The 113334-nt window shown below is 41.9% G+C and overlaps 2 protein-coding genes across 4 annotated transcripts; one reads left to right on the top strand and one right to left on the bottom strand.

Moving 5' to 3' along the window:
- The first annotated feature begins 9671 nt into the window (after window positions 1–9671).
- On the top strand, window positions 9672–15525 carry EMC4 (ER membrane protein complex subunit 4). Of its 2 annotated transcripts, XM_056133249.1 has the most exons (5): window positions 9672–9884; window positions 10368–10482; window positions 13763–13916; window positions 14440–14600; window positions 15295–15525. In XM_056133249.1, exons 1-5 carry the CDS (start codon window positions 9799–9801, stop codon window positions 15328–15330), a joined length of 552 nt encoding a protein of 183 aa, XP_055989224.1. In that variant the 5' UTR covers window positions 9672–9798; the 3' UTR covers window positions 15331–15525. The 2 variants fall into 2 exon arrangements, with proteins under 2 accessions (XP_055989224.1, XP_055989225.1); XM_056133250.1 differs by lacking the exon at window positions 9672–9884 and having other exon boundaries at window positions 10365–10490.
- SLC12A6 (solute carrier family 12 member 6) lies at window positions 15514–110249 on the bottom strand. 2 transcript variants are annotated; one of them, XM_056133247.1, is made up of 25 exons: window positions 109923–110249; window positions 64387–64431; window positions 50877–50971; window positions 49335–49466; window positions 47803–47949; window positions 46348–46402; window positions 45119–45249; window positions 44208–44449; window positions 40619–40833; window positions 38998–39156; window positions 38733–38831; window positions 38401–38458; window positions 36094–36268; window positions 35514–35632; window positions 33026–33124; window positions 31367–31486; window positions 30425–30529; window positions 29888–30056; window positions 26891–27086; window positions 25938–26107; window positions 24190–24321; window positions 22239–22346; window positions 21857–22041; window positions 20993–21126; window positions 15514–18690 (listed from the first exon to the last, which is right to left on the bottom strand). In XM_056133247.1, the coding sequence occupies exons 1-25, from the start codon at window positions 110191–110193 to the stop codon at window positions 18599–18601; spliced, it is 3453 nt and encodes a 1150-aa protein (XP_055989222.1). In that variant the 5' UTR covers window positions 110194–110249; the 3' UTR covers window positions 15514–18598. The 2 variants fall into 2 exon arrangements, with proteins under 2 accessions (XP_055989222.1, XP_055989223.1); XM_056133248.1 differs by lacking the exon at window positions 64387–64431 and having other exon boundaries at window positions 109923–110248.
- Between the last annotated feature and the right edge of the window lie 3085 nt (window positions 110250–113334).

Raw genomic sequence — 113334 nt, 5'->3', positions numbered from 1 at the left:
GCAGGCCCAGTTACATCTCTTTTGTGAGACTTGTTGTTACTGTGTTTGGCATATCAAATACATCACGGGTAGCTTGCCAGGCTTTGCCGTGCAAGCGAGATACTCTCGGTAGTTTGCCGAGCTTTCCGAGAGGGGTGGGAAATCGAACCCGGCTAGGCCGGACCGGCTGCACGCAAGGCAAATACATGCCCTACAGCTGTGCTATCACTCTGGCAATATTAAATTACATTTAAATAAATAAATAAAATAGTGCCTGAGAAGAACTACTCTGTCACGTGGATGCAGGGTGGTTATGGACTGGGGGACTGATGGTAAGAATCTTAGGTATTGGGCGAGAGAGATAGTGTTACACCCACACCACTCCCTTCCCCCAAAAGAGAATCTGGAAGTGTAACGTAGTTCAGGCTGAGGTTCAGGGATTCATAGTACTTATTGTGGATTTATCAATTCTGACAGGAGCCGAGCTTGGCAAAAGACAATGCTTGAGAACGCCTTAAAGACAGTCACGACGCCTCCATTCCACATGCAGCTGCATCCGCTGTTCAGCCTCCAGCTTTGGGAAAATTCCAGGCAGTCAGTTCTTTCAGCTCCTCCCTTCCCCACCTTCCTGTGCTGACTGTGGAAGGAAGTGCTGGGAGTAGGGAACCTTTCTGATAAGGAGGGGCAGTGAAAATGAGGAACTAGTACCAAATTCAGTATTACATATTTATCATTGTTACAAATGCAACACCCATGCTCTCCCTCATGGTAAAAACAGCTCCTACTGCTTTGGTTTGAGTGGATATGTGGGCAGTGGAGGTGAGCGTACTGGACTGAGGTGTTGAGTGTCAGGGGAGCCTCCTGTTGAGATATTTTAAGATCTGAGAGATAAGTCAAAGGACTGAGTATGCTTTGCATGCAGGCGACTTGGGTTTGGTCCATATGGTCCCCTGAGCATCACTGGGAATGATCCCTGAGTACTGAGTCTTGACTAGCCCCATCTCCCCAGCACATATGGATGTACTACACATACACACACACACACACACACACACACACACACACTTTATTTCTCTTTGTACCTCTAAAATATAAATATATTATTATCACCAATTTATATCACAATTTCTAAAAAGCAAAAAAAAAAAGCATTTTTGTTCTTGTTTTTGGGACACACCCAAAGATTCTCAGGGATTACTCCTGGCTCTGCACGAATGAATTACTCCTGGCAGTTTCTGGGGGATCATATGGGAAGTTGAGTATCGATACCAGTGAGCTGCAAGCAAGGTAAGTGTCCCACTCCCTGTACTATTGCTTTGGCTTCTAAAAAAGCTTTTTTTTGCCTAGCCAGAAAGATAGTACAGAAGGTAAGGTGCATGGATAACCCAGGTTCAATCCTCAAAACTATGTGATGAGCCCTATATGGCTCTCGGTTGAGAAATGCTGTTCTAAAGACTAATCTGAAAAGAGTCTGAGAACAAGCCTGGATCCTGGGGGATGGAGTGTGATTACCACTGCAGGCTGGGGTCATAGGAATGTGGAAATTTGGATGGGGGATGGTGCCTCAAGATTTTGGCCAGAACTGGTTGAAACAGAGCCTGAACATCTGGCAGTTATTTCTAGGAGACATTTTCTTAAACATGAAAATAAAGATTTAGCCATAGTTCTTCTCTCTCTGCCACTAAAAAAAAATTAAAATGACTTTCAAGAAACAGCTTGTTATGAAACAGTATATTAAATAGGTCTAAATATAAATCCAGGGATGGGAAGTGGGCTGAGAAGATCAAATAGACAAGAGCGAAGGGGTGTGGGTGCTTTGGTGGTGGGCATGGTGTGGTGACCTTGTATCCCTAAACATATAAAAATTTAGCTCTTGGAAACCAATGTTACTTTAAAGAAAATAAACAAGGGGTGGAGGATGGTACAGGGGTTAAAAAGCATGTGGCAGGGCTGGAGTGATAGCACAGTGGGTACGGTCTTTGCCTTGCAAGCGGCCAACCCAGGTTCGATTCCCAGTATCCCATTTGGTCCCCCTGAGTACCCCCTGAGTACCCTGAGTGTAGTAGAGCTAGGAGTAACCCCAAGCATCGCCACGTGTGACTCAAAAAGAAAAAAAAAAAAGCATGTGGTGATGCATTGCCTGAACATTGCATGGTGTGTTCCTGGAGACCCAAGCACCACTGTGGGTGGCCCAGGCAGTCTCCTGCATTTCAGATCCTCAAAATGAACCTCTGCCTGGTGGCTGAGAAATCAGTGGGGCCCCAGACCTCCTAAGCATTACCTGGAAGGCACAGAAACCAAAACCAAGAATCAAGACTGAAGAAACAGTAAGGGCTTAAGGCGCTTGCCTTGCTTTGTTTGCCATCCCTGGTTTAAGTCCTGGGCACCAACTGCCACCAGGGGTTAGTCCTGGGCACAGGGTCAAAAAGAGTCCCTCAGGTGGCTCCTTAGCGTAGTAGGTAGCGCTTCAATCTCATAATCTGAAAGAATAGTCCTTGAGCACTGCTGGGTGAGTATAATCCCAGTAAAAACAAAACAATAAAATATGAGGGACAGAGGAGATAGATGGCTCACACCTGCACTGCACAGTTTCCTGAGCACCACTGGACATAGTCCTACACTGAGTATCACAGGAAGATTCTCCGACCCCCAAGCACTGCTGAGGGCTGGAGCGATAGCACAGCGGGTAGGGCGTTCACCTTACAAGCGGCCAACATGGCCGACCCGAGTTCGACTCCTCCGCCCCTCTCAGAGAGCCCAGCAAGCTACCGAAGAGTATTTGATATGCCAGACACAGTAACAACAAAGTCTCCAAATGGAGACGTTACTGGGCCCGCTCGAGCAAATCGACGATCAACGGGAGGGCCTTTACTTTACTTTTTAAACTAAAAAAAAATCTGGTTCTAAATAAAAAGGTCTATGGAAATTGGTTTTGGGTTTTTGGGGGGTTGGTGGGGTTGGTGGAGGGTGCACACAACAGTACTCAGTGCTTTCTCCTGGCTTTTTGCACACGGATCTCTGGGAAGTGTGGGGGAAGCAAATGCAGTGCAAGGATCAAGTCAGGGATGGAAGCATGCAAGACAACCACCTTAACCCCTGGATTACCTCTCTGTCCCTTTTTTCAAATGGTAGGATTTGTTGAGTATCTTCTTTTAGTAAAGATATTTGTATTTTTCCATTCTATGTGAGGTGGCAGGAAGGGGTCACACCAGGCAGTGCTCAGGAGTTACTTTTGGTGGTGCTCAGGGAGCCATTAGCAGTGCTGGGGATTGAACTGGAGTTGGCTGTTTGCAAAGAAAATGCCTTAAATTTTGCACTAATCCCACATGCCTGTATTTTTCATTCTATATAATAAATATTTTTCTTTTGAAGTTAATTTTGTTTTGTTCTGAGGTCATTCCTTATGGTGTTTAGAGGCCACTCCTAGCCCAGTGCTCATAGTTACTTCAACAGAGCAATGGTGCAAAGCATGTGAACTATCTTCCTCCCATCTTTCATTTTGTTTTGTTTGGAGACCAGAACCACACCTGGTGCTGCTCAGAGGTTACTCCCTCTCCTGTGCTCTGGGTCTATCTCAGCAGTGCAGAGGGGACCATGTGTAAGTGGAGACCAAACCTGGATGCCCTACCTGCAAAATATACACTCAGCTATTGAGCTATCACTCCAGCATAAACCAAAGTAGCACTGCATTGTAGCACTGTCCTCCCATTGTTCATTGATTTGAGCAAGCGGGCACCAGTAACGTTCCATCGTGAGACTTGTTGTTACTGTTTTTGGCATATCGAATACGTCACGGGGAGCTTACCAGGCTTTGCCGTGCGGGCGAGATACTCTCGGTAGCTTGCTGGGCTCTCTGAGAGGGGCGGAAGAATTGAACCTAGGTCGGTGCTATAAACCAAAGTAATTTTTAAAAAATAATGTTATTATGATCTGGGAATATAGTTCAAAGTGTGGATTGTCTGGCTGACATATAAGGTGGGAACACGCTGCTCAGTAAACTGACATTTCAAGAAGAGCCTACTCAGCTTTGCCAGGAGCCGGTCACTCTCCAACAGCACCGTCCCCTTGTGGCTGGCTCTTCAGTCTTCATTTTTTGAACCCTCCAAACTGTACACGAGGCATCCAGGGGCCACTCCCAGTGATACTTGGCTCAACTATGGAGGCCTGAAGCTTCATTGCTTGGCCCAATGATATGTTGCTGCATAAGGCCAACAGGGTGACACTCAAGTGTTTGGGGGACCCTGTGGTATAGCAATTAAGCCTGGGGCTACCACATGCAAGGCGTATGTTCCAGCCCTTCCAATTATCTCCTAAGCCCCTAAAACACGTCTTTCTCTTTGAACCAATTGAGGCTTTTAGAAATTAGTACAATTGGGCTAGAAAAATAGCACAAGGTGCCTGTCTTCTGAGGCTGACCCAGGTTTAATCTCTAGCACCGCATGCCCCCCTCCCCCCCCCCCCCCCCCCCCCCCCCCGTTAACCAGCGGTAGTGACCACAGAGCTGGGCATAACCCCCAAGCACCTCTGGGTGTGATCATTCCATTACCACCAATGTTTAAAAATGAAAACTAGTGCAAAAAAAGTATGCCACAAAATACCATCCATTCAGATACTTGATAAAAGACAAGCTCTATATATCTTGATAGCTCCAAGACAGCTGAAACAAATCACCAGAATAAGTCCAGAATAACCAAGCTAGAAGAAACATGTTAGGCCATCAGTAATATATCATTATGACTCATGCTCTGGATGTCATTTTTATCCTTTAATGCAATCTGTGGGAATGGCTTTCTTCCCAGTTTCCGAAGCAAGTGCAGGAGGGAAGTGCTATACTGGGAACTTGTTAAAGTGTGAATTGCACAACAGCTCTGCTGAAATGAAGCAAGAGAAGGAGAGGGAGGGGGAGAGGGAGAGAGACAGACAGAGACAGACACAGAGAGACAGACAGAGACAGACAGAGACAGAGAGGGAGAGAGAGAGAGAATTGCACTTCTGATGAGCATTTCATTACACTGGAAAACCATGAACTAGAGAAGTTTATTTAATTACTTTTTTTGCTTTTGGGGGTTACACCCGGCGATGCTCAGGGGTTACTCCCGGCTCTGCACTCAGGAATTACTTCTGGCAGTGCTCGAGGGATGGGATGCTGGGAATTGAACTGGGATTGGCCGTGTGCAAGGCAGATGCCTTAACTGGCTGTACCATTGCTCCAGCCCCAAACTAGAGAATTTTAAACATTGTAATCTTCACTGAAATGTTGCTGAAACCAATAAAAACTAGTAAGGTAGGATCTTATTTTCACTATTGGGACAAAGGGAAAAATATTATTGTTGAGACACTATTACCAACACAAAACAGACAATATCATGAATAAAATGATATAAGCTGATTCTTTTCAGAAGGCAGTAATGATAGCAGAATTAAATGACATAAGCAGGGATTTACAATGGTAACCCATTTTATTGAAGTTGTCAAGACTTAGGAGCTTTGAGAGCAAACTTGAGGAACTGGTTGGACGAGAGTGGAAAGCTGAATAAAACTATTATGAAGACATTGTTAAGTGGCAGAGACCAAAAACTTAAGACATATCTATAAAAGCTTTTTTCCCTCTTAGAGGGATTCATTCTTGAAAGTCTGGTTACTTGAACAGAAATGACCTTGTTCAAGTTTCAATGTAAACATATTCTGAGAAGAGAGTATCCTTAAGTATTTGAAGCACTCATCTTATTAGAAACCTAAAAAAAGAAGTGGAAGGTGAGATGTAAAAAAAAAAAAAGGCCCATAAACCAAAACCCAACCCCCCCAAAGAAACAACCAAAATCACAACACCCCAACTATCCCTGAAACCCCCAGAACCCACATAAAAACTGTTTAGCACCTATGATATAGTTTGTGCATTTGCCTTGCATGTGTCAGGTCTTGGATTCCATTCCCAGCACCACAGATCAAACCAAGTAAGCAAACAAAAAAACCCTCAATACTGTCTTTTTTTTTTTTCCTTTTTTGGGTCACACCCGGCAATGCACAGGGGTCACTCCTGGCTCATGCACTCAGGAATTACTCCTGGCGGTGCTTGGGGGACCACATGGGATGCTGGGAATCGAACCCGGTTGGCCGCATGCAAGGCAAACGCTCTACCCGCAGTGCTATGTTGCTCCAGCCTCCTCAATACTGTCTTGATAGCATAAGACATCACCAGATTGGGGGCCTGAGCAATAGTACAGCAGGTAGAACCTACCTGGGCTCGACCCCCAGCATCCCATATGGTCCCCCCAGCACTGCCAGGAGTAATTCCTGAGTGGAGCGCTCAGAGTAACCCCTGAGCATCACCAAGTACGATCCAAAAAAAAAGACACCACCAGGAATGACCTCTGAGCACAGAGCTAGGAGTAGCCCCTGTGCACCACCGGGCATGGCCCAAACTGCTCCCCCCCCCACTGCCCACCACGGAAAAAAAACCCAAAAAGCACAACTCAGAAATCCCAAAAGTTCTTTGTGTTTATGGTTTGAGTTGTTTCTATATGTGAAGAATAATATGCAAAAAAGTTGTTTTAAAAAAATGCATTTTAAAATGTAGTGTGAGACTAATACCCAAGGATAGTGGATAGTAGAAACAAGAGTCAGGAGGATTGGTCCACAGTTGGAAGCCTGCCTCATGGGTTGGGATAAAGGACCACTATGACAATGATGGTTGGAAGTGATGGCCCCTCAGTATCTGTATTGCAAATTATAATGCCCATAATGCCCAAAAGAGGAGAGAGAAAAGAGAGGGTGAGAGAGAGAGAGAGAGAGAGAGAGAGAGAGAGAGAAACAGAGAGAGAGAGACAGAGACAGAGAGACAGAGACAGAGACAGAGAGAGAGAAAGTGCCAGCCATGGAGGCAATCTTGGTGGTAGGGGAGGGATACTGGGGACATTGGTGGTGGGAAATGCACACTGATAGAGGGATGTGTGTTGGAACATTGTATTTCTGAAACCCTATCATGAAGAGCTTTGTAACTGTTTATCTCATGGTGATTCAATTAAAAAAAGTCTTAAAAATTCATTTAGGGCCAGAGAGAGCACAGCGGCTAAAGCACTAGCCTTGCAAACCCTGATAACACATACGGCTCCCTGAGCACTGTTGGGTGTGGCCTCCAAATATATTTCAGGGACTAGGAGAGAAAAGAGTGGCGAGGGTGCCCTGACCTAGACTTAATTCTAGTAGTACCACATGGTCTCCTCAGCACTGCCAGGTAGTCCTGAGACCCTGAACACTGACCAGGTGGCCCAGTGGCCCCCACACTGGAGGGCCAGGTGAACATCACATCCCTGGGCCCTGCCATTGAACCACCTGCCTGCTGGGCAAGAATGACAGCAGGACCCACCCCCAGACTTCTGAGCATCGTTTGGATGCACACCCAATTAAAAAAAAAATACTGTAACACTGTCCTCCCGTTCATCAATTTGCTCGAGTGGGCCCAATAATGTCTCCATTGTGAGATTTGTTACTGTTTTTGGCATATCGAATATGTAATACGTCACTGGTAGCTTGCCAGGCTTTGTGGTGCAGGCAAGATACTCTCGGTAGTTTGCTGGCTCTCCGAGAGGGGCAGAGGAATCGAACCCGGGTTGGCCAAATCGGCCACGTGCAAAGCAAATGCCCTGCCCGCTGTGCTGTTGCTCAAAAAAAAAAAAAATTTAGAATTAAAAGGAGTCCAAAGAGATCATCCAAATTAAGTCTCCCCCTTCTTCTTTGTTTTGGGGCCACCCCTGGAAGTGCTCAAGACTTTCTCCTGACTCAGTGTCCAGGTAATGACAGTGGGGCCCAAGGGTGGTTCATGTACTTATGGTTTGAGGAAAAACTTTTTCCCTATCCGCCTCCGCCACCTGAGCACTGTTGGGTGCTCCAAATATATTTGGACCCAGGGTTACTGGGTTTTTGTCTCACCTCACAGAAAAGAATTTCAGGAGTAGACAAGCAGTGAAGTGAAACAGATTTTATTTGGAGGCTTTTGAAGGGAAGAAGGGAGAGAAAGTGGGAGAGAGTGGAGAGTAATGTGCTCCAGAGAACTCGGGCTTCTCCAAGGGCTGAGAGAGCCCCTACACACATCCCAGCATTAGACATAAAAGCATGAAAGTACACATCTCAAGAGGGGAGATGCGGGCGACACATTTGCTCCGCCATATGGGCACAAGCAGCATATGGGCTTGAGCAGCACATGTGCACCCTTCCTTTGTTCAAGGTGACAGGGTTTCTCCAACCTGCTCTGACGTGGGGCTTCTACGGTCAAAGCTAAGGACGTTACCAGGGGGTTGGGAGAGGTGATGGTCTTCTTTGAAATTCTTTTCCTGGCCTTTTGTTTCTATAGGAGCTTCTTAGGGTCTGTTGCTGTAGATAGGTGAGGTTCTTATCAGGCCTTAGTTCCTGTTGTTTTTTTTCCAGTTTTCTGCAAGGTCAGCTTTTGACATTGCCTTTGGAGGGGGCCTTCCTATTCTACCTACATCACAGGGATCACTATTGGTGGGGCTCAGGAACCATATGTAGTGCCAGGAATCCAAGCCAGGTAAGCTGTGTACAAGGTAAATGGCTTACCTTTACTATCTCTCTGGCCTCCTTATTCCATTATGTTCTATGGAGAATTCATTTAACTGAACATAGTTGGGGCACACACAGACACACACACACCACACCCCATTCATGCCCCCACTTAAGTTCTTCAGAGATTTTAATCAAGCATTCCATTAGTTAAAAGGGACGAGAGAGATGGTCTTAAGGTAGGTTGCTTGCCTTGCAGGAGGCCCACCCTGGTTCAATGCCCAGCACCCCATATGGTCCACCAAGCCGCCAGGGATTCCTGAGGGATCCCTAAGCACAGAGCCAGGAGTAAGCCCTGAGCATTACCGGGTGTGGATCAAATATCAATAAATCAGTAAGTAAATTACAGATTTTTCATAATGAGCTTAAAACACAAAGGATCAAAAGGATTTAACTTGTCCAAGTGTTACAATTCTTAGACTTTTTCTTTTTTGCTATGTCAGGATTCAACCAAGAACATTACCTATGTAAGGCAAATGCGCTACATTCCCAATCCATAATAAGGTCTTTTTTTTTGGCTCTGCACTCAGTAAAGGAATCACTACCAGGAGTGTCCGAGGGGCTCCATGTGGGGTCAAACCCGGGTCGTCCGCGTGCAAGGCAAACGCTCTATCCGCTTGCATTACCGCTCCGGCCGCAAGGACAGCCTTAATAACGATTCAAAAGGTCATTTAAATTAGGTAGCCGCGGAGCCTTCCAGGCATACTGCCTGCCTGCAAGGCAGCGATAGAGCTTTGTCGCAGGCTCAGTGTGGGAATTAAGTGAGATAAAAATAGAACACAAGTGGACCTTCAATACCCGGAAGTTACTAACTAGCCCATTCAAGGTCACTGTGAAGTGAGAGTGGATAGGAAGATGTGAATCTTGCATGCCCGGGAGCGCGCAGGCGTTCAAGAAGCGTTTCTTGGCTGCTGTCCCCATCAGAGGACTCTTCTGTCCACCAGAGGTCAGGAGATGCACAACAGACCTGCGGAGAAAGGAAGAAGCAGACCGCAGTCACGCTAGCTTTCGAATTTTGTCCGCTTTTCTCCCCAACGCCTGCCTCCCACGCGGAACGCAGTCCCGATTGCTCCGCAATCTGCGCCCGCCCCACCCTCGGCGCGGCCGTGACGTCATACTCGCGCGCCGGAAGTTGGCGTCGCCGGGTTGTCCCTGTCTCGCCGTCCCCCGGGTGGGCTGGAGAAACCCCTGCGTACGGTGAACCGGAGAGGCGCTTCCCGGGTTTCCGAGCCTAGTGTCGCCATGACGACCCAGGGGAGCCTCGTGGCCAATCGAGGCCGGCGCTTCAAGTGGGCCATTGAACTGAGCGGGCCCGGGGGAGGCAGCAGGTGAGGCGCCCGGGCGATGCTCTCCTGAATTGCTCCCGAGGAATAAACAGGTTTGGGGCTCGCAGGCCCAGCTCTTTGGGGAGGGTGACAAAAAAGGCGATTCCTGGGGAGCTCGGGGCTGCACCGCCGTGGAGGCTCACGGCCTCAGAGGATGTAGGCGAGGGTCTGGGAGAGGGCTCACGAGAGACCCCTTAACTGGCTCGTTGCCTCTGAGACAGAATTAGAAGAGCGAGGAGGGGCTGGAGCTGTAGCACAGTGGTTAGGGAGTTTGCATTGCACGCGGCAGACCCGGGTTCGATTCCCAGCATCCCATATGGTCCCCCGAGCACCGCCAGGAGTAATTCCTGAGTGCAGAGCCAGGAGTAACCCCTGAGCATCGCTGGGTGTGACCCCCCCCCCCAAAAAAAAAAGAAGAGCGGGAATATGGGATCCGACGTGTGGGAGGAGGTTGCACAGCCTTAGTTTCTTGCTTTGGTTCTCCAGGGGACGAAGTGACCGGAGCGGTGGACAGGGAGACTCGCTCTATCCGGTCGGTTACTTGGACAAGCAAGTGCCTGACACCAGCGTGCAAGAAACGGACCGGATCCTGGTGGAGAAGGTACAGAGGTATAAGATGTCACCGTAGTCCTCGGTCCCTTCCTGATCCACCCACCCGCTCTTTTCTTCCAGGCAGCACAGATCTTTCTGTCTCCAGTCCTCGTCCCGCACATGGAAGCACTTGACCGCCTAAAATCAGTATTGCCTCCGTTTTCCTAGCAGTTCCAGAAGTGCTGAAAAACTGTAAAAGATCTTTGGAACTGTACTATGCACGTTTAAGTTTAGGATATTGGCCTCCATCCATTAGATGTTAAAAAGGCTCTTCCCCTAATGCCTCCTACAAATTCTTACACAGATGTCTCCCAGGAACAGCATCCCTGCACTGCCGGGTGTTGCTTCCCAAAACAGAACTAAAACACATGGAGTCCAGCATGTTGCCTTTATGTGCAGGAGCTCTGGGTTTGAGCGCTAGCACTGGATCTCCCCCAGTACTACACCAGGAGTAGCCCCTGAGTACTGATGGTGTTTTCCCACAAAATAAAACCATAAAAATACATTAAAATGGTCAGATTTTTAAGGTAAATGACCACAGTATTTTGATTTGGGGGATGGGGGCACACCTGGTGATGCTCAGGAATCACTCCTGGCAGTGCTTAGGGACCATCCCAGGAATTAATCCCCAGTCTGCTGTGTGCAAGGCAAATGTCAAATGTCAAATCAACTGTACTATCTCTCTACCTCCACTATTGTTGTTTTGGGGCCACCGCCGCTGCTCAGGGGTTACTCCTGACTCTGTGCTCAGGAATCACTCCTGGCAGTGCTTGGGGGATCATATAGACTGCTGGGGATCAAACCCGGGTTGGCCACATGAAAGGCAAGCACCTTCTCTATACTATAGCTCCATCCCGTTTTGCTATTTAAATTCAGAGAAATGTTCTCTGTAAGTTACCTAGTAGGGGTAAAAAAAATGCCAATATATGTTTTTTTTATATGGCTAAAACCATAGTACATCAGGTAGACACTTGCCTTGCATGTGGCTTACCTGGGTTTGATCCCTGGCACCTCATATAGTCAGTCCCCTGAGCTCCTTTAGGATTGATTCCTGAACACAGAGCCAGGAGTCAGACCTGAGCATGGCTGGGTGTGACCCTGAAACCAAAACACAATGAAATTCCTAATCAGGCTTTGATTTTTATTTTGTGGTGCTGGGGATTGAATCCACGATGTCACACATGCAAAGTATGTGCTTTATCACAGAGCCATACTCCCAGCCATCCGTGTCAGTTTTGGTATTTGTGAGACACCATATAGCTAACTGTAGAACATTTATCTTTTATTCTCTTTATGTAAGGTTTGCTCTAATTTTTTCTTAAATGTTTAGTATTTGCCAAGGGAAGCTATTTGGTTTCTCAATCAGTTATTAGACTATATTTCCATATATGCCATTCAGATAAGTTGCATTTTTCTGAGAATTAATTTTCTGAAATTCATGATATGTGTAAAACTGCCTCTTGCCCCTTTTTACTTTCCTGATGTTGAGCGTCCACTTTCTATCCCCCCCATCCCCCAAAATCAGGTTCACCAGTATTAATTTTTTAAATAAAATTTGAGTGCCATAGCGATAGAACAGCAGGCAGGGCATTTGCCTTGCATACAACTCACCTGGGTTCTATTCCTGAGATCGCATATCGTCCCTAGAGCACTGCTAAGAGTAATTCCTGAGTGCAAAGCCAGGAGTAACCCCTGAACATTGTGGGGTGTGGCCTCCCAAAATAAAATAGAACTTCCAGCTTTGGTTTACAGGCAACTTTATAATATTTTGCTTTGGCGGCAACACCCAGCCTGAATTTGCCATATGCATATGCAAGTATCACACCCACAATAATCTCTCTTGAACCCTTATTTTATTTCTGCTGCTTCATTTTGTTGGCACGCAGGGCTTCTCCCAGAAGTGTTTGAGTGTTGGAGCCCCTCCCCATGATCTAGGTCTGGCAGTGCTGCACTGCTGTTGGAGCCACCAAAGGCTATACACTTGACAGTGCTATGGGGCTGGAGAAAACTTTTTTTTTGCTTTTTTTGGGTTAGACCAGGCGATGCACAGGGGTTACTCCTGCTTTGCGCTCAGGGATTACTTCTTCTGGTGGTGCTCGGGACCATAGGGGATGCTGGGAATTGAACCTGGGTCGACTGCATGCAAGGCAAACACCCTGTCTGCTGTACTATCACTCCAGCCCCAGGACAGAACTTTTAATTGGGGTGGGTGAGCTTTTCTTTTTTTTTTTTTTTTTTTGGCTCTTCCTGGTTTTTCACTTAGGGACCAGTCCTGGCAGTGCTTGGGGTACCATATGCAGTGCTAGGGGTAAAACCTAGGTCTGTTGTATGCAGGTCTAGAGCCTTATTAATTCTCATACCATCTGTTTGGCTTTTAATTTGTTCTTTAAAAAAACTTGAAATACATTCTTTTTCCCACGCGTGGCCCTCTTCCAGCCTTGTTTTCTTCCTGTGACTTCTCTGTCTTGCTGGTTGGCTCCGTGGTCTCATGTGTGTCCTCCCATATTTGAAATTTTCCACCTGTGGTTTCATTAGATTGTTCTAGGGGCCCACAGGGAAACCATTTGGCCTCTGGCTGAGAAAAGCTGGTTTGAGTAATTTGAACTCACATGAAGTGAATATTATAGTTACCTTTTTTGTTGTTAATCATTTCTAGTTTACTTGCATTGTAATCAGACTGTGCTTAAGAGAGTTCCTGACACTTTCTCCTCAACCTAACACGATGTCAGTTTTTGTAAATGCTCTACGTGTTTGAAAAGAATGTACTCTGTAAACTGTTGGGTGTAATCTTCTGTTGTGTTTTTAATGGGATTCAATTGTTCTGTATCTTGGTTTGTGTACCTTTTCTGTTTTTTAAATTATAGTGTTATTTAGGAAATAGGATAGATCTGAACCCCATGCTGTATCCTTGTGGAATACAGGCAACTCTGGGATGGAGTGCTCTTTTGTTCCAGTATTGATTTCAGGTTTTCTAGCCTCCAGGTGGATTCATCTTTCTTCACTTATAGATAGGATGATAAGTACAGAGATATGACAAATTAGAAAAGGTCTTTCTTAGTCAAAATCAAGGTGGATGGGGTTGGGAATGAATTTGGAAAAACTATAGGGAAAAACAGTCACAGAAAATGAGGTTTTCTTCTTCAGTGGGGGGAGCTTCTGCTGTCAGTACGGACAAAGATAGAATCTGAGAATTCAACTTAGAGGCATAGAATTCAGATTTGTATTTATTTTACTTTAAATATCAGTGAAACGATAAATGAAGCACTAAAGATAATGATTATTTGTTTTAGCGCTGCTGGGACATCGCCTTGGGTCCCCTCAAACAGATTCCCATGAACCTCTTCATCATGTACATGGCAGGCAATACTATCTCCATCTTCCCTACCATGATGGTGTGTATGATGGCTTGGCGACCCATTCAGGCACTTATGGCCATTTCAGCCAGTAAGTACTGTTGAACCAATGACTATTTTCTGTAAGTTTTAAGACTAAAAGGCAAATTCTTAGCTTTTAGAAATCTTTGGCACAATTCTTGGTTAGTTGCCAGGGGAGGATGTGTAGGGTGGTGATGGCATAGAGGGGAAAATGGTGCTTCCCATACTTTTTGTTTTCCTTCCCTTAATGGTTCTATTTGCTATCTTATCGAATGGTCAATATTACTTATCTTAATGTATGACCCAACTCATTTTGGTAAAGTAAAGTAAAGGCCCTCCCGTTGATCATCGATTTGCTCCAGCGGGCCCAGTAACGTCTCCATTGGAGACTTTGTTGTTACTGTGTCTGGCATATCGAATACATCACAGGGAGCTTGCCAGGCTCGTGCATGCTAGGTACTCTCGGTAGCTTGCCAGGCTCTCCGAGAGGGGCAGAGGAATCGAACTCGGGTCGGCCATGTTGGCCGCTTGTAAGGCGAACGCCCTTTTTTTTGGTTGTTGTTGTTTTTGTTTTAACACACTTTCTATTACAGCTTTCAAGATGCTAGAGAGTTCAAGCCAGAAGTTTCTTCAGGGTTTGGTGTATCTCATTGGGAATCTCATGGGTCTGGCATTGGCTGTTTATAAGTGCCAGTCGATGGGACTGCTGCCTACACATGCATCAGATTGGTTAGCCTTCATTGAGCCTCCTGAGGTAAGGCAAAAGTAAAGTTAAATTTATGCCAGTTGTGATTTAAATATATGACTCATTTGATGGTGGGAAATTATAGATGGTATCAGAGCTCATTTCTTTGGGGCGCCACACCCAGGTGGTACTTAGGGGCTACTCCCAACTTGGGCAAATGCTGGGGACTGAACCATTGCTCCAGCCCTAGAGCTCATTTATTTTTTTGTTTTGAGGCCACACCCAGTGGTGCTCAGGGATTACTTCTGGTGGGTGCAGGGGATCATATGGGGTTCCAGGGATCAAACCTGGGTTGACTGCATACAAGCAAGCTCCCTAAACCCTATCCTAAAATCACTCTGGCCGCCAAATTATAGAGCTCATTTCTTTTTTGGGGGGGGGGGTCACACCCAGCATTGCTCAGGGGTTCCTCCTGGCTCTGCACTGAGGAATTACTCCTGGCAGTGCATGAGGGACGATATGGGATGCTGGGAATTGAACCTGAGTCTGCCGTGTGCAAGGCAAATGCCCTACCCCCTACCTGCTGTACTATTGCTCCAGCCCCCTAGAGCTCATTTCTTTTTTTTCCCTAGAGCTCTTTTCTTACTAAGATAAATTAGGAGTTTGGAAGATGTTATCTTTTTCAAGGATAAAGAAAAATAGCTTGTGATTACTGATTCAGGAAGCTGTTTCAACACTTATTCATTACTTTTTCTTATTTCAGAGGATGGAGTTCAGTGGAGGAGGGCTTCTTTTGTAAGACAGAAGTACTGATTCCTGTAGATTTGGATCTCAGAACCTTCTTTATGTCCAGTCTCTCTTCCTCAGCATACTTTACACTTACACTTATGCTGAAAAGAATCAGAAGTCATTTTTCTTCCTCCTGGAGACAAACCCCAGCAAGACAATGTACATATCATACAAACAAAACTGTATAACCACCTTTGACTGAAAATAATGTAGAAAACTTTATTTATGTTTCCAGTACAGAGCAAAACAAATAAACCATAACTATGTAAACAAAAGAATGCTGCTTACTCAAGAAAACACAGCAACATCTTTCAATAAATTAAGTGGTCAATGCTTAAAAAAAGTTGCTCCTTTCCCTTAAATCTATTTTCCTTAATATTTCGCTTTCATTTAATATAAGCTGGAACATAAAAAAAATTCTGGAGACACTTGTGGAAGATGCGAGAAACCAATGGATTCATATTATACATGATGAAAAATAAACTAGACCCCAAAAAAGCACATTAAAATACTTACAGAGTAATTGCTACTTTAATATCCACAATAATGGATTTTAAACACAGTTGGGTGGGAATGAGGATTGGCGGGATGAATGGGGCCACAGGGCTCTGAGGCAATGGAAGATAGAGCTGTGATCTTCCCCTGCCAAGAGAAACTTTGCACCCATCAAGCAGATGCCACAATTCAAATATCAGCTTTTAATAGCTATCAAAGGCAGAGGGCCAGCAGTCAGAGAATATATATTATCATTACCTGCCCCAGTCAAGTCATAGCTAAGACTTAAAAGCTGGATCTTATTCAAAAGGCAGGAGGAAGTCTCTTTCTCTTCCTTCTTGAAACACAAAGTCCCTTCCCCTAAGGTGCATTCTCATCAAGTTTTCAGTATTGCTTTATTTGCAGTGATTAAAAGAGACATTTTATAGACAAACAAGAACACATAAATATGAAATGCTCTAGACAAAAGATGGGTTAAACTCTGGCCTAATAACCATTTTCCCATGTAACAGTGATTTTTGTCTTTTAGGGGCTTTAGTAGTGACTGAGAATAGCTATTAATTCCCTTATCTCTTAGATTCTTATAGATCTCAAAACAACAAAATCTCCCACCTCTAAAAATCTTACTTTCTGCTACTGTATCTATACAGCTATAGATCCGTCTATAGCTATATAATCTAACTATAACTGTATAGATGTAACTTTGGCTGGAGTGTAAAAATGTGACTGTGGAAGAGTTCCTGGGTATGCTAACCTTTAGAGATGGGTTTTCAGTATCTTGGGTCTTAGGAATCTGTTCCATTATTGCTAAGCGCAACTAAGCAATGGAGTGTTGTCAAGGAAGCTGTACAGTGCTTCTACTTTTCGCAGAAAGGAGTGAGAAAAAAACTTAGATCTGCTTTGCTTACCCTGAATGGGTCTGAAAGTTGAAAGAGTACAGGGAACAAACCAAAATTATCTGTATCTTGCCCCCCTTTTTAAAACTGAGAAATAATTCAGTTTCTTAAGCCATATTGGAGGGTTTTCTCTATCCCTCAGAATGAAATGAACTCTGCTGGCACCTAGGTCAACTTGCTCCATACATCCTATTGGGTAATTAAAAAAGAAACTATCATTACTAAAGATTCAAAAATAGGCATAAATTCAGACACAATAGTTTCTCTAAATACCTATCTTATAAAAAAAAACCAACGATTTCACATATTTGAAATTACAACTCAGCTACACAGTAGTTTTCCGTTTCTTTAACTCCAGGTGTTAAATGATCAATAAAAACCAAAGCTTGCACCAAGTTATTTCCTTGGCACACTTAGTGTTTCTGAAAATAAAATAGCAATACACTCGTGGATTATCTTTTAACTGAGAACTGAGTGTAATTAGAATGAATAATAAAGTTGAGAAAGGAAAATGCTCATACTCTGGTATTTAGCTGAGGGCCTCCAGGCTTCATTATGGCTTTGGAAATGAGAACAGATTTTTCCCCCTTATGGCTCCAGCAGTCAAACTTACGGCTTCATACATACAAAGCCTGTGTTCTCTTGCTGAGCTATTTTCCTGGCCCTTACAAATTTCTTTGTGAAAGAAGATTATTGATGACATCAATGCCAACTGTATGCCACTTTAGTGAAGTAGGTAAGCAGAGTAGCAGCAGCTCAGTAGTTTTGGCACTGTGGAAAGAGTATGGCTTTAGAATGTCCAATTAGATTGCTGGATTCCCCCCTTTAAAAGATGGTGCAAGTTTGAGGATGAGGCTCAGCACACGCTTTGTAGATGTGAGACCCTGGCAATATCCCCAGCCAAGAAAAGAGTCCAAAGCTTTTAGGGAAGAATTTTTAGCCAGTCTTCATAATATATCCTATGATTTTTCAGGGTGGAGTAGCTAAGAACTATTGGTCATTGTGCATCAGCATCTGCCATTTCTTAGATAACTATGTTTTACTCATGTCATAGAACCACAGATTATTTGAGTAAATCTTAATAGTCTGGCCATCTGAAAAGAACCTGAAATAATTTTTACTATAGCTTTTAAAAAATAATTTCCATTATAAAACTTTGACATAATACAGAATGGGCTTTGATAAACAGCTGAAATACATACCAACAGTTACTTATGTACTTAAACCTGGTATTTGGGGAAATTTTCTCTTGGAGGAAGTAGAGGTTGCAGGCATGTTTCAGTTTGTGTACATTTAGTACCCTAATGTAAAATTAGAGTCCCAGAGAGCAGGGGCTCTCCTGGGAAGATTAGCTAAGAAGGTTTACATGTTGGCATGCCACGAGTTATCTCCACAAGGATGCTGGGTGCCCAGGTAACTTGGCCATGAATTCTTTAGTATGATAAGGCTGTGTCTCAGGCTGTTAGTCCCACTGGGTCACTGAACCATGACTTGGAAGACTTATCTTTAATATTGGATTATACTTGCTTTTTGTGTTCAGTTTAATTTCTAGCATCCCTTCACCAATTCATTTTACTGGTTTAGCTTGTTATTCTAGCTTGCCTTCAACTGGTACAGACATGGCTTTTAGACTTGACCACCCTTCTGGTGTTGAGGGAATACTTGCTTCTTCTGTAAGGAGAGCAGATCACATGGAAGCAAAGAACAGAGCTGTTCGTACATATTTTGCACAAATACTTGAAGCTCAGCTCATCAAGAGTTTGAGTTCAGTGATGTGTACAAGATGCAGGCCTCAAGTTGATGGAGTGGTAGTAAAGAGCTGCAGTTCCACGGAGAATAGATGCCTTTCAGAAAAATTGAAGCCAAGCAGAGTCATTCAGGAGTGGATTATGAATAAATGGTTATCACTTCACTGCCACCACCTCGGACAAGGAGGACTCTCTCTAATCCCTCGGTGAGCACTTCGAGGAACTCCATGTCTTCAAATTTTGTCAAGGAGACAAATAGGCAGAAGAGGAGCATACTTAGCAACTGGGCATCATGACAATCTGAGTTGTTCTGATTGCCGGGTTATTATAAATCAACCTGCTTATTTTAATTATTACCTATTCAGAATTGGAAAAGTCTGAACTTTGGATTCAATCCACCCTCTTAAGTAACACAGGGATCTATCTAGGCCCTGTTTATCTCCATTTGTCAGATATTATTTTTTTACTTTATTTACAATGGGGGGGCTGGAGCGATAGCACATTGGTAGGGCGTTTGCCTACACGCAGCCAACATGGCCAACCCGAGTTTGATTCCTCTGCCCCTCTCGGAGAGCCTGGCAAGCTACCTGTGATGTATTCAATATGCCAAACACAGTAACAACAAAGTCTCCAATGGAGACGTTACTGGACCCGCTCGAGCAAATCGATGAACAATAGGAGGACTGTGACTGATTTACAATGGGAAAACCCACAATAATATTGCTGCTCTGTGTGTGTGTGTGTGTGTGTGTGTGTGTGTGTGTGTGTGTGTGTGTTGCCTACTTTGGCCTTGGTAGCTTGATGGCCTTGGTTGTATGAGCCCTGGGTTCAATCCTTGCTATCATCTACCTCAATCCCCACCAAATGTCTAATGTTCCAGCCTTGTAAATATGAAACTGTAAGTTAGATTGTTAGATTCCATGTGCTACCTGTATGTGCCAAGTGTTATCCTAACAGCTTTACAGTTTCTGTGCCTGGCAATTGTGCTTTTTGTGATTCCTGGGGCTGCAAGCAATTTCTGGCTGATCCACAGCTGTATACATGAGGACCACAACTAAAAAGATGGATGAGCAGCACAGCTAGGAGTCTTAACTCCTGGCAAGCGTATGAACACCAATCACCATTAACAGTGAAGTACAGAAAAATAACACTTATAGCGAGCTCAAGTAATTTGTTTTGTGGCAGTGCTCAAGGAGCCATGCAGTTCCAGGGATAGAACTTGGGGCTCCTACATACAAAGGTGGGCTCCAGCACTCTGAGTCATTTTGCTGGCCCATTATTTGTTTCTTCTTAAGGTCCTGGGGACTGACTCATTGTGTCACACATGGAAGAAAGTGCCTCTACTGCTGAACTACATACCAGAACCTAAGTTCTGGAAAAAGAACCTAAGTTCTTTTTCTCGGGGAGGGCAGAGGGGATAGAGGTGGGATGTGAGTTATGCCACACCTAGCAGTGCACAGGGCTTATTCTGTACTTAGGGATCACCCCTGGTGGTGCTTCGGATCAATTCAGGACCAGTTACAAGTAAAGCATATGCTTTAATCCTGTACTATCGCTTAGGCATATAGCCCAAGTAATTCCTGTGAAACTTTCAATGCAGGTTATTCTGACACTTCTTTTCACTTTTTCTTCTTATTGCTACAGGTGAGAGTGGGCCAATTTATACTACTGCAATGCTAAAGTTCCATTAAAAAACAATTATGGAATTGGGAATGAAGAATTCTTATCTCTCTTATTTCTCCTCAAAGAAGGCTATACTGGGCTCTTCCTGGACTTCATCAAGAATAGACTCTGCAAAGTAAAAATAACAATTTCTTCATTTAGAGAATACCCAATTCTCCAAAAGGAGACTAATATCTAGCCAGAGAAATAGCTGAATGGATGAGTACATGCTTTTCATCCAGGAGGCCTGGGTCCCCTAAGTACTGTCAAAGAGTCACCCCTGAATACAGCTGGGAGTAGCCCCATGTAATGCCAGAAGTAGTTTAAAAAAACAACCTCCCCTACCCCTCAAAAGGAGACTGATCTCAGTAGTTTGTAAGATCCTTTGGTGTGTGTGTGTGTTTTTTGTTTGGGTGGGGGTGGAGTCAGGCAACACCATCTGTGCTTGGGGGTTACTCCCTACTCTGTGCTCCGAGGTTGCTTCCTACAGTGCTCTGAGGACCTTGTGCTGGAGACTAAACCTAGGCCTCCTGAGTTCTTCACATGTGATCAGCCTATTTTTCTCTCACCAGGCTATTTGTAAAAATTTATACCTAACACTGAGTCTTCCTTAAAAGAAGGAAATGAGGCCATTAACATTACCTACTGGTCTTAAGAAATAGGTAAAGGAGACCAGAGAGATAATACAGTGGGTAAGGCGCTTGTCTTGCGTGCAGCTGGTATGGTTCGCCACAGGAATGACTCCTGAGTATAGAGCCAGGAGTAATCCCTGAATATCACCAGGTGTGACCCAAAACTCAAAACCAACCAAACAAAAAGAAATAGACTAGGAACAGTCTCCTTATGATAGCTCCGCACTTGAAAAGGATACAGTTTTCATCACCCTCAGGATTTCGGGGTGGCCCTGGCATGTTCAGTAAAACCAGCTTTGCTTCATGGGACTTGTTAACTATAACTTCATTGAGCTTCACTGCTGTATGCATCCGCCTTACATTGGACTGGTCCCTAAATGAAGAAGAAAAAGGAAGTTGATACAAACAATTGCACATAGTCAACCTTTAATAATTTGATAGATTTTTTAATAGATATTTTTGAGATTTTTTGACTAATGTAATAAAATGATTTCTTTAAGATATTAATATTTTGGGTTTTCTCATTCTACATTTTCTTGGTTTGTTTTGTTTGGGGGGGGGCACACCCAGCTTTGCTTAGGGCTTACTCCTGGCTTTGTACTCAGGAATTACTCCTGGCAGGCAAAGGAAAATTTGGGGTACCGCAGACTGAATTAAATTCAGCTGCATGCAAGGCAAGTGCCCTGCTCAATGTATTCTCTCTGGCCCACATTTTATTTATTTATTTTTCTTTTTTGGGTCACACCCAGAGATGCACAGGGGTTACTCCTGGTTCATGCACTCAGGAATTACTCCTGGTCGTGCTCAGGAAACCATATGGGATGTTGGGAATCGAACCCAGGTCGGGCTGCATGCAAGGCAAACGCCCTACCCGCTATGCTATCACTCCAGCCCCTGGCCCACATTTTCTTGTTTTATACCAGGAACACATTATGGAGAAAAAGAAGCTTGTGTACAGTATTAACTGGTAACTGATAGGGAATGTAAGTAATCGAGACATGACTGGATTTGGTGTGAAATGAGGAGCAATCCTCTCTATTCAGGCAAAGTGACATCTATCACACTGTGTTATGTGATAAGCTTGTGAGAGTTGAAAAACTTACGGACGCATGTTTAGAAGGTCCTGAAATCCTTCCATTGACTTGGCCTTTTGCCCCCGGGATGCCATGTACTTGTCTTTTGTCCAAGTCATGTGCACCTTCTCCTGATAGGTCTCTGTCTCTTCATCCTCATCGGAGCCAATGCTTGTCAATCGGAGCATTGAGTTTCGGTCTTTCACCAACTGTGCCTGAAAAATGCTCAGTCATTACTACATCCAATTTTATCTCATGCTTTAATCTGCAATTATTATTGAAAAAAAATGGAGTTTACTGAAATAACTGATCGGGTGAGCTTTTTTCATCCTCTGAGAGCAATACAATATCACCCTTTTCAATAACTTCCCAGGGCCAGAACCAGGACCAGATCAATACAGCAAGGGCTCACCTCTCTGTCTCGCTCTGTTTTGGAGAGTCGCATGTGCCGGAGCATCTGGGACCTCTGCTCCATCATCAGGGTGCGCTCATAAGTATAAGCTGATATATCACTGTCATGCTGCCACAGACATCATGAGTAGTGGGCAATAAGCAAAAAGAAGAAGAACCATAAATTTTCATTTCCACTTAGTCAATTAAACCAGAGGAAAATGCCATATCAACATACATTTCACTCCCTTTTTTATCAAGCAACATAAATACCTGTGGATTGTAGATAAAAGCAGGAAACCCTGAGAATCTGTTCTGTAATCTAACAATTATAAATGTGTTTCTTTTAAACACAAAACACAAATTCTATAGGCTGAGGCTCAATAATAAAAGCATATAACTTGTATAAGGAATGAGGGTCCTGGGCTGAGATCTACAAGCCTGCTCAGATAGGGGCTGAGCATCCTCCACCCAGATCCTCCATATTCCAGTAGGCAGGGGTCACACCCACCAACTGGCCCACTGGCACCGTGTAATCCCATCAATGGCCAAGATCCAGAGAGTATAAAACCCAGCTCCCGGAAGAGAACAGCGCAGTCTCTCCTGCCCCCGTGCCTGGCTGTCCTCGCTGGGGCCCCTTCGAGGGGAGCATGTTGAGTTTCCCTCCCTGCCCGACCAGGGCTCCGGCAGCCAAAGACCTCCAGAACCAGCCACCACCATGCTGAGACCACTCTCTACATGCATGAAGGTACCGGCAGAGGAACAAAGGCATGCGGGTCCCAGGGCTGAGATCTCCAAGCCTGCTTGGATCGGGGCTGAGCATCCTCCACCCAGATCCTCCATATTCCAGTAGGCAGGGGTCACTCCCACCAACTGGCCCCCTGGCGCCGTGTAATCCCATCAATGACCAAGACCCTGATACTATAAAACCCAGATCCGGGAAGCACGTGGCCTTGTGGCCCCGCGATATCTTATTATCTCATCCTTACTTTGGACAAGCTGGCAGGCTACCAAATGTAACCTGCCCACGTGGCAGAATCTGACAAACTCCCCGTGGCGTACCCAATATGCCAAATACCAGTAACATTGATGGGTCTCATTCTCTTAACCCTGAGAGAGCCTTGAATCTCAGGTCTAGGACGAAGGAGACGTTACTGGGGCCTGCTCGAGGCAACTGACGAACAACAGGATGGTCGTGATCGTGATCATAAACTTGTATAACTGACACCTAGGTTTTATCTCCACTACTGTAAAAAGCCACCAACACACACACACAAAACCACACACATAAACCCACAGAGCAAAAACAAAACCTTGACACTATCTTTACAAAATATATTACCACAGGCCAGAGAGATGGCACAGAGCTTGTTAAGGCTCTTACCTTGCACATGCCAGCCACATCTCCATTTCTAGCACCATATATGGGCCCCCTGAACACTGCCAGGAATAAGCTCTAAGAACCGCCAGGTATAACCCCCAAAACAAAAGCTTCCAGGTGGTAAGAAGTTATGTGTAATTTTGTATGAATGTATGAATTAAAACTAATAACCTATTAGGACAGACAGGCATAAACAGAGGCTATATAACATAAACAGAGGCTATATAACAAAACAAGCAAAAAAACTCCCCAAAATCCAAATATACATCACACATACATTCTGTTTATCTAGATCAATATATTAGAGCCAGAGAGATAGTACAGCTTCTTGGCTTGCCTTGTAGCTGCTAGCCCAAACTGAGTCCCTGAGCACAATGCAAGGAGTAAGATCTAAGCACTGCTGAGTATGGCCCCAAAACAAAAATTAAAAAATACATAAAAATTAAAAAAAGTAGAACAGTATATTATGGTTTTGTTGGAGTGAAGAAATTAATCCACATTTGCAGCTGAACAATTTCCTCAAAAAGAAAAAGGTTCTAGGATGATAGGGTAGAGGATGGGGAGGGGTGGTCACTTTATTCTGCTTTCTCACCATCTCCACCACTTCCACTTCTGCCTCAATGCGCAGGTGATATAAGAAGGTAGCCAGGTCCTTCTTCATCTGAATGCTATTGTCTTCTAGTTGGGCAACTGTGAAGATTCGTATGCTGCATTTTCGCCATACCTGAAATCATACCAAACACGCACAATTGTATGCAAGAATGCAAAAGAGAGTAACAGCCTAACATACCTAGCGTTTTTGCTCAGGACAGCCTTGCTATTAGAAAAAGGGTACCTTTTCCCAGTTTCCTGCTTGTGATATTAAGGTAAAATCACTTAATGTTGTATTATGTACATTCTTGGAAATTTCAACTTTAAAAGAAATAGCAGAAGCACATCATGGGACCAGAGAGCAAGCCTAGCAGGCTAAGTGCATGCTTTGCACACAGAAACCTGAGTTCCATTCCTCATACCACCAAGACCCACTGTGGGGCAGAGAGCTAGGGCAGCACCTAAGTACTGCTGGGAATGACCCTCAAACCACAAAACTTAAAAAACAAAAGCAGGTCCTTGAATAGTATTTTAATTTCAGTTGGAAATTTCTATTTCCTCATCAATATTCTCTAAATGATGCTGAAAAAAATGACAATCTTTAAAGTTAAGCTTCTGCTTTACTAGCCATATTTTTTAAAAAGTTTTAAGGTCTTAATATGAGAAAAAATGGCGGTAAGGAAAAAATGGCAATGATACCTAAGGTGGATTCTCTTAGTATATTAATGATACACATTCTGTTATAAATAACATTTACCAGAAGATGAGTACATATATATATAAGATAGACACACAAATACATATTGTTAGTTTCCCTTACGATAGTATTTAAGAGATGTTGGTCTTTTTTTTAAAGAAGAATAAAAATAAGGGGTTGGAGAAGTATGGCATTTGCCTTACATACGGCTGACCCATTCCCTAGCACCACATATGGTCCCCTGAGCCATGCCAGGAATGACCCCTGAGCACAGAGTCAGAAGTAAGCCCTGAGCATACCTCGGTGTGGCCTCCCACTTGACCAAAGAAAGACGTATAAAAGGAAAAAAAGATGTTCACTAATTCTCATAAGATTAAAACTTGGATCAAGGGAGAGCCCAGAGGGCTACAGAGATGGTGAGGTGGAAAGGCACTTGCTTTGTATGCAGCCTACCTGAGTTCAATCCCTGGCATCTCATATGGTCCCCAGAAAACCACCAGGAGTGATTACTTTTTTAGCTTTCTGGGTCACACGTGGCAATGCACAGGGGTCACTTCTAGCTCTGCACTCAGGAATTACCCCTGGCGGTGCTCAGGGGACCATATGGGATGCTGGGAATCGAACCTGGGTCGGCTGCCTGCAAAGCAAATGCCCTACCCGCTTTGCTATCGTTCCAGCCCCCAGGAGTGACTTCTGAGTGCAGAGCTAGGTACTCCTGAGCATTGTCAGGTGTGACCATACCACTATCTCCCCCATCAAAAAAGAAAAAAGAGTGAGTCTAGAATAATACCTAACATTTTTTATTTGGGAAGTCCTCCTGACAGTGCTTAGGAGTTACACATGATTCTGAACTCAGGGATCAAATCTGGTGGGGCTCAGGGGATCATACAGGTGCCAGGGACCAAACCTGAGTCAGCTACATGCAAGGCAAGTATTCTACCCACTATCCTATCCCTCTGGCTCCTTCCGAATTGAAACATTCAAAGAGGAAGAATTAGTCTAGTGAACCAGGATTGAAGAGAAGAATTCTTTTTAAAAGTTGCCTGAAATACCTTGTGCTGTTTGAGTAGGAATGGTAATAGCATGAGCATCCCCCCATCATGCACAATCCACCACACATCAATGTTGCCCTCAGAAAACTGTTCCACATTGCTGGGAAAGAAGGAGATATTTTTAGCCACCAGCAGGGCCAGATGGGCAGCAGTTGTCACTCGAACTGTACCTATGAGGAAGAAAAAACTCAGAATAAGCAGAGAAGAATCTTTCAGATTACCTGCTTGCAGCCATTTCAGAAAGTAACAGGATAATAATAATTCACATTTCTTTGAGCTAGGTGTCCTATTAACAAAGGATATACCTTAAGTAACAAAAATCAGAATTGCTAATAGAATTAACCTGAGAACTGTGAATTTGGGAGATTTTGGAGCTGAAGGATAATCCTTGCAATTCCTATGAGAAGGTCAATATGGGCAACCACAAATGAAAGTATTTCATTTCAGAGATAATTCCTGTCATAAGACTTTACAGATATAATTCATGAATGTAATGTCCAGTTGGAGGTGGTTAGCAGAATCAAATAAGACAATTAGGTGCTGAAAGGAGATAAGGTAACAAGCATGATACCCTATCAGCAACAGTATTGTAAATCACAGTGCTTAAAAGGGTTGGAGGGGTGGGGGAAGGAAAAAAGAAAAAGGAAAAATGGGCCTGCGAAAGAGGTAGGAAAAAAGACTGGAAGGAAACTGAGGACACTGGTGAAGAGAAGTGAACACTGGTGCTGGAACATTGTACACATCTAAAAACAATCATGAATAACTGTAACTGTAATTCATGGTGATTCAATAAATCTTTAATTATAAAGAGAATTAGTTATTTATCTGAATAAGTAGTTAATTATCTAAGACAATGTTTCAGCAATGACAACCTCCTAAGAATCTAGAAGCAGGAGTTACTGACAGCGATTTAGCTATATCCCCTATCTGGACATTCATGATAGGTTTTTTACCAATAAAAGTCTTCCAAGCTCGAGCATCTTCACTCTGGCGCCAGCCATTAGGCCATCCCATAACCACTGTGTTGTGCTTCATGCCTCCAAGGCCACATGACTGGATGAGGTGGGATATCCCCTCTTTCAGTTTGGCAGCCACCACCAGCTGGCAGAATCCTTTCACTTTCTCTGCTTCCATTAGGTGCTTTATTGTCTGAAAGAGAGAGAACCTCAGCACTGAGCGCTTCATCCTGGACCGTCAAACTTATTTGTTTATGTGTATGGTTCCCTGAGAACTGTCAGGAGCAGCTCATGACTACAGACCTGGAAGAAACTCTGGAGCACCACTAGGTGTGACCCAACCTCCCCCAACACAAAAAATTACTCAAAAGATTAAAATTATTCCAATGAAATTTCATATTTTTTTGTTTTGTGCTCAAATGACAACAATTTACATAGCTGTCTGTCTGTATGTACTCTCTCTACCCTTTCCTCTTTTCCTATGCTTTTTTCCTTTGAGGCATAAAGGGGAATAGTTGATCAGGGAGATAGCTCAAAGGGCTAGAGTTGATTCTTTGCATGCGGAAGTCCAAGGTTTGGTCCGCAGCACTGAAAGACTCTAAGCACCAACATATGTGGTCCAAAAACAAACTGGGAGTAGGAATCTGACAAAGTGAATATTCAATATTATTGGGGGGGGGGGAGGGAGGGAAGTGCTTAGACCACATCCAGTAGTACTCAGAAACTACTCCTTGCTCTGTGCTCAGGAATCAGTCTTGGTGCTCAAGGGGATTAGATGTGGTGCTGGGAACTGACTGGGGTTGGCTGTGTGCAAGACAGGAGCCTTAACTCCTTTACTACTTATGTATCTGCTCCCAATATTCTTTCTTAACTGGCCTGAGGAGTTTCCTGAGCAAACATGATTTTCTTTTCCTCAGTTCCAATTATGCCCTGACTAATATTAATAAGAAATTTAATCAGATGACTCAATTTCACTTTAGAATTATTTCAGGTATGTTTTCCTTTTTGTTTTTCATTTCCTTATGCACTCTGATGGGCTGGAGCGATAGCACAGCAGTAGGCTGTTTGCCTTGTGCACAACCAGCCTGGCAGAGCCAGGTTTGATTCCTCCGCCCCGTGACGTATTCGATATGCCAAACACAGTAACAACAGGTCTCAAAATGGAGATGTTACTGGGCCGCTCGAGCAAATCGATGAACAACGGGAGGACAGTGCAGTGCTTTATGCACTTTGATAATTCAGTGGTAATTACTGACAATACTTTGCTTTACTTATTCAAACGAAGTAGAAGAGATTCTATTTATTCTAACCTTTTATTAGGAAGGGAAATGGAATATAAAGGTATGGAAATGGATATAATTTCCCCAAAGGCAGAGCTCAAATTAATGGCATAAAAAAGATTAAAAAAAAACTGGCTCTTGTTTTCCAATCCTGTGATTTTTTTTTTTCCTGGATGGTGGGGTGATCTTTGGCCCACACCCAGTGATGCTCAGGAGTTATTCCTGGGTCTGCACTCCTGGACCATAGGGGATGCCGAGGATCAAACTGGGCTGGCTGAATGCAAGGCAATTGTCTAGCCATCTACTATCTATCTGGTCCTTGCTGTTGATTGTCAAGTTGCTGTTCTTGCTGGGCTGTTAGGAGGATTCACACTTACTACAATGCTGTGGATCACAGCAGCAGAGCCAGAACTCATAATGGGTGGTTCTGGGGATTTAACTCAGGACTTTACAAAGCAAGACAGACTCTACTGCTAAATCACATTGTTGGTTCTCAATTCTGTGTTGTTAACTTTTATTATCATTCTAATGTTTCTTCACATTTCTAGTTTTTATAGTTTTTAATTTTTATTTCATTTTTGGGGTTTTGGGTCACCCCCAACACACTCAGGGCTTACTCCTAGTTTACTCCCCACGTTCACTTTCTCTAGTCCTAGTTTTTAGGATTTTAAGGCATTTCAAAATGAAAACCAGTAAAATTTTGAAACAAAACTAAAATTTTCCCCAAACAAGGGCCAGCGCAATAGTATAGCAGGTAAGGCACTTGCTGCACACAGCTGACCCAGACCCAGATTCAATCCCCTACCACTGTATATGGTTCCCCTAGTCCCACCAAGAATGATTCCAAGGAAGAGCCAGGAGTTAAGAATAGAGGCAGAAGAGCCGGGAGAAAGAGCACATCCAGGTACGCTCCCAACCCCACCACCACCAAAATAAACAATCAAAATTTCTCCAAAATGAGGTTAGTTCTTTAAGTTACAATAAGTGAAAAATAGTATTCTTCAGAGGAATTTTAATATTCAGTATGTTTAACCAGAGATGGCAAAGAAGGACAGAAAGAAAGAAGTACAGTGGATCAGGTGCTTGGCTTGCATGTGGCAAATACTGATTTGATCCCTGGCACCCCCAATGGCCCTCAAACACCACTAGGAGTGATCTCTAACTACAAAGTCAGGAGTAAACCCTAAGCACCAGTGGGTGTGGCTCAGAAACTAAAACCAAAACCAACCAAGAAAAAAAATAAGTAGAAATGGCAAAGAAGTTGTGGTCATGAAACCACACATATTTGTGAAGAGGAAGAAAAGTTGCTTACTGAACCTGGTTGTTACAAGACTAAAAGGAGTCACCTCCATAGGTCCAAGGGCAGACTTATTTGTATCATTTCTCTTGGGGCAAAGTCAATGTTTGAAGTTTATCTGGAGATAGTTTTTAGTCTAACTAAATCTTACAGTTTAGTAATATTTTAAATGGGGAAGAAAGAACAGATAACTATCTTCTGGCTTATATAATTTTGGAGACTTCAAAATTGAATACTAAGAGGGAAACCTAGATTATTCCGGAAAGGGATTCATTTAGAAAACTAAGGTGTGACTCAGTAAAGGGATTAAATTACAATGCTACAGTGTGACTCAGGAAAGGAATTAATTTAGAGACCTAAGGTCTAACTTGCTTACCAAACATCAGAGCTAAATTCCATTCAGTCAGTAAGCCTTACCTGTTCAGCAGCTAAAGCTTCACCATAGTTCTCCAGGAAGTTCCCCACGATGACAGAGCCCACAATAGTGAGGCCTTTTCCTGCTTTGAGCTGTGAAGCAAAGGTGAGGAGGCGGGGATGCTTGACGTGTAAGTCTTCATCGAGTTTCAGTAATACAAGCAACTGAGGCCTGCAGAGGTTGAGAGGGGAGAAAAATGTTTGGGGTTTGGGGAACAGAATGAGGACTCTACCCTTAACTCTGAAGACTTGAATAATGTTATTTGAATGATGTTATTAGAAGAAAGAATATAGTTTTATTCTGAATCCTTCCAGTATTATCTGAAGTTGGTCAAACTTCAAAGGGAAAATGACATAAATGGTAGAAATCTATCACACAAAGAAAAAAGAATACAAAAACTGAGGACCTGGGATATTCAAAACAGACTGAATACATGGACTCCTTGAGCCACATCATTTCCCTCTCCTGTAACTGGTTAAGCAAAAATATTTCTGTTAACAGTATGCCCAAACACTGCTATGCTCCATTGGTTTCTTTACCTCCAGTTTTTAGTATGTGGTGGTCCTTCCTCCAGTCTAAGTAGAGCAAACCGGGCTGCACTGAGGGATAGCCCACGGATACCATCACCCCATTCTTTTTCAGCTCTAGGGGAAAGGAGAAAATAATAGATATGATATAAATTACAGTAAGTAAAATGTCCAAAACAAGTGCCCTTCTTCTGATCTAAGAGTAATGTATGCACAGGACAGAAAAAAAAGGCATTGACACACACTATCTAATGCTCTTGATACTAATATAATGAACCTACTTGTAAGTAGGACAATGGTATCAATATATGGTACAAAACTCACTTGTCCTACATAGCTATGCAAACCAATAATGGAAAACAGTTCTTTTGATTAATAAACTAAACCAGAACCAAAGTTTAGATTATTTGAAATTGAAAGGGAGAAAGTAAAACTCAGTTTTTAAAGTTAGTGTTAATTCTCTTTTTTTCTTTTTTTAAGTTGTTACAAAGTTATTCAGGACCTCAATAGTGAGGCCTTTTCCTGCTCATATATATCTTTATTCTCATAGGTAATCCCTTAAGAGACCAACAAGAATAGTTTTATTTATACTGTGCTACTCAATAGAGTCCCCTTGTTATAAAAAAATGTTATATAGTTAAAATAATTAGGAGTAAAATATTTTGTTGTGGATCAGTGTCTTCTCAAAGTGGATGATGTTGTAAAGAGAGCAATAGATTTGGCGTCAACTGGAGAAGCTTGTTCTATTTGTATATTTTAAAGTATAGATTTCCAGGGAGACCATTGAGTAATAATTTTTTTTTTTGAAAAGGGAGCAGCAGGCCAAATGTTTGGGAATGTCTGTTATAAAGATTTTAGAATCCTTAAGGCACTTTTCATTGGACTGGGTAATAAGTAAATGAAATAGAGTTTTGATACATTTGGTACTGATTAAGGTCAAATTCAGATACTCACCCTTGGTATTCAATGTATTTGTAGATCATACCAGCTATTACCATTGCTACAATGGCATAATACCAGGATGAAATGAACATCAAAGCCAGACAAATACTCATTCCCATGAAAGAGAGGGCCCTAGAAAATTAAAAACAAAACCACACACACACAGTGGTATTTTTTTTTTCTTAGTTGTAGAGGTGGTGACACCTACAGACATATAGATGCACACAATTTTTTTAAGTAACTAAAATAAATCTACATAAGACGTATATCTTCATAAAAAAGTTATTATCATTTTTTAATTTCTGGGCCACACCTGGCAATACTCAGGAGCTATTCTGGGCAGTGCTCAGAGGACCATATACAGTGCTGTGGATTCAAACCAAGTTTGCAGCAGTCACAAATGTGCCTTATTTCTTGTCTTTTATCCTTCTAGCCCAACATGCTTCTTTATACTGCGGTGAAGGATTATTATTATTTAATTCCAGACTATTATATACAGAACTTTTTACGAAGTTCACTAATGAAGATTAGAAAAATGATATCCCAAGATATTTTGGCAATGTTTAGTACTTACTCTCAATATTAAGATGGCTTATTAACTGGCAATAGTCAGTGAAGCTGCACTGAGTGCCAAACTATCCTTACTAGGGTGGGAGAGATATCTCTGATTGCTAGAAGTCTGGGTTTAACTCCTGGCATTGCATGGTCTCTAAGCAACACTGGGAGTGACCTTAGCGCAGAGCTAGGAGCAGCCCACAAGCACTCTGGAAACAATCCCTGACCACTGAATTGGGAGTAGCCCAAAAAAACAAAAGAGGTTTAGTGATAGGTCAGCTGATCTAAATTTTTGTCAGGTAAAACATCATCTCACCTATTAATATGTGAAGGGGACATAAAGTAGGCACTGGGGAACACAGAACACAGAGATCTACTAAAGAACTCTAATATATAAGAGAAAAAAATGGGAAAGAGATGGAATGGTTGCTAAAAAAACTGATGGCTCGTTTAGGATTAAATAAGACTTGACTGTAGCAGCACTTTTCGTAATCTCAAACAATCTTATGAGACAGGTGTAATATTATTAGTTCCATTGTATGAAAGAATATGAAACTTACATGTTAAGTGCTTTGTTGAAGATTACAAAGCAATAAAATGGAAGAAGTGACATTTGAACTTAGGTCATCTGGTTCCATGACTGATAGTTCTAATTACTAAGTAAAACTGTCATAAGGAAGAGAGTTTGAAAATAAAAACTGATAAAAGATATGAGTAAAGACAGAAGTGTACTTCATCCTCTTCTGTGCTCAGCTAAGAGGGAATCAGGAAAACATATGCTAAAGGAAGGTTTTTATACCCTAAACAATGTCACAAGCTGGCTGTGTTTATTCATAATTTTGATCCATATAGCAAGTTAATATTAAAATTATTATAAAGTGATATATGAGAAAACACTGGTAGGAGGATAGAAGTTAAAGTGACCACTTAAAGTAGTAACAGACAACATGGAATGGCTTACCCATCCCCCCCAATTTTTTTTCTTTGAAAACTACAACTCTCCAATTTTTGTTGTTTTAGTGATGAATCCTCAATGTAAAAGTGTGTGTGCGTGTGTGTGTGTGTGTGTGTGTGTGTGTGTTGGGGGGGGTGGGGGTAGAAAAAAAGCACACTTACCAGTGGTAGTAGCGGAACCGGGGTCTCCAGTTTGGTGTTCGAAGTAATGTTTGCAAGGCACATGCCAAATTCACAAAGAGGTAACACATGAGAAAAAACCTGACAATAAAAATAGAGCAGTGTTGGGGCCAGATTCATAATACAATGAGGAGGGCATCTGCCTTGTAGGTAGGTCCTCTGAGTACCATTAGAACTGATCACTGAGAGTCAGGAGTAAAACCTGAGCATTGCCAGGCATGGCCCCCAAATAAAACAATAATAAGAGCAAAAATCAAGCAATAATTATTATTTTCACATTATTTTTTTCAAGGACTATTTAAAATCTTGGTAGACTTTTGCTGAATTTAAATGTTTGTTTTGGGGCCACACTTGGTGCAAAGGACTTGCTCATGGTTCTGTGCTCAGTGTATCATATGGGGTCCCACAGGTTGAGCCTGCATTAGCTGTGTGCAAAGTAAGAACCTTACTGGCTGTACTATTTCTCTGGCCCTGTATTTAAGTCTTTGTTCTAGTGCATTAGCCTTCAACTAAGTCAGAGGAGGATAAAAACTTAAACTCTTCCACACAAGCCTTTATTTTAATTTTTATTAGTGAAACACCATGAGGTACAGTTGTAGACTTACAAATTTTTGTGCTTGGGTTTCAGTTATACAATGATCAAGTACCCATCCCTCCACCAGTGCCCATTTTATACCACCATGGGTCCCAGTATCCCTCCCACCCCCCACATCCCACCCTGCCTCTGTGGCAGGGCATTCCCCTTTCTCTCTCTCTCTCTCTCTCTCTCTCTCTCTCTCTCTCTCTCTCTCTCTCTCTCTCTCTCTCTCCTTTTGGGAGTTGTGGTTTGCAAAAGAGGCATTGAGTGGCAGTCATGTTTGGTTTAGTCTACTTTTAGCATGCTTCTCCCATCCTGGGAGGATCCTCCCAACACTCTTTATTTGGTGCTCTCTTCTCTATCTGAGCTCCCTTTTTCCCTAGCATGTGTGGCGGACCTCCAAGCTATGGAGCAAAATTCCTGGTACTAATCTCAGCCACTCTTAGGTGTTAGTTGCCTATTTTGTTACTTTATGTTCCCCAGATGAATGCAATCTTTCTATGTCTGTCCCTCTCTTTCTGACTCATTTCGCTTAACATGATACTTTCCATGTAGTACGACTTGTATGTAAATTTTATGACTTCATTGCAGCACTCTTTACAATAGCCAGAATCTGGAAAAAACCTGAGAACCCGAGAACACACAAGCCATTTCAACCAAGGATATCTTTTGCAGAAATGGATAGTCAAGCTTGGCACAGTTGTAGTTTGGAAATTCCTAGTGTATTCTTTGTACTACTTCTTTTTTTCTTTTTGGGTCACACCTGGCGATGCACAGGGGTTACTCCTGGCTCATGCACTCAGGAATTACTCCTGGTGGTACTCGGGGGACCATATGGGATGCTGGGAATCAAACCCGGGTCGGCGGCGTGCAAGGCAAATGCCCTACCCACTGTGCTATCACTCCAGCCCCTCTTTGTACTTATTCTTATTCCAAATTCACTTAATCAAATTCTGTGGATTCTTTATGTTTAGAAATTTCTAGGCTCTCCCTTCCCTCCCCCAACAACTCCCAAGTCCATCTTTATTACTGTCACTTTAGTTCAGTCTCTTTATATTCAATTAAATGAACTTTTGTATGGTACTCCCAGCTCAATTTCAGTCTCTGCCTAATCTATCTTTTATAACAAATTGATCATTCTAAAACATACGTATGATTATTTTGTCTCCATGCATTGCCCTCTACTTCCAGGTAAGAGTCCCAGGTCCACTGTTATCAGGCTCAACCTTCTCTACTGCTTTGCTATATTACAACATGCACTCTTTAACATAGCAAAAATAGTTTTTCTCTACATCTGCTGTATTATTTCATCCCTCAACTTCTTTACACACATTCTCTGCCTGGAGTATCTTTCACCCTTTCATTGCTTAGTAAATAGCCAGCTATCCTTCAACATATAAGTATCACTTCCTCCAGAAAACCATTTTTGGGGTTTCAGTCCATTTAGATAGCCTGCTTTATAGCTGTTACACCCCCGTCTTCATCATTATCATAGTACCCATAAAACTACACAGGGATCACTGGTTCATCTACTATCCTTATGGTTGTGTCTTATACATCTTTGCACACCCAGCATATTATGCAGTACCTGAAGAATATTAAGACATTAGTAACCATAACTGAATAAAAAAAGTGAGCAACAGTAGTATAAGCTACAACTGATAATAAACAAGAGATTAAAAGAATTAACATTTGAAGTTATATAGGAAAAAATCACGACAATTTATAAAAGTTAACCTTACATGAAATTTCTCAGTAATATTCATTATTCAGATGAAGTTATACTTTTATTTTAGCTTTTTTGACATCCCTCCTGTTATATGTCTGATAGAAATCAACATGTATTACACATCATTTAGGCAAGAATAAGCAAGGAGGAAAACTAGTTCTTACATGGAAAGAATTGGGGCCACAAGATCCAGGGAGGCGATAAGGATTCCCAGCTCTGCAATGGCAGCAGTTAAGAGTAAAGCCCAGGTAGGCTCACCATTAGCTTTGCTGTGACCAAAAACCTGTACACAGAAAGCACAAAACATTAAGAGTGTTTGAGTAAATGCTCCCTGATTCCTCATCCTACAGCTTCAGATTTTCAAAAGATTATAGTGTTACAACTGAGCTACCTTTATCTTGCTCACACAATAATTCATACAGGGATTAAAAAGTGCAGACTGGGGAGATAGCTCAAAGGCCTAATGTGCAGGCTCGACATGTTGGAGACCAAAGATTGGCTCTCCAGAACTGCATCTTCCCCTTGAGTGACCATGCTGGGAGTGACCCCCCCAAGAGACAAATGCCAAGAGTAACTCCTAAGTACCACTGAGTCTGCCCCCATCAAAAGAGAAACCCCTCAAAAACTGCCTTGCATTTAATACTATATGTCTTTGTATCGTATGATTTACTAATTCCTGAGCTTCTAAAGACCATATTCTCCTGAGAAAAAAGGGAGAAAGGCATATAGGACACTGTCACTCACCCTCAGAAAGGGTATGATGTTATCCTTGGCTATTGCCTGTAGCAGTCTTGGTGCACCAGTGAGACTCTGAAGTCCAGCTCCACATGTGGAGAAGAAGGAGCCAATGACAATCACCCATGGGGATGGCCAAGATAAAGTACCTACTACCAGATTGCCTTTCACAGCATCCCCAAACCTAGGAGAGAAATAGAAGTACAGAAATTTAACCTAGAAAAAACTTGAGACTGAAAGACTAGGAATAAAGTCACCTATTTTTTTTCACTATTTATGACTTTTAGAAATAAAAATTAAGATATCAGTGTGTACTAAGAAATGTAAAGGCAGGTGGACTTGATCAAAAGGCACCATTAACCTACAAATAACCTGTAGAATCAGAAAGATCAGAAAATAAACTAAACCTGAACCTCCAAACTCCAGTGTGCTTAGCCCTCTGACTTATTTCTCTGGCCTAGGATTGATTATATTACGTGTTAACCCCACTAGATTTATAAGAAGGTAAGAATCCCAAGACACACGTATTTCACACCTTGTGTACAAAATTTTAAGCACTGATAATTTGATGAACACAGATTCTCATTAAATAATCTGTTGTTCAACAATTTGTCACTAAGTATTCCACACAGAGTAATGTACATTTCAATAAATTTTCACAAAGCAAATAAATATAATGTGTGTGGGTGTGTACAGTGAACACAGGAGGACAGTATACACACATATATACATATATATACATATATATATATTCTCCCGTTGTTCATCTATTTGCTTGAGCGGGCACCAGTAACATCTCCATTGTGACACTTGTTACTATTTTTGGCATATCGAATACAACACTGGGAGCTTGCCAGGCTTTGCCATGAGGGCGGGATACTCTCGGTAGCTTGCCGGGACCTCTGAGAGGGATGGAGGAATCGAACCCAGGTTGGCCGCATGCAAGGCAAACACCCTACCCGCTGTGCTATCACTCCAGTTCATTCATATATATATACACATATATATGTATCTATACACACATACACACACACACACACACACATATGACCATCATCAGGATCTACAAGGCTTTTATACCTCCAATTACTAGTCCTTTCATTTTTCCCACTCTGCTTTTGCTATGGGCTGTGGCGACTATTATGAGATGCAGGAAATGAACTCAGGTTGGCCTCATGCAAGGCAAATGCCCTAACCACTGTACTATTGCACCAGCCTGAATCTAGTTCCTTGAAATATTAAATTTGTCTACATAGGACTTCTCTATACATTAGCAACTATTAGAAACATAAGACCAAAGGTAGGGAAGGCAAGTGAAACAAAAACAGAGCAAAAACTTTAAAATGTCTCTAGCATTTCACCTATGAGGCGTAAGTATATAATTCTGTCTGGCATTCTAAGCAAAAATTTGGCAGCACTACACTGCCAGATCCAAGTACTGAAATCATCAGGCCCACACAGAGAGAACAGATAGCATCTAGAGTGGTTTTAAGGTCCACTGAACCCTGTCTCCCAAACAGAGCACTGAGTGAATGAAACCAAACACAAAATTTACATGCTGTTTTTAAATTTAACATTTTAAAACATAGCGCGACAGCACAGTGGGTAGGGCGTTTGCCTTGCACGCAGCCAACATGGCCGACCCGAGTTCAATTCCTCCGCCCCTCTTGGAGAGCCCAGCAAGCTACCGAGAGTATCTCGCCCGCACGGCAGAGCCTGGCAAGCTACCTGTGACGTATTCAATATACCAAACACAGTAACAACAAGCCTCACAAAGGAGACGTTACTAGGCCCGCTCGAGCAAATCGATGAACAATGGGTGGACCGTGACCATGACCATCATACTTCCTAATAATGGAAGAGTGGGAAATAAATAAATAATACTAGGATTTGATTCCCAACATCCCATATGGTCCCCTGGGCACCACCAGGAGGAATTCCTGAGTGCAGAACCAGGAGAAAGACCTGAGCACTGCTGGGCATGGTCCTAAAACAAAACAAAAAACTTTATTCATTGCATCTCACATATTTATAACTATATACATCCTTTTCTATTCACCATCCTTTTTGGAAATTGTATACATTTATTTTCTAATTGTCAGTCCTCATAAATACCTCAGGTTGGGTTTGAGTTAATAACTGTATTGGGTTTTTGTGGGCTAACCAGATATAATGGAAGACAGATAGGTCTAGGGATGTGGCTCTGTGGTAGAACACATGCCTTGCAAGTATGAGGTCCTGGGTTCAATCCTCTTAGCTAGGAGAAAAAAAAAAGACAGATAAACAATTGTTATATTAATGAAATCTACTACTCACTTGTCTCTGAGTACAACACCTTCAATACAGGCACCAAAAAGAACAACATTGCTTAAATCTACCATATTGAGAGTCAAGGAAACTGACGTTCACTCTCCAAGACAGAGAGTAGACACTCAGGACATTTCTCCTATCAGCAAAATAAACTGCTAAATTCACTAATCCTATAAATTCTTTCTTGATCTAATGAGATTAGGTAGACAGATTACCTAGTGAGTAGTGAGTTAATAGAAATCAGACATATTTATTGCCAAAATTAAAATATTGATCACCCAAGGTCTACAAGATACTTCTATGACTAAGATCAGAGAGTGGATTCACAAAAAGGATACAGACAAAAGAAGTGGTCAGGATGGCAAGAATAGTGCCAATGGGAATAGATTTTTGGGCGTCTTTCAGATCTCCAGATCTGTTTGATCCAGCCATGATACCTTTAGAGAAGGGCAAAAGAACAAGTTTTTTAGTTCCTAAACATGTTGATATTTATACTTAAGCCAAAGGCTATAGGCAGATCTAGAAACTGAGAGTAAAATTCTGTCTCCTAAGAAATCAGTTCTGTATCTGATAACTTCTAAAATAAACAGTTCATCTGCTTACCTGTGACAGAGGGAAAGAAGATCCCCACCAGAAGAGTGAAGGAGGTGGTGATGTCAACAAGGACATACTCATGGTTTAAACTGCCTAAGACATCAGAAGATTTGGCTGAAGGCTTTTCAATAATCTCTCCCTTTAATAGATAATTACTCCAAAGATTCTCTGCAAAGGGGAAAAAGGGAAGATAAGCACAGTAGCAGAATAGAAAGAAGGGAATTAGTTTTTCACCCCAAATACATTCTAAGTCAAATTTCACTTAACAGTTTTACAAAAGTGTGTGCTTCCAATGAAATACTATGTGGCCACCAGGAAAATGAAATCTTAAAATTTGCTTATAAGTGGAAAGATATGGGAACATCATGCTGAATGAAATGAGTTAGTAGGAGAGGGAAAGACATAAAAGACTATTACTCAAGGACAGCAGAAATGAGGGCCAGGAGGACTGGCCCACCGTTGGAAGTTTTCCACAAGTGGCAACGAAAGGGGATTTAGGATAGAAAAGGGACACATGTGAAAATGATAGTTGGAAATGATCTCTCTGGACAAGGATTTAGTGTTGAAAATAGGTAAAGGAATATAGATGATAACTTTCAGTACTTGTACTGCAAACCACAATGCCCAAAAGGGTGGAGGGAGGTGGAGGAAGGGGAAAGGGGAGAGGGAAAGGTAAAGGGAAGTGGGAGGGAGAGAGAGCCTGCTGCAGAGGCAGAATGAGGGTTGGGGAGGTTGAAGGGAGAAACTTTGGGGACATTGGTGTTGTGAAATGTACACTGGTGAAGGGACACTGACTGGTGTTGGAATACTATATGCCCAAAACCTAATCACGGAGAACTTTGTAACTATGTATCTCATGGTGATTTAATTAAAAAAATTATAAAAAGTGTATGCTTCTACATGAGCACATAAATTTGTCTTACATACATATACACACATACATATTATGCAATAAAGCACACATAAAAAGTAAAGTAAAGGCCCTCCCGTTGATCATCGATTTACTCGAGCAGGCCCAGTAACGTCTCCATTGGAGACTTTGTTGTTACTGTGTCTGGCATATCGAATACTCGATAAAGCACACATAAAAGGGTAAAATATATTTATGATCTGGCTAAAATATAATTTTATATTTTATTTGTACAAATTTTGTATAAAAATGCAAAAGAAAAAGCTTTATAAGAGTTTAGCTGAGTTGGGAAAGCACTTACGTGGACATAATGACATTAAGAGATCTATTTTGGGAAAAACAATGATAGTTGGAAATGATCTCCAACTATGAAATTTATGAAAATACAGTGGATATTTTACTGTTATTATTATTTTGGTTTGGGGCCATACCCGGCGATGCTCAGGGGTGACTCCTGGCTCTGCACTCAGGAATTACTCCTGGAGATGCCCAGGTAACCACATGGGATGCCTTAAATTAAATCAGGGCTGCCCTCATGTAAGGCAAGTGTTCCTGGGTCTGGCCCTAGTACAGGAGGTAAGGGAGAAAAATAACATGCTCATCCCTAAGAAGGGAAGTGGTATTATGGCATGAAGTCTCTATGAAGAATACAGAGTCAAATATAGCAAAGTCAGTTTTTCTCAAAGGAAAACAAACTTACCCTGAAAAACCCCAATTTACCTGTAATGACACCACTAGCCAATCCAGGAATGCCCTGGATTGAAGTGACATTATTGTGTACAAAGTATTCATCACAGGTGACATTGAAAAACTGAGTTGAGTTACAGAAGAAGCCCCATAACTTTGATGGTACTGTCATGTTGTTGATTTCCTTGGTTTTCGAGCAAATGTCAATGTGTCTTGACGAGAGGGTTCGATTACCCAGCATGCAGACCCTAGGTGGAAAAAAACATCGAGAAAGATGAAGGGAAAATTTTTTTTCAAAAAATATACTCTAGAAACAGGTTAGTAAATAGAAAACACATTAAAAGAAAAAAAATCTAATTTCTAAAAGCATCTACTGTCATAAGTAGGAAACCAGTGTTTGTTGATTTTTAAGCTTTATAGAGATTACAGACAAAAATTATATTAGTATGCCTATTCTGTAGATTATTTTGGATAAAATTTAGGGAAAGGGTCGTCCAGACACGAGCAGGAGTTGTCCCTCCATCTGCCTCATATGAATCCTGGTGACCGCAAATCTCTAGAACCCAGGTATGCAGGACCAGTTACTGAAAACTCTAGTCCTCAAGGAATAGGTGACAAGTTGCTCCTTCCCATCTCCTTACAACTTCAGAGTCCTGGCTGTCACACCCATGAACTGCCACTAGGTGCCATTTAAGCACATTAATGGCCATGATACAGAGACTCACAAATGAATCTCAGAACTGATCAGCTTGCTGCAGAGATATCTTCGGACCCCAATTATTTAAAATTTTAGAATTTCAGGAGTATGCAGCTGCTGACATCGCCTGCTATTCATAACAAGCAATACAAAATAAATCATGTAGCATCTGCCTGTGGGGCAGGCTTGAGTGGTAAATTTGAAATAATGGTGGTGGAAAGGTGTAAAGGGGTGGGACTGGTGTTGAAATACTGAATGTAATCAATTATTGTGAACAATTTTTTGAAATATAAAATTAAAAAAAAAAAAGGGTCTGCCCAAGGTAGAAGAGTGGTATACAGGAGGTGGTAGTGATAGAATTTAAACAGAGGAATTATCTGAAGATGCTCTATTGATATATTCCAAAACTTCTGGATTATTAACCAGTTGTTTGGGCTAAAAGAATTCTAAAATCCTTTTATACTACTTATCTAAAATTTTCTTTTCTTTTTATACCTAGGTGAGCCTTATAACAACCTCTTTCAAAATGTTATGCTACTGAAACAGAGTGATAGTACAGAGGGTAGGGGCACACATCCAAGTGGAGTTCAATCCCTGGCACCCCATATGGTTTCCTGAGCCCCATCAGGAGTAGGAATAGGCAGGAATAAGTCCTGAGCCCCTCCTGATGTGGTCCCAGAATAAAACCAAAACATGTTGAAGATCAAACCCTCAGGACTATATCACAGCAGGTAGGGCACTTGCCATTCACACAGTCAATCATTGTTCAATCATGGCATCCCATCTGGTCACTCAAGTTCACCAGGAGTGATTGTGGAGTGCAGAGCCGGGACTAAGCCCTGAGCACTGCCATATGTAGACTCCCCCAAACAAATTATTTTTAAAAAATAATGAACTAGGGTCAGAGTGATAGTACAGTGGGTAGGGCATTTGCCTTGCATGTTGTGGCTGACCGGGGTTTAATCCCCGGCATTCCAGATGGTCTCCTGAGCACTGCCAGGAGTAATTCCTGAGTGCAAAGCCAAGAGTAACCCCTGGCCAACTCTGAGTGTGACCAAAAGAGCAAAATAAAAAAAAACAACTAAACTAAAAATAAAGGTCAAATTTTCAGGCTACTTGTTTTGAGAAAGACAGTCTAACTAGACCTAAAGAGGGCATCAGTCTGACACAAGAGAAAACTGTTTTTGGATTTATGCCTAAAGTCAGTGGGAGTAAGGGTATTTGATAATATAAATATCAACTGCAGATTTTATATTTTAACCCAGAGATACAAATATCAACAATTCACTCACAGTTAAAATACCTCTTAGAAGGAACAAAGTGACTTTTTACATCTGCAAAATGAGAGCAAACATACATAATGAACCAGATACTCATAGCTCAGCTTCATCAGCTCTCAACATTTCCCAGTCTTGTTTCATGCATTCCTCTAGGTTTGTTTCAATACTAATATTTAAAGAAAATACCATGCACAATGGCCTTTTACTCACCATCCCCTTCAAAAAAAGGTAGAAGCATCAAAGGAGAACTTAAGGAGGCAAAAATGGGATTTTCCAAGTTAAAATATAGTCAGGATGTAGCACTTAAGTACTTTTATTATTCTAAAATGGACCTTCATCTAGTTTGCAGGTCCTAGATGAGCAGACTAAAATTTGTGATGGAGGAGCCTGAGAGATAACATATAAGTTAAGGCACTTGCCTATCATATGGCTGTGGTCTTGACCCTGGTTTCAATCCCAGTGCTGCATAAGGTCCCCTGAGCATCACCAAGAATGGCAGCCTCTGAACAGAGCCAGGTACGGCCCCCAAACAAAACCCTAAAATTTGTGATTGAAATTTATTATGGACATCTTTTACCATGTAGAAGAAACACTAAGCTGGGAGTCAGGAAATCACGGGGTTCATGTTCTTGCTCTGTCATAAATTAACTTTGCGACAAGTCATTTAAAGTTTATAAAGCTATTTTATCTTAAAAAAATCTATTTGATGTAATCAGGTTAAACTAACAGAGAGCTGATAAATTTAATCCCTAGGAAAATTCATAAGATTTTTCAAAGATAATCTTTATTACAAGATTACAAACAATATCATGGTCAATAGCCCCTATGCTACTAATCAAATGGAAAGCAAGTAAGTCACATGTCTTTATAAATCCATTATAACTTCTTAAAATACACACTAAGATACTGCACTCCTTATGGTATATAAATCAATATTATTGAATAAATGGGGTATCTATTTCTCTTTAAGACTAGAAAGTCAGGGGTTGAAGCTACATATGGACACCACATATGGTTCCCCAAGCTCACCAGGAATGATCCCTGAGTACAGAGTTAAAGCAAGCCCTGAGTATTGCTGGGTATGCCCTGCCCACCTACCCCCACCCCTGCAAGACTAAAAAAATAATAATAGCAGAATAAAAACATCTAAATATATATATGATGGGGGGTGAGGGAGGAGATGGTTGGGTGATGCCCAATGGTACTCAGGGACTATTCATGGCTGTACGTTCAGGAGTAGCCTATGGCAGTGCTTAGGGGACCATATATGGAGCCAAAGATTGAACAGGGATTGGCCACATGCAAGACAAGAGCCTTATCCCCTGTGCTAACTCTCCAGCTCCTGAAGACTTTTGCTTAAAAAAGGAATTCAACATTAAAATATTACTGTTAAGTATAATGGCAATAACTATAGTGTTGGTAAAGAAAGTTTGTTACCTCATGAATAGTTCAAATCATTATCAAGGGACATAAGGGAGGAAAATCAACAGGGCAGTTTCTGGGAGGATATCTGCCTAGATGCTAACTAGGCCTTAATCCAGGAGGAAAATTCAACAAATCCTGTGAGATCATGATTTGAAATAATCACAGCACCAGATACTATCAATGACTACCTAATAATGATAGTTAAAAGACTGACACATACGGGAAGTGTGGAGGGGCAAAAGACGACTTGATGGCTCCAGCATAGATGGCTAAGATGGACACGATGACACAGGCCAGGAAAAGTGAAGCAAATTTGTTCACATAGCGTACGCCGATGAATACCACCAACACCATGAGAACTAAGAAGGCTGTGCCATAGACACGCATGTTATTTAGCATGGCTGCTGATTCCTTGAGTGCATCATCACTACGAAAGATTGCAGCGCGAGGAACAATATATACCTATTAAACAAAGTAGAAAAATGACATCAATTTAAGCAAGTAAATCAAGGTGTACTGCAGTTTGCAGCTGCCTTCACCAAAAAACAAAAACAAAAACAAACCTCACAAAGTTAAACCAGAAAATTAACGGTGACTTTGCCTAACTGCACTTTGGATCCATATTATCCACAGAATTGTGGTATCATTGATTTTTTTTTTTTAAGACTACATGCAATTCTGAATACTTACATTTCCAAATAGAGAAAACAAATAACTCATTATTACCCAAAGTGTTATATAAAATAATTATAATGATAGCTTGAGTCCTTCCTACTTTTGCTATTACTATTTTAAATAATAAAAAATAAAATCAGTTAATAAGGTGAAGTTTTTATTTAACTGGGACAAAGATAAAAAACCTCCACTCCAAAAACAAAAGACTAACTTCATTTTTCCCCTATTAGTTCAAGTCTTGATTCTGATGCTAACTTATCAGTTGAGGAGGTATGGTGGTAGCAAGTGGGAAAGAGCAGGCAGGCAAAGAATACCATCAACCTTTTCCCTGACATTCACATTAAGGGTCCAATTGCTTCATTAAACTGATATGTAAGAAACTTGATATCAAAGAACAAAATGAATGCAAATGTATATATTTTTCATTGTGTGGACAGTTATTAAATCATTACTTACCAGAAAAATTTCAATGGCACCAAGAATATACATGGCTGCTGCAAAAGTGGTACCAAGATAAAAGCAGAGGCCAACAGCCCCACCAAATTCTGGGCCCAATGCTCGGGAAATCATAAAGTATGAGCCCCCAGCTAAAAGACAAAATAGAATTAAACAGGTTAATGAAAGTACATTAGTAAGCAAGTTTTAGATAATAATGCCAAAGAACAAATTCTCATGATTTTGAAAACCCAAAAAAATATATATATGAAATTAGTGAGAAAAGTTGAAGCCTTTACGGTACATATACTATGTATGCAATGCTTCACATGAAACAATTTGTCAGCAATAATTAAAAAATTCTGAGAATATTTACCACAGACATGAGACAGCCTAGAAGAACACACCCTAACTAAAAGAATCTAACACAGCATTAGTCATAACAGACAAAACAAGAATCAACTTAAATGTCCCTTAACAGATAACTGGATAAAGAAGCAACAGTACACAAACTCTAAGAATGCTATTCTGCCACTGGAAAAATAATCTTTTGGTTTCTGGACTACATGTCACTGGAACTGAACTTGGTTCTTGTACATGCATAGCATGCACTGAGCTATCGTGTGCTGTGGCCCAAAATAAATCTTTTTTTTTTTTTCATTTGTTTTTGGGACCACGCCAGTAGTGCTCAGGGCTTACTCCTGGTTCTGCACTCAGAGATCACTTCTGGTGGGCTCAGGGGACCATATAGGGTGCCAGCAATTGGACATGGGTTGGCTGCATGCAAGACAAACACCCTACCTAATGTAATATAATTCCGGTCCCAAAATGAATAAATCTTGCGGTGATTATGCTAATTTCAATGTGTCAGGACATTAAAAAAAACAATCCTACTAATAGATTTAGAACAATGGTAGTTACTTGGAGGGAAAGAAAATGGGAGAAATGAGTAGAGGAGTCTTTCTGGTGAGATGGCAGAGGAATTTTGGTGGTAGAAACAGGGAAAATTAAATATGAAAATATAAAACTAAACTTTTGAAATTTCATAATACTGTAAGCCAATGATAAATAAATTAAAAAATAAAAAATGATGGAAGTTAAATTATTTTAGCTTATAACAGTTCTTACAGAAAGTACCCTAAAGTCAAAGAGTATTAATATTTGTAACAAACAGACTAAACACTGGTTTTATAGCATAAACACAAAATTAATCATGGACTATCCCTGAAATCCAGTATTACCCTACTGACCTGGCACTACTCCATTGGTGGCAATGGCACTCATGGAGATAGCAGTCAATAATGTCTGTTAAAAAAATGGAAAGAAGATTGTTACTATATAAAGGTAACATTTCTATACTTCTACTCCATCTGCAGATCCCAGTGCACTTATCATTTAACATTTAACTCTCTACTTCCATTCAGGGAGTTGATCATCATACTTAATGATATGGAAGTGAGATAGTTCAACTCATCACAGTAGTCACACTATTGAGTACTCTGTTATATTCCTACACTGTAATCAATAGTTAGGTGCTATTAAGGTGCTATTAAGAACCACTAATCTCCATCCTGGATTTTCTAGATAAATAACTTAGAAGATTATATGTTGAAGACTGGCTAGAATAACAATTGAAATAAAACAAAACTGAAAGAAACCACTAAAACTTCTGAACTCACAAGTGTATTTTAGAAATATGACCTGTAAGCAGAGTACTGAATGGAACGCAGATAAAGACCTGATAGAGGCTAGTGACATGTTTGTGATAGAATAAGAGTAACAGTAATAAAATGTCGCAGACAACTAGTAAAATAATAAAAATTTAATAATAATCAGCTTATAGTAAAATTGATAAAGTTGGCTGAGGTACATGGATAAAAGAAGTTTAAAGAAAGATCAGAAAATTTTTAGTATTACAGAGAAGAGAACTATGTGAAACACCTGAGTTTCTAAGAAAGAGATATGAAACTTCAAAAGAAAAATTCCATACCCCCACACCTTTAGTCAGTTTTGTTAGTATCATAAAGGAGTAGTACATCACATTTCTGGGCCAAAATTTTGGTGCTACAAGGCTCTAACGATATGCATTATGAATTCCTTAAGCTCTTTTTGGAGGCATGTGTGTAGGGGATGGGAGTGGGGGGGGGGGGTCATACCCTACAGTGCTCAGGGCTTTCTAAGTATGATACTTGGAAGTCACCCTCAGTGGTATTTGGGGATCACGCAGTTGTGGGGACTGAACCCAATTTACCTGCTTACAAATCATGCACTGCAGCTCAAGAAGCCTTCTCTCCTGACCTTTAAAGACTCTATCTTCTAATTCCTGAAATTATCCTTTACAGAGACACTCAATGAATAACTGACCAAAAATTCACTTCTCTGTTGTTGTTATTTGGGGGTCACACCTAGCAGTGCTCACGACGTAATGCTAGCTCAATGCTGGGTATCCCTCCTGGCTGTGCTCAGTGGACCTCATGGTGGCAGGGATAAAACTTGGGCCTCCTGCATGCAAACCATATACTCCAGCCTGTTGAGAAATCCTTCTGGCCCTAAAATTCTTTCAATTTTAGTATCAAAGCAATCTTTTCTGTTGTGATGAGTCTTTCCCAATTATTCTTGGTTTTATTCCTAAAAATGTCAAGTGCATATACTTTTTAGCCCTCGCAATGTTCTAGACGAATTCCAGGAACCAACTAAGGACTTACACAGCAGCAGCAGATAAGTACGATTGCAAAGGCCTGAAGAACTCCAGCTGTGCCGACCACCCACGTAAGGCGTAGAAAAAGAATCACTCCAAAAATATTTTGCAGACATGGAAGGTAGACACCCATGAAGGTACCCATTTGGGGGCTCTGGAAAAAAATGTTGACAAAAAATTATATAGTAATTTATGAAAAATACTTTTATTCGTTTACTTATACCTGAAGGTTTATTCTCCAGTGACCAAATTAATCTTAAACTGAGTTTAGTGCAAACAGTGTTTAAATTTTTATTTTAAAATATACATTTTATTTAAAACACTGATTTACAAAGCTGTTTAAAATAGAATTTCAGGGATACAATGTTCCCACCTCAAGAGCCCATCCTGCCCCAGGCTCCCTCCTACCCTTCAGCCTAACCTCTAAGCAATTTCTTAAAAGAAGCACATATAAAATCTTACAATGTCTTCACTGTATTTAGTTATGTCTAAGGCTATATATTTTTTTTTGGAGGGGTGCTTTGGGCCACACCCAATAGTGCTCAGGGCTTACTCCTGGCTCTTTGCTCACAGATCACTCCTGGAGGGCTCAGGGAACCATATGGGGTGCCAGGACTTGAAGCAACGTTGGCAGAATGCAAGGCAAGTGCCATACCCATTGTACTATTGCTCCAGCCCCACAGACTATACATTCTTACTGTATATGAGTTCCCACAAATTTCCCCAGACATCTGACCGCAAATTAACTTTTAACTAGACCCTCACACACACAATTTAAAATCCTTCATAATAGCTGGTAAATAAATTAGGCATGACAGAGGTATGAGAGCTGTTTTACTCCTGAAAAATCAGAAAGCTAATGTGTAATACTGTTCATATTTTCATTTTGATAAAAAATGATACTTGGTCTTTGAAAAACCCAACAACTTCACAACAGACATATGGCATCAGCAGATGGATGTTTTCTTTCCTCTCCCTGGAATGCTCTTCTCTCAGTTATTACATGGTTCACTTGCTCATGTTACTTAGGTTTCTACTCGAATATCAGCATGTCAGAGGAATTTCCCAACCAATCTCTCTGAGAGACCAACATTCTCTGCCCTGGCTAAATTGCTGCTCTGTTGTGGGTGTGTGTGGGTTTTTTTCCTCCCTCCCCTCTCTCCTTCTGTCCTCTGCTCTCCCCTCCCCTCCCCCCTCCTCTACCTCTCCCCATTCCCCCTTCCCTTCTCACCTACCTACCTTTTTCTCACTCTCTCTCTCTCTCCCCCATCTCCCTCTGTTTTTTTTTTTTTTTTTTTTGGGAGCAAATCGATGAACAACAGGAGGATTGTGGACCGTGGTCACACCAAGCAGTGCTCAAGGCTTACTCCTGACTGCGCTTAGCAATCACTCCTGTATTCCTGCCAGGGCTCAGAGGACCTTATGGGGTGCCAGAGATCAAACTCAGGTTGGTCATGTACAAGGCTAACATCGTATCTGTTATATTATCTCTTTGGTCTAGGACTCTTTTGATTTATTCTTGTTATTCTAAATTCTCACCTTAGTGGGTTTCTTTTTCCCTTCAGTAATGTTCTCTGCCTCTTCATGTTCCTTTGCTCCTTGGGTCAGGTTAGTGTAATTGGCCATGCGGTTAAGTAGAGAAGACACCTTTGGTCTGGTGTCCATTTCTTCCTATATATAAATGCAGAAAATAAGAACGAGAAAGAATATATGGGAAATAAGCATCAAAATGATTTCTCTACCAAAAAAATGCAAAAAAATGAGAAGATATTCTAAAGAAAATGTTAATAAAACGGCTTCTCTCTCACATGAAAATACCATAGTTAATCAGGACGACATCAATTCCTTTGCAATAGCTTAACTCTACAGTAAAACCAAAATCATACTGACTCCTACAGATAGCTGTAATTTCATACAGAACATTAATAATGTGATTTTTTTTTCAGTGCCAAGTATTGAACCCACACACATAAGGCAAGTGCTCTGTTGCTGGGCTACACCATTCCAAGTCCCCAATATGATATTGTTCAGGCTGTAGTTTCCCTTTCCTTAGGCTACTACCATTCTAGAAAAGCTTACAGCTGCTATTTATCGCATAATAAGCCAAGGCAGGTCAATGAAAAAAATCTATGACTAAACTTCTGTAATATGCAACTCAGACTTTTCCTTAAAGGATGCTGAGAGAAAATATAATTTTAAAATAGACACACAATAGGGATGAAGAGAGTACAGCACATAGGGTGTTTGCCTTACATAGAACTTACTGAGGTTCAAGTCCTGGTATAACACATATTATGGCCCCCCTGAGCCCCACCAGTAGTGATTCCTGAGCCAAGAAACAGGAGTAAATCCTGAGCACTGCTGGGTGTGACAATAAAAAAAAACATCTAAATAGATAACCAAATACAGGCATACTGATAGATGTTGTACTCACATTATTGCCCAAAGGTAAATGAAGGCACTTCAGTATTAAATCAATCCTTTCAATAACTAGGCTAGTGCCTCTCAGATTCCCTGCTCTCTTAGATAAGACAGAGAGGTATTCTATTTTGTTGTTTTTTTGGGCCACACCTGGCATTGCTCAGCAGGACTTTTTTTGGCTCTGTGCTCAGGGGCCATTCTTGGCTGTACTCGGGTTCATATTCTGTGCCAGGAATCAAATGCTGATAAGGTAAAAGCTTCCTTTACTATCTCTCTGGTCTCAGGTCTTCTCAATCTAGCAGGCTGCTTCCTGTACTGACTTTTGGTGAGTAGGTTTCAGGTAAGTGATAATTTTCTTAAACATAATATTGAAAAAATACTACTTTGTACCTAGCTGAATAACAATTCCACAGTAAACATTCAAGTCCCAGTTGAATTAGAAAGCAAAGTTCTTCATATGCCCATGATGTCAACATTCCTCCTATCTTCAAAAAAATTTGATTTGATGGCTACTCATTAATTAGCAAAAATTAGAGTATATAGACTAAGCAGGTAGGGCACTTGCCTTGCACCACACTTTAAAGCTAAATGGGACAGAGAACAGTTGTCTTCAAACATATGTCCCTAAAATTTTTGCCCTAGTTTTCACCTAGGTATTACCTCAAATAGTGCCAAGTTTTTATCAAAATATTCATCTCCTTCTTCATAATTGGAATTATTGAGATAAGCATTCCGAGCTTTCTTATGCCCATCATCTGGAAAAAAAATCAAAAGTTATTTTCTCATAGAAATTTAAGAAGAAACAGCACCTAATAAATGTATTTTGTCATTGTCTTTGTATTAACAGAATTCATTTTTATATTCAAATTTGGGGTTTGGGGACTTGAGGGTCCACATTGGTAGTGCTTAGGAGTCACTCCTGGAAGTGCCTGGGGGAAATCATGTGGTGCTGGTAATCAAACTAGCAGCTCAAAAGGCAAGCATTTTCATCCCTCTTACTCTAAGTCACCTTCATATTAAAATATTTCTATTATTTATTTTTAGGAAGCAAAAAAATAAGGTCTTATTGTGGAAATAAAGAATTTCACCTTTTATGAGTATCAAAAAGTACTACTGTCTTTGTAAACAAAATGAAAAACAAAATGTTCATATTAAAATTTTAATCTGAGAATGGTAGAACTCAATCAGCATTGTAGAGAACAAAAACACATCTCTAAGAAGTAAACACAGCTCATTTTTTTCCTTAACAATACTAAGTACTCTGGAAACAGTAGGATTCCAACCTATAGAGACTGACTCTTCAAGTAAACCATATCAGGTATTAAAGTGTTTACAAAGTACCCACTCTGTAGACAATACTACATGAGACATGAGCTACTTTACATACCATTGCTGTTATTAAAAATAGGAAAATCAGATCGTAAATGGAGCCATTCTTGTTAAGCTCCACTCTGATTCAATAATCTAACAACAGTTTCAATTCCTCCCCCCATATCATACTCCTAAACCAATAGATCCTGAGTTTCCTTATTAGCAACACGAGATAATCTGCACACTACCTAAGTTCCTTTGAAGGAATTTGGCTTTACCTGAAATGACTTTCTAATTTGCTATCAACCTTTCTCCACCCCTAACAATAAAGATCCTTTATTATAAAATAATAAAGTAGGTCTGCAAGCCTTACAGACCTACTTGATGGATGAAACACTGCCTGCTCCATGGATTATTTACTAAAGCCAGTTATATTTCTCAATTGGTAAATTTGGGTAGGGGGATAGTTTCAAACACACCTAATATTGCTCAGTCGTTTCTTCTGGCTCAATGTTCAGGAGACCATATATGGTGCCAGGCATCAAACAGGACTGACCATAGCAAAGCACCTCCCTTAATCCTTGCATTATTCTTCAGACCCTGAATTTTGTCTTTTAAATACTGTTGATTAGGAGCTAGAGCAATAGTGGGTAAGAGGCTTGCCTAGCACATGGCTCACCTGGGTTAGATCTCCAGCATCCCATTTGGTCCCCTGAGCCCCACCAAATGTGATCCCTTTGTGCAGCACTAGTAGTAAGCCCTGAGCACATCAGGTATGGACTACACTCTCCCCCAAACCCTACTGCTGATAATAGTAGCAAAAGCTCTGTCTCCAGAACTGTCCAACCTTTTGTAACTACCATTAAGTCATTTAACCAAGTATTATTTTGCATAATCTCTTGCTATATATTTTTCTGTTAAAATTTTTTGATATACCATATATGAAGAGAAATAAAAGAGGGGCTTGATGAAGTGTTAGAATAAAATGCCTAGCATATGTGAAGTCCTAAATGTAACCTCAGTACCACATGGTCCCCTGAATATCATCAGGCACACCTGGGTATCAAAGCATCAGGCCACACTTCTAGGCTAATGAGCACAGCTGGGGGTGGCCACTATTTAAAAAAAAAAGAGAGCGATGGAGGTGGGCAGGGAGGGGGTGGAGGGTTGGGGCGAAGAGGGGGAGAAGGGAAGAAGAATGTGTTGAGTTTCAGTATTTCCTTTAGTTCTCTATTGTATAGAAGTTACATAATTATAATGATCTGGTAGGAGAGAAAGAAAAATTTAAATTATGTAACTGTCATTAAGAACTAAACTAAGATTTCAAATGTTGAGAAATAGACAACAAACTGAAAATTAAAGAAATCTGGGGAAAGATTGTTAAAGGGATGGAGTGCATACCCCACATTTGTGAGGCTAGAATTCTACCCTTGACACCATTTGGCCCCTGAGCATCACCAGATGTTGCCTCAGCATCTCTTTGGTAGTCCTTGTGTCATTCTTCGTGTTACCATGCTGGCCTCCAAGCACTACCATATTCAACCATCCAACCATCATCAATGCAAGGCTGGGTATCTCCAGATGCAGCCCTGGCCTACCTGCTGCAGCACTATTGGGAGTGGCCCCTATTAAAAACAAAATAAAGCAACAACAACAACAAACAGTAAAATCCATCTACATGCTTCTTGGAATTCATCCCCTAGCAAAAACCACAAGGTTGACTGGAATATTTCCCTTGGTAAAATAATTTAGATCTTAGAATGCAAAAGGTTTGCAAATATCAGGCAAAAACAGAATAAGACTATTTAGGTAGGGTCTTTCAGATGTAGGGGCAACGTGGGCAAAAACAGAAAAGGAAACTTTCAGGATTTTATTCTATATTTTAAGGGTGTCTGTTGATTAGCTATGTGAAATACCACAGCCTCTGATATTTATGTACCTATTGTATATTGATGTACTTGCTGACAGAGACTGAGCCCCAATGGACAGTTGAAGGAGTCAATCAGATTGGCATTAGACACACGCTGCCTATAATAAATGTATTTGAATGGAAAGAAGTAAAAAGCAAGAGAATAACTGGATTGCATCAAAGGAATCAACCTAAGGTTTAAATGAGCACAAAAGATAAATAATGCAATGGGTTATTTATGCAAATATGTGAAATATTTAAAGCAACAATTAAAAAAATGAGTCATGTTGGCAGAGTTGCTAAGGAAATAGAAATCTGTGAAAAATAAAAAATGAAAAGAATCAAGCAATTATTTTGCCTTTCCTATACCAAGTGTATCTAGGAAAAACCAAAGAGTTTCATTATCAAAGCATTCCAGCAAATCAATACAGATACAATGATAATTAGAAAAGCCCCATCAATTTTTAAATCCTAATTATACAATGGATCACCAATGGTTGTTAAAAACATTAGCTGAAAATTGAGGTGGAACTTTCCAATGAATAGATCATGGTAATCTGGATCCCACTGATGAATCTTAAACATCAGAGATATAATTCAGGAACAATACAATTTCCTAATATAAGAAAAGAAAAAGTACATTATATAAATGGATGGACATGGAGAGTATGATGCTGAGTGAAATGAGTCAGAAGGAGAGGGACAGATATAGATTGACTGCATTGATTTGCAGTATATAAAAGAATATATAGAAGACGACTAATATCCAAGGCCAGGAAAAATAGGGGCTAGGAGGACTGGTCAATGGTTGGAATCTACCACAAGTGTTTATGGGGTGCAGGGAGCTAAGATAAAGAAGGGACCAGTATGACAGTAATAGTTGAAAATCATGCTGGACAAGAACTGAGTGTTAAAAGTAGGTAAAGGGACATATACGATAACCTTTCAGTATCTGTATTCCAAACTACAACGCCTAAAAATGGGGGGGGAAGAGGGATAGAAGGAGAGAAGAAAGAGGGAGAGAGGGAGAGAGGTAGGGAAAGGAGAGGGAGGAGGGAGAGGGAGAGGGAGAGGAAGAGAAAGAGAAGTGGGAGACAGGGAGAGAGAGGGAGAGGTAGAAGGAGAAGAAAAGCACCTGCCATACAGGCAGGTTGACCGAAACCAAATCATGAACAGTTTTGTAGGGATCTACCTCATAATGATTCAATAAAAATACCTTTAGAATAAAAAGCACATTGTAATCTATGATGTTATTACAAAATTAAGTAACTGAGTTTAATCAAGTCTTTTTTGGGGGATGTGGCGAGCTTTGGTTTTGGGGTAGTGCTCAGTGCTTATTCCTGGCTCTGTGCTCAGGGATCAGTCCTGGCAGGGTTCATGTATCCATATTTGGTACCAAAGGTTGGCAGTGTGCAAGCAAGTGCCGTACCCACTGTACTATTTCTCTGGACCTTTTTATGTAAGTAATTTAACAATATTAAGTTCATTTGCTGTGCAGGGTACTTTCCTAAGTCTGGGAGAAATCGCTCTGGACAAAGTAGATAGAGATCCTGCTTTCACTGTACATATATTAAAGTCAAAAATTAGCAATTTTAAAAATGTGATAAGTTCAAAGAAGAAAATGAAGGTAAAATGGAATAAATTATGATTTGGGAGTGGGAGAACAACTTCAGAGAAGAACACTGGTGTGAGGGGACAGGAACCACAGTACAGTGGCTTTTGGCTGTGCACTCAAGAATGACTTCTGGAAGTGCTTGGGGGTCATGTGGGATGCTGGGGATCAAACTTGAGTCAGCAACTTGCAAGGCAAGTGTTCTACCTGCTGTACCATCTCTCCATCCTCTGATAAGTTTATTTTTTGGGGGGGAAGGGGGCACATCTGGTGGTCAGGTGTTGGCCTGGTAGAGCTCTCTGGCAGAGTTCAAGGGATCACATGAGATGCTGGGGATCAAACCTGGGACAGCTGTGTGCATGGCAAATGCCCAACCTACTTTACTATAGCTCCAACTTCAATCCCGCCCCCTGCAAGTTTGTTAAAATAAGCTAGCAGGAATCAAATGGTTCTGATTAAACCTAACAAAAGTTTAATTCACCAAGAAAGTATACAATTTTAACACATATCTATTGTTTATTTGATGCTTTCAGTATAACAAATTACTCCCAAATTTGGTGGATTAAACAATATTTATTATGTCACATTCTCTATAGATTAGGATTATGGGTGTGGCTTAACTAGGCTGTCTGCTTCAGTCTCCCATAAAGTTCTAATCAAGCACCTCCCAGCACTGAGTCTCATTTAAAGGCCCGGGGAGATCAATTTCCAAGTTCACCAACACAGATTTTACCTTAAAAAGATTCAATCTTTTTGAACTGTTGGCCAAGAGCTTCTTTTGGTTCTTTACTTTGTGAGCCTGTCCACAGTATAGCTTGGAGTATGACAGTTGGATTCCCCCACAGAAAGCTATCAAAAGTGCCAGAGAGGAAGTGCAAGGTACAAGTCACACTCTTTGTAAACTCATTCTAAAAATGAAACCATCATATCCTAATTAGAAGTCATCAGTCAGTTCAATCCTTGTTCAAAGATGAAAGGATAACATAAGGCCATGAATACCAAGAAGTAAAGATCTTTGGTAGTCAGTCAGTCTAAGACTACATACTTCTTCCCTCTTTCCATCTTCCCATTCAACCATATCACAAAATAAATATGAGACAAACTTGGCAGAAATGCAGTGAGAAACTGATAAATGTATAATAACATAGAAATTTAAAGATTCTTTCAATGACTGCTAGATGTTGACAAAATAAGAGTTAAGATGGGCCGGAGGGATAGTACAGTGGGCAGGGCATTTGCCTTGCACACAACTGACCTATGTTCCATCCCTGGCATCCCATATGGTTCCCCCAAGCACTTCCAGGAGTAATTTCTGAGTGCAGAGCCAGAGTAACCCCAGGATTGCTAGGTGTCACCCAAAAAAGCAAAAAAAAAAAAACCCCAAAAAACAAACCAATTAAGAGATCTAAATATTTATAATGAATAACATTACCTAGCAGACTGGAGTTCTGTATCAGATATTATAAGACATTTTATTCAAGTATATATAGAAAAATTTAAAATTATCAATAATCTTTAAATAATCTGAGAAACTAAACAATGCATTTGTTTGTTTTTGGATCACACCTAGTTGTGCTCAGGGCTCACTCCTGGCTCTGTGCTCAGGCATCATATCTGGCGGTTCTCAAGAAAACATATGGGGTGCTGGGGATTGAACCCATGTCAGGCATAGACAAGGCAAATGTCCTACCTGCTGTACTATCTTTTTGGCTCTGACTGACCAATTCTAAAGCAAGTTTAGTACAGGCTATAATAGTTAGCTATAACAATTAAGTCAGAATTCTAGAAAGATAAATTTAGGGCTGGAGAGATAGTTCAAAGGGGTGAGCACATGCTTCAAATAAGGTTCAATCCCCAATATGACATGGTCTTCCCAACCACCCATGGCCGTCAACTCAATCAGAGTTGGAAGGAGTCCCAAATAGAGCACTGCGAGGTGTGGCCCAAAATCAAACATACAAAAAGGTAAAACTATTTAAGGACTGAATGATGATCCTACAAGTTTGACTACCTACTCAAACTTGTAGGACCCTAGCAAAAGTATCATATGAAAAGAAAGTTAATGCCTTAAAATTTTACACTAGAAAAACAAAAAGAACAAAAAAATACATGAGCAGAATTCCTTAATTTAGGAAGACAGAAATAGAGGAGAATTCATTCTAATTTCATAAAATAAAAAATAGATGGGCTGGAGCGACAGAATAGCAGTAGGGCGTTTGCCTTGCACGCAGCCAACATGGCCGACCCAAGTTCAATTCCTCCACCCCTCTCGGAGAGCCCGGCAAGCTACCGAGAGTATCTCACCAGCATGGCAGAGCCTGGCAAGCTACCCGTGATGTATTCGATATGCCAAACACAGTAACAACAAAGTCTCCAATGGAGACGTTACTGGGCCCGCTCGAGCAAATCAATGAACAATGGGAGGACAGTGACAGTGACAAAAAATAGATAGTTGACTGTACTACTGGGTTTTTTTTGGGGGGGGTGTACATATGATATTGCCTTTTTCATCTTATACTTTCTCCCTTTCTTTGATCCTTAAGCTTTAAATTTCTTATAAGCTGCAAATGGTGATATTTTAAAAATATGACAATTGGGTTCCTGCCCTGCTGAGACCACAAGATGCCCCCCACAAGCAGATCTCTGGCACGGCCATGGCCCCAGAGGCAAATGGACCAAATTTGGAACCCAGAGGTTTTTGACAGAAATGTGACTTTACTATGCATTAAGCTACGACACTGTGCCCCACTGGGTAGGAAAGAGTGTTTGTCCCTTCCACCTTTCTCCCCCCACTCCCCCCATGCCCCCCGAAACGTGGCTGGTGCCTCAGAGCCTACTGCACAGCCAGGTATGAGCCATCAGTGACGGGGCAACTGCGGCCTCATGGGATGGGGGTGGAACTGGCCCATCCTTCCTTCCCCGCCAAGATCATGAGTTACCCCCCACAAGCAGCTCTCTGGCACGGCCATGGCCCCAGAGGCACATGAACCCAATTTGGAACCCAGTGGCTTTTGGCAGAAATCCCTCCAGACTTAATTAGTAAAATATCAGAAATCCAAACTCGAGCAGCTGCTATTGCAGCCTCACAACATCATATCCTCTTCAAAACCAGCAATAGAAAACAATTTAACGATGTCTTTTCAGCAGGTCTGATTGTTGGGGGAAAATTCCAAATAATAATGGTGCATCTTTTGTTGAAAGAATGAATGTAATCAAAGTAGAGTTGTAAGTGGAAATCACCTGCCTCATAGGCAGGGGGAGGGTTGGGATGGGGGGGGAGTATATTGGGGTTCTTGGTGGTGGAAAATGTGCACTGGTGAAGGGATGGATGTTTGACCATTGTATGACCAAGACTTAAACCTGAAAACTTTGTAACTATTCTCACAATGATTCAATAAATAAATAAAATAAAAATAAATAAAAATAGACGACTGTCTTTTTGTCAAATTTATTCCATTAGTCAGATAGGTGGGATGGCTTCTACCATCTTTTGATTTCAATTTGTCCTTTCTCTATGGTTCATTCTCATTTTATCACCACTTTTTACTGTTCTTTCTTTTCCTTTTATTCCATTTTCTCTTTCATTTCTTGAAGTTTCCATTATTCTTTTTCACTCAAGATTATACCATACACTTTATTTAAAATGGTTAAATGGGGATTTAAACAATAAAGTGTCATCCTCCCAAACAACACAAAAACTTTCAAACACTAAAGTCGCAACTCTTCTCTGGAATTACAATGAAATTGGATGATTGTCAAGGACTGTCCAATGATCTGCAAGTTCTTTAAAAAAAAAAAAAACTTGGTCTCTACTCACTAAGTGCCAACAGCACTTTCAGTAGTGACAGCCAAAACCATCTTTTAGATGTTTAGAGTTTAACTCTTCCAAACATCCCCTGTGTAGTCAATATTGTCCCTTGTCAAAAAATCAAGAGTAAGATGGTACAGTTTTTAAAAAAGCCCTTAGCTTTATTTTTACCTTTTAGGTTTGGGGGCCACACCCAACTGTGTTCAGGGATTACTCCTGGCTCTGTACTTAAGTATCACTTCTGGTTTGGCTTGGGGTGCATGTGGAATGCCAGAGATTGAACCCTGGTTGATCATGGACAAGGCAAGTGCCTGGCCTGCTGTACTGTCTCTCTAGCCCCTCATTTCTTTTTTTTTTTTTTTTTAATTTTTTAATTTTATTTATTTATTTTTTAATTTTTTTTTTTTCTTTTTTATTAGTGAAACGACATGAGGTACAGTTGTAGATTTACAAATTTTTGTGCTTGGATCTCGGTCATACCCCGATCAAATACCCATCCCTCCACCAGTGCCCATTTTCCACCACCAGGATAATATCCCTCCCCCCCCATCCTCCCATCCCCCCATCCCCCCCTGCCACTGTGGCAGGGCATTCCCCCCTGTTCTCTCTCTCCTCCTGGGCGCTGTGATCAGCCAAAGAGGCATTGAGTTAGCCCCTCATTTCTAATGTACTTAATCTCTTATCAAATCCCACCTTTAGCATACTACTTTTCCGTTGTTCAATGACCTTATAAAAGTGTTCTAAAAATTCCACCTCAGAACAGTTCTGTCCCATCCAGCTGCCAACCAATCCAAGCTAGCTTTTAGCAGTTTAGGCTCATCTCTCTGCAGGCAACACTGGCATCTCTGTATTTGGGGCCTCTCTAAGGTTTCAGGTGCAACTACATAAACTTTCCAACTAGTCTTGTAAGGGGTGAGGAGGAAGAGGGGATGTGTGCACTTATATGTGCACGTATATGTCCCTTAACATGGAAGCCCAGGTAAAGCCGGGTGTGACCCTTAAGCACAACAAGATGGCCCTGTAGAATTTATCTACATTTATTGACCAATGATGCCTCCAGGACTGCCCTAAACATCATCTACTTTTGGAAGGGTGCCAAAGAGCTCTGAGTGAATCATGATTCCTGGATAGTCATGAGAAGTCCAGGCATCAAACAAAGCTCTCATGAGGAGTTTTGAATACTAAAGACTTGGATCAATCCTTAGTTTGTGTATCTTAGTGGGAAATAACACTGTTTCAACTGTACAGCCTTCAAAACATATGCATTGTGACCTCAGGAAACTCCACATGGAATGGAAGTTCTAGAATTTCTGATGCAAATAACTTTGTTGTAACTCAGAACCAAAATCCATATCTTTGGACTTTTAGGATTATTCCCTTGGAGGATAACTGAGACTAGTCAATAATATATTGAATTAAACAGCTCAAAGATCACTAATATATTGAATATTTATTTTATTATCTAAAAAATGCTGTTATCACTTGGAAACTTACTGATACCTCAAAGTACAATTTTAAAATCTGGGGAATTCTGTGCCACACTTAGCAGTACTCTGGAATTACTTCCTGAACAGGTTGTGCTTAGAGGATTGTGAGGTTGTGGTCCAAATCTGGGTGTTCTGAATGCAAGCACATACTCTAGCCCTTTGGGTCATCTCCCTGGCCCTCACTGTTTAGACAGAAAAAGATAATGTCTTCAGTTCTACAGAAAAATTTATTTACTTTTTTAAAAAAAAAGTTTGTTTTTAGGGGCTGAAGAGACAAGCTGGTACAGCAAGTAGGGCACTTGCCTTGCATGTGGGTTCAATCCCCAGCATCCTATATCTGCACAACCCCATCAGGAATGATCCCTGAGTGCAGAGCCAGGAGTAAGCTCTGAACACAGCTGGTGTGACCCGAAACCCAAAATCAACAAAAGTTTTGTAAATAGAAAAATGGTATGCCAAATGTCTTATTTTCATAAAATGTTTACTACTCTGATGATTTTTTTTTCTTTTTGAGTCACACCCAGCGATGCACAGGGGTTACTAGGGGTTACTCCTGACTCTGCACTCAGGAATTACCTCTCGCAGTACTCAGAGGATGATATGGGATGCTGGGAATCGAACCCGGTCGGCCACATGCAGTAGGCCACACGCCCTACCCGCTATGCTCCAGCCCCTCTGATACTATTATTTTTACGATGTTATTTTTATCAGTTATACACTACAGTTCTGGCTTAAGATAAATCTCAGGTTCTTAGTCTTATGTTCTTGTTAAATGGCCTTTGCTGATCTGAGCTATACTAGAGAACAGAAAATGTACTTAATTTATTCTGGTATAGATTTAGCTTTTTTTGGAAGGGGTGGGGTGGGGTGGGGGGAGTGGGACCCCACCGGCGTACTCCAGGCTCTCAGAGAGCACTCCTGGTGATGGTTAGCGTAAAACCTGCGTTGGCTCCATGTACTAACACCTTGTACTCTTCATGTACTCTCTGGTGCCAGGGTTCAGCTTTAAACTGTCTATGTAAATATGAAAGGTTACACAATTATCATAAATTATGGCTTTTAATATATATTTTTAATCAGCAATCAGAAAGAGGCACATATTATATGACCAGTTGTTCTGTTTATTTTACTCCCATGGGGGCTTTTTCGTTTGTTTTTTTGCACACACAGTTGTGCACAGGACTTACTCCTGGCTCTGCACTCAAGTCTCACTCCTGACAAAGCTTGGGGGACCATATGTAGTCTGGGGATTGAACCCAGGTTGCCCATGTGCAAGGCAAACACCTTATCATACTCTGCACCATCTCTCTGGCTCCTACGTTTGTTGTTTCCCCTGCAACACCGGGTATCCAGTGGTGTCTGGGGACCATGCAGGACACCTGGGATTGATCCACATGCAAAGCATGTCCTCCAGAGCTCTTTGAGTCATCTCGTTGGCCTTTTAAATTCCTTAAGTATACTAGTTTTTTCTCTTTTTCCTTTGTGATTTACGTATTGAAGAAACCGTGTCATTTGTTCAGACGATTTTTGTTTTTTTGGGCCACATCTAGTGTGCTCAATGGCTACTCCTGGCTCAGTGTTCAGGAGAGGTTCCCAAGGTACTCTCGAGACCAAGTGGTGGTGGGGATCAAGCCTAGGCCATTCATATGTAAGCACTCTGCCCCTAAGGTAGTTTTTGATGGTTTGCATTTTGATATACATGATGCCATTTACCATGTTGTGGGTTTTGTTATTACAAATTGGTAGTTTGTTTTAGAGCAGATGTTTCTAAACTTATTTGGCCTATCACCCACAGTGAAAATCTACCTTCTTTAAACAAACAAACAAACAAACAGCAAATGGCCCACAACTGTAACCAAAGCTACTACTGTCCCACTGGACTTTCCATCCATTTCAAAAATAGTGGCCTTGGATTAATCACATTCAGTATTTTAAGGATGAGGACGGAAAACACTAAGTGTGGTACTTTGGTGTCCTATTAGGAAACGTAAATCACATGGTTGCTTTTTTATTTTGTCACTAACTAGGGCCACTCCTGCTCTTATGGAGGCAAGCATGTAAAGTTTATGCTATACCACTTGAGCCACATTCTGGGCCCCTGATTATCTTTCATTTTGAGATATCAGAAATTACTGATGATTAGAGTTTAGGTCCATTAATTTCAAAAGTGTAGATATTCTTTTTATTACATAATTCTCTTTATCAATGGAAAAAAATGTGGTGGGTAGTAGGGCCACACTCAATGATGCTCAGGGGTCCATGCAATGCTGAAGATGAAACCTGGGTCAGCTGCATACAAGGTAATGGCCTTTTTTTCTGTACTACCCTACTTTCCCTGTCTCATAGCAGAAACACCTTTTTGTTTGTTTGTTTGTTTGTTTGTTTGTGGACCATACCTGTTGGTACTCAGGGCTTACTCCTAGTTCTGTGTTCAGGGATAACTCCCAGCAGGGCTCAAGGTACTATTACAGGGTTCTGGGAAGCACCTTATCCACTGTACTATCATCTTAACCCCAGCAGAAATACTTTTATAAAGAACATTTTCCATGAATATACTATTTGGTAACCCTTGGATATAGTAAAAGGCAAGATAAATATTCAAATTAGTCAATTCTTAGAATAATAAACTGATTCAAAAGAAAGTTACAATCGTCACAAACTAGTTTTTGTTGTTCTGCTATACTGAAAGGAATGGCAATCCCTCTGAAAAGTGTCTTAAGCTTTCTTAGATAACTACACATGAAAAAAAAAAACCCTAATTCTTGTCTATACCCAAAAATTAGACAATTTTAATAGATGAATGTGTGCATGTATATTTTTATGGCCCTAGATAAAATTCTTGAAAAAATAAAGTATCAAAAACTAATACAGTATTAGATACATTTCAAATCAAATGTTTCTTCTGCATTCACCAAGAAATTCTAAGTAAGGTATTTCTCTTTAAATCTGTCAGTATACTGAATTACATGAATTCATTTCTAGTAATAAGCCAACCATGTATTTTAGGTAAAATGCACAAGGTAATTTTTAAAAGCATATTGCCAGATTTAGATTTCAAGATACTGATATATTTAGAATATCTGTATCTGTGTTCCTAAGCAAAACTTCTATTTTTCTCATGTGGACATTGTTAAGTTTGTGTGTCAAGACTATACAAGATGTAAGTTTTTGTGTATATATACACACACATTTATTATTTTTAATTATTTTTGTTTTGGGGCCACATCCAGCTTTGTTCAGGGTTTACTCTTGGCTATGCATTCAGGGACCACTCCTGGCAGGGCTCAGGGGTGCTGGGAATCAAACCTGGGTAAGCAACATGTAAGGCAAGAGCTCTCTCCACTACTATCACTCTGGCTCTAGAAGTGTTTGGTTTTATATTCCTTGAGAGAAAGTCTGGAAGAGCTGAACTATTTATCTTTTGGTTTTGGGACATACCTAACTGTTCTTAGGTCTTACTCCTGATTCTACACTCAGTGATCACTACTGACGGGCTCAGGAGACCATATGGGGTGCTACGGATCAAACCTGAGTCAGATGTATGCAAGGCAAGGACCTTAAGGGCTGTACTGTCTCTCCAACCCCAAGAGAAATAATACCATTATATTCTTTCTTGAGAGGGGGGGGAGGCGAAACATCAGCTAGGCTCAGGGCTTACTCCTGGCTCTGTCTTAGGGATCACCTGGTGGGATTCAGGGGAACATATGCAGTGCCAGAGATTGAACCCAGGTTGGTCACATGCAAGGTAAGTGCTTTATCCACTGTACTATATCTCTGACCCCAAGAATGGTAAGTTTTTAACTGTACAGTTTAAAAGCCTACTAAAATTACTTTATAATGTAACTAAATGAAGTATTAGCAAATATTGCTAGCTTCTTGAAACTTACCAAGCTGGAAACAGAAACAGCACGAAAAAAGTTATAGACTGAAAAGTAGAAAGTGAGGGGAAAGAAAATAGTATTAGAGATTGGAATAATGTTAGATAGTTTTAAGTGGAGAAAAGGTGACTTTAAAGAGAGTCAATCTCCACTGTAGTACTATACCTAACAGTTGTCTGTGTTCCCCTGTGACGGAGTTCTGACTCGGGTCTGAAAAACAAACAATTGAAAAGAAAAGGAAAAAATGAATGACCAAAATAAGTAATTTCTTAAAAATCAGCAACAAAGATCAAATAAGGGGAAAAAAAAGGCTTCAGAGACATTAAATGATAATAAAAACAATGAATTATTACTAAAAATAATCACAAATCTTATTTAAAAAGAATACAAGACCCGGCAATGACGCTCAAAGAACTAAAAACAGATACTGTATAATATTAAGAGCCATATTACTCACAATACACCAAAGGGTGGAAACAAACCAAATGTTCTTTAACATAAGAATGGGTAAGAAAATGTGTTATATTCATAATGGGATATTATTCAACCATAAAAAGAAATGAAGTTTTGATATATGCTAAAACATGGATGAATCTTGAAAATATACTAAGGGGTATTAAATAACCAGACATAGAATGACAATTATTATATTGACTGATATGGAATATATAAAAAGGGCAAATTCATAGGAAAAAAAGACAAGAAGTTACCTGGGATGGGGATGTTTATTACTTTTATGAAGTACAGAATTTCTATCTGAGATTTTTAAAACCATGCTAACAGGGGCTAGAGCAATAATACAGAGGGTAGGGTGTTTGTCCTGAAGTCAGTCGACCCGGGTTCAATCCCCAGCACCCAATATAATCTTCTGAACAACGCCAGGAGTGATTCCTGAGTGCAGAGTCAGGAGTTAGCCCTGAGTACTGCGGGGTGTGGCCCCAAAACAAAAACAAACAAAAAAAGAAGCTGTTGTATATAAACACAATGCACTACTATGAAATGTAAAAATATAAAATGCAGATTGTTGCAACCTGGATGCAACTGGAAGCTATTAGGCTAAGCAAAGTGAGTCAGAGGGAGGACAAATACTCATCTGTGGACTACCATGAAAGGGAACAAAATAAGAGGTAATACTGAACAATAACAAAACCTTGGCATTGGAACTGGAATACAAAATAATGTGGGGGAGGGGGAAGAAGACCAAGCTAGAAGGTTTTAGGGACTGTCGTGGTGGTAATTTTGTATACCAATAACTGTAAACTTAAGTATTATTAGAACAACCAAAAGTATAATAAATAAAAATTATTTGGGAAGGTTTTTTTTGGCCACACCCTGCAGCGTTGAGTGTGGTATTGGACTTACTCTTGCTCTGGACTCAGGAACCACTCCTGGTGAGCTCAGGGAACCATATGAGATGCTGGAGATCAAACTAGGTCAGTTAAGTGCAAGGCAAGTGCCACTGTACTATTTCTCTGACCCCGAAAGAAAAATATTCTAAAAGTACAAAAACTCTCTCTCTCTCTCTCTCTCTCTCTCTCTCTCTCTCTCTCTCTCACACACACACACACACACACACACACACACACACACAGATTCTTAGTAAATGTTGTACTGATATAAATTCTATCAACTGAATTGTGGAGCTAATCAGTAACTACAAACTGAGTGACAATGTAGCACTGTAGCACTGTTTTCCCATTGTTCATGGATTTGCTCCAGCGGGCACCAGTAACATCTCCATTGTGAGACTTGTTACTGTTTTTGGCATATCAAGTACACAGGGAGCTTGCCAGGCTCTGCCCTGCGGGCAGGATACTTCTGGTAGCTTGCCAGGCTCTCCAAGAGGGGCAGTAGAGAGTGGTGGAGGAATCGAACCCAGGTCGGCTGCATGCAAGGCAAACGCCCTACTTGCTGTGCTATCACTCCAGCCCAACTGAGTGACAATATTTATAGCAAAACATTAAGCTCAACAGCAACTTAAAAAATCCTATTAACAGCACCCTGTTGAAGATCTCGGCATATGCACATGCAAACATGCTTGGAGTTGGGCCACCCTGACTGGCTATCACAACTAAATGTAGAACTTTACTTAAGTGATATCACATCATAGACCAGTACTTAACACTTGATAGGTTTCTCTGCTCTAAAATCTATGGTGAAAGTGGGGTTCAGAATGCTTGGAGGGCTCATTCGGGATAGGAGATCTATGCTGAAAGTAGACTATGGACTGAACATATGGCCACTTGGTAACTGTACTATAAACCATAAGACCCAAAAGGAGAGAAAGAGAGAGTAAAAGGGAATGTGCCTGCCACAAAGGCATGGGGAGGGATGGATGGGGGATGGCAGGAGGGATACTAGAAGCACTGGTGGTAGAGAACAGGGACTGGTGGAGGGATGTACTCAACCATTGTATGACTGAAATGCAATCACAAAAGTTTGTAAGTCTGTAAAAAATTTTAAAAAAAAAGTCTGAGACCAATACCAAAGGATAAGAGAAACACGGACCAGGAGGACTGGTCCACGGTGGAAACCTGTCTCAGGGGTTAGGGAAGAAAGGCAGTTGAATAGAGAAGGAAACACTATGGCAAAAGATAGTTGAAAATGATCCTCTGGATCAGAACTGTGTGCTGAAAGTAGGTAAAACAGCAAACATGATAACCTCTCAGTATCTGTCTTGCAAATTATAATGCCCAAAAGGAGTGGTGGGGGAAGGGGAGGGGGGGAAGGGAAGAGAGGAGAGAGACAGAGACAGAGAGGGGGAGAGAGAGGGGGAGGGAGAGAGAGAGAGAGAGAGAGAGAGAGAGAGAGAGAGAGAGAGAGAGAGAGAGAGAGAGAGAAAAGCCTACCACAGAAGCAAGTTGGCGGTTCTGGGGAGTGGCTGGAGGGAAACTGGGGACATTAGTGGTAGGAAATGTATACTGGTGGAGGAAAGGGTTCTGGAACATTGTATGACTGAAACCCAATCATGAACAGCTTTGGAACTGTATACCTCATGGTGATTCAATCATCATCATCATCATCATCATCATCATCATCATCATCACTGTCACTGTCCTTCCGTTGTTCATCGATTTGCTCAAGCGGGCCCAGTAACATCCCCATTGTGACAATTGTTACTGTGTTTGGCATATCGAATATGTCACGGGTGGCTTGCCAGGCTTTGCCGTACGGGCGAGATACGGTAGCTTGCCGGGCTCTCCGAGAGGGGCGGAGGAATTGAACCTGGGTTGGCCATGTTGGCTGCTTGCAAGGCAAATGCCCTACCCGCTGTGCTATCGCTCCAGCCCATAATAATAATAATAATAATAATAATAATAATTAGTAATAATAATAATAATGAAAGCAAAAATAAAAACACCACTGTGGTGGGCGGGATATATTCTTACAAAAGACCTTCGGTCTTGTGGCAGTTGGCATAGAAGGCTCTCAGTTCTTATTTTTGAATGGGTTTATGATCTACCAGGATGATGAACCATGCCTTGAAAATAACTGATTCTACATTAAAACAACTGAAACATTTTAGTGTAATTTTTGTGGTTCCAGGGATTAAACCCAGGACCTCATACATTTCGCTCTATCTTTCGAAACCCTTATAGATTGGAGTTGTCTTTTTGTACATGGTTTCATATAATGGGCTGGAAAAGGGGAATTTATAATTACCTATCTTCTGGGCTATGAGAACTTTAAATATAGTGGTTTTCGCAAGAATGACAACTTTACAATTCAGTGAGGAAAATAGGCATAGGAAGCTTCTAAAGCAGGAAAACAAAAAGAATCATTGTTTTAGGAGTCTAGGGTGAATGCTTTGCATGTGGAAGTCCAGATGTTTCCCCAAACTTCATGGTCCTCTGAGCATAACCAGGAGCTACCCCTGAGCACCAAGAAAGGAACAGTCTATGAGCAATGCTGGCTACAGTCCCCAAACCAAAGCCCCCCTCCCCCCCCCCACTCCACACACACAGAGTGTTTTACACAAAATTCAATAGCCTTTTCCATGACATTTATAAAAATATAAATATAAAATAATTTTGGGAGTTTGAGGATAGTACAGCAGGCAGGGCATTTGTCTTGCACACAGCCAACCCAAGGCTGATCCCCCCCACCCCCCATATGAGCAATGCCAGGAGTGATCTCTGAATGCAGAGCCAGGAGTAAGCCCTGAGCACCAGTGGGTATGGCACAATTAAAAAAAAACTATAAATAAAACCATTTTGGGGGTATTTTGCACTACCCCAGCATTCCTTGGGGGTCATTCCCAGTTTTGGGGACTATGTGGGGTGAGGCGCATGGAAGGGAAGTACCTTAAACTCTGGTACTATCACTCCAGATGCTATAAAATTTCATTTAATCTAATATGTTACGAATCCAATATGGAAAGACCAACAAGAATAAAATCTGGGGCTGGATAGTATAGTTGGCAGAGCGTTTTGCCTTATATGTGGTCTACCTGGGTTTGATTCGCAGCAGCCCATAAGGTCCCCCAGCACTACCCAGGAGTAATTTCTGAGTGCAGAGCCTGGAGTAACTCCAGAGCACTGCTAAGTGTGCCCCCAAACTGGCTTCTGCAAAAAAAAAAAAAAAAGAGAGAGAGAGAATAAAGTAACTTTTAATGTACAGTAGATACTATGAGTATCTAAAAATAAAAATTTGTTTACAAGTGAATTTTTATAAATTTATTTCTCCCTTTCCCTTCCTCAGTCAGTTGGTCAGTGTTTCTCACACAGAAAGACACACAGACACAAACATATAAACACACATTAAAAAAAAAAAGCTGAAAAGGGGTTATCATCACTTTTCTTTAAAATGATATAAAATCCCCTTTCTAAAGATTCTGATTCCAAAGTACTGTTATTAACAGACAGTCTATGATAGAACATAACTGGGAATCTCAAGTGTGTGTGTGTGTGTGTATTGTGTTTTGTGTTGCAAGACAGTTTTGGTTTGGTGCTTTTTGTTATTTTTGAGCCATACCCAGCACAGTGCTCAGGGCTTTGTATTCAGGGATCACTCCTGGAGGTGCTTGGGGGACTATATGGAATGCCAGAGGTTGAATCCATGTTGCCTGTGTACAAAGGCCAGCACCCTACCCTCTTGTGCTATCACTCCAGCCCCGGCAAGGTAGTTTTAACTAAAACTTATCTAGAAAGATGTGAGAAGAAAGAAAGAGAAAGAACATGGGCTTTTCCAGAGTGGAAACAGGCAAGTGGAAACAGGAGAACATAGGCCTGTAGAGCAAGCTGAGAATTTGGACCTTAATATTTATATTTATATGAGAAGAATGTCTGACTTAACAAGTGACAAAAATAGACCCCACTGCGGCAAAAAAGATGAAAGCTTAGAGATCTCTCTCCAGTCCCTTCCCTAACAGTGCTCAGGGGGATCTGCAGCAACTCCAGGCTAGAGGTTCAGTGCTGCACCCTATGATGAGGTGCTGCTGGTATCAGAGCACCAGGTGGATCTCATGTTCACCCTATGATGAGGTGCTGCTGGTATCAGAGCACCAGGTGGATCTCATGTTGCACTCCAGCCCGTGTCGAGCTCCTTGGTCCGCCAACTTTCTTGAGCTAAAGCAAAGTACAAACCTAAAACAAGTTATCTGAAACTGCCTGAGAACTTGTCTATAAACAAAAATAGAAATAACATCCAGGTAACTCAAGCAGCATAGTGCTGATTTTAGAGAAGGAATAAAAAGGTTGATTTTTTTTTCTTAAAAACAATTATCTCCTCTGTACTGGATAATATACTTCCTTGCCTTTGAAGTTGTGCAGACATAATGCATATATATTTTCTAGTCAAGCTAGGATTCTTCCTTTGAACACCTCACTGACTATATTTTAGATGAGTAGAAATGTCTTATATAGTTAGTTCCTTAGAAGTTCAACTTAGCTTTTAAATTTTTTTCATCTATTATAATTAAAGGAATTTGGGAACTTTTTACTTGATTTGGTAATCTGAACACTAACCTATAAGAACCTGCAAATGCCAATATATTTAAAAGCCGAACAAAAGGCAGAAAGCTCATGAACCCATAGAATGAAACTAGTCATGCTTATAAAAATCACAGTTGGTAAACGGGCTTAAACTGAAGGGTGTTTCTGGTTATGCAATCCAAGTTATATAGACGAACATGATAAAACTGCTCTGAGATAGGTCTGGGCACATTTCTATCTTCTACTGTCCCCTATCTGAACTCTCCCTCCTTTAACATTTTCCTGTATCACACTGCTGAGGGCACACCCACATTTGACTAAAGCTAGACGTTGTCCTAAATATTACTCAAAACATTCAACAAAACTAGTTCCTATAATAGAACAAGTTGAAATAATGTAACCATCATGACCCTCTGACAGACTTCATAAATTAATCTACCTACTGGTAAGTCAGGTAATACATAAAAGATCACATGGTACTCTAGCAGTCAAAATGGTAGTTCACATGAAAAGCAGAACCATGTATCTTTCCACAACAGGTGACTACAATGAGAAAGGTAAATAACTGAAAATGTTTTTATGTAACAGTAATTTATAGAGTAATTCTGAAAAGATCTCAATACATTTAATTTACTCTTGGTACAGGGCTGGAGCGATAGCGCAGTGGGTAGGGCATTTGTCTTGCACGCGGCCACTGGGTTCAATTTCCAGCATCCCATAGATCACCCAAGCACCGCCAGGAGTAATTCCTGAGTGCATGAGCCAGGAATAACCCCTGTGCATGGCCAGGTATGACCCCCCCCCCAAAAAAAAATTTACTCTCGGTAGATGAAACGAAGTTTTTTTTGTTTGTTTGTTTGTTTGTTTTTTCTTGACATAAGTCTTGGATACTAAGACAGAGAAAATGACTATGGGTGGTTTTTACAAAAAAGAATCTGAAAAGCCTTATTATTTCAATTAGCTTGCACATAGCAAGTTTTGTGTGTGTGTGTGTGTGGTCCCAGAGATTAAACCCAGGGCCTCCTACATGAAAAGCCAGTGATGTCAGCAGTCTTTTTCTGAATTTCCTTTGATAAATTACTTCAGTTGGCATACTTGAGAATCTGAAAGAAATAAAATCTAGCCAGTATTTCTTTTGTTTTTGTTTAGAGGTCACACCCTCTGGTGCTCAAAGCTTACTCCTGGCTCTGTGCTCAAAGCAGGGTTAGCGGGACCATATGGCATGCCAGGGATCAAATCCAGGTCAACTGTATGCAAAGAAAGCACCCTGCCCACCACACTATAGCTCCAACCCCTTATCCTGTAGCTTTTTGAAAGTCACTTAAAAATATTAATATACAGAAATATTATTTTTACAATATATCAATGTTGTCTGCCCCATACCTCTCCAGATACCTACATACCATTGTCCATTCCCTTCATTTCCTTACATACCACATGAATAAAATCATCTGGATTTGTCCTCTTTAATTCATCACACCCACTAGTCCTAAAAGTTTCACCAAAAGACAGAATTTGTGTGTGTGTCTATATATATATACACACACAAATATATATATACACACACACAGGTATATATTTATATTTTTATTTTTGGGGGTCACACTCGACAATGCACAGGATTACTCCATTACTCCTGGAGGTATTCAAGGGATCATATGGGATGCTGGGGATTTAACCTGGGTTGAACACATGCAAGGCAAATGCCATACCCAAAGTATTGCTCCAGCACAAATGTTCTATATTCTTGTGATGGATGCCCAGAAGTAGAATTGCATAATAAAATATGACAGTTCTACTACTTTAGGGTCTCTTCCTAACTGTGTTCCTGCCAACAAGGGATGTTTAATTATATATATACATATATATTATATTATATACATATACATATTTATGGCCAGTGGTCTTCAATCACTGGTCTGCAGATGTAAGAAGCTTGAAAATCTTGGTTATAAATGCTAGATTCTGGTTTATATGCAGGACAAGTGCAAATCTGTAGGTGTAATAAGGTTGTACAATACTGATAGAGGCCATTCTCACTGTTATGATGTGTTATCTCATTGTTTTGACTTATTTTTCCCTGATAATCAGTGATGAGTACTTCTTCATATGCCTACTGGCATTCTGTATATCTTCCTTGAGGAAGTGTACATTCAGCTCTTCTTCCTGCCTCTCCCATACCTCCAACAGTCCACGACACAAATCCCAGTGGAGTTGAGACTCTAGTATTCCCCTTGGGTAAGAAAGGAGATGAAGGAATGGGGAGGGGACTCCTGAGCCTCCATGTTTTCCATGTATTATCCTTGAGGTGGTCTTCTGTATTCTCCCCTTCCTCTCCTTCCTTTTCTGGTGGCTTCTCATAAAATTTTTCCAAAAGTATCATTATCATTCCATCCCAGGTAGATATTTTAGAAGCAGAACAACTGGCATCACCCTCCTAGCTAAGAATCTTCTTAAAACCATCAGGTAAAAGAATTCAGGCCAGAGCATGAGCTATGTAGCAGACCAAGTCTTGCTGTTCCAGAGATATCATCTGTGTGCATCTTGAGGATGTTTTTCTCAGAGTAATCAGTGACACCCACTGACCCTAGCAGGAATGGTGCTACCATCAGAATGTGCAATGTTTAGGACCAAAGGCTGTGTAGTGAGGTTGTTGATAACAGCGTGACAGCATGACAGCACAGTGCTGTGTTAGCAGTCTGATGAGAACTTTAACTGTGGATTTACTAAGAAACACTTTCTTTAGCCTAACAGGAATGTCAGATAGCTGCTAAGGTTTGTGTGTAGGTTGCTGGGAATCAAACCCAAGGCATGTGCTCTATACATCTCCATATCCCTTTAATATACTGATATCCGAATAGTGCGGGATACTATTTAAACAAGAATTTTCACTGTAGCGTAATAGTAAATTTTAAAGCCAGTTTCATTTGTCAGCAGGTTTAGACTATGAACATCTTTTGGATTATCAGAAGGATCCATTCACTTAAGTTTTTCACAACTCTACTCCTTTAGGACAGCAACAACTTTCAATGTTGGCTAAATCTTGAAGATAGCCAGAAGGTCAGCTACATCACATCCTGTAGCCTTGATTCACTGTTTATATGATCCCACCTGTTGTATGTCTTCAATCTGCACCTCAAATGCACCAGGAGCCACAATCAAATTTTGACTCATATGGTTTATTTTTATCACTGGAGAAATATTGGTATGTTCAGCAGAATGAGAAGATAGGACATGATTCCTTTTTAGCATGGCCGAACTGAAGGAAAAGTGCTGGTTTGCCCTGTGGAAAGCCTTTTCACACAGAAAGATATGGAATGAGATATGTGGCACAAAGGGCGTGAATCCCTCATGGCACTCCAACTATATAACTATGGAAGGATCTGGGATATAGCTCAACTGCAGAGCACTTGCCTTGACCCCGGGCACCAAAAGAAAAAAACAGATGAGTGGATAATATTGTATTTGCTGTATACAAATTCAATACTATTGATGAGTCATAAGAAAAGATGAAATTCTACCTTTTGCTACAACATGTGTAGAACTAAAGGGGTCATATTAAGAAAAATAAGTAAAGGGGAGAACAAATGTCAGATGATTTTATTTGTGTTGCATATAAAGAAACAAAAGCAAGGGGAAAGACAATGGCAAATGAAAACCAATCCTTGGACTCTTGACAATAGAACTGAATTTATCAAGAGGAAGTCGAGGGGTGGGGAGGGATAGGGTGGACAACATTAACATGAAACATTATGAAGTTTAAAATTTTCAAATATTTAAATACAAGTCTAATTTCACTGGCAACTAGAACACAACACTATGGCAAATTATTCCATTTCTGAGCTAAGAGATTTTAAACTTCTGACTAGTTGATGAACAGGAGGACAGTCCTACAGTGCTACTCTTATTATTTTAAAAACTTCTTTGTGGGGCTGGAGCAATAGCACAGCGGGTAGGGCGTTTGCCTTGCACGCAGCTGACATAGGTTGAATTCCCAGCATCCCATACGGTTCCCTGAGCACTGCCAGGAGTAATTCCTGAGTGTATGAACCAGGAGTAACTCCTGTGCATCGCAGGGTGTGACCCAAACAGCAAAAAAAAAACCAAAAAAAAAAAAAAACCCAACCAAAAACCAAAAAAACAAACTTCTTTGCTAAATCCAGTAATCAACTCTACTGGGGCCAAGAAACAGTGCAGCAGGTTAAGGTGTTTGACTTGCATGAGGCTGATCTGATTTCGAATTTCCACATCTCATATGGTTCCCCAGAGCCTGCCAGGAGTGACCCCTTGAGTGTAGAACCAAGAGTAATCCCTGAGCACTTCTGGGTATGGCTCTCCACTCTCCCCCTTGTCCCCACCCCCCCAAAAAAAATTGTTTTCTGGGACATATAAATTCTTTTTTTTTTTTTTGCTTTTTGGGTCACACCCAGCAATGCTCAGGGGTTACTCCTGGCTCATGCACTCAGGAATTACTCCTGGCGGTGCTCGGGGGACCATATGGGATGCTGGGAATCGAACCTGGGTCAGCCATGTTGGCTGCGTGCAAGGCAAACGCCCTACCCGCTGTGCTATCGCCCCAGCCCCTAAATTCTTGAGTTAGTGTTCAAAGGAACTAATCATGGGGTCAAGAAGATAGCTCCAAGGGCTGGAGTGCATGCTTTGCTTGTGAAAGGGCCAAGATCAATCCTGGCACCACAGGGTCCCCTGCACACCACCAGGAGTGGCCCCAAAGTACTGTGCTAGGGGTATCCCACTAAGCACAGATGGCCACGACCCCCAAAGAGAAAAACATCCAAATTTAACTTACTTCCCATGTTACTTCAAAATTTGTATTCTTAAAAAAAAAAAGCCTAAATTTGTAGTTCTTACATTGTTCTATTCAACAACTTTTGTAAGTACCTTTTAAATGTGACATATCCAATTATTAGCAAAGCATCAAACAGTTCTCCTCTTGTTAGTGACCAAGAGGCAAACATCTATAATATCAAAAATGACCAAACAGGACTGGGAGATAGTACGGTAGTCAGGATGCCCTGACTTGAGTTCGATCCCTGATATCATGAGGTCCCAAGCATTGTTAGCTGTAACTCTAGAAAATCTCCCAACACTTTCAGATGCAGCCCTGGGATATGCACCCCCCAGCATGCCAAGGCGGCTCAAATACTCCCTAGTACTTGAGCAGCACTGTATCCTTAGGCCCTTGAACTGATATATTAGTGCAATAGGTCAAATGACCTTCTACAGGGGGTATGGTGCTGCTAGCAGGTCAATCTGTACCTGTGAGGCGAGTGCATCAGCAGCCAGATACCACAAAATTGTTGCTGTGCCTTTGGCCAGACCCCAAAAACTTGGGGCAAAGTTTACCAAGAAAGCACATAGTCAAAATTTAGATATCACTTATCACTTAATCACTTAACTTCCCGTTAGTCGTCGATTTGCTCGAGCGGGCGCCAGTAACGTCTCCATTTGTCCCTGTCGCGTGCTAGTGTAGCCCAATGGCATCTCTTCGCTCCGGGAACATGGAGGGCCTCAAACCGATCGTTCATGATCTTGACAAAGAAGTCTGACCATCTGGTAGGTGGGCGGCCACGCGGTCTCTTGACATCCCGTGGAATCCAATCAGTAACAGCTCTAGTCCAACGGTCGTCTTTAAATCTCATTACGTGACCAGCCCATCTGATTTTCGACACCTTGGCATATGAGACAGCGTCCCTGATCCTTGATCATCGACGGATGTCAGAACTCCGGATTCGTTCTCTCATTTGAGTGAAACGTGATATTCCAAGCATAGCTCTTTCTATTCTTCTTTGGGAGACCTGAATGGCGTTCTCATCTTGTTTGCGTAGGGCCCAGGTCTCTGAGGCATATGTTAATGCAGGAAGAACAGTGGAATCAAAGAGATGTGCCCGGAGCCGGAGGTTCTTCGTCCTCTTAGCTATTTCTTCGACGTTCTTGAAGGCGTTCCAAGCCGCTCTCTTCTTCCTGCGCAGCTCGGGTGCCAGGTCATTTCTCATGTTGACCTCTCGACCTAGGTACACATAGCTGTTGCATTCGGAGATGGTCGTTCCATTGAGAGCGAATGGGGCGTCAGGAACAAGGCTGTTTCTCATAAACATTGTCTTCGTAAGATTCAGCTGTAGTCCTACCTTTCCACACTCAAATTTAGATATGTAGGAGACATACCCACAAACCACCTTCAGCTCAGCTATATAATTGGAGACATAGCCTCTCTGGTTCCTGTTCGAACTGCTTAATGGCCAAAATCCTATAGACTTAAAAACAAATCTCAAAACCTAACGGCTTTTTTTTTTTTTTGGAGGGATGGGCACTTGATCATTGTATAACTGAAACCCAAGCACAAAATTTGTAAGCCTATAATTGTACCTCATGGTAAATTAAAGTTAAAGAAATTTATTATTAAAAAAAAATTTATTATTAAAAAAAAAAACCTAATGGCTTTTGGCAGAATTGCGTCCAGTCCCTGCAGTAGGTTACAGGCATTTGGGCCACCCCACGTGGGAACAGGTTTTGTGTCTTGGCCTGTTCCCCCTGGCGGCCCAGTGGCCGCCATCCTCCAGAGGCCACTGGACAGTCAGGTTTGGGCCCACAGTGATGAGACATGTGGGGCCTCATGGGATGGATGTGGAGCCAGCCCTTTCCTTCCCATCCTAACGAGACCCCGAGTTGCTGCCAACAAACGGCCTCTCTGGTTGCTGATCAAGCCATTTAATGGCCATGATCCCAGAGACTCAGAAAGAAATCTCGAAACCCTGCGGCTTTTGGCAGAAATGCGTCCAGCCAGAAGGTTACTGTCACCGGGCCACCCCAGAGGGGAAAGGGTGTTGTCCTTCCTGCTCCCCCTAGACCGCTCGGTGGCCGTTATGCTCCAGAGGCCATCGGACAGTCAGGTTTGGGCCTGCAGTGAGGAGACATTTTGGGCCTCACGGTATGGGGGTGGAGCCGGTCCTGTCCTCCCCACCCCAACAAGACCCCAAGTCATCGCCCACGAACAATGCGAGCCTTTCTGGCTCCTGATCAAGCTGCTTAACAGCCATGATTCCAGAGACTCAGGAGCAAATCTCGGAACCCAGCAAGTTTTGGCAGAAATCCCTCCAGATTTAAGTGTTAAAATTTCGAAATTTCAAAATCGCGCAGCCACTACTGCAGCCACGCTACATCATATGTTATTCATAACCAGCAATAGAAAACAAATTGTCTACAGTTGCCTTTTCAGCAGATCTGAGTGTTGGGGTAAAATCTTAAATAAAAATGGTGGGTCTGGTATTGAAAGATTGAATGTGATCAAAGTAGAGAGAGAATAATGTGGAAATCATCTGCCCCACAGGTAGGGGGAGGGTGTGGGACGGGGGTATACTGGGGTTTTTGGGGATGGAGAATGGGCACTGGTGAAGGTAAGGATGTTTCACTGTATGACCAAGACTTAAACCCGAAAGCTTTCTAACTGCTCTCACAGTGATTCAATAACTAAAATTATAAAAAATGAAAAAAAAAGTAAGGTGGAGTTCATGTCCAATTCAATCAGCTAATCAGTGGCTGAATAAATAGAAGTACTCCTACATTAAAACACACACACACACACACACACACAAATGGCCTTCTAAGCACCATTTGGAAAGCCTCCACCATAAGCTCCATCCCCCAGGAGAAAAAATTACAAAAAAAGCAAGGGGGAGAGGGAAGGGGAGAAAGAGATAGTACATCAGCTAATCAGTACAATGCTTGTCTTGCATGTTCAATCCCTAGCACTACATAAGTTTGGGCCTTTGTGCACTGCCAGGTGTCCCGAGCACACCAGGAATAGGCCCTGAGCATCACTATATGTGATCATATGGGGACAGAGTAATAGTACAGCAGGTAGGGTGCTTTCCTTGCAGATGGCCACCCAGGTTCAATTCCCAGCATCCCATATAGTCCTTTGAGTACCACCAGGAGTATTTCCTGAGTAAAGAGTCAGAAGTAACACAAGAACTTCAGTTGTATCCCAGAAACAAAAAGGAGAGAAAAAAAAAACTATGTGCAACTCCAAAACCTAAATTAAACCAGGAATAAGCCCTGAGTACTGCTGGGTATGACCCTAAAACAAACACAAAAAATTAAACCACAATCAAGAGTATTCATGGAAGAATAATTTGAGTATTGGCTTAAATATTCAGTTTAAAAGGCGTCTCAGAGGGGCTGGAGCGATGGCACAGTGGGTAGGACGTTTGCCTTGCACGCGGCCGACCTGGGTTCAATCCCCGGCATCCCATATGCCATTTACTGATTTGCAAAAGACCGGAAAAAGACCTGTGATAGAGTTGATGAAATAAAGGCAGAGAGACTACAGCAGCTATAACACGAGCAAAACAGGAGGCAGCGAAAAGAGAACAGAATGTGTGGCAAAGCTCAGGTGGTATTAGAGCTCTGTTATATACTATCCACGGATCTCTTAAGAAAAGATTCACTATTTTTCTTAGCCTTTATTTACCATATATTCAATAGGAATAACTGAATTATTTCCAAAGAAAATTACTGAGAGATGTTCATTAATCTCAACTATTAGAATCATTGAGATGACCCATGGACTGATGATCCTCAATAGAAATATCAAAAATAATGTTATGATCATTAAGAATATGAGAATTTGGGTAACGGGATAATTTTTGGAACTTTAAACATTTTGCAGTGTAACAGTATGCCAAGGAAAATGGAGCAATGTGGGTGGAATCCTTGGCAGGCTAACAGACTTAAAATAGTATAGTAATGTGATATTAAAAGTTTGATTCACCAGTCTCATAAAGTTTGATGCTTTTATATTAGCGTTTTTATATACATTAACATGTAATTTGGAATTGGGGTAGCAGACCCCACAGTGCTTAGCATCTATTCCTGGCTCTGTGCTCAGGCAGTGGTGGCTGACCAACTGTATGGGCTGGGGATCATACTGGGATTAGCTGCAAGTAAGGCAAATGCCCTATCTCCAGTGCTGCCTCTCTGGTCAGATAATCTGGAAACTGTTGGGGATGTTAAATCTATACCCATCAGTATTCAAGAACTATTCATATGCTCAGAAGTAAATCCTGGAAGTGCTTGGGGAACCACATCCGGTGACAGGGATCAAACCAGAATTATAACAGGATGACAGGCAAGACCTCCAGAACCAGCCACAACCATGCTGAGACCACTCTCCACATGCATGAAGGTACTGGCAGAGGGACAAAGAAATGCAGGTCCCAGGGTTGAGATCTCCAAGCCTGCTTGGATCGGGGCTGAGCATCCTCCACCCAGATCCTCCATCTTCCAGTATGCAGGGGTCACACCCACCAACTGCCCCTGACGCCAGGTAATCCCATCAATGGCCAAGACACAGAGACTATAAAACCCAGCTCCCGGAAGCGTGTGCCGTGTGACATCTTATTATCTCATTCTTACTTTAGACAACCTGGCAAGCTACCTAATGTAACCTGCCCACACGGCGGAGTCTGGCAAACTCCCCGTGGCGTACGCAATATGCCAAATACCAGTAATAATGATGGGGCTCATTCTCCTAACCCTGAAAGAACCTTGAATATGGCACTTTTTAAAAATCTCAGGGCTAGGATGGAGACATTACTGGTTGATTGCCTGCTCGAGGCAATCAACAAACACCCCGATGATTGTGATCGTGATAGGCAAGCAGTACCCTTACAGCAGCACTATTACCCCAGACCCTCTCTGGAAATTTTTTGTTGTTTGTTTGTTTTGGGTGGGGGGTGGTCACATTTGGTGATGCTCAGGGGTTAGTAGTTCCTAGCGCTGAAGTCAGGACTTACTCCTGGCAGTGCTTAGGAGACATATGGGGTGCCAGGAGCAAACCTGGGCTGGTCTCGTGTAAGGCAAGATATTCTCTCTCTCCAGCCACCCCCCACCTAGAATATTTTAAATAAAATAACTGCCCAGTAACTGTCCAGGAATATCTGTACTATACTCCTAGTTTATTAATGGCCCCATTGCAAACAAACAAGTAAAGTAAAAGTAAAGGCCCTCCCGTTGATCATCAATTTGCTCGAGCGGGCCCAGTAACGTCTCCATTGGAGACTTTGTTGTTACTGTGTCTGGCATATCGAATACTCTCGGTAGCCTGCCGGGCTCTCCGAGAGGGGCGGAGGAATCGAACTCGGGTCGGCCATGTTGGCTGCGTGCAAGGCAAATGCCCTACCCGCTGTGCTATCGCTCCAGTTTTTAAAATACCTAAAATTGTGCTAGAAAATACTGTAAGTAAAGGAATGAGTATATTTCCTGATACTAAAAAGCATATAAACCTAGTTTCAGGGTCAAATTCAACATATAAAACTAAAAAAAAATGATAGTAATAAGGGTACATTTAACATTTTTAATTACTAAAATGTTTTCACTTATTTGATTCCTGTGATAATCCTCTGACGTCTCAGAAGCTAATTCTAGACTCAGCAGTGGAGCCTGCATGTCTGAGGACCTGGATTTGATCTTACACAGAGTGGTAGGGGGGTGGGAAATTGTTTAGGAACTTAAGCAAGGTTAGGCTAAATGGCTTGATTATTTTTAGGCATTTTTATTTCTTAATTTGCTTCATTTAAATTTAGCTAGCTGGTTCTTTTAAAAGTATTTGTTGACTAAGTGCCTTTTTATATCAGGCCATTATTTCAAATTGCATATCTGACTTACTCCCCCAACACATCTCTTTTTATTTCAGGAATGGACATCTAAAACCAAATAGACAACTCTAAGAGTAACTTCTGGACACTTCAGTCAAATGATACATTCATTCAGATCCAAGGTAGTACAAAAAGTTAAGGTTACACCATGAATTCCCCCCAACAGTGTTCACACCAGTTTCCATAGTTTAAGAGGTCAGCTTTTTTTTTTTCTGGGTCACACCTGGCGATGCAAGGGGTTTCACCTGGCGATGCAAGGGATTACTCCTGGCTCTGCACTCAGGAATTATTCCTGGCAGTGCTCAGGGGACCATATGGATGCTACCCGCTGTGCTATCACTCCGGCCCGTAAGAGGTCAACTCTTAAAGGAACCATTGCCATCTTCAAAGAATCCAAATGTACATGGGCTTAATGTCTCCACTGTGAGATACAACAATCTCACTAACTTTCTTCTATGGAAATATTTTTGATCTTTTAGCAAATTATTTCTAACAAGCAATGTAAAATACTGAGGGCCTGCTGTTGGGACAGGATTACAGGGAGGTTGGGAAAATTGGAGATAATAGTGGTGGGACTGGTGTTGGCATATTGAATGTGTGCAACAAATACTCACGAGCAACGTTGTAAACCATAGTGTTTATATTGTGCAAGGGGAAAATAAAATTTAAAAAATATCCAAATGCTACATTTAAATGCAGAACTGAGCTCACTAAGAGAACACACACACACACACACACACACACACACACACACACACACAAATACAGTGAGAAAAGTTGTGGCCAAAGAAGAGTTTATAGTTTCCTAATCTCTTTGGAATTATGTAGACTTTGAAATTCTTGAATGGTTTGAGTCTATGTTCAGCATCTGAACATATATGAACGTATATTTCAAAGACTGGCTTGAGTCTGGATTCTTTTTCCTCATAATTATTTTTCCTCATAATGCTCATTTGTTCCTAAAAATTGAGTAACTCAGGGGCTGACTTATTAAGATATTTGCCTTACATGTAGCTGATGGTGACTTCCAGCACTGCATGGTTCCTGGAGCACTGGCAGAAACAACAACTGAGCATAGAACAGGAAGTAGCTACTGAACACTGCTAAGTATGACCCAATCTGCCCCCACCAATTTAAAACATTCATTCACAAGAATGAATATTAGTAATACAGTTAATAGATGAAATATCTTGGATAAAAGAATTAAAATACAAATAACAAAACAATGTAATCAGTGTGTGAACTTCACAGAGACACTGATGCCCACTTCATTTCTACACCACCATACGATTAAAAAACACTACTTAGGAGGCTGAAGCAATAGTATGGCAGGTAGGGCACTGGCCTTGCATGCAGCCAAGCCATGTTCAATTCCCTGCACCCTACCTGGTCCACTGAACACCTCCACAAGGGAGCGCAGTGGGCTCTTCCAAAGCACAGAGCCAGGAGTAACCCCCGTTGGCTGATGGGTGTGCTTCTCCCCCAATAAAAATCAAGTACTACTTAACCCAGAAAAATGCTCCCTCCCTGCCCACACCGTCTTTTCAGGGCATGAGAAGATAAAGGAAAGTTTATATAATTATGGAATTTAATACAGTAGTGGAAGAAATCAGGGCAAGATAAAGATCACAGTAGAGATGATTGATTTTAAATGTTAAACATGTTTCAACCAAGTTTTTTTTTTCCTTGCCACACTTGGCAGTGATGCTTGAGGGCGACTCTAGGCTCAGTCAATGCCTGAAGACTGCTCTCACTGGTATTCTAAAACCATGCAGTGCTGGAGATCAAATCCAGGGCTCCTGCATGCAAAGCATATACCTTCAGTCTGCTGAGCAATCTTCTTCTCCTTATTTTTGTCACCTTAATATTTTTTGTTACTTGTAAGTCACTTACAGATTATTTATGCGCAAATATAAGTAACCACAAATATCTATTGTAATTTGCCTTAATAAACTTTTTGATTAGATAATTCTGTTTGTGTCTGGACCACATCTGGTGCTCAGAGCTTACTCCTGGCTCTGTGAATAAGGATCACTCTGGAAGGCCCAGGGGAGACTACAGTGTCAGGATCAAACCTGGGCTAAATGTGTGCAAGGCAAGTGCCTTACCTACTATATTATCCCTCCAGTTCCTCATTTTGCACTAAATATCTTGGTAAGATGATTATTTTAGATTACCATGATATAATTTCACCTTTTTTCTCCACCCACCATTAAACTTAATAACTGAGTGCTGAATTCCTTCATAGCAAATATTTTTCTATTAGTACAAAGAATATATTTCACACCTTTTTCCAAACCTAATGATCTATTTTTTAACAGGCTCAAAAATCTCTGCTTGGCAACAGTATCTAGCAAGATTAAAATCATTTGTATTACATCTAATTTTAGTTTAAACCCTATTAATGGCAAGCATTTTGGCATTTCATTTAGTGACAAAGCTTGCTTTAGAAAGAAAACCAGAAAAGCAGTGAGCCAACTTAAGAAAAAATATTAAATTAATGCCAGAATAATACACACAAAAAAATGAACAATTATAAAGGTAGTCATCTAAATGACTGAGTTTAGGAAAAATTTCTTATTATCATCAGACCATATTTGTACAACAGCCCGTGTGAGGCAGAATCCAGGCTCCAGAACAAACTAACTCAAAGAAAACTAAAGTGATTTACCCAGCTTGGTATAATCAACAGCCTGTGGCACAGTCTTTACTGCTATAAAGGTCCAAAAGAGAGGAACAAGTTGGATCAAGCAGAACTTTACAAAAGCCTTTAAAATGACAACAATCTTAGAAGATAGTAGAGAGCTCAAGACACTTGCCTTCTTCTCTTTATTATGTCTTTTTGGGTCACACCCAAGTGATGTTCAGGGGTTACTTTTGACTCTACACTCAGGAATTACTCTAGTTGGTGCTGGTGGTGGTGCTGGTAAGACCACTGGGGATGCCAGGGATCGAACCAGGGTTGGTCACATGCAAACACCCTTTCCACTGTATTACAGCTCCAGCCCAACCACCGATCTTAATTTTATTCTCAGCATTGCATAATGTCCCCTAAGCAACGCTAGGAATAATCCCTGAGCACAGAGCAAAGAGTAGCCCTGAGCACTATTTGGGAGTGGTTCAAACAAAAAGCTTAAAACTATGAGGATCTCAAAATCAGGGGCCAGAGAGTTTAGGGGTTAAGGTGCTTGTCTTGCAGGTGCCAACCCCAGTTTGATCTTTGACATTACATATGGTCCCCAAGCACTGCCAGGAGAGATCCCTGAGCATAGAGTGGAATGTAAGTGTGGCCAGGTGTGGCCAGTGTGACCAGGTGTGGCCCAACCCCCACCTCCACCCCCACTCGCCAACCCTCCCCCAAATATCAAAATCATCAGGAAAGAGAGAGAAAGGGATAAAGCACAAGACTGGATGGTTTGTTTGGAAGGACTAGGTCATATTAAGAAAAGTCTTTACAGTGTGAAAGAGATGGAAAACAACTGAAATTCCCTACCTAGAAAACTAAGTATTTTTAGGTATGAAAACATGAGTGCAACATGCAAAATGAAGTGAATTTCAGATTTATTAGGGACAGGCAGGCACACTCTATTAAAACACCATAATTTAGAAATCCTATTTTTGGGAGTTACAGAGTATGTCTCCCAAGTGCTCAGAAAGTACAGGGCCCCTCCCGGTGATTCTTAGCCAACCAGGCCTGTGGTTCAATGCAAGATCTGAGGATGCTGCCCTGATACTGTGGCACTTAGCATGCAAAGCAAATGCCTTAGCTATTTGCATTATCTCTCTGGCCCTTGTTATAACTACACATAACTCCTATAGAAATTGATCAGATGGGGGTATGGTGTCACCAGCAGATCAACCTGTACCTGAGGGACGAGTGCATCAGCAGCCTGATGGTGCCTTCAGACTTCCTGATACCCCAAAATTGCCGCTGCGCCTTTAGCCAGACCCCAACTTGGGTCTAAGTTCACCAAGAAATTAAACGGACAAAAGTTAGGCATGTGGGAGCCATGCCCATAAACCACCTCCAGCTCAGCTATACAAGCTCATTTATAGGCCTCATTTCAGAGACCCATAAATCTTGAAAGAGAAAAAAGACTGCAATTAGGGCCAACAGCACAGTGTGCTGCAGGCGAGGAGGTGTGCCCAGCAGGGCATATGCCATAGTTAATTTCTCTGGAAAAGATGGAAACAAGGGCCACAATCCTGAGACACATGAAAGAATCTCTGCAGCTTGCTGCAGCGATGCCTCCGACTTTAAGCCAGGCCAACTTCACCAAGGTGCCTCAGAGGAGACTATGCACCATCCTCCACCTGCCCTAAAAAATCCCTGTAGCTGCCAACTTCCAGAACACAATGAGAAGTGCAGGTATGAGATCCAGTGACCACAAACTCCAGGCCTCAAGACATAGGGGATGGGCTGGTCCTTCTCATCCCCTTGTCCCCCATGGGACCCTGGAGGTCATGTCCACAAACTGTCTCTGGCTGCTACTTAAGCTCCTCGGCAGCCATGATCCAGAGACACACAAAAGAATCTCCAAACAGAGCAACTTGCTAATTATCTCGAATTTTAGAATTCCAGAAGCACGCGGCTGCTCTTGAGGCCATGCGACATCTCATGTTATTCATAACAAGCAATACAAAAGAGAGCATGGGGGAGATTGTCTGCCATAGAGGCAGGGGTAGGGTAGGATATGGGGGGATACTTTTGAATGTTCTTGGGGGTAGAAGATGTGCACTGCTGAAAGGTTGGGTGATCGATCATTGTGTGACTGAAACTCAAATTGGAAAGCTTTGTAACTATCTCACAGTGATTAAAAAAATAATAAAATAAACATTCTGAATTAAAAAAAGTAATGTGGAGTTAATGCCCAATTCAATCAGCTTAATCAATGGTGGAATAAATAGCGGTACTTCTACATAAAAAAAAAAAAAGGGAAATTGATCAGGATTTTTTCTTAGAGCAATGGTCCCTCTGATTTATCTGACTTCTGTCACCGTCACTGTCCTCCCGTTGTTCATCGATTTTCTCGAGTGGGCCCAGTAACGTCTCCAGTGTGAGACTTTGTTGTTACTGTGTTTGGCATATCAAATACATCACGGGTAGCTTGCCAGGCTTTGTCATGCGGGCGAGATACTCTCGGTAGCTTTCCAGGCTCTCCGAGAAGGGAGGAGGAATCGAACTCCAGTTGGCGTGTAAAGCAAACACCCTACCCGCTGTGCTATCGCTCCAGCCCTTATCTGACTTAGTTTAAAGAAAAGGTGGCAAGACATAAATAGCCAGCAAGCAAGTAGCTGAATCTGGAGTGGACCAGGAACCAGAACCACTCATAAGCTTTACTGAGGCCACTCAAGCCCACCTATTGCATCAGGGGCCCAGTGTAGTGCAGGAGAAGGACATGGAAGGACACTACGAGGTACAGACACTGCTGCCATTATTGGAACTCTAATAAAATCCTTCAAATTCTGGGACATATGTTAAGTATAAACATTAGATCAACAGAGGCCCTTGAGGAAACTGTGTTTAGTTAAGTGTCTCAAACAAGAGGAAATGTTCCTAGAAACCCACTTTTTGTTATTTGAACTGCAAGTTTGTATAAAGAAAACAAAAAATGGGGCTGGAGAGACAGTACAGATCCCCAAACTCCATTGAGGTCCTGGAATGAGGATATAGCTCAGCAATGAGCATTTGCAAGGTGCTGTTTTCAGTTCTTAGCACCACAAATACAGAAAGACAATATAATCACTGAATTTTAATATTTTACGCTTTTTGGCTTTATGGGTGATCTGTATCATTTTACATGAATTTTACATTGTAAAATAGATTTTCTATTTTATTTATTTTTTTATATTTATTTATTTATTGATTGATTGATTTTTGGGTCACACCCGGCGATGCACAGGGGCTACTCCTGGCTCTGCGCTCAGGAATTATCCCTGGCGGTGCTCAGGGGACCATATGGGATGCTGGGAATTGAACCCGGGTCGGCTGCGTGCAAGGCAAATGCCCTACCCACTGTGCTATTGCTCGAGCCCCTATTTTATTCATTTTAAAGGATGGTTTTGAACGAACACAAAAGGGATCAAAGAGCTGAATATAAAACTTGAAATTAAAATACATAGAAAAAATCATCAACAGGTTGGAGCAGTATACAGCAGGCAGGGAGCTTGCCTTGCATGTGGTTGACCTGGGTTCAACCCCCAGCACCCCATATAGTACTCCCAAATCTGCCAGGAGTGATGCCTGAGTACAGATCCAGAAATAAACCCTGACCACTGCCAGGTGTGGCCTCCACTCATCCCCCCTGCCCCCCGAATTAAAAAAAAAATCACTGTCAGGATCTCAATATCAGAGATGCATTTAGAGACTCAAATCTAATGACAAGAGAAACAAAAAATATAAACAAAAAGTAGCCTAGAACTTGGATTTCCACATTATAAAGATGACAAGGATTGTTATCCAAAATATCAGTAGCACTCACAAAATTTAACAAAAAATAAGCAACTCAAACCAAAAAAAAAGTAAAAAATAACAAACAGAACTTCTACAAAGAAGATATAACAGATAGCCTACTGACACATAAGAAAACATTCAACCTCACTTACTATTATCTGTCACTGTCCTCCCGTTGGGGCTGGAGCGATAGCACAGCGGGTAGGGCGTTCGCCTTACAAGCGGCCAACATGGCCGACCCGAGTTCGATTCCTCCGCCCCTCTCGGAGAGCCCGGCAAGCTACCGAGAGTATTCGATATGCCAGACACAGTAACAAAGTCTCCAATGGAGACGTTACTGGGCCCGCTCGAGCAAATCGACGATCAACGGGAGGGCCTTTACCTTTACCTTTACCTGTCCTCCCGTTGTTCATCGATTTTCTCGAGTGGGCCCAGTAACATCTCCATCGTGAGACTTTGTTGTTACTGTTTTTGGCATATCAAATACGCCACGGGTAGCTTGCCAGGCTTTGCCGTGCAGGTGAGATACTCTCGGTAGCTTGCCAGGCTCTCCAAGGGGGGGTGGAGGAATCGAACTCGAGTCGGCCATGTTGGCTGCATGCAAGGCAAATGCCCTACCCGCTGTGCTATCGCTCCAGTCCACTTATTAGGACATGGAAATTAAAACTAGAATGAGTTACCATTATATATGGCCCTATATCCCTCCCTCCCTCTTTTGAATGTTCCTATTATTTTAGATTAAGTTTTTGCTTTTAACTTGTACATTATTTACTGTAACTGATTTTTCTCTTTGGGGTAGCCTGGCTTCCCTAGATTTTTCTCAACTCACAAGGCCTTATGTTTCACCACTAGAGGATCAAAAGTGTGACAAGCTCAAGGGAACAAAGATAAACAAATCTCAACCCCTGCAGAGGAACAGGAAGGACCTTCCTCCATCTCCCAATCTCAAGAACAGGAAGATCTCAGTCCTCTGGTTCTTTCCCTTTCTCCTCCCACAGGAGTCCAAGCATCTCTATCAAGCCAAGTTCCTTCTTGGAGCTGCCATCCTCACCTTAAGTCTGCTATTCAGACCTTAAACAAGTCTTGTGCTACTTCTCCCCAAGAGATTTTCACAAAATCCACAGATGCACCTCTCTGCTATATCCAGAGGTTATCTGGCACAAGACAAAGACAAATTAAAAACAAAAGGAATAGGGGGCAGGGGCCTAGATCAACCGGATGAATATTCTGCATGCCTTGGAACTTATGTTCAAACCCAGCACCAGATGGCCACCCACCACTGCCAGCTGTGCTCAGGAGGCACCCCAGGCCCTTGAATACTGTCTGGGATATTTAAAAAAGGGGAATTATTAGATATTCACGTTTCTTACACTCTGATAAGTAATACTTATTTACTGACTAATCCTAAAAAATCTTGACAAGTAGGGGCCAGAGTGATAGGGTATCTGCTTTACATGACCCAGGTTTGATTCCTGGCATCCTATACAGTTTCCCAAGCACCAACAGGAGTAATTCCTGGGTGCAGAACCAGGGGTAAACCCTGTGCATCACCAGATGGTGTCCCAAACCCCGACCCTGAACCCGCACCCCTATACCCAGAAACAACGAAAAACAAACCCTAAGACTATCTGAAGGCTATAAGTGTGAAAGAGAAAACACGCCTAACTGTAGAGTGAGAGTGTATGTGTGTATAAACATATACATACACACACATAGATGGCTGTTGGGTATTTAAAAAAAATAAAATCTGAGCATAGAGTCAAGAGTAAGCCCTGAGCACAGCTAGATATGGCCCCCCAAAATTAAAAATAAAACACATTTTTTGGCTAAGGAGCTCAAAGCAGTGAAGCACATGTTTTGCATGCTAAGACATGATTTTGGTTCCTTGACCACCACGCTGAATTAGGTGTGGCCCGCAAAAGAGAAAAATAATTGCATTTAAGAAAATTATAGGGGACAGATAGTGCAGCAGGTCCAACACTTGCCTTGCAGGCAGAAGACCCGGGTTTGATCCTGGCACTCAGAATAGTCTAAGCCCACTAGGAGTAATCCCTGAGGACCATAAAAGTGACTCCAAAACCAAAACCAAACAAAAAGCTGTTATGGTTCTTTGGAGTTGGTTTTTCATTTTGGTTTGTTTTTAGGGCCACACTCAGCAGTGCCCAAGGCTTACTCCTGGCTCTGCACTCAGGTATTATTCCTATTAGGTACTATATTGTAGTGCTAGGGACCAAACCCTGGGTTTGCTGCATGTCTGTTGCATGCAAGGCAGGTGCCTTATCTGCCTTATCCTCTGCACTATCTCTCTGGCCCCAAGATAATATACTTTCTAAATGCACTTCTTTTATATAACTACTTTTTTCTCTCCTTAAATATGAACGGAAAAACACTCAATGGAAAAAAAATGTGACTCGTTACATAATTGTCTAGTTTATAGGTGCTTGCAACAAAACCACATTCTGGGATTTGGGGGGATTGCTTTTATTTTTGCCGTGCTAGGGTTGGAACCCAAAGCTTCACCTATGCAAAATATAGTCAATTTAGGATTTTTTTTAAATAAGAAGAACAAAGCACAGAAATTTATGGCATTTCAGGCAACTGCTCCAAAAACACCATTCTAACTTCATGAACAGTTTATTCCGATATAAAAGACTAAGGATTAGTGTTTTTCTCATATACGTTTCTCTCCTTCCCCACTATAAACCGATGAGAAAGATAAATAACAACTTGGAAAAAATATTCCATTGCTCACTAGTCAAACTGGATACTTTCTGGTTTGTCATGGAAAATGCCAAATAAAAAGCTTATTAAATTCAAGTTAGATTGTATTTGTCACTATGTCCTTGTCCAAAGCAATTACAAGGAAAGAAAATAAATCAAGCTTACCCATGTCACTTACTACAAGTCATTTGCTATCAAATTTTTAATAATTTTCAAGGTGATTGTTAATAGAGTAAAACAAACACAGATCTAATCTGAACAAAACAGAATGCTTCAAACATAATGGGAGTAGTGAAGGAAACAAAAATAATACAAAAAGTGAAATGAGATACATAAAGGTTGTTTTGTAATTAATAGATACACATCAATGACAAAAGCCTTAAAGGGATTACAATCTAAAGGCAGCAAACATACATAACTAAGAAAGTGCAGCTTCAAATACACACAATCCTGAAACCTATCCTATCTTCTTTGATAAAGTTGTGGATAGTAAGGTTCAAGTTCAAAGCAGGTTGTATTTACTTTCAACTTAATTACTAAGATGAAAATAACCTGTCCTGAATTTTCATTAAAAAAAAAAAAAACCAGCCTTTCTTCTCTTAAAAAAAAGCTCTCACAAAACAAAAAGTTGTTTCTGTTTTTAGGGTTTTGGGGGTGGTTTTGTTTTTTTTGGGGGGTATACACTTTTTTGATACTTGTTTTTAAAAGTCCTTAAGTTTGAGTCTTAAAAATTCACAAAGACTTGGTAAGGCAGAAGAAAGTCAACAGCTGTTTACTGCAATGTGTTTGTTACTTGCTGAGGGAAAAGTCAGAATCATGCTAAAAGAATTTCAAAAGATGAGTTCATTCCCTTCATCTTCATTCACACAACTTATTAATAATTTATGAAATGTACAGAGCTTTTTAAAAAGGGCTTCAAACTACGATTGCATTTAACACCTCAACATTACAAAGATTTTAATTGCATGTTTAAAAATTCAAAACCACTATTCCCCATGCAAGTGTAACAGTTACCCTTCAGAGAAAATAGAGATAATCATTATTCATATCACATTATGGGTGATAATAAATTCATCACATCGACTGAACCTAAAGCTATGATACTCACCACTACAATCATCTACTGTACTTCTGTTCATTAAGAATTCATAGATCTACCAGGGCCAGAGAGTAGGCTCAACAGGCTGAGTACAAGCTTTACACATGGGAGGACCAGGTTTCACCCTAGCACTGCTGGGAGGTCACCTGAACACACGTCCTCCCCTCAGCAAAGAACCAGGAGTAGCCCCCAGCACTGCTTGGGTGTGGCCCCCCCAAATACAGGATTGAGGTATCTTAGATGATTTGCTGTTGAATTGTTTAGCTGGTAAACTGAGGCAAAATACTGAATAACTAGAGAGTCGAAGAGCACAAAGTCCACTGTACAAAACTACTGAACCATGCCCCTTCTTCATGCACTTTGACAGATAAAATTCAGACTAAGCAAAAGGAGAATTCGAAATTCCAGACAAGCTTTCACTGTGCCTTTCTTTTTTGCCTGAAAACCTGTTTTACACATTGCCAGGATTCAATTTCACCTGCAGGTAAGGAACACAGAATTCATTGTAGGGAAAAACAAATAAGAGTGTGAAAAAAGAGAAATTATCAGAGACACAATTGGAGCCAAACTGTTGATTAAAAAATATTTCAACTATAATACTTTTTTCTCCTTTGGAAAAAAAGTACTTGGAATACTTTAGTTTCCATCTCCTGGAAACACACACACACACACACACACACACACACACACACACACACAACATAGTTCTCAAAGGTTTCCAAACTGAGGACTCACCTACTTCATCTGATTCCGGATTTTGGGCTTTTATTTCTGCTAAACCGATCTCTTCCTCTTGGGAGACTGGAGCTTCTGCCCCTTCCTCTTTATCCTCTACCTTTGTCACAGTAAAGTGTGGCATTTTGGTTAGAAATGTTGAGCTCCCGCTGTACAGAAACTTAGTCGGCGTTCCTGTCTGCCTGTCTTCTCGCTGTGTCCTTTCAGACAGATCACTGCCTACGGAGACTGAGGCTGAGAATCGGGAAGTACCTTAATCTCACGTGACCTACAGCCCTAAAGGAGTGGAATGCTGGAAGACACGCCTTCCACAGTGTTTATCATTCACTTAAAAAGGCTAAGCACTCCACCCTTACTTTATTGCTATTAAGCTCAAGAATCCTTAGAATTGTTTAGGTTCCTTTCCCAGAACTGCCAAAAGCAGGAATGTGCGCATTTGTGAAAATGGTGGCCACTGTTTGTTTGCTCACCAATTTGTTTCTTTCACTTAAGCTTAGCCATCCTTGCCGTAAATGTAGATCTCAACCTCTGCCCTCATATTCAAGGAAAGAAAAATTAAGGAACAAACTGCCTTCCTTAAACAAAGACAAAAAACAAACCTACATTAATTTAGAAAATGAAACATGACCTTCTAAACATCAACTTGAAAACTTGCTGCTTTATTTCAACACATAGGGGCAAAGCGTGGGGGAAAAGTCATACAAATCAGTAATTTTTAACTTAACATTCTGATGAGACCATTCAGCAAGGATATAATACACCAACATAATTTACCCAAGGCATGGTTCTAGATAGTAGTAGTATATGTGGTGTGTAGATGTATATAGTAGTAGATGTACAGTACACCTAGTAGGGTATAAAAGAAGTGACAGTAACTTTCTCAAAAGTACAAATTTGTTTAAAAAAGCAAAACATTTTTAGAGGGAAGAGTTCAGTATTTTTTTGTATTGCAGAGAATGGGTAAATATTATCTTTTAAAGGAAAAATATTAAGACAAGTCTTCTGATTAAGAAGCCTATAATTCTTTCTGTGTACACAGAAAATAGCATACTTTCTTCTTTGTACATTTTTATCAGACAACTGTATCAAGTTCTCAGCTGATGACTTTAACTGGAGAGCAGTGAGGCCCTACCTTTGCACTTAAGAAGGGAATTCAGTAAATTGAGCCCTGTGCTAATTTCTACTTTGATGTAATATAAGAACTTCGTTAGTAACACCTGACAAGACTGTGGTAATTTAACATAGTAACTGGTGGCTTACAATCCTCATTTATCTATTCAAATATGTAAGACCATTTCTATAGTATCACTTACAAATGAGAAGGAAGTCAATAGTTAAAAGAACCACTCTGTGCTATGCACAGAAACTTTACATCATGACCATATTTTCCATTATAAAAACTGAAACATTAGGCTAAGGAACTTGTGTAACCCAACTTTAAACCCTATAATACTCTTATGGTAAACAGCATAAAAGTTCCATATAAGGAAAACACATACAGACTCCTATAAATTTTATTCTATAGATTCCACTGTAGAGAACTTGTCTGTAGTCTTGATGGTACACTAGAATCACCTGGGGGTGATTTTTAACCTACTGTTGCCTAACTTCCATCCCAGGCTCTGATTTAATTGCTCTGCAGTAGAGTCTGGTGAACAGACTTTTAAAAGTACCCCCAAATGGTTCTTAAAAGTGCAGCCAATGTTAAAAGAGAAAGCTTTTATCACAAAACAAGTCTTGGAAACAGACATGTATGCATAGTTTCTTTGGTGTTTTTTACTATTTACAACTGAAATAGCTACTCTACTTAATAATTCAGAAGAACTGAAAGCAATTGCCAAGAGCTGCAGAAACAGTACAGGAGATAAGGTACTTGCCTAGCATGTAGCCAACCCCAGTTTGAATCACCCCAAGTACCTCGCAGGGTCCTCCAAACACCTCAAGAGGTCACTCCTAAGGACAGAGCCACTAATAGCCCAGAGCGGCTCTGGGAGTGACCAAGTTCCCCCTCACCTCAAGGTAAAAGAAAACAATTGTCAATCTATAAAACATTTCAATATCATATTATAGGTGTCAAATGTTCTAATGATTTTGGGCCACTAATTATTTCGGTAGGATGGTGCCTTTCATATTTATTTTATAGAGCTCTGAACTGTGTTAACTATAAGCTAGCCTATACTGAATGACAGAAAAAACAAACCAGTATACAGCCTGTGTTTATAAGCCTGTGAAATGCTTTCCTGTCGCCTCTTAGGTTCTCAAACAAATAGAAAGATAATAAATTTCAGTTAATCTACAATAGGATGATTTACAAATTTCATGCTTTGGTTCATAGGAGTTAGCTATTTAAAAAGTTATCTCCTAGATTGGGAGATACAGACTGAAAGTACACTATAGACCAAACATGACAGCCACTTAATACCTCTATTGCAAACCACAACAACCAAAAAAGAGAGAGCAAGAGGGAATTCCCTGCCAGAGGAGGTGAGGTAGGGTGGAGAGGAGAGGATGGGGGTGGTGGGAGGGATGCTAGGACTACTGGTGGTGGGAAATGGGCACTGGTGGAGGGATGGGTACTCAATCATTGTATGACTGAAACACAAGCACAAAAGTCTGTAAGCCTGTAACTGTACCTCATGGTGCTTCACTAAAAAAAAAAAAAAAGTTATCTCCTAGAGTGGACTGAGGAGGAGCATAGAAAATTGAAGGCAAAGTAAAAGTGCAACTCAAAAAGTTGAGGGAAAATTGATGAAACAAAGTGTGCAAGTGTCGTTAGAGAAAGTGGGATGTAATAAAGAACTAAAATATGCTAAACTAACCACAATGAGATAGCACTACAAAATCAACATAATTAAAATTGTGCTGACCCACAATACCAAATATATTGAGAATGTGGAACAAAAGGAATAAATGTTCCTATGTAGTTCAGGTATAAATTGATATAACCAATTGGAAAAGAGTTGGATTTTTTTAACCCAGCAATTCAACTTTCTGTATATTAATTTTTCATCTTTTTTAAAGGTGGTGCTGGGTGACCATAAAGTGCTCAGGGATGGAACCTGGAGATACTACACAGCACAGCACGTACTGTAGCCTATTGAGCTATCTCTGCAGCTGATTTTAATTCATCTTCTCTGCTATACCTTTTCACAGAATAATCTCCAACAATTTACACATGCAGTTTTACACACCTTGAAAGCCGTATGTACATTCACAAAAAAAGTTGGTGGGAATGTTGTTCTCCATATGAAAATGGATTCTGACTTGAAAATAGGATCAAATCATAGACTCTATTCTGCCTCTCTCTCCTTCTCTCCTCCTTAACCTTTTGTCTGTTTGTGTGTGTGAAGGGGAGCAAAAGGGGAGGGCTGTGCACTCGTATCCCAGGTATTGAACCCATAGCCTAAAACATGCAAAGCTGAGCTCTACCACGAAGCAACATCCCCAGCCCTATTGTTCCTTAAAATTCCATGTCATTTTGGACAAGTAAGGTTATAAAAAATTCAACTTACTATTATTATATTCAAAAGACATGAGATTGTTTAATCTAAATTTCTGAACTTACATTCTCACAGATAATGAACAATTCATGAACCAGCACAATCTGCATAACATACATAACAGCTGTTAGAGAATGTTGTAAACATTTCACTAGCAGAATACCAGAAGTTCACTATTTCAGGGATATGTCTGGTGCCTGGAAACCATCCTTGTTCATGTTCTTTTATTTGTTTTGTTTTGGTTTGGGGCCATACCTGGCAGTGCTCAGAGGATTATCCCAGTTCTGCACTCAGGAATCACTCCTGGTGGGCTTGGGCACAATAAAGGGTGCCAGGGATTGAACCCAGGTTGGCCACATACAAAGCAAATGCCCTACCTGCTGTAATTGGCGCCTGTCAGTGCTCTTTGGGGACTGGGAGCCCACACATGATGGTATTCGGGGCTGACTCCTGATTCTGTGTCTAGGGGTCACTCCCATCAGGGCTCAGATAACCATATGGAGTGCTGAGGATCAAACCCAGGTCAGCTGTGTGAAAGGCAAGCATCCTACCTGCTGTACTCCCGAAGCAGGTGAGTGTACAGCATACACCTTTCACACAGCCTTGCACATATCTTGCACAGGTTGGTTTTAAGGCCACACCTAGTAGTACTGAAGGACTACTGTTACAGCCCCAGTGTTCTTTTTTTTTTTTTTTTTTTAAATTTAAAGTAAGAACCATTTCAAGGGTTTGGGGCCTGAAAGTCTGGTATCCAGTAGCCAGCCATCAGGAAAGCTGGTGAGGAGGGAAGAATGAACATGAATCTCTAATCCAAAAGGACAGACACACTTATGTTCATTATAAGTAAACATACTTGCAATAGCAAAGATTTGGAAATAACCCAAAAACTGAACTATAGATGGGAAGGAGATTTAAAAGGTATGCATTACATTGAACTATTACTCAGATACAGGGAAAGACAAATCCTAGATGATCTCATTGCTATGTGTGATATAAAGAAACAGGACAGGGGAACAGATAAAGTCCAAAGAAAATAAACCCATAAGAAGGAAAGGTTTGGGGCAGAATTCATAGTACAGAAAATCAGGCACCTGCCTTCCATGCAACCAACCCAGGTTCAATCCTCAGTATCTCTTATGATCTCCAGATCCCTGCCAGGAGTGATCCCAGAGCACAGTGTCAGGAGTACTCCCTGAGCACTGCCAGGCATGATCCCAAAACAAAACAAAAAATTATGAAAAAGGAAAAAAGACTAAAAATCGTTAGACTCTGACTATATAACTAACGCTAACAAAGGCAGTCAGGAAATAGGCTCAAAGGGTGGAAAAGAGGATCCAGTGGGCTGTGATGAAGGCACTTTGCTGGGCTAGGAGGGGATTGGTTGGGGGGGGGGGCAGGGGAATGTATGTAGTAATATGTATCTCTAAAACATAAAAATTTATAATCAATCTTATAAACTAATCTTACCTTAATAAAATTAAAACAAAATCTGTGCTCTACAGTTTTGTGCATATATCTAATTATTGGAACTGTACAAAATACACCAAAGCATTAGGATTTTTCTCTTAGGTCCACACCCAGTACTACTCCTGGCTCCTTGCTCAGGGGTCATTTCTAGCAGTATTCAGGGAAGTGCCTGAGCAAATCTGAACACTCTGTCCTTTGAGCTATCTCTCCAGCCCTAATTACAGGGTTTTAATAGAAAATATTTTCTTTTTTCACCTACTTACTTATAAAATCTCATTAAAATAATGCATTATTTCATATGTGCACAAAATAAATTTCATATTTCTACAAAACATACCTAAACTTTTGTGACTACTAAGAAACTTAAATATGGAACCAGACTGACAGTACAGCAGGTAGGGAGCTTCCCTTGCATGATGCCAACCTGCAACAAACCCTGGCACGCCAAATGATCCCCAAGTCTCGTCAGGCATGATCCTTGAGTGCAGAGGCAGAAGTAAGCCCTGAGTACTGCCAGGTGTGGCCCAAAAACAAAACAAACAAAAAAATCTACCAAAAGACTTATACATAAATACCATAACTTTAACATGTTATCTAAACTATATTTTAAAATCTCTTTAAAACAGGGGGCCAGAGTGAGAGTACATCAAGTAGGGTGGGGGGTTTGCTTTGCACATGGCCAACTGGGGTTCGATTCTCAGCATCCCATATGGTACCCCCAGAATTGCCAGGAGTAATTCCTGAGTGCAAAACCAGGACTAACTCTTGAGCATCTCCAGGTATGGACCCCAAAATGTGCATCTGGTATTGTCTGAGCTGGCCAAACATAGTAAGGGATCAAACCCAGGTAAGTCTGAATGCAAGGCAAGCATCCTACCTGCTGTACTATCTCTCTGGCCCTGCAAAACCACATATTTTAAACAAAATTATATACCTTATGATTTCACTACCTTATATAAAGTTATAGTTCACCATAGTGAGTGCCAAATTAAAATTAAAAAGTTTTGAGCACCGCGAGGTGTGGTTCCAAATAAAACACACAAAAAATAAAACCCCAAAAACCAACAAAGTAAAGAAAAATACTCTAATATAACTGCATTAACTGCATATTCATTTATATTTTTCCTTAGAGCCACAGTTGGCGTTGCTCAGACTACTGATGACCAGGTATTCAGGGATTACTTGCAGCAGTACTAGTAAGCCACGTAGTACCAAGGGATCAAACCTAATCTAGGAGCACCCATGCACTCCAGCTTTTTGAAGCATCTCTCTGGTCCATAGAAACTATATTTACTTAAACAAGGATAACAGTCACTGGAATTGGCAATATAGTGTAATTACATTACAATTATATATTTTATATGTATAGTTAATTATACTATATAATGCAAGCCACTTATTTTGATGGGAAAAAACTACAGTGGACCAAGCATGCACTCCAGCCTCATAAACCATTTTCCCAGCTCAAGTTTTCTTTTTTTGTTGTTGTTTTTGTTTTGGGGCCATACCCCGAGATGCTCAGGGGTCACTCCTGGTTACTCATGAATTACTCCCTCCTTGGAGACCCATATGGAAAGTCAGGGATCGAACCCAGGTCGGTCAAGTACAAGGCAAGTGCCTTACCTGCTGTACTATCACTCTGGCCCTCACCTTCCCTTCTGAGTTGAGGGGTTTTATTTTCTTTATTTTTTTTTCCTTTTTTTAGGTCACACCCTGCGATGCTCAGGGGTTATTCCTGGCTCTGCATTGAGGAATTACTCCTGGAGGTGCTCGGGGGACCATATGGGATGCTGGGAATTGAACCCGGGTCAGTTGCGTGCAAGGCAAACACCCTACTTGCTGTACTATTGCTCCAGCCCGAGTTTAGGTTTCTAATGCTGACTTTACTTGAGACCCAACTAAAGGGTGGGGGAAGTAATACCCTGGTGGAGTACTTTCCTTGCATGTGTGAAGCCCTGAATTATATTCCCAGCACCACAAAACAACTAAAGAGTTTTAAAAACCTACCAGAGTGCAATTAAATCACAAGTAATTTTTAAAAAGCACTTTGGGGTGGATGGAGATGTGATTCAGTGTTAGAGCAACACCTTGCAGGACCTCAGTTTAATCTCATAGACCACCAACAGATAACAAAGCCTCTCTGTGAGTGCTGAGGAGTACAGTGGATAAAGAGCTTGCCTTGCAAGTGGCTCACCGGGTTCCAATCCCTGGTACTGCAAATGGTTCTCCAGCACTGCCAGGAGTGATCCCTGAGCACTGCGCCAGAAATAAACACTTCTTTAACATGTTATCTAACCTATATTAGTAGTTGTTTTGTGGCCCACAAACAAAAAAGTTCTTTGGGTCATTCCAGTAAGCATTAAGATCACTGTTCCAGCACATATATTTCATTTGCCTTTATCACTGTATATTGAGTTTAAGTTATGTGATGTATAACATAGTACATTAAGTTCTGATATAAAGACATTTTTATCCCTGACCTCAAGAAACATTCAAACTATTTGTAAAAATTACTATACAAATAAAACAACAACAAAAGTGAAATAAGTACTACAGCAATGGTCTACATAAAGATACAGGAACAAAAAGAACTGATCTATTCTGGGCATGAGATTCAATCTGAAAAGGGTCAGAGAGGTAAACAGGGACTTTTCTATATTATTTTTGTAACTGTGTTACTTAACATCCCTTAGTAAAAACTTGATAACAGCCAGCCGCAAAGTTGGTATATTTAGACCCCATTGATTCAAGAGGCTTTTACTTCTAATTTCACTCAGAAACCTTATCCATGTGGCTCCATATCAGATCACTTTTAGTTTCCTCTATGTTTCTATTAGTTTTTAATTAATTTTAAAATTGAGGTAACACAGTTGTTTTTTAAATTTTTTAACATTTTTATTGTAGTTTTTTATTTTTATTGATTTATTTTTTAATGTAGGAGTACTGCTATTTATTCCGCCATTGATTAAGCTGATTGAATTGGGCATGAACTCCACACTACACTTTTTTTTTTTTTACTGAATCACTGTGAGATAGTTATAAAGCTTTTATGTTCAAGATTCAGTCATACAATGATCCAACACCCATCCTTCCACCAGTGCATACTTTCCACCACAAGTGTCCCAGTATATCCCACCCCCTGGTCCCATCCCAGTCTTCACCCTGCCTCCATGGCAGGCAATTTTCCCAATACTCTCTCTCTCTACTTTTGCACATTATGTTTTGCTCACATTTTTCAACTACCATTCAAGCCTGCCTGTCAAGGGCAGGTGCTAGATCATTTATTGTTCATTGCTCATTCTGAATATCTTGGGTGCCACAGCCATGTGCTTCTGGAATCCTAGACTGTAAATGGCTGGGTTCCAGAGACATTTCTGTAGGGCATTAATCGATTTTGGGATTCAATTGGGCACCTCTGGACCAGGGCTGCTGGTGTGCTAAGATGGCACCCGGAGGCACATTGTGGGGGTGACAGTCAGGCCGACGAGCCGGGTAGGGACAGCTGGGTGCCTCTGCTGCCATACGGCATGGAGATTTAATCCTGGAACCCGCATACCTGAGCCTTGCTTGTAGAATGGCTTAGTTGCTGCTATTCTATCTGGAGTAGGTGGGGAAACTACACCTGCTCCATCTGGGTTGCCCCAGTGAAATTGCCTCGGTATGGGGCCCGGAGAGATCTCCGGCTATGAGGTGTCTTCTGGGACTCACTGCTATGTCTCTGGCTTTTGATCTCCTTTGAGATTTATTTATGGGTCTCTGGAGCAAGGCCAGTAATTGAGTTACCAGGCCAGTAATAGAGTTGGTTCGTGGAGGTGACAGCCAGTGTTTCCATGTGTAATGGGAAGTGGTGGGGGTAGCCCACCCCAACTCTATGAAAACATGGAGATTTCAGTCACAAAACCCACATACCCAAATTTTCAGCAGGTTATATCTTGGTGAGGTTTGTCCAGAGACGGTGGAGTCAGGCCGGGGATATGGCGGCGATTTTGGATTGTGGAAGCAAGTGGCTGCTGGAGGCTCTGCTTGGGCAGGCACAGGCCAATCTGCGCCCCTCTTATTTACCCCAGTCAGTTCAGCCATGAACAGATCTGAGATTAACTACGGCTATTGGTTTCTTTCGAGATTTATCTATGGGTCTCTGAAATAAGGCCAATAAATGAGCTTGTATAGCTGAGCTAGAAGTGGTTTGTGAAGATGGTTCCAACATACCTAACTTTTGGCCATTTAATTTATTGGTAAACTTGGTCCCAAGTTGTTGGGGTCTAGTTAAAGGCACAGCGGCAATTTTGGGGTGTCAGTAAGCCTGAAGGCATCATCAATCGCCTCATGCACTCACCCTGCAGCTGCAGGTTGACCTGTTGGTGGCATCATACCCCCTAAATTGTAGTTTAAAGTAATTTTTAAATGAAACATATTAAGTATATATCAATCCCCCCACCAATGTTTCAAAATTTCTATTGTATTTATTTTTTAACTTGGGGCCACTGCTAGTAGTGCTCTGGGCTTACTCCAGGCCCTGAGTTCAGGGCTCACTCCTGACAGTGCTCAGAGGACTATATGAGGTGCCAGGGATTGAACCCAGACTGGCCAAATGCAAAGCAAACACTTTATCCACCATACGGTGGATCTGGCCCTGTAGAACTTTTTGGAGGATGTATACCAAGCAGTGATGAGGGGCCCTCCTGGAGCTGTTCAGGAACCACACCTGATGGTGCTTGGGGGACAAATGAGGTACTGAGATTCAAATCATTGTCACAGCTGCAGCCTCATTAGTTGTATTTATTTATCATAAGATTTATTTCTCCATTTCATTTCATTCATTTCATCATCCTGTTATTCGTCGATTGCCTCGAGCAGGCCCCAGTAACGTCTCTTTCATCCTTGCCCTGAGATTATATTCACGGCTCTTTAGGAGAATGAGACCCATCATTGTTACTGGTATTTGGCATATTTGGTACGCCACGGGGAGTTTGCCAGACTCTGCCCTGTGGGCAGGCTACATTCGATAGCCTGCAAGTTTGTCCAAAGTAGGAATGAGATAATAAGGTGTCATAAAAAAAGTTGTGATAAGATGTTGCGCGGCCGCAAATGCGGCCACGCGGTTCCGAGATCTGGATTTTTATAGTCCCTGAGTCTTGGCCGCTGATGGGATTACACGGCGCCAGGGGGCCAGGTGGTGGGTGTGACCCCCGCCTACTGGAATTTGGAGGATCTGGATGGAAGATGCTCGACTCCAATCCGAGTAGGCTTGGAGGTCTCGGCCCCGGAACCCACGTGGCTTTGTCCCTCTGCCAGTACCTTCATGTGTGCGGAGAGTGGTCTCAGCATGGTGGTGGCTGGTCCTGGAGGTCTTCGGCTGCTGGAGCCCCGGCCGGGGCGGGGAGGAAAGCTCAACCCGCTCCCCTCCAAGGAGTCCCGGCGAGGAACACCCAGGCGCAGGGGCAGAAGACTGCACTGTTCTCGTCCGGGATCTGGATTTTATAGTCCCTGAGTCTTGGCCGCTGATGGGATTACACAGCGCCAGGGGGCCAGGTGGTGGGTGTGACCCCCGCCTACTGGAATTTGGAGGATCTGGATGGAAGATGCTCGACTCCAATCCGAGTAGGCTTGGAGGTCTCGGCCCCGGAACCCACGTGGCTTTGTCCCTCTGCCAGTACCTTCATGTGTGCGGAGAGTGGTCTCAGCATGGTGGTGGCTGGTCCTGGAGGTCTTCGGCTGCTGGAGCCCCGGTCGGGGCGGGGAGGAAAGCTCAACCCGCTCCCCTCCAAGGGGTCCCGGCGAGGAACACCCAGGCGCAGGGGCAGAAGACTGCACTGTTCTCGTCCGGGATCTGGATTTTATAGTCCCTGAGTCTTGGCCGCTGATGGGATTACACGGCGCCAGGGGGCCAGGTGGTGGGTGTGACCCCCGCCTACTGGAATTTGGAGGATCTGGATGGAAGATGCTCGACTCCAATCCGAGTAGGCTTGGAGGTCTCGGCCCCGGAACCCGCGTGGCTTTGTCCCTCTGCCAGTACCTTCATTAGATCAAGATATACTTTCAGAGTCAGGTGACAGCTCAAAGGAGTGGAGCATGTGCTTTGCATTTAGGAGGCTCAAGTTCAATTCCCAGTACCACACAGTACACTGACCCCTACTGGGCACAAGCCCCCCCCCCCCCCACACCCCAAGCACAGCATATACTGAAAAATTAAGAACAATGCTGAGGCTGGAGCAAGGGTACAACAAGTAGAACGCTTTCCTTGCATATGGTCAACCTGGGTTTGATCCCTGGAACCCCATATGGTCCCCTGAGCACCATGAGGAGTGATCCCTGAGCAAAGAGGCAGGAGTAAGCCCTGAGAACTGCAGCGTATGGCCCCTCAAATAGAAACAAGTAAACAAATATGTGCTTAGTAAAATTTTTTTTTAAATACTGAATCACAGTGAAATACACAGTTATAAAGCTGTTCATGGTAGGGTTTCAGTCATACAGTGTTCCAACACCCATCTCTTCACCAGTGTAGCTTCCCATCAATATCCCCAGTTTCCCTCCCACCACTCTCCTCCCAGCCTGCTTCTATGTCTCTCTCTCTCCTCTCTCTCACTCTCTCTGTCCCCCCATCTCTCTTTTCTCTTTCTCCCTTGATATGGCCTAAATTTTTTTTAATACTCCTTTCATTTTGTCAAGGTTCCCTTAGAATTTGTAGGACTTAGAGTTGGTAAATAAAATAAAAAATCTTAGCATCAGGTTATAGAGACAGTACATAGCTGACCCAGATTTGTTCCACAACACTGCAGATAGTTCCCAAGTCCTGCCAATAGTGATCCCTGAGTAAGCTGTGAGCCCAGCTGGTGGCCCAAAACAAAACAAAAGCAAAAGCAAAAAACAAAACAAAAAAAAGGATCAGAGCTGAATTCATACTTACTTATGCACAAAGAATACCCTAAGAAACTCTTAAGAGTGGATACATCAAGGGGTGCTAATGGGAAACTCCCAGCTTAGTACTGGAGTAGGTGTCACCTCGAGTGGTGCCTAAGGGACCATGTGGTGCTGGGGATGGAACCAGTGTCTCCTGCATGCAAATCATGAGCATCAACCTGCTGAGCTATTTCTTCTGCCTATAAATACTTTGATAGCAGAGAAACAGTTCAGAAAGCTCAGAAGGCCAACAATAGAATAAATTAAATAGAGAAATGAGTATTAAAAGTCTCATGTAGAGGGGTATGGTGCCGCCAGCAGGTCAATCTGTACCTGTGAGGCGAGTGCATCAGCAGCCTGATGGCACCTTCAGACTTCCAGATACCCTAAAATTGCTGCTGTGCCTTTGGCCAGACCCCAAAAACTTGGGGCAAAGTTTACCAAGAAAGTTAACGGCCAAAAGCTAGGGATGTGGGAAACACACCCACAAACCACCTCCGGCTCAGCTATATAATTGGAGGCAAGGCCTCTTTGGTTCCTGATTGAACTGCTTCATGGCCATGATCTCAGAGACTCAGAAACAAATCTCAAAACCCAGCGGCTTTTGGCAGAAACGCGTCCAGTCCCTGTGGTAGGTTACCGGTGCTGGGCCAACCCAGGTGGGAATAGGTTTCATGCCTTGGTCTGTTCACCCTGGCGGCCCAGTGGCCGCCATCCTTCAGAGGCCACTGGACAGTCAGGTTTGGGCCCCCAGTGATGAGACACGCAGGGTCTCACGGGATGGGGGTGGAACTGGTCCTGTCCTCCCCACCCCAACGAGACCCCAAGTCATCGCCTAGGAACGGCCTCTCTGGGTCCTGATCAAGCTGCTTAACGGCCAGAGACTCAGAAACAAATCTCTAAACTCAGTGGCTTTTGGCAGTAATGCATCCGGACCCCACAGTAGGTTACTGTCACGGGGCCACCCCAGGGAGGAAAGGGTGCTGTCCCTCCGCCTGCCTCCCCCTGGTGGCTCCATGGCCATCATCCTCCAGAGGCCATTGGACAATCAGGCTTGGGCCCGCAGTGACAAAACTTGTTAGGCCTCACGGGATGGGGGTAGAGCCAGTCCTGTCCTCCCCACCCCAACGAGACCCCAAGTCATCGCCCACAAATGGTCTCTCTGGCTCCTGATCAAGCCGCTCAACGGCCATGATCCCAGAGACTCAGGAGCAAATCTTAAAACCCAGTGGCTTTTGGCAGAAATCCCTCCAGATTTAAGTGTTAAAATTTCGGAATTTCAAAATCACATGGCCCTACTGCAGCCACGTGACATCATATGTTATTCATGACCAGCAATAGAACACAAATTATCTACTGTTGCCTTTTCAGCAAATCTGAGTGTTGGGGTAAAATCTCAAATAATAATGGTGGGTCTGATGTCAAAATATTGAATGTGATCAAAGTAGAGAGAGAGAGTAATGTGGAAATCATCTGCCCCACGGGTAGGGGAAGGGTGTGGGATGGGGGTATACTGGGGTTTTTGGTGGTGGAGAATGGGCACTGGTGAAGGTATGGCCGTTTCATTGTATGGCCGAGACTTAGATCCGAAAGCTTTCTAACTGCTCTCACAGTGATTCGATAACTAAAATTATAAAAAATGAAAAAAAAAGTAAGGTGGAGTTCATACCCAATTCAATCAGCTAATCAGTGACTGAATAGCAGTACTCCTACATTAAAAAAAAAAGTCTCATGTAATACCCCTGCTTCCCTTATCTATGGTTGTGCAATGTTATGTGAATATAAGGCATATGAAAAAAAGCTTGAGAAAAATTCTCTACAGGAAAAAATGTGGGAGGCATGGGAGTTAAAAATCATACTAATGTCACAACCACAGTAGGATGAAGATAAAAGAAAAAAACCCGACAGAACTGTAAGTATTAAAATAGCAAATAGTTACAAAATACATGTTTGATAATAAAAAATATTGTAGAAAAGGTGTTATTTTCCTATACTAAATATATACCCCCACAAAAAAGGTACATTAAAATTTATTACTCTTGACTTTTTTCCAAGAGCACTCTGAAGTTCTATATCTAACAAGGCATTTATAAATCATTAAAGAATAATATGGGGCTGGAAAGAATGTACAATAGATAAGGTGCTTGCCTTGCATGCAGCCAACTTGGGTTCAATCCCTGGTATCCCATAGAGTACCCTGGGCCCTGCCAGGATCAATTCCTAGCAGAGAGTCAGGAGTAAGTCCTGAGCACAGCCAGTTGTGGTCCAAAAACAAAAAAGTAATAATAATATGCTTTTCAAATTTTAGGAACCATGATTTATAACACTGTCAATGATAAGGTTTCATGCATAAGATGTTCAAACACCACACCCCCTATCCTTGTACCTTCCTCAAAATATTTTTAACCAACTCCCTCTAGTGGTGGGGAAAATATATCAAAGGGTGAGCGGAGAATTTGGTGAAGGGGTTGGGGGAGCAGGCTGGTAGTAGTCAGGGGCTCCAGGCAAAGGCGTTATGATGCCAGGGACTAAACCCGGGATTCCCACATACAAAGTACATGATTATCCCTGTGCTTTATAAAGTAAAGGCCCTCCCGTTGATCATCGATTTGCTCGAGCGGGTCCAGTAATGTCTCCATTGGAGACTTTGTTGTTACTGTGTCTGGCATATCGAATACTCTCGGTAGCTTGCCAGGCTCTCCGAGAGGGGCGGAGGAATCGAACTCGGGTCAGCCATGTTGGCTGCATGCAAGGCAAACGCCCTACCCGCTGTGCTATTGCTCCAGCCCCCTGTGCTTTATATGTCGGAAATATTTGTTTATTTTATTATTTCATCTCTTTCACCCAAGAAGTTTTGTTTTGTTTTTTGGAATAGAAAAAGAAGGATACTGGGAAAATAGGAAACAGTTACCCAAGAATAGAGGATAGTGCTAAACAGGTTACCCCAAAACAGGGGAAAATGCTAACAGAGCTAGAAGTAGCCCCTGAACACCGCCTGATGTGACGCAAACCAACTAGAAAAACAATAAATTACAGGTTTTAACTTTTTTTTTTCTGGTGCTGAGTACATAACCCTAGTCTCACACATGTATGCACAAGAGTTCTATCACTAGAACGGTCCAAGATTCAATTTATGTATTACTCCCCTAAACAATACAGATTTCACGGTTACTCAGCTTTACCCCGATAGTGTAAAACAATACCCATCTGGACTATACAGAATACTTATAGTAAAGATAAGAACCGCAATCTGGAAAAGATCCTGTTCAGCAAGTCTAACATTACTGAATTATGTCCACTTTTGAAAACAAAATAAAAATACAATTTTCGGGCCAGAGAGATGGTACACTGGGTTGGGTGATTGACTTACACTGGGTCAGCCTTTAAGTTCAATCCCTGGCACCACATATAGTCCCCTGAGCCCTCCCATGACTGATCCCTGATTACAGAGAGTCAGGACTAAATTCTGAGCATCCCTGGGTGTGGCCCCCAATCAAAAACAAACAAAAAAGTTAATAACATGTCTCAAGTTCACCAATAAGTTACCTGACAATTATAGTATTCAGTAATTAACACTGTTAGAGCTGGAGAGATAGTACAGGGGGCTAAGGTGCTTGCTTTGTATGTATGACCCCAGTTCAATTCTGTAATGGAATATGTAATGGAGGCCCCTGAGTATTGCACTACAAGTGCTCAGGGGCCTCCAGAGTTGCACCATGGTGCTCAGAGAACCATGTGGTGCTGGGGAGCAAACCAGGGTCATCTACAGACAGGGCAGTATTTCCCTTAACATAAGAACTATCTTGTTGACCAGTATTAAGATTTTTTTTTAAATTTTTTGGTTCACAGCATCAGTGTTCAAGGATGACTCCTGGTGTTGCTAGCAGACAATAAGGAACTAGAGAGCAAATAGGCCTCTGCATATAAAGAACTGTGCTCAGCCCACTGAACTGTGTCTTGGGAAGTTTTTAAGATTAGCAGTCTCTATGGTCTTACTATATTTTACTTGATGTGGAGGGGGGGGGGTGTTCCCACACTTAGCAGTGTTAAGGGGCTATTTCTGGCTCTGTGCTCAAGAGTGGTTCCTGGCAGGAAATGGGGACTAAAGCAGGGTCAGCTCCATGTAGTTATGTGCCTTACCTCCTGTACACGCTCTCTAGTCCCAGTCTTTAAGATTATTAAGTATTCATTACCAGAGAGGATGCAATAGTTAAATACAGCATAAAACTAAATACATAAAGCATTTTATTCATTTTTTCTTTACCCTCAGCCCCAACCACATAAAGGAGTATTTAAAATATCGTTTTAAAAAAAGAATTTTAGGGACCAAGGAGATAGTATGAGGAGGGCATTTGCTTTGCACATTGCAAACCCTGGTTCAATCCTTGGCACCCCAGATGGTACCCTGAGCCCACCAGGAGAGATCCCTGAGTGCAGAGCCAGGAGTAAACCCTGGCCAGGCATAGCCCCCAAACAAACAAACAAATAAATAAAGGATTTTAGAGGAGCCAGAGAGATAGTACAGAGGGTAGGGTGTTTGCCTTGCGAGCAGCTGACCCAGGTTCAATTGCAGGCATCACATAAGGTCCCCTGAGCTTTGCCACGGGTAATGCATGAACACAGAGCCAGCAGTAATCCCTGAGTACCACTGGGTATGTCTGCCCAACATCAAAAACAAAACTAGACAAAAACAGAAACTTTTAAGCCAGCTGACACAAAATGATTTAGGAAGCTAAAGCTCTACTGTGGTCAATGTCGGAAACTGGTGAGTTCTATTAGACACTACAAAGACTGAATTATCCTGTTCTATCCGAAGTTCAAAGTGAAAACGTCATGTGGGACTCAAGACCTAAAAACATCTTTAGAATGACCCCATTCTGCAGGATAGCATACTACGTCTATTCAGCTTTACCTCAAGTGAGCTTTGCTGAAACCACTGTCTCTGTAAGAAACACATACTTTTCCAGTGCCAGGAATGGAACACAGGCCTCACTCATGGGAGGCAGGCATTTTACCAGTAAGCCACATCCCCAGCCAAAATATAATTATTTTTGGTTTGGGGGCCACACCCGGAACAACACAGGGGCTATTCCTGGCTCTGTACTCTCAGGCAGTGAGGAGGGGTTGTATAAGGGTTGCATATGGGTCACTTAAGGGTGCTTGATCTCTCTGGTCCCAGAAATATATATGTATATGTGTGTGTGTATCTGCATGCACATGCGCATGTATGAACATTAATTCTTTTAATTTAAACAACACACAAGTAAAGATAGAAACTTTCTAAATTTCCTCTACCCTAACCCCTTACCTCTATATCCCCATTCCTGAACCCTAATCGCAAGTCTCCCTAGGTGCAAAGCTTTCTTATATGTCTTGACACACCATTTTCTGGTGCTTATTCAAATATAATTCTGCAACAAAGACACACATGAATCTATAATATGCATATAGTTTTTGTGGGTTTTGTTCCACACATACAAATCAAGTGACATGGATGTGGCTCTTTTTCAAACACTTCAGGGCTCAAACAGCACAGCATCATCAGGCCATCACACTGAGTCGACCAGCCTACTTTGAAGAGAGCCACTGGGAGAATTCCGTCTTGTCCCCCCCACCCGGCATTGCTTGGGAGACCTCCCCCAAACCAAAATCAATGATTTTTTTCATTGTGAACAAAGCAGTGGATACACTTCCAATACAGTATGCAGGCTACCTCATTCTTGCACATTTCTTGTGTTTTCAAACTCTCTTTAATTTTCTCATTTCCCAAGGCATTTATAGATGTCCATATGTAATTATATAACACGTATATTTTTAAATTTGTGATACAATATCTGACATTTTTGTTTAGAAGTATGCCCTTAACAAGACACTCTAATAGTCTCAAATCTATGTCTCAACTAAGTTTTAAAATTAGGATTGTGCTTTAAAAAAAAAGATGAAATTATTTGAAATTGTTCTTTCACCTCACTTAAATGATGAACGATGAGAAAGTCAACATATACATCAAATTTTTCTTGCCATATCTCTTCCCACATGCCAAATTGTTGGACAGAGACACTCCTGTAACCATTATTTCAAAGTATTCCTAAGCATCTCCAAGGGGCACCTGAGATCCTAACGACTGTTGTACAGTGGGAAAACGGTCGTGAGAAGCTAGTTGTCCTTGATGAATGAAGCCAATTAAGAAACCATCCTGTCATCTCTGTCTCTACTTACCCTCAGAAACATCCTGGGGGTTGGAAGTCCGGTCACTGGCTGGATCCAGTGCCACAGTTACCAACGAAGTGGTGACACCCGAAGTCTCGCTCATCGGCTCGCTCCGGCTGGTTTCAGGCATGCTTTCCCGGGAGCTAAATCTCACCCGGGAGCTGGACCGAGAGCTGAGGTCCGGGCTGGTGTCCGACAATCCCGGAATGTCATCGATCTTTGTTGGGGTCACCATGAACCGAACTGAAGCCATTTTGGTAGTGGTTTCTGGAGGATGCATTTTTCCTTTCGTTTATAAAGACAGAGGGGGAAATAAAACTTCTGGGAAATTCTTCCCCTTATTGCCAACGATTTTTGACTGCAAAAACAAACAAAAAATAGGACCCCCCCTCCCGACCCCCAGTCACCTTGATTTACGCCACAGGAAAAGCTCCAAATAGGAACGCTTCTATTCAAAATTCAGACCGCCTGTCCTAGAAAGTGCAATGTCTATCCGTAGCTGAGAATATTTCAGGGGGAAAGGGGAAAAAAAAACGGTGCCAGTCTCCTGTAAATTGCACCCTTCAAAGTGAGGAACGATCGCTCCTGGCACAGGGCTGCAGTCTCAGGCCCATAGGTCTCCGAAACGCCACGGGTGCATGTCTCACCTCGACCCTAGGTTTGAGCCGAGGGCGTTTTTTTTTTGTTTTTCTTTAACCCCCCGATGAGGTGAAACGTCCCTCGGTTCTAGCTGAGCCAAGCGCGCGCTGGCCCACCCTGATCAGGCGCGGAGAGCATGGATCGGATTGCGAAGCGGTATGCACCGGACCACCTGTTGTTTGTCAGGTGCAAACCCCACAGGTCTGGCTGGGGGGCGGTGTGCGCAGAGCCCCCAGTTGTTTCTGAGGCCGGTAATCCACTTGAGTCTGCCGGGAGAGGTGCGCATATGCATAACGGGGGCAAATACCCCACACCACCGAGTGGAGGAGGGAGGCGGAGCGGAGAAGGGGCGCCGAGCAGGGGAGGATGCTGCCGCCGAGACGTCTGCGGGGGCGGCCTGCCCGGCTCTGCTCTGGCTGCAGGACCTCCCCCGGCCAGGATCCTAAGAGGAGAAGGGGACGCGGATCGAGACGCCTCGGGTCGCGGCTCAGGGTCGCAGCTCAGGGTCGCGGCAGGTCGCTGCTAGTCCATCAACCCACCGCCGGCACGCTGGGCTTCTCAACTGCGTGTGACAGGACGCGCCACCCTTGGCCGGCCGACGCTGGCTCCCCCCTGTCCGGGCCCCGGCGCCGCTCGGCCCCCGCGCCGCTTTTCCTCAGAGTCCCCCAGGAGAGCAGACGGCCTCGCCGCCTGGCGCTGCCTCCACCAAAGGCGCCGGCGGCCCGGCCGAGGGGAAGACGAGGTCGCAGGTGCGGAAAGCCGGCGCCAGCTGATGCGGGTGCGCGCGCAGCTGTTGTTTACGAGCCGGTAACTGTTTCGGGGCCGCGGCGCGCGCAGCGAGGCTCGGGCGGCGGCGACGGCGCCCCCGGCCCCAGACAGACGCCGGAGCGGCCGTTACGTGACCTCGCCGCCCCCGGCCCCGGGCGCGGCGGGCTGTGCTCGCGCCGCCGCAGCCCCGCTTTTCCCGGCCCACTCGTTCCTCATTCGAGGTTAACGGTCCGAAGAGAAGGCTGGCAGGCGCTCCGAGGGCGGCCCCGTCCCCGACAGCGCCCGGGAGCCCCGCCCCGCGCCTTCCGCGCCCGGCGAGGTGACCGGGTGCTGTGCGCATGCGCCTACTCGGCTGGCCCCCGCCGGACCGGCGAGAGGGGACGGGGCCGAGGGGAGCGAGAGCCCAGAGCATCACGGGAGTTGTAGTTGAATGAGGGTTCCTCAGCCCCTAAGGAACAGATGCTTTTTCCTCTCGGTCCCGCCGTTTTGTAACAGATTCACTCCGAGGTCTTTTAGGCGCCAGGCGGTGGCTCTTGCCTTCTATCTCTGACCAGCAATCTTTTTTTTTTTGTGGGGGGGTTGTTTTTGGACCACATCCGATGATGTTCAGGTCCCCTGGTTCTTGTGCTCCGGGATCACTGTGCTAGGAGAACCTTATGGGGCACTGGGAATTGAACCAACATTAGCTGCAAGCAAGGTCAGCGCCCTACCCGCTGTACTGTCTCTCAGACTGACCCATCTCTTTAGCATGGGCATCTGAAATTATTAATAACGTCATATAAAGAGAGAGAAAGCGTGCGTAAGAGGAGAGTATTTGATACTGTTGTTTTTTTTTTTTTCCTTTTTGGGTCACACGCAGCGATGTACAAGGATTACTCCTGGCTCATGCACTCAGGAATTACTCCTGGCAGTGCTCCGGGGACCATGTGGGATGCTGGGAATCGAACCTGGGTTGGCTGTGTGCAAGGCAAACGCCCTACCCGCTGTGCTATCGCTCCAGTCCCTAGTATTTGATACTATGGATTTAATACTAGCCAACACAGGGTCCGGCGGTGGGGGTAGTGACTCCAAGCACAGAAAAAAGAGTAGTGCTACATTTTTCTTTTTCCTGGCCTTTAAAAATATGCCACCTTGGGTCAAGATAGTACAGCTTGCCTTGTCAACTGAATTTAATCCCCATATAGTGTCCTAAGTCCTTCGAGAAATTATTAGAGTTTCAGAGCTTGCAGTAATCTAGCACTGAGAACCACCAGGTGTGGGCTCCCAAATAAACACCTATTATTACGTATATGTATATTCTTTTGGGGGTGCCAGGATCAAACCTATGTCTCACATGTGCAAGGCAAGCATACTCTGAACTAAGTCACCAACCCCAGTTCAAAAAACATCTTTTGAACCTTAACACTGAGCTCCTTTCTCTTGACTCCATTTCCAGCTTTTCTTCAACTACTGTTATCAGAATATTTTTGTTAGCATACTTATTGCTCAATACATTCTGATTCCATATTTTCTAAGAAACTTAGTTCCTTTAGTTTTGATCAAGATTTTTTTTTTCAATTTAACAGTCTGAGCCATGGCTTTAACTGGATTCTTGTTTAAGTGGGAATGTTTAAACATCATCCTTAACAGAATGGATCAGAATTTTAAGACCTAAGCAAAAAAATTTTTTCATTAAATCATATGAAGTCCAAAGTTTGCTTTTAAAAATCCAGATAGGGGGCTAGAGTGATAGCACAGCGGGTAGGGCATTTGCCTTGTACGTGGCGGACCCGGGTTCAATTCACAGCATCCCATATGGTCGGTCCCCTGAGCATCGCCACGTGTGACCCTCCCCCGCAAAAAAATAAAAATTAACAAAAATTTAGAATTTTCTTTTGAGGTGTGTGTGTGTGTGTGTGTGTGTGTGTGTAGGTGGGGAGGGGGGTTAGGGGTTGGACCATACTGGGTGATTGTGCTCAAGGGTTACTCCTACTAGTGCTCAGAGGACCATGTGATGCTGGGATGGAACCCTGCT

This window comes from Sorex fumeus, unplaced genomic scaffold, assembly GCF_029834395.1.
Source record: "Sorex fumeus unplaced genomic scaffold, SorFum_2.1 ptg000098l, whole genome shotgun sequence".
NCBI lineage: Eukaryota > Metazoa > Chordata > Mammalia > Eulipotyphla > Soricidae > Sorex > Sorex fumeus.
This window is presented reverse-complemented; position numbering and strand designations above follow the sequence as displayed.

Excerpts from the sequence above, each read along its gene's own strand:
- EMC4 (XM_056133249.1), top strand. The coding sequence starts at position 9,799 with ATGACGACCCAGGGGAGCCTCGTGGCCAATCGAGGCCGGCGCTTCAAG. Across the intron at positions 13,917-14,439 it reads ACTTATGGCCATTTCAGCCA|CTTTCAAGATGCTAGAGAGT; the intron begins GTAAGTACTGTT and ends TTTCTATTACAG. Across the intron at positions 14,601-15,294 it reads CCTTCATTGAGCCTCCTGAG|AGGATGGAGTTCAGTGGAGG; the intron begins GTAAGGCAAAAG and ends TTCTTATTTCAG.
- SLC12A6 (XM_056133247.1), bottom strand. The coding sequence starts at position 110,193 with ATGCATCCTCCAGAAACCACTACCAAAATGGCTTCAGTTCGGTTCATG. Across the intron at positions 40,834-44,207 it reads TTTGCCCCTCCACACTTCCC|GGTCTGCATGCTGGGTAATC; the intron begins GTATGTGTCAGT and ends TTTTCCACCTAG. Across the intron at positions 22,347-24,189 it reads AAGTGGAAGTGGTGGAGATG|CATGACAGTGATATATCAGC; the intron begins GTGAGAAAGCAG and ends TGTCTGTGGCAG.